The sequence below is a fragment of the Copadichromis virginalis genome, linkage group LG18 (assembly GCF_057382275.1).
Source record: "Copadichromis virginalis isolate Kocher_CV1m ecotype Utaka linkage group LG18, C_Virginalis_male_GT1.1, whole genome shotgun sequence".
Lineage (NCBI taxonomy): Eukaryota > Metazoa > Chordata > Actinopteri > Cichliformes > Cichlidae > Copadichromis > Copadichromis virginalis.
The window spans coordinates 33171282-33312369 of record NC_140635.1 but is presented as its reverse complement, the minus strand read 5'-3'; the positions used below and the strand labels follow the sequence as shown (position 1 = coordinate 33312369).

The following is a 141088-nucleotide window of genomic DNA, read 5'->3' as shown; positions in this document are numbered from 1 at the left end:
TGTGGACTCGAGTCACATGACTTGGACTCGAGTCAGACTCGAGTCATTAATTTTATGACTTTAGACTTGACTTGAAAAAATGTTGTAAGACTTGTGACTTCACTTGGACTTTTACACCAATGACTTGGGACTTGAATTGGACTTGAACCGGTTTACTTGAAAAGACTTGATATTTCACCCCAAATATAAAATTTAACATGCATATTATATAGAGATTGAAAATGTGACGTCATTCAGGGGTAAACCGCAAAGGATTCTGGGAACTCGTGGCAAGAGGTACTAGCGCACACAGGCTTTCAATTGAAATCAGTCACACAGCGATAAAAAGAAACACAAAAATGTCAAGAAGCTGTTGTATTATTAACTGCAATAGCCGGTCGCATGACAGCCACAGGAAGCCGACGGGTAAAGAGATCGGTTGTTATCGGATTATGTCGTTGAAGAGAAATTGTTCAAGCCATGTTTCCGAAGTAACAAAGACGCGACGGATTGCCTGGATTGCAGCCATTCAAAGATCAAATGTAACGTCCCAGAACACTCCAGCTCACACGTTAGTCTGCTCCAAGCATTTACACGAAGGTCAGTGTTTTTTAGTAGTTAATACGTCATTTTTCTTAGTGAATTGTCCTGACACAATATTGCGTTTCGCTTCTGTTATTATGGTACATTGACAAAAAGATACTTTTATTCACAGGATAAAACAGGTTTTTTGTATCACTAATTGCCCAGTACGATTACAGCATACAGTATTATTGTCACTGCTTCATTTCTGTAACGCGTACCAGAAATTATTTCCACTACTAATTAATTACCGTTGAGCTCAAAGGTCCTATTAATAAACGGTTAAGGAATGTGTATTTATGACGACAATTTGTGAGACTGGTAAACTTATGATACGTACGATGGTCTTTCGTTCTACACGGTGCATTTCAAGGTCCTGTACCCATCCGTCGGTAAACTGTACCTGGGCTTGTTGCAGTGACCCGAAGTTACTAAACTTCATGAGTGTATGCACTCACTCCAAGAACCGTATAATTATAAATATGCATATAAATATGCTAGGATGAGATAGCTGACTTCATCTAACTAGCAAATGTTGTCCAGGCTACGTTGGTGATGCAGTTTTTTTTAATATGTATGATATTTTTGTCATGCGATTTTAAAGCTGGTCCTACAACCGCATCCAAGAATAACATGCAGCTTATCTCAGAACTGTCGGTGAAAATTATTCTTGGAGCTAGCTTTAATTGAGCTGCATTTTAAAGAGGTGCAATTTCACAATTTGTGTATATTTTCTAAGTTCACTATTTTGTCATGTGTTGAGAAAAACACAGATTTTAAAATTACATGGTCTAATATTTACATTTAGCATATAACTGCAACGTGCTTTTTTCTTTCTTTTTTTTTTAAAGACTCGAAAGGACTTGAAATTCAAAGTTTCAGACTTGTGACTTGACTCGGACTTTTACACCAGTGACTTGAGACTCGACTCTGACTTGCCTGACATTACTTGAGACTTGACTTGAGACTTGAGGATAAAGACTTGAGACTTACTTGAGACTTGCAAAACAATGACTTGGTCCCACCTCTGGTTAAGTCTACTTTCAAATTTTCCACATAAACACAGTTACTTACAAGTTTCAATGTCAGCAGAGGCCAGCTTTCCTCGGTTGTCAAAGTGAATACGGATGAATTTCCCCTGTTAGGTGGAAAAAAGCAGATTTTAGTCATCATATAGCCATGCACAGGGTTGGTGTGACAAAGGAGAATGCAAGGGATAGAGTGAAGTTGAGGCAGATATTTCACTGTGGTGACCCCTAAAGGGAGTAGCTAGAAGAAAAAGATGGAGATGATAAAGGGAAAGAAGAATCTAAAGACACTCACAAATCTGGAGGAGTTGTCATTCCTGATGGTCTTGGCATTGCCAAAGGCCTCTAGAGCGGGGTTAGCCTGGATAATTTGATCCTCCAGGGTTCCCTGATGTGAAAATCAAAGACAAGATCTAAAGTGCAAAGCTTCCCAAGTGGAATTGTGATTGTGAAAAGCATCTTGAGGCACTTGTTGCTGTGATTTGGTGCTATACACATACCCATGAATTGAACTGAATTGAATTGAATTGAATTGAAAATGTTTGAAAACCTTCTTCTCTGCAGCTGGATCTTTCTTCCCACTTGGGACAGCAGCAATGCTGGCAAAGTACTGAATGACACGCTTGGTGTTGACAGTCTTTCCAGCTCCAGATTCTCCACTGAGTAGAAAAAGACATACATTTCAAGACCAAGAAGTATAACTCTTAACTGCTGAAAAAAGACCCTTGTTGGTAAAGTTACTTACGTGATAAGGATTGACTGGTTTTCTCTGTCTGTCAGCAAGAGAATATCAGAAAATCAGGGAAAATGCGACGATGTCCAAACAAAATGTCAATCAAGATGAATGCTAAAAGGGATATTTGTACCTGCCAGCATGTACTGGTAGGCATTGTCAGAGATGGAGAAGATATGAGGAGGAGCTTCAGTCCTCTTCTTTCCTCTGTAGGCAGCAACCACCTCCTGATTGTAGACTGGCAGCCACTTGTAGGGATTGACAGTCACACAGAACAACCCAGAGTAGGTCTGATAGTTGGTGAAAAGAGGAGAGCAAAGTGTCAAATATGTAGAATTTGTGGGAGGGCAGTTAGTGTGTTGTGCTGTCAGCTCACGTAGATCATCCACGCTGCGTAACGCTCTTTGAGGTTAAACAGCACAGCTGGTTCATGGAGGAAGGTGAACATCGCCATGTCTTCAATTTTATCGAACTTTGGCGGGTTCTGAGGGTGCACATCGCACTCCTTCACTGTGACGGTCTGCAAATGGAAATCAAACAGTTAACAGCCATGTTAACCAAAACAGCACCAAAGTCCTTCGTAGACACATGTACACACTTATGCAGAACCTGAACTTTATTCACCTTTCCAAATTCGGTGTCAGCAGTGACTTTGTCGCCATCGCGGCTAGTGATGGTTGCTTTAACGTACTCAACTTCAGGGTCAGGAACGAAGCACTCTTTCTTCATATCAAATGGGCGAGTCTGGGCCTCCAGACGCTCCTTATCTGACTTTCTCAGGTAAGGAGCCGCCGCCCCAAACTCTTTCATGGCAGCATCCCCCATTTTTCAACCTGTTACAAATGTGAACGTTAGTCTCTAACAATGAATGCAAGCTAGAATCATTCATTGACGATTATTAACGGTGTGAACTGCAGTCGTTTAGCCATCAGTTACCAGGTAAAGTGCGAAAAGATGCAGGAATAAGCTACAACATCAAAACAGAAGAACAGCAATCATGTCATTACAATGCAGTGTTCTGCTGCAAAATCTTGTATTATGACATTCATGTGAGTGTCACACGTACCACTCTCATAACTGTTGTTGCAGACCAAGAATGCCACCCGCCCACCCACTCATGACATTTTTTTATTGCTGCAATAGTGTGGTGTCAGTCAAAAACTAATATTTACAGAGGCAAAAGACTTTCAGTCAGTTTTATTTACGTTGCCGAATTACAAAATCTCAGCTTTGCCTCAAGCTGCCGTACAATCCTTACACCATTCAAAACTCGTGTTTTAATACTTTGAATTTCAATACAGAATTATGCCATAAAAACCATGATGAGAATAGACACCCACTTACTTAGAGTATTAACAATAAAACTTGCACATTTCTAGTTAAACCACAAAAACGTAAGTCCTAACTGAGGGTCATTCCCGTTCAACTCAAACCAAGCACAGCTTTTACCTAGGGTGGGTTGGATTCCAAAAAGAAGAGCAGGATCTGTCAGGACTTGCTGTTTAGACCAGAAGAAAAAGCAAAACAAGAAAAATTCCATTACCACTACCACACAGCATCATAATTTATTACCCCACACTAATACGATGTACATGTAAAGTATGGTGACCTTCTATTCTGAACATTAAATTATATATAAATGTTTTGCTTACCTTTGACTCTAAACCTTCAATCAAGTGGAGTGAAGAGCCCTGCAGCTGACATCTGCCCTTCATCCTTTAATAAAGGTTCTTTATCCACCAAATATGGCCTGAATTTTTGGAGAAAGGTTACACATTAAAAAAGCATTCTCCTAATTGGGTAAGTTGTACTGCTGCTATTTGTTGCGTTCACCTTGTGACAAGCAGGGCGAGAACAATACAGGACAAAGAAAGGGGAGGGCAAGAGGTGGGGATCAGGGACAGGCTTGATATCAAGTGACTCTTATTTTATTCGTTTAATTCGTAACGGGTAACTTTATATATTGTTTGTAATACTGATGAAATTCAGTTTAATACTTCAAGTCATATTTACAATCTTAATATTTATATTTGTCTGGGTTTTACTTACTAGAATAATCCACATGTATTCACTATGTCTGAAGAATCTTCAGCCTCTGTTCTATAAAGTCATTATTGTCACATGGTGTTGGTTGTTTGCTTACAGCAGCTGATGATCTTTCCTGATTACAACTTGCATACAAGGCAAAGCAACAAAACCAAGAGCAAATGGTCTGTTTAGATTCAGGGGTTATGACAATAATTCATTCAAAACCTGGTTACAAACAGTAACTTTCATTTTACTACTTAGCACCAGTCAATTCAATGCCCCTTTTCCAAATTCCAAACAAAGTAGACAAGCAAAATTAAAAAGACTAATTTGCTCCTAAAATATTGTACCTCTTGAACAGCTTTGGCCTCATTGCTCATGCTAAGATGTTTAATCAGAAAGGCAAACTTCAGCAAAGGTCAGGCATGTGAAAGGAAGGTGAAAAGCATTTCTGGAGTCACTGCTGCTGAAACAAAGTATAGCAGCTGTTGTCAAGTGAGAGCTAAGATCAGGGATCACTCACCACTGTTCTGCCCAGTTTGGTCTTCACCCTTTGTCTCACAGTGTCATCATGGCATTGTTCCCTCTCCTTTGGCCTTGAGGACAAAGATAACCCTGTGAAATTCTTGTCTGGATTTTTTCTCTCTGATTGTGAAGGGCGGCAGTAGCATTTTGTGCATTCTTTGATGTCACGATGGACGGGGGGTAACAGGTGCACATCACTGAAAATGCTCCATATGTTGAAATGTATCTGTTTGATGGTGTTTTCTAAATGTTTGCATTAAAGCACTGGGAAGTTTTAGCTAATTAGGGTTTTATGCCAAGTATTTTCTTTGCCCACAGTCATTGAACATTAAAATTAGATGAACATTGTCGTGGGGAGAAGCAGAGACTTTATGTGACGCAGACAGATCTCCATTATCAGCCCTTAATAACTGAGGGAATTAGAAATTTGGTTTCCTATGGTAAAATGAGAATGACCTTCACTGTGGTGCAGAGCAGTGTTCCAGTGGATCAGAGATTGCTTTCACATTGTTGGACTCATTCTCATTCTCAGCTGTTTAAGCCCCTGTGGAAATCTTCATCTGCTCTTTGGTCCCTTCCTGGCTTCCATCCCTCATCTAGCTGCCTAACCCCTCTAAGGTAAGGTCACATGTTCTTTCATGGAAAATATAAATGGTGTCACTTTATGCTGGGGGTGTCTGTCTAATAATCCTAAAGTATTTCTAAACATCAAAGGCCTAGATGTTAAGTAGTTGACACACAGAAGCCTGCAGCACAGAGGTGACGGTATTAAAAGGCTGTCAAGCCCCAAAGAGTCAAAAGAAAGACAAACAAAGCCACGGCTTAGATGGTTGTGTGTGTCTCAAAGTCTGGATAGGAAAGAATAACACGAAGCAATTCGCTTATTTTCTTATAATCTCTCCATTAATAGTGAAGACCTTTGGGCTGTGTTAGATCAGGGTCAGCTTTCACCTAAACCACTGACAGCACAAGAAGGTGTGCTTCATTCAGTCTCTACTGTCCTGCTGCAGAAGCATAATGAACGGTAAGCCTGTCAAAGATTCAAATAGGAATACATTTGCTGTAAAATGTGCTCTTATTTTCTTAGACATACTCTAGTTTCTTTTTTGTGTGTGTTTATATGGTTTATTTCCATCTATATTTAATGTGATACATTTTCTCTGAAAGTAGCACAGTGAAAATTGATGATGTCTTTTAAAGAATAATTCTTATTAGTTGTTTTGTTTTACAGCGTTAAAATATCCGTATATCACAGTGAGAGATTGTAAGCAAACCTGAGATATGTCCAACAGTTGTTTAGTGCATTAGACACGAGGCTTCTTTAACCAATGTTGTTTAGTTACAGCCTGGTCTAAATCATCAGGATATTATGTTACAACAATTATACTCAACTAATTACACTGTTTTTATATTTGACCAGATTATAATGTGTTACAAAAAACACACACAGAGATATAAAGTTAAAAATGCACATCATAAATATAGTAAATAATTTACTCTTGAATTTGTTTGTTTCATTGTTCTGCACGTAGAGATTCTAATACTGTCCTCCTCTGGTTTTAGGGAAGATTTTAATCATATTTATTCAATCATTTTCTGCTATTCAATCACATTGTTGGAGTATTTTAAACTGAGAGTATTTTCTTTCTCTCTCCTTTTACTTAGTGAAAGTAACTATTTCTAGCACTGCCTCCACACTCACCAATGGTCCTTGTGTATATAGTAGCATAAGATAACAAGTGGTATTGTGCTGATGGCAAAGAACTCATCACGTTACAGTTATTTCATTGAACACGTGTCACATTATGAAGTCTCTTCACTAAAAAAACTTTGCAGCTAATTTTAAGACATCAGGATCAGTGGTATGGGACAAGACTGAGTAAGAGACATACAAGCACTTTTACTTTGAAAATTACACTTTATTGTGGAAATAATTTTTAGGCTTCATTCTGTTTAGCAACCATAAAATTACCATTATTCCTCCCTCAGATTTATTATAAAAAAACAACTTCTGACACAGCATTTTTTAGACCATTGCAAGTAAATTTAAGCTGAATACAGACTCTCATTATAGCTTTTCTATTTCTTTCCTAAACATATTTTTGTCTACTTTGATTACTGCAGCTCGATAAATCTCAAAAACTTGCTGGATTGAGTTTTAAAGGCTTCACACAGAATGAAATCTGCATTTGCAGAAATCTATTTCTGTGGCATATGCTGTATGAAATGATTGTAAATAGGGTGGAAAATATTTTCAGAATACCCACTAACAGTTAATAAAACTTTGCAGATTTGCAGCTGCAACTGTGAATGAATATCAGAAAACAGCACAGAATTCAACACAAGGTGGCAGAAGTTACCCACCTAACATCACACCCCAAACATGATCCTGTGTAAAAAATATAGTGATTAGTAAACTGATTAGCTTCACATGTTGTTAATGTGGTAACACCTTACACTTAATATCAGTTTGTCCTTGAATTCTTTGGTACTTTATAGAATTTTTATACCTTCAAAAACATTGGTATTTTGTCAGTGATGAACACGTGAAATGTAAGTTTTATATGTTATTATTGACGACTTTATGTGGTGCTACTTAAAAATGAATAAGCACACATTAATTTGAATGCACTTTGCTTTATTCTACAGTTACTTTGGAGACAAAGGAGAACCAATAGAGAAGATCCCAAAGGTCTTAGGTGGCCGTCTGTGAGTTTCACTCCTCATCTAGCCCTTTCTGTGATGAAGAATGATAAGAAAGCAAACAATGAGAGACAGATTAGTGACTGAGGACTAACAACACTCAAATGTGTCGGACAATAAGTACACCAGTAGTTGCTGCCTTAAAACTAATATTCCCATCGATCCATCCATTCGCTTCCGCTTATCCTGTATCAAGGTCGCGGGGGGCTGGAGCCCACCCCAGCTGTCTCATGGTGAGAGGCGAGGTACACTGGTACAGGTTGCCAGTCTGTCACAGAGCTAACACATAGACACAGACGACCATTCACACTTACATTCACTCCCGCATTCACACCTATGGGTAATTTAGAGTTTCCAATTAACCTGCCCCACTAACTGCATGTCTTTGGATGGTGGGAGGAAGCCAGAGAACCGGGAGAGAACCCACGCAAGCACAGGGAGAACATGCAAACTCCACACAGAAAGACACCGGCGTGATGGTGGAATTAAACTCAGGACCTTCTTGCTGTGAGGCAACAGTGCTAACCACTGTTATATTAAAATACATATTAGCTGAATAGAAAAGACTTTTAGTCACTGAGAAGCATAGGCTTCCATAGTTGAGTGTAGCTGATGAGCGTCTCTACTTATCATTTCATTCTATACTAATATTTATAACCTGCCTAGCTAAAAAGTTACAGCTAAGCCAAAAATGTGTTTTTATCTCTACTTTTATCGTAGATATCATTTTACTCAAAAGACATTTATTTTATTTTCATGTTTAAATTCTAAATACCAGCAATGATCTTACATTCAACAAATTCACTGAAAATACTGCAAGTAGCAACAACAGTGAGAGCTGGGCTTAAAATTCAGTTATGACACTGATGAAGATTAAGTATTGCTTTGTCTGCCGATGTTCTTGAGTTTGGGATATTTGGGGCACTTTTGGGAAATTTGTAAAATCCTCCACCCGTCAAATACATCTTAACCTTCCTTATTCTGTTATTCTTTGTTATATAATATTATACATTATATATAATAGTCCTCAATTCATCATATCAGTGTCTACCTCAAGAAGAATTTATTGTTTTGACATTTAAACTGATATTTTATTCAACTATTCTAATCTACAAGATTAATATTTCGATTTCAGAATATTATTGATTTTTTTTCAAGAATGTATTCTCTGCAAATGAAAATGGTCAATGTTATTAAATCATAGGGGTGGGGGGGGGAAATCGATACTGTGTAGTATCGTGATATTTTGTTTGCTAATAATGTATCGATACAGGGACAGCAGAAATCGATATTTTGTTACAAAAATAGGTTTTTGTGCTCTGACTTCAGAGCATGTTGATCCTTTTTCTGAGCAAGAATCCTGACATTCCTTCACTGTCCAAATGTGTTTAAGTTTTTTTTGGCAGCAATAAACATGACAGTTTACTTATTTTAATTTAAGACATGTTTTATTTTAATTAAGTTTAAAACTTTTTTATTTAATGTAAAATTATATTTTGTTTTAATTTACTTTCAAATTCTTCAGTTGCTGAATGGGCTGCATAGTTTTCATAAATTGCATAGTTCAGAATAGCTATAATTGTACCAGATGGTTGCATTCAGTTAAGTTGGACTAGACTGTAATACAAACCGTTCAGTTTGTCAACAATAAAACTGACTGAAATGATAGAAAGACTGAGTGCGAGACTTTGATATTAGATAAAATGAATATTGATAAAGTTTACCTTTATGTACCGAATCTGAATATCGCAAAATATTTTTAAAAATTGCAATAATATCGTATCGTGCGTTAAGTATTGTGATAATATCGTATCGTGGGATGTATGATGATTCCCACCTCTATTAAATCACACTGCAAAATCTAACCAATAAGGCAAAGCTTGAGAATAAATAAGTAAAATAAGCAAATAACATAAATCAGCAGGACTCTCTATGATGACATCACAACATTGATCGCTGTCCAGTGCACTGATATCAGAGAATAACAACCACTTGGCAAAAACAACATCAGAGCGTGGGTCAGGATTCTGTTATTGCATCATGTCGGCTTGGACAAAATCAACACGAATGTTTCATGAGACCAGAAATGTAGCTGAAAAATCTTGAAAAGCTTGTCCACATTTAAGGCTCAAGGCGTGTCTTTAACTCACTGAGTTAGCTAATTCCAAATCTGAATTATGATGCTATAACTGGAAATTTAGACGTTTTTGTTTGTTTTGTTGTTGTTGTTTTTTTAATTTGTTGTTTTTTAAGAAGGTAGAAATATGGCTAAGTAAAGCAACACAGACAATATGTTAGCAAGCTTCATTCACTGCATAAGAGGACAAATTAGTATCTGTCCAAAAGCTGGAAATATATAAACACACAAATTAATCACGAGGTCTTTAAAAAGAACTATACATATATTTAGTGGATGGCAGGAGATAGCTTAAAGCTGTTTGTTACATCCAACCTCTGCCCTTTTTATGACTCATATCTGTTATATTTTTTATTTTTTAGCCTCGTAAAAAACAAACATGTAAAACTACATATTTTTAGTGAAAACTGTCACCTGAATGAGACAAATGAAGAAGGCTTCTGTGAGATGATAAAATAATAATAATACTAATAAAATAAACTTGCACCACTAACCAACCTCTAATGTAAATGCCACTAAAACAAACCATACAACTCAAAATAAATGGATTTTTAAAGCATCGCTTCGAATGTGTTTATTGTGTCCTTTTTTAATGAGCCATTTTACAAATTGCAGAATAAAAACAACTTGAAATTAATCGTGTTGAACTGATAATGACGCGGTGAGTTATCATGAACATCATAACAGGGGTTGAAAACTAGAGAAGCCGCTTACCTTAGAGCCCACGTCACGACTCTTGGCACGCAGCTTGTTGACCTGAGACTCAGCAATATCAGCTCTCTCTTCAGCCTCGTCCAGCTCGTGCTGCAGTTTACGGAACTTGCTCAGGTGAGTATTGGCCTGCTCTTCCTACAGGATTAAAAAACAACACAGTCCACAATATTAAGAGGCATGGGGGAGTCGACGTTTCTTGAAGCCACACATCGTAAAATAAAAGGTGTCGGCACAGATGTAGCCAAAATGTTTGTGTTGCAGCAAAAATATGATATGGTATGTATCGAACAGCTATGTTTAAAACTGCAAAAACTTAAAGTATATGTATGGGAAGGAATATTTAGGTTAAAAGAAAGAGGAAAAATCAAAGTTAGAGACAACTTTGTTAGGAATAAACTCACAGCCTCCTCTGCAGCTCTCTTGTAGGCTTTGACTTTGAGCTGGAGTTTGTCAACCAGATCCTGCAGACGCAGAATATTCTTGCGGTCCTCCTCAGTCTGAGTAAGCCATGGAGACAGATGAGAGAAAATAATGAACCTTTGTAATATTTCCGAAAACTCTGTGGGAATTATTTTGTTAATCTGTGTATAAAGGGGCAGGATAAGAGGACTCCTATGACTGAAAATGTATGTTGCCTAAGATAAAGCAGCACGTCTAATATTTTATGTGAAGTAACAGGAACACAGACCCCTTTACTCATATCACACAACTATACATTAAATGTGCTATTAACTTCCTGTTGCTGAAACTGAAACACAGTAAAGGTAAAAATGTGAAGATATTAAATTCTTTAATAAGAGTCACACCCTGGACTTGCTGCTGACGTTAAGGAAACTTGAATCAATGTCCAAAATTAACTATAGCAGGTTTTCATTTGTGTAGATTTCACAATAATAATAATTGATTTGAGAAATTACTGACTGAGTCAATTATCTTAAAGTATATGAATATATATGAATATTAATTATTTAAGTACTCAAAATGTCTAAAAAAAAAGACCTGGTATGTGAGCTCCTTAATGCGTCGCTCGTATTTACGGATTCCCTTCACTGCCTCGCTGCTTTTCTTCTGCTCCGACTCCACCTCATTCTCAAGCTCCCTCACCTGAAAAGATGCAAAAATCATTTTCTACAAAGACTCTGGTCCACCACAAATTTTAAAGCTGCTTACATTAAGTATAAACATTTATTACAATTTTAGTAAAAACACATCAACTAAAAGACAGTAAACTAAATTAAGTTAAAAAAAATACCTGTGATTTTTCACATTTGTGTACTTGTGATTCTTACCCTGGCCTCGAGCTTCTGCACCTGCTTCTTGCCTCCCTTCATGGCGATCTGCTCAGCTTCATCCAGGCGGTGCTGCAGGTCTTTGATGGTTTGCTCCATGTTCTTCTTCATTCGCTCCAGATGAGCGCTGGTGTCCTGCTCCTTCTTCAGCTCCTCTGCCATCATGGCAGCATCAGTGATGGCCTTCTTGGCCTTCTCCTCTGCATTCCTGCACTCCTGCACTGCCTCCTCCACTTCAGTTTGAAGCTGGGATGTATCAGCCTCCAGCTTCTTCTTTTGGTTTATCAGGCCGGTGTTCTGTATATTATTAAGGTATGCAATGCAAGAATATGAGAAAAAGTGTCCATCTGCACTTTAGAAAAAGTATTCATACATCTGCATGGTTGCAGTAAACAGAACTCACCTGTGAGTGCAGTAGCTGCACTCGCTCACTGACATCCAGCAGCTCTTGCTCTGCAAGTTTGCGGCTTCTCTCCGTTTGCTCCAGAGCTGCTCTCAGCTCCTCCAGTTCAGCCTGAAGAAGGTTGTTGCGTCGCTCAACAATGGCAATGTTCTCTTTAAGGTCATCATTGGCCCGAACAGAGTCATCCAGCTGAATTTGGCAATCCTAGATGAGATAACATTATTCACATTAAAATTTATACCCAGTTTGAATGTAAAACATCTGAAAATTCTTTCACTTTTTTTAGTTTACCTTCATATGTGCATGGACGGCCTTAAGCTGTTTCTGGGCCTCGGCTGCCTGCCTGTTGGCCTGGCTTAGCTGGATCTCCATTTCATTCAGGTCTCCTTCCATTTTCTTCTTCAGCCGCAGAGCCTCATTCCTGCTGCGACACTCAGCTTCAAGAGAGCTCTGCAGGGTGTCGATGGTCCTCTGCAGGTTTCTTTTGCACTGCTCCATCTCTTCATCCTTCTCGGCCAGTTTGCGTTCAATATCAGCTTTAATTTGATTGAACTCAAGCTGGGCTCTTAGAATCTTACCCTCTTCATGCTCAAGAGAGGCCTAGTGGGCAAGAAGTTGCAGAATTACACATAATGGCAGTTAGTTTTACTTAAAAATGTCTTATTAATTATTCGGAGCGTGTACCTCAGCTTCCTCGAGAGCAGACTGAATCTCACTCTTCTCCTGTTCCAGTTGTTTCCGTAACTTTTCCAGTTCATGGATACTTTTGCCACTCTCACCAAGTTGCTCAGTGATGTCAGAAATCTCCTCTATGGGATGTCAAACACTGCGATTAGGATGACTTTAAAGTTTAATGCTGTGTCTACAGATCTTGTGCACAAACACCACCAGCAGACCCTACCCTGTAAATTCTTGTTCTCTCTCTTCATGGTCTCCAGATGATCCAGAGCTTCCTCATATGAGTTCTTCAGTTTGAAAAGCTCAGTGCTCAGAGCCCTTGCTTCCTTTTGGGAGCTCTCCAGCTCGCACTGAGACTCCTCATACTTCTGCTTCCACTCAGAAAGAACCTGCAGTGTAACAAAGGCCAACAATAAGTCTGTGTTTGCCAGATTGATTATTCCAATGGACTTATTCCAATATTAGAAATAGTGCTGAAGGAAAGACAGCATTTATAACATTCACATTCACTCTTAACAATTGTGCTCAGAAGGGGGCAGCCTGTTGTGGATTTTTAAAACTACCACACGCTGCATGTGTGTTTATATTCTGCTTAAATAACCCCTGTGGGTGCTGAGATTGTTTCTAGTGTAAGGCTTTAGAAGCCACCTTGCATATTGATACTTTTGTCACAAACACTTCAGTGTGTTTCACCTTGTCAAAGTTTCTTTGTTTCTTGTCCAGAGCAGCGGCAGCAGCATTAGACCTCTCTACATCCACCATGAGATCTTCAATCTCATTCTGCAGCCTGTGTTTGGTCTTCTCCAGAGAGGAACATTTAGCATTCACTGCTTCAACAGCCTCCTCAGCCTCCTGCAGACGCTGAGCCAGCTTTTTCCTTAAGAAATCATCATTCAGAGCTGTTTAATTAAAATGCAGCTGTGTGGTGGATAACTAAACTGTGAATTCAACTGCTACAAGTAGCTGCTTGGTCATCCAACAGACAAACTTTTTGTTCGTCTTACATTTAGGTAGGAACATAATACAAACAAAAAGCTGATCTGATAGACGAACGGTAAAGTTTCTTTAGGATAATAAACCATCTATTTAAATTTCAGACTCTTACTTGGCCTCTTCTAGTTCTTCGGTCCTCTGGATGGCATCAGTTTCATACTTTGCCCTCCACTGAGCCACCTCAGTGTTGGCTTTGGACATGCCACGCTGTAGTTCAGCTTTAGCCTCCTGCTCCTCCTCATACTGCTCCCTGAGCAGGTCACAGTCATGGCGAGCAGACTGCACTGCATGGGCCAGAGCACTTTTTGCCTGTTAAAAGAAAGTTATATGAAGAGGTGACACTTTTTAGGAAATAACCGTCTGGTGCTGTCAGCCGGCAGCACCAGACGGCACCAGTGAAACTTTATTTCACCTTGGTCTCCTCTTCCAGTTGTCTCTTTAGATCCTCAATCTGCTGAGTGTAGGACATTTTCCCTCTTGTGAGTTGAGACACCAAGGAATCCTTATCCTCCAGCTGCCTCGAGAGCTCACCTAATGTTATGGTAAATGTAGATTGTTATTGTTAAGACCCAAAGAACACAAAAATCCTTGTCTGATTTCAGAATAACAATTGAGTTTTTCAGGTTTAAACACTTTTATACAAAATTGAAGTGGATAGTGTTTTCTATCATACAAACCAAGTACATGTAGGTTGTAGTAAAGGAAAAATATACCATTTTCTGTTTGAAGTTTTGCTTTCTGCATGTTGAAGTCACTGATGCAGCGCTGAGCCTCTTCAAACTTTGTCTTGTACTCATTCATTTGATCTTCCAGAGTCCTGCATGCTTTCTCTAGATTAGTCTGAAATTCAACACAAATGTTCAATATGCATGTATTAAATCTATGTCAACATGGCTATGTTAACATTGGAGAAAAAAAATTACCAAATAATGTGATTTTAGCACACCTTTGTCTTCACAATATGTTCCATATTGGAGACCACATCATCCAGCTCCAGTCTGAGCTCACTCTTCTCCTTCTCCAGTTTCTGCTTGACTCTCTGCAGGTTGTCAATCTGCTCTCCCAGCTCAGCAACACTGTCGGCTTGTTTCTTCCTGAGTGTGGCAGTAGTGGCTTCGTGGTGCAGAGTGGCCTCTTCGAGGTCTCTGCGCAGTTTCTGGAACTCGGCCTCCCTCTTCTTGTTCATCTCAATCTGGGCAGCTGTGGCTCCTCCAGCCTCCTCCAACCTCTCACTGATCTCCTCCAGCTCTCTGGCCAGGTCAGCTCTCTGCTTCTCCACCTTGGCTCGAGCAGCTCTCTCTGCTTCGAGCTCTTCCTCCAGCTCCTCAATACGAGCCTAGATCGGAGTCAAAATCACTGTTAAAGACTTTCTCACTAATAAGTGTTAAACTAGTTTTGATAGCATCACATATTAGTAAGTCATTACCTGAAGCTCTTTCAGTTTCTTTTGAAGCTGAATGGCAATGGCCTGCTCATCTTCAATTTTATTATTAAGCTGGCTGAGCTCAAAGTCCTTCCTGTGGGGAAGAAGGAAGGGCCACTTATAGCACTACTTATATAGCTTTACTTAATTTGTTTGGAACTTTTAGGATGTGAACGTGCTTACTTTTTCAAATGCTCCTCAAGTTGTTGCTTGTCATTCTCAAGGTCCATGAGACTCTCTTGGGTCAGTTTCAGGTCTCCTTCCAGCTTTCGCTTTGCTCTTTCAAGATCCATCCTAATCTTCTTTTCTTGTTCCAGAGAACCCTCAAGCTGAATGTTATTAGAAAGAAGCAAACTAATGTCTCCATAATACAAAGGAAAATGGTTCACCAATCAAAAAGTTAAGCTAAAGTGGATAAGTTCATTATAATTCTTACATCATCCACTTGCTGCTCCAGCTTAGCCTTGGCCTTGGTCAGAGTGTTGACTTTGTCTTCCTCACTCTGCAGGTCATCCAGAGTTTGCTGATGAGCTTCCTGTAAAGCTTTCTTTTCCTTGGTCAGCTTGGCAATGATCTCATCTAAAGCAGCCATCTCTTCAACAAGGTTCTTGACCTTTTGCAGGTAAATGATGGTATTACAAATTCTGTGCACAGTTTAGACACATGACTCTTTTTCATACCCTTGTTGTCAGAAATAGAAATATCAAATTAGTCATACCTTGTTCTCAGTGGCATGCTTCTCTTTCTCCACTTTAGCTAGAGTTAACTCTAAGTCATCGATGTCTTTCTTCAGCTCGGAGCACTCGTCCTCCAGCTTCCTCTTCTTAGCAGTCAGTTCTGCATTCATCTCCTCCTCATCCTCCAGCCTCTCAGAGAGCTCTTTGGCTTTTGCTTCCATCTGAATTTTGTGTTTGATCAGCCCCTCACATCTTTCCTCGGCATCTGCAAGATTATCTTGCTCCTAATATTTGATGATATTCATTAGCGTATAAGATACAATATCCCTGGTTGAGTGTATAAGGAATATTGTGATTAGACTTACAGCCTGAACTTGGAGCTGCAGGTCATTCTTCTCTTGGAGAAGAGTCACCATTTTCTCCTCTAGTTCCTTTCTTCGAGCTTCAGATTTTGCATAAGCTTCTTTGAGTTTTAGGAATTCTTCCTTCATGTTGGCCATCTCCTTTTCTGCCTCAGCAGATCTCAGCAGAGGTTTGATCTTGAAGAAAAGCTTCATCCAGGGCCAATTCTTAACCCCCATGAAGGCACGTATGTTCCACTGGATCACAAGAAGTGCATCCCTGTCAAAGATCAACCATTAGTACAACCATACTCATTATGATCAATAACAGTTTTTTTGCTCCTTTCAGCTTATTTATATTTAAGTCTGTCTGACCTCCTTTCAACAATCTTCTGGAATTCCACTCTTGCGAGCAGACCTCTTGATCGAGCCTGGATTCCCGTGATTATGAGGGATAAACGGTCATCTCTCATCTCTTCAAGTTGGCCAAGAAGACCAGCTTTAAAGAATACCTTTAAGAAGCACGAATGACATTAATATATTAGCGTTGAAGAGTTGAATTACTTTTACTTTTTACCAGATATTTATCTATCAGATAGATAGATAGATGTGTTTCTGACTTTTTTGATACCTTAGTGTGACCAAACTTATACTGGTTGTGATCAATATCCAAAGACCCAAGAAGTTTCTCTGCTCCTTTCTTGCTGTCGATGAACTGGCCCTCAGGGATAGCAGCAGGATTCAGGATGCGATATCTGTAAAATCACAGGTGTAAGTGTCTAGGAGCTTAGTATTACAATTTTTGAAGGAATTGTATAATATGTGATCCTTTTCTTCTTTAAATAAACATCAGTTAACCCAAAAGCTCTTTGAGATTAAAATCTCTCTTTGAAGAGACACATGACCAAGAAGTGGAATGTAATACCTCTGCTTGAAATCTCCATAGAGGATCCTGTTGGGGAAACCCTTTCTGCAGATCCTGATGCCTTCCAGCACACCGTTACAGCGCAGCTGGTGCATCACCAGAGGGTTCTCCATGGCCCCTGGAGTCTTGGTCTCGTTGGGGATGATGCAGCGTACAAAGTGAGGGTGAGTTGACCTCAAGTTGGTCATCAGCTTGTTCAGGTTCTCCTGATAGCACATCATAGAGAAAAGAATTGCCATTGTCCTTCAAAATACATTACAATTCGAAATGACTTTTAAGGTCCTAAATTCAGGAATAATGTTTCTATTAACCAATCTATAACATGTACAGTTATACTGATATTACCCTGTGCAAAGCTGATACAGTTTGGAAGGAAGAACCTTTCTTCTTGGTTCCACCTTTGCCCTTCCCACCAGATTCAGCTGTAAGATACAGTTGTTATTTGTGGGAAAGTGGGCAGGGGAAGGTTGGGCCAGTAGCTTATTACATGATGCTTTAATAATCACTTGTAAACTAAGATGCTAGTAATTTTTTAAAACCTACCCGAGTCAGCTCCTGCATAATTTGCAAAGAGAGTTGCAAGAAGTTTGACGGTCGACTTTTGGTACAATGCCACAACAGTCTCATTCAGAGGATCCTTGTTCTTCACCAACCAGTTGTTGATATTATAATCAACAGTTCCAGCGTAGTGAACCAGGGCAAAGTGAGCCTCTGGTTTTCCTTTGACAACTCTGGGCTTCTGGAAGTTGCTGGATTTTCCCAGGTGGTTGTCATAGAGCTTAGCTTTAAAGGTGGCATCACTGGCTTTGGGGAACATGCACTCCTCTTCAAGGATGGACATGATACCCATGGGCTAAAGGACAGAAAGTATAAGTGTTTGTTAAAGACTATATTTGTATTAGTTTTAGCTGAACATGTAATTGTACAGTGTTTCACCTTTTCAATCAGGTCGATACAGGCCTGCAGATCCATGCCAAAGTCAATGAAAGTCCATTCAATGCCCTCTTTCTTGTACTCTTCCTGCTCCAGTACAAACATGTGGTGGTTGAAAAACTGTTGCAGTTTTTCGTTGGTGAAGTTGATGCACAGCTGCTCAAAGGTGTTGAACTGTAAATAAAGTGACAACAGTATACTTGTTGTTATTACTAGTGTTTGTCCTGTCTGTGTTATTTCTTTTGTTGTTGTTGTTGTTGTTGAATTGAGGATTCTTACATCAAAGATCTCAAATCCAGCAATGTCAAGCACACCAATGAAGTACTGGCGGGGCTGTTTGGTGTCCAGGGACTGGTTAATCCTCACCACCATCCACAGAAACATCTTCTCATACACTGCTTTAGCCAGTGCACCCATAGCATAGTACACCTAATGCAGAAATCCCCCTGTAGCTTTAGAATTTACAGATAAACCCATAATGTAAACCTTATTCAGCTGTTGATCATCTTATTACCTGCTGTACATTTTGTCCTTTGGTGACCCACTCGTTTCCTACTTTGACTCTTGGGTGACAGAGACCTTTGATGAGGTCAGCAGAGTTCAGGCCCATCAGATAAGCGGATTTGTCTGCATCTGAAGAAAAAACATGCAAATGTAATTCTTTCAATGTAAGCATCAGATACAGACACGTTTAACTTTCAGGCTTTGAAAGAGCTCCTCTCACCTTCTGTGCCATCTGCCTCTGCCTGCTCTTCACGCTGCTTGTTCTTGAATTTCATGTTCCCATAGTGCATGATGGCACCAGTCAGCTTGTAAATGCTATTCTTTTCTTCTTGAGTAAAGCCCAGCACATCAAAGGCATCCTAAATTAGAAAAGGGGTGTTTCTTACTTATTTTTACATAGTATCAGAGTGTACAGTGTAGAGTTACAGGGAAGATCCAGGGATAACATGGTATTTGCTCTCTGAGCCTTCAAAATCCTGCATTAAACTCGGACTGTCATCTGACATCAGATATTTAATCCAGTCTGTTCAAGTTGTATTCGCTCACATTTCATGATTCAATGACACTCTGTTATAAATACTCCTAAAAGAAATTTAAAGTTAAAGCTGACATCTGGAGTGAAAATTTTTTGTGTGTTATTTGAATTTACAGCCTGTGAGGTTTAAATGTAGAATACCCAAAGTATTAATTGAACTAATATGACTTAATAGCGGCACAGGTGCAGATTATTGTTGCATTTCTACTCACATCAGTGGCCATCAGCTCTTCAGCATCATTGATTGAGGCTACTGTTGTCTCTCCTTGAGAGATGAAGGCATAATCATAAGGGTTGTTGGTGATGAGCAGCATCTCTGAAAGGAGAACCAAAGTTGGATTTTTCATTTTAGTTCTACGGGAGTGTTGTTGCTGGTTCTCGAAACTCAGGTTTTTATTTACCGAGAAGCTCGGGCTTCCTTTGAGACAAGATCTGATAGAAGATGTGATAATCTCTCTCAGCCTTGAGCTGAAAGGTGACACGGGACTTTTCCAGCAGATCTGTAAACATGTTTGCATTATGTAGATAGCTGATCATTGCGAACATAGAAATAAATTGGATGAAAGCACAGGAAAGGGACTTACATGTCTCTATGTCAGCAGAGGCCAACTTCCCACTGGCTGCAAAGTGAATTCGGATAAATTTACCCTGCAATGTACGAAGGAAAAAAAACATTAAGAGCCTTGGGCAGTGTCAGAATATTACTGTATACCTGGAGTATTTAGGAACCACATTATACTTTCAGAAGTATGACAACTTCACCAAGCTGTGAAACATGGTAACTGCAGGTAGTGACGGAAGTGTAACTAGTAAAGTGATAAAGGTGAGCCGCCCCACATAGATTTCAATCCTGAAAATCTGGGATAAGGGTAACACTCCAAGCATGAGTTTCTTTCTGCCTGATTACTGACTAGTCTAAACTCAAGACAAATAGATACAGTACAAGCCTAAGCATAAAAAAACAATCAAATGAGTTACTGTTATCAACAAAACTTTACAAATCTGGAGGAGTTGTCATTCCTGATGGTTTTGGCATTCCCAAAGGCCTCTAATGCCGGGTTAGCCTGGATGATTTGATCCTCCAGAGTACCCTAAGAAAAAAAAAGCAAAACCTTTATTCAAAACACTTACACTGCAGGAAAAGCTCTACATCCTGTAAATTGAAGATTCAAACCTTCTTCTCAGAGCCTGTATCCTTTTTCCCACTTCCAGCTGCAATGCTGGCAAAGTACTGGATGACTCTCTTGGTGTTGACAGTTTTCCCAGCACCAGATTCTCCACTGAAAACACAAATAGAATGATCAAACAAACAGGACACATTATTCTTCTGGCTGTTCCCTGCACGTCCAGTATATCCACCATCCCTCCTGCGCACATGTTCAAACCATCTTAGTCTCGCCTCTTTAACTTTGTCTCCAAGCTGCTTAGCTTGAGCTGTGCTCATTTCTAATCTCGGCCATCCTGGTCATTCCCAAAGAAAATCTTCGCATTGTCAACTCTGCCACCTAAAACTATTCACCATACCATACATCATAGCAGGTCCTTTTCATCCATCCTTTTCACTCTTGCTGCAATCCTTCTGTCACAAATCGCCCCTGGCTCTTGTCTCCACCCACCCTGCCTGCACTCTGTTGTTCGCCTCTCCTGTACACAAAAACATTGCTTTGGATGGTTGACCCCAGGTATTTAAATTCATCTGCCTTCGCTATCTCTTCTCCTTGCATGTTCACCTTTCCGCCTGTCTCGCTCTCATTCACCCACACCTCTCCAGACTTTCTTCCAAAGGCTCCCACTTTCACTACAGATGACAGTGTTGCCTGCAAACGTTACAGTCAGCCTGTCCCTCACCAAAGCAAGCCAGAATGGACTCAGACCCTATTCCCGTTGCCTCGCCTAGAACTCAAGTAGACAATCCAGTCATCTCTATAATAAGCCACCCTCTCTCACTGTACTTGATTTGTCTATGGCAACAAGTGAAAAGCGCTATATGAGTTCATTAGAATATGTAATACGTATTAACTGTTTTAGAGATATTAGCGACAATTTAAAGCCTTCTTTTGAATTTCTTCCCTATTAAATTAATGAAATGATGCCAACATTAAACCTTTCCAATATACCATACTAAGATCTTCTGTTCAAGGACTTCATTTACATACTAAACTGACAAAGCACCACTTAAGCTAATATTCCTGTGGTTAAGTAGACCATCGAGCATGTCAGCAAAAACTGAAAGGTTTCCAGATGCCACTTAGTACAATTCTCACTGTATGATTTACTGTAATTACCAAGATCAAACATACAGAGTCAAAATGAATGACTTACGTGATGAGAATTGACTGATTTTCTCTGTCTGTAAAAGAGCAGGACATATAAGTATTTTAGGACAACTCTTACTACAAAATCTTATTTTAATTTCAACATGCTTCAACAATAGAAGGTAAATTACCAGTTAGCATGTACTGATAGGCATTGTCAGAGATGGAGAAGATATGAGGAGGAGCTTCACTCCTCTTCTTTCCTCTGTAGGCAACGACCACCTCCTGGTTGTAGACTGGCAGCCACTTGTAGGGATTGACAGTCACACAGAACAACCCAGAGTAGGTCTGATAGTTGGTGAAAAGAGAAGAGCAAAGTGTTAAACACGTAGAATTTGTGGGAGGGCAGTTAGTGTGTTGTGCTGTCAGCTCACGTAGATCATCCACGCTGCGTAACGCTCTTTGAGGTTATACAGCACAGCTGGTTCATGGAGGAAGGTGAACATCGCCATGTCTTCAATTTTATCGAACTTTGGCGGGTTCTGAGGGTGCACATCGCACTCCTTCACTGTGACAGTCTGCAAAAAAGGACACAGTAGGTCTTAATATGGACTTATTTCCAAAATATTGTAGGAAGGAGATCTATCAGTCTAGGATGAATTATGCCAAACAGTTTGAGAGGAAAAGAAGAAAAGCACAAAACGAAGAAAAGCATGTATAACCCAGTTAAGTCGGTTCGGTGAACAGGAGTACACTGGAGGACTGCTGTACCTTTGACAAACATAATTAATTATGGCTATCCACTTTAATGTGACAGTACAAAATTGGCTTGTTAAAAAGGTTGCAAAAGTACCCATTCATTACATAAATGCACTCATGGTTGGACTGGCTCTTGTCTAGTCTTATTGTTGACTCAAAGCTTTATCCGTTTCATGTCTTAGAGTTAACCAGCTAGTCTGGAAGTTCTTAATGCAGATCCTCGCAGCTGCAAGGCTACAGTGTGAACTTGTTGGAGTCTTTTAAATCCACTTTGTATAAGAACCTTAACATTTAAGGAAAAAATAAATATTTTACATATTTTCTTTGTGTGTGTGTGTTTTAGCCAAACAGAGGCTGTAAAATAGTAAATGTCTTATATAACACTTTTCTACTTCAGCATTCAAAGCCTCATTCACCGATTAATACAAGCACTTTTTCTACACCCAAGAAAAATCTAACTTTCACACACATCCATACTCCTGTGAACACATCAGAGAGCAGCTTGGCGTTCAGTATGCCCAAGGATATTTAGGCATGCATACTGGAGACTGGAGCAGCCAGGGACCAAAAGCCAACCTTCCAATTAGTAGATGACCTGCCCTACCTCCTGAGCTACAGCCACTGTATGCTGATATTGCATCTCAAAATATAGAAGAAATTATGTAAAGCTGTACCTTTTACTACTTGGTCCTAAAAATGGTACACATAATTACCTTGAGGTGTCAAAGTTTATCCTAAGTGGAAAAAGGTTGATTGAAATATATTTTTATTGTACTCTTGCTTCTGAGTGTGTTTGACAAAATAAACAAAATTCAGCTGTTGAGCTCAGCTGTGTCATGGAGAAAAAGACTGTTCTGGTTGTATCTATACTACATTTGTTAGAGGAAAAATAAGTTCACACCATTTTGGTCTTAGTTAGGAAACCAGCTGTATGAAGAGCAGCTGTGCCAACAAATCACTCACCTTCCCTTTCTCAGTCTGAGCAGTGACTTTGTCCCCATCACGGCTGGTGATCGAAGCCTTCACATATTCATCACTGGGGTCAGGAACAAAACACTCCTTCTTCATGTCAAACGGGCGAGTCTGGGCCTCCAGACGCTCCCTGTCTGACTTCCTCAGGTAAGGGGCCGCTGCCCCAAATTCTTTCATGGCAGCATCACCCATTTTTCACCTTGTGTACAACAAAAAGGAACAAATTACTTATGCTGCAGATAAAGATTTTTCTTTTCCTAAAATTTTTACATAACGTTATATTTCCATTTTTCTCCAGTGTCCATTTGGACACACGCTTACCTTTATCCTTACTGAGAAGACTGAGGTGTACTGGTCCTGAGGAAAGATATAATGGAAAATGGAGAGACTGGTCTGCAGCACAGATAAGCCTATAGCATCAAGATCTAATTTCTCTGTTTGTGAGCACCCGTCCTCACGCCTTACCTTGAGATAGAACGGTGACCTGTTGGAGTTTCACCATGAGTTCTCCTTATAAGCAAAGCCCCTCTGCCAAATATGGAGGAGGGCTTTAAGGCCCAGGAATGTTTTTGTGTCTGGTTGGGCTGGGAGTTAGTGAAGGGAGGTGGTTAATGAGTGGTGGAGGGTAATATAGAAATCAGCGGGATAGAGTCTTATCAGTGATGGAGTCTCCCAACGAGGCCATATTAGGAGCTCCGTGCATGCAGTGCCGTGATTAATCAGCCAGGGGACCACAATTCAATCTTTAAATAGACATGGGGAGGAATTCCTCTGTCATCATCCCTTAAGTGTGCTTGTGTTGCAGGAACAATACATGTCGTACCGAACAGAGGCATCCTCATTTAAGACAGGCAGAACTAGCACAGGGTGAAGAATGTTTAAATGTATTTAAATGATGTGTCAATTACACAGATCCTGCAGGGGTCTAAAAACTCTTACCAAAAATGTATTTTATTAAAACCTTAAGATGTGTATATATTCATCATAGGACAGATACTAACAAAAAGCTGTTCTTTCTGCACATCACTGTTATACATGGTGATTAAATAAAATTAGATAAAAAATACAAAGATCAAGAAATCTTTATTAAGGCCCTGCCCACACATACATGAGATTTTCAAAAAAAATTTGTCCTGTCATCAACTTTTCTAGAATATTTTAGACTTTTTGGATGAACTCTTGTACTTGGCGTGCTCTTAGTAGTGCTATTCTTTTTTTTTTTTTTTAATAAAAAAGGAATTAGAAACCCCCCCCTGTTTTAAAACCCCCTATGTATGTCTGTGGAAGTGTAGTGTGAGACAAGTAGATGACAACACTGAATTTATCTTTTTTTTTTTTTTTGCTAAAATTCAGAGTGGAGTTGATTTAAGTGAGTTATTATGTATCAGTTTTGTTTGTTTGTGTATTCTTTGAATAATTTAATCTGATATGATCAGAAATAAGTGAGTTACAGATTGAAACGTAAGTAAGTCAGCTTGAAACCCAAGGTAGTTGTAGTGTCTAAAACCCAACTATAAACTAGGTGTGAAAAAAACAAAAATAATAATAAGTAGTAATAGTAACTAATAATAATAACTTTAACAATGAAAACTAACTGAAGCAAAATTTTGTACTTACGAAATATAGGTAATTTAGCAATTTAAAACAATTATTGTGTAGTTTGTAGTATCTGCTATAAAACTAGCAAAACAAATATGTGATGCAGCCAGAAGTAGTTTTTATGTTTTATCTATTTTTCTAAAGATTGTGCAAATTTACAAAAACACCCTTAGATAACAATAATTACGAAACCCACCAAAAACAAACGCTAACTGTAATAAAAACTAAAAACTGAAACAACAGTGGAAACAGAAATGAGAAAAAATGAAAATAACCCCAAATAAAGCCTTAGTGAAAAATGTGTAACCATGTAATCCCTACTTAGAGCAAAAAAGCATCCTTTGAATATTTTCCCATCCCAAGGATGTTGCTGAAACACAAAAGACGGCGCACAACGTATCTGGGGAGATATTTTAGAGAAGTACGTTATGTATGGTTCTCAATTACTCTAGGAGCTTAGGGAGAGGCATCGTATTGTGTGTAGTTATCACAGAATGAGCTTTGTGGTAACAAAAACAGACATCACATACTGAGTAAGTCGGTCTAAATAAAGAGCATAAGCATTTGAGCTCAACTAGGCAACAAGGGCGGAGTAACACAGACAGAGGTCTGCCACAGGTGACATGCTTGAGATTCATTGAAAGGCAATGATGACACCACACCAGAGGGCTCAGCATCGCACTGAATCGATCGTGTTGTGCAAAGGTTACTGTAAAAGGCACCTCCCATTATCAGGCAGCAGCTAGCAAAAGCTGGCCCCATGGTTACAGCCCCGTTTAAATGGCATTGTAACTTTGAGGACAAAGATAACTGTGTGAAATTCCTGCCGAGAATGCGGCACTTTGATCGAGAAGAACAGCCACGGCTTTCAGGGTGCTGCTATTGCTTGCAGCCAGGATCAACTGTAGCAGATGATGGTCTCACACTGATCTCAGTCTCACATAAATCTCCTGAGAGTGACAGATATTATCCCACAGCCTATCAAGTGAGAATGGCCCTGCTTCTTTGTGGAGTCGGAGCTTAACTGCCTTCAACATTGTAGCACGATTTACTTTAGGTCATAATAATGATATGATATGTACAATAACAAAGAAAAAAAGAATGCATTAAAACTCTGTTAAGTATAAGACCTGCTGATATATAGTCCCATTAAATGTCATCTGTATAACTTTAACAATATAATACTGTTTAATAATGTGCAACTTACACACATGCATACATTATGCATAGCACTCATCACAGCCAGCCACTAGCACCAGTAATAACAGCTCCTTGAAAGGTTAAGAGATAAAAGGAGGGTCAACAGCTGCTGACAAGAGCTGAGATTATTTCCATTCTGATAACTTCCCCGGCCCTCTTATTGACAGCTGGCATCAGCTGGAAGTGAGCGATTCCATGCCCTGCTAAAGAGCAAGTGGAGATAACATCAACCTAAAGGTCAAACGTCACTGAAATATTTCTTTATGTCACAACAAATACACATTGTCACCACATACACTTAATTAAATACAAGGTTGGCCTTGGGCCCAGAGGACGTCCACACGACAGGCAGCTATTGTTACAAACTGTATCAGTGAGTATTATGATTTTTTAAAAGAAAAAAGCCCACTTACATAAAAACAATGTTTTTAATGTGCTTTACTCTGTATTTTACTGTAGAGTATTTATAAAAGTGCTGTGTAAATAAAGTTATCACTGCCATTGTGGATTAGTTTTGCAGTCTGTCTAGATCTGGAACCAGGAATGTTTGGAAGAATTTCAACAATGAAAGATCAGATGAAATTAGAAGATTAAAAAATGAGAAGATTCTATTGAGAACTTCAAGGTACAGTCTAATATATGGCTTCATATGTGGTCTAATTACAGAAGCAGGGAATTGCTGTGTCATTCATGGCTTGTTTTATTCACTCGAGCGTGAGCGCCGATATCTTGTTAATGACACTGATAATCTTCAGCGCATGCTGTGCTGTATGTGGTGTGAGCAGAGGTGTGAATGTGCTTTCATTAGCTCATAGACAAACTTCTGTACCTGTGAGCCCAAACAAGGAGTTAAAGATATGGGATGTAATAAGAGAAGACAAAGGGCTCCCTAAATTTCACACAAAGGGATTCTGGGGCCTCCCTCTCCTCCCTCCTCCTCTCCTGCCTCATATCAATATTTAGTCTCCAGCGGAAACAACAACCACTAAGACCTGACAGCAGCACCAAGGCAAAGCTCTAGACAGGTAAGATTAGCAGTTTCTGTAAATGATAAAAGCAATGGTGCCTCTACACCATTGCAACTATTAGGGATCAGAAACAGCTGCATTTTCAAATATTATGTTCAAGACACTGTAAAAAAAAATACATTAATTGATTAAAAAGTAAATAAACCAACAGAGTCGAACCTGCTAGATTAAGCATGAAGATCCTGACATGCAGTTTGTATTGCATCCCATTGTGTTTATCTTTCTGTCGATGTTTGCTTGTTAATCTTCTGGAATTCTCCCCAGGCCTTTGGAACAGACAGACCTGGGCAAGGATTCACTGACCAGCTGCAAGTGATTACAGGCAGTATTACAGTAGGTCCAAGTATGAGCACTGGTTTATGTTTGACCTTGAGGTCCAGGCTCTTGGGCTTTCTTGACCTCTATTTTAAGAACATGAATTTTGTTTTTTCTCTCGCCTCTTTTATTTATCATCACTATCTCACTATTTAACTTTTCTATTCTTTCCTACTTCTTCACTCGACTTCTAATTTTCCCATTTAGGCCTAGAGCTTGATATATGCCAGTGCTTTGGATTTTACACCATAGCACATGTGTTAGCGTGACATAAAGCTTTCCAGTAAAGAACTACAGACCTACATTACTTGCTTTTAATGCTATTGCAATAGCCAATATTTTGCGAGTGTAGACAACTGCTGTTTCCTTGTTTTCACAGCGCTGACAGAATCTGTTCTGAAGCCTCTCCTTATCGCATTTTATTAAAAGTGATTATTGTTCATGGTGTATTCCCCTCAGCATGGTCTGGTCACTTTCACTATTATAGATTTAACTGAACACTTGTCTGCATTTGTAATTGTACACTGGTGTGCTCTAATCCAGTGTACAATTACAAATGCAGACAACAAAGCTGAGAAGTCGAGATTAACCCATCCCCAACCACACCCAGGTGCTTTCAGCTGTTGGACTGACCCGAAGCAATTCTCCCATTTATCATTTATCATATATCTATCTACAGTAGCTTGTGAAGCCTTGTGGATGGGCCTGTGTCTAGAATCCAACTGGGATGTGTCATGAAACCTAAATGTGTTAACTACCAGCCACTATCCCATACCTGACTCATGGTTTATGTTATAATCTACTTCTAAGATACTTATTTACTGTAAATGCAAGTGAAGGGAGGACACCTTCAAATGTATTTGACATCAATATTTTTTAGCATCTAGAACATTGTAGCTGCATTTTCACCATTAATAGGTATATCTACAATTTTATGTTTTTAACTACCAGTTAATGTACTACTGCATTATATTGCATGTGTTAGAGGTCATTCAAGTCTTGTACAATTTGTCATGAACCCACTTTGAGAAAAACAGAACGAATACAATGTTGTGCAACAGCTTAATGAGATTTTATTAGCACTGCAGGCTGTAAATAGTGATAGTTGAGGGGATCTATAACACACAGCAGACAAAGGGGTTTCTGTTGACTCCAAAGCTTCACTCCTCATCAAACCCTTTCTGTAGCAGCCGGGGGAGGTTGGAAAAGAAGAAGAGAAACAGCTGTCAGGGCTCCAGATTAGTGCAGCTTTAGTGCAACAAAGCAACTATATATATATATAATTACAAAGTGATATCAACTGACAGAACACATACTCTATCTGTGCTAAAGAACGAACAGCAGAGCAGCAAAAGAGTTAAATGCAGCCACTAGAGGGCAGCATGTGTCAGGGTCAGATGCTGCAAAGTGCATGTGTCAAACCTTGGATCCGACATCGCGGCTCTTGGCACGAAGCTTGTTGACCTGAGACTCAGCGATGTCAGCTCTCTCTTCAGCCTCCTCCAGCTCATGCTGCATCTTGCGGAACTTGCCAAGATGAACATTGGCCTGTTCTTCCTGTTAAGGTTAATGAAACAAACCTGAGTATTTGGAGACAGAAGACGACACCACGTGTAGACTTCACCTCAAACATTACCACACTTACAGCCTCCTCTGCAGATCTTTTGTAGGCTTTAACTTTCAGCTGCAGCTTGTCCACTAGATCTTGAAGCCGCACGATGTTCTTGCGATCTTCTTCAGTCTGTGGAAATGAGAAACAAGGTTACACATTTGGCCTGTGAAAGACTGGCAACCTGTTTAGGGTTTACTCTGTAAGGGCTCTGTCAATCACTCCCATAACCCTAAAGCAGATAAGTAGTGAAGAAAATAAATGGATGGATGGTTTCAAACTTACAAAAAATGCTTAATTCAACCTGGGAAAAGGATGCTGATAGTTTCCACAAACCTGGTAGGTGAGTTCCTTGATGCGACGTTCATATTTACGCACCCCCTTCACAGCATCACTGCTTTTCTTCTGCTCCATTTCCACCTCATTTTCAAGCTCCCTTACCTGGTTGGGGACATGAAATACAGATAACTCTCCAAAGAATTTCTTTCAAGAATTGAAAAATTTAATTTCCCAGAAATAACACAGATATGTAAAAGAAGTGCTCACCCTGGCCTCGAGCTTCTGCACCTGCTTCTTGCCTCCCTTCATGGCGATCTGCTCAGCTTCATCCAGGCGGTGCTGCAGGTCTTTGATGGTTTGCTCCATGTTCTTCTTCATTCGCTCCAGATGAGCACTGGTGTCCTGCTCCTTCTTCAGCTCCTCTGCCATCATGGCAGCATCAGTGATGGCCTTCTTGGCCTTCTCCTCTGCATTCCTGCACTCCTGCACTGCCTCCTCCACTTCAGTTTGAAGCTGGGATGTATCAGCCTCCAGCTTCTTCTTTTGGTTTATCAGGCTGGTGTTCTGCATACAATAAACAAAGACAAATGATGTCGTATGATATGCAGTACCTTTGGTCAGCAATTTAATATGAACCTTTCTGTCTGTGTCACCTGTGAGTGCAGTAGCTGCACCCTCTCTGTAACATCCAGCAGCTCTTGCTCTGCAAGTTTGCGGCTTCTCTCTGTTTGCTCCAGAGCTGCTCTCAGCTCCTCCACTTCAGCCTGAAGCAGGGTGTTGCGTCGCTCAACAATGACAATGTTTTCCTTCATATCATCACTGGCTCGCAGAGAGTCGTCCAGCTGAAGTTGTGTGTCCTAGAAAAATGTTTGATCCTCTGGTTATAAATAATCCATTACAGAAATAGAAACATGAGAAATAATTACTTTTTAGTTTACCTTCAGATGCGCATGAACAGCCTTAAGCTGTTTCTGGGCCTCGGCTGCCTGCCTGTTGGCCTGGCTTAGCTGGATCTCCATCTCATTCAGGTCTCCTTCCATTTTCTTCTTCAGCCGCAGAGCCTCATTCCTGCTGCGAGTCTCAGCTTCAAGAGAGCTCTGCAGGGTGTCGATGGTCCTCTGCAGGTTTCTCTTGCTCTGCTCCATCTCTTCATCCTTCTCGGCCAGTTTACGCTCCATGTCAGCCTTGATTTGGTTGAACTCAAGCTGAGCTCTTAGAATCTTGCCCTCCTCGTGCTCAAGAGAACCCTAAGACGGTCGTGAAATCACATTTTGAACTGTTCTTTTTAAAGTTATAAATATATATACATAAGAGACTGGAGGATATTAGGTTTTAGTCGCACCTCTGCTTCCTCAAGGGCAGACTGAATCTCACTCTTTTCTTGCTCCAGCTGCTTACGGACCTTCTCCAACTCATGAATGGTTTTTCCCCCCTCACCAAGTTGCTCAGTGAGGTCAGAGATTTCCTCTGTGTATGAAAGTGGTTGTGTTCAGTGTACTTTTCTTTTGTACCTGTATGTGTGTGTGTGCATGTGTTGTGAATGTGCGTTCAGTTACCCTGAAGATTCTTGTTCTCTCTCTTCATGGTCTCCAAATGTTCAAGAGACTCTTCATAAGAGTTCTTCAGTTTGAAGAGCTCAGTGCTGAGAGACCTGGCCTCCTTCTGGGAGCTCTCCAGCTCACACTGACACTCCTCAAACTTCTGTTTCCACTCAGAAAGAATCTGAGATAGACATTGAGATAGAAATGGTATGAATTTAGGCTTAAATCACTGACCTCTCCATAGTTTCCCCTGTATCTGCACTGTAACAACTCTTTGACAAAGCAAGAGGTAGTTATTTGTCACAGACATGCCAGGCTTATAGTTCAACATGAAGAACAGAAAGCATGATTTTAATGATTAATGTGTTTGCAGTAGTTTAACGATAAAATATGAAAAATACTTTGTCAAAGTTTCTTTGCTTCTTGTCCAGAGCAGCAGCAGCAGCATTAGACCTCTCTACATCCACCATGAGATCTTCAATCTCATTCTGCAGCCTGTGTTTGGTCTTCTCCAGAGAGGAGCATTTAGCATTCACTGCTTCAACAGCCTCCTCAGCGTCCTGCAGACGCTGAGCCAGCTTCTTTCTAAAAGTGAAACACAACTGTTTTTATATTTTGGGCCATTATTTAGTTATTGAACATTTGTACTCTGTAGCCTTCTATAGATATAAAAATCTATCGAAGGCTTGCAGACGTACGTATGTTTATGCTTGCTTCCAATTACATATTAGAAGCTTGTTTTATTTTGTTTTTGCCTGAAAGGGAGCTTCAGGAACAACACTTTCCTTTCAGAAAATGTTAGATTTTACATTTGTTCAGGTGACCACAAGAAGTCAACTATGTACGCGGCATTTTTTAACTTTCGAATATAACCAACTAGTATTGTTGTTTTTCTGTCATTCTGGGCCAACGACACCCAGCAAAGGACACCACGTGCACTGTGGACATTGGGGTGTATGCTCATTACTTGAACTCCTTGATCAAAACGGCTCAAATCAAAACATTGAAGACGTAATTATCGTCATCACAGCTGTCGCCACTCAGCAAAATCTTCTGCACCAGCGTTGGTATTGGAGAAAAAAAAAAAGCTACAAAAAAATTCCAACTGTTTTCAAAGTTTCCTCCAGAAGGTCTCGCCTTATCACGTATACCTTCTCTACCTATCATCTGGAAATCTCAGAGCTTCTGTACTGATACATTATTGAAATGGCACTGAAGATCAAACACTCGTGTCTTCAACCCATCCATGGTACCCGCGCAGCAGGTTGTAAAAATTGGGACGTGCACAACATGCCATGCCACCATTTGATAGCAAAAAAGGTATAAAAAGGCCTTAAAGCAGGTGGTCCTATCTTTACTGTTCTTCTTTTGAGCTCTTTATCATATTTCACAGTTTAGATTAATATTCTTGTTTGTATTTAACTTACTTGGCCTCTTCTAGTTCTTCAGTCCTCTGGATGGCATCAGTTTCATACTTGGTTCTCCACTGAGCCACCTCAGAGTTGGCCTTGGACATGCCACGCTGCAGTTCAGCTTTAGCTTCCTGCTCCTCCTCATACTGCTCCCTGAGCAGGTCACAGTCATGGCGAGAAGACTGCACTGCATGGGCTAATGCGTTCTTGGCCTGGATGGATATATATATATATAATATGTGTATAATGGGGGCAATTATCTTGCAGCTTGGGTTTTTATTTTTAATTTATTTGGATCTATACTAGTTTTGCATACCTTTATTTCCTCTTCTAGCTGTCTCTTTATATCTTCAAGTTGTTGGTTATAGGAATTCTTTCCTCTAGTCAGCTGAGAAACGAGAGATTCTTTCTCTTCCATCTGTCTTAAAAGCTCATCTGCAGAGGTTCAAGTTCATTATATTCCATTTTTTTGTATTAAATGCGTATGACATTTTAAGTGAACACAGGATAATACAAACCATTCTCTGCTTGAAGCTTGGCTTTCTGAGTGGTTAAGTCACTAAGGGATCGTTGATATTCATCACACTTGGTCCTGTATTCATTCATTTGATCCTCCAAAGTTCTGCAGGTCTTTTCCAGTGTAGTCTAAATATAACAGTTCACAGACAGTCTAGATGTTAATCTGTTATTTGAAGTGACCAACCACATTTTTAAACTTACCTTAGACTTTACAGTTTGTTCCATATTGGAGACCACATCATCCAGCTCCAGTCTGAGCTCACTCTTCTCCTTCTCCAGTTTCTGCTTGACTCTCTGCAGGTTGTCAATCTGCTCTCCCAGCTCAGCAACACTGTCGGCTTGTTTCTTCCTGAGTGTGGCAGTAGTGGCTTCGTGGTGCAGAGTGGCCTCTTCGAGGTCTCTGCGCAGTTTCTGGAACTCGGCCTCCCTCTTCTTGTTCATCTCAATCTGGGCAGCTGTGGCTCCTCCAGCCTCCTCCAACCTCTCACTGATCTCCTCCAGCTCTCTGGCCAGGTCAGCTCTCTGCTTCTCCACCTTGGCTCGAGCAGCTCTCTCTGCTTCGAGCTCTTCCTCCAGCTCCTCTACACGAGCCTGGTGTGAGAATAACATGTTGAAATGAGTCAGTACTTTAAAAAATACAGTTAAGACAAAAAACAGTGCACATTTTGTCACCTGTAGCTCTTTCAGTTTCTTTTGCAGTTGAATAATGATGGCCTGTTCATCTTCAACTTTGCTGTTCAGCTGGCTGATTTCAAAGTCTTTCCTGCAGCATTTTTTCTTGTCAGTGTTAGGCAACAAAACAGTGTACATGGTATTCAGTGATGATACTGACTGAACAATGTTGAGATGAATGCTTACTTTTTCAGACGCTCCTCCAGCTGTTGCTTGTCATTTTCAAGATCCATCACAGACTCCTGGGTCAACTTTAGATCTCCCTCTAGCTTCCTCTTAGCTCTCTCGAGGTCCATTCGAATCTTTTTCTCTTGCTCAAGAGATCCTTCAAGCTTATGGCAAAACGAAATATTATTGCATTTCTGAATAGCTTAATCCCCAATATAGTGTCATCTAAGTAGCATAATTTCAAAAAGTTTATATTTTACATCATCCACTTGCTGCTCCAGCTTAGCCTTGGCCTTGGTCAGAGTGTTGACTTTGTCTTCCTCACTCTGCAGGTCATCCAGAGTTTGCTGATGAGCTTCCTGTAAAGCTTTCTTTTCCTTGGTCAGCTTGGCAATGATCTCATCTAAAGCAGCCATCTCTTCAACAAGGTTCTTGACCTGTTGCAGGTAAATGATGGTATTACAAATTCTGTGCACAGCTTAGACACATGACTCTTTTTCATACCCTTGTTGTCAGAAATAGAAATATCAAGTTAGTCATACCTTGTTCTCAGTGGCATGCTTCTCTTTCTCCACTTTAGCTAGAGTTAACTCTAAGTCATCGATGTCTTTCTTCAGCTCGGTGCACTCGTCCTCCAGCTTCCTCTTCTTAGCAGTCAGTTCTGCATTCATCTCCTCCTCATCCTCCAGCCTCTCTGTCAGCTCTTTGATTTTGGCTTCCAGCTGAATCTTGCTCTTGATCAGCCCCTCACATCTTTCTTCAGCATCACATAGATTGTCTTGTTCCTACCAAATAGAATTCTTGTTAGTGCTCACTTTAATGACACATTTAAAACAATATATAACTATGGTGTCATTCTTACTGCTTGAACTTGGAGCTGCAGGTCATTCTTCTCTTGGAGAAGAGTCACCATTTTCTCCTCTAGTTCCTTTCTTCGAGCTTCAGATTTTGCATAAGCTTCTTTGAGTTTTAGGAATTCTTCCTTCATGTTGGCCATCTCCTTTTCTGCCTCAGCAGATCTCAGCAGAGGTTTGATCTTGAAGAAAAGCTTCATCCAGGGCCAATTCTTAACCCCCATGAAGGCACGTATGTTCCACTGGATTACTAATAAAGCATCTCTAGAAGTTTTTTCAAGTAAATTAGGGATTCAGTTAAGCATAAAATCACAAAACAATAACTACTGAATGTTTAATGACCAGTATCACGTGGCTGTAGAAGATACCTGCGTTCCACCATCTTCTGATACTCAATGCGAGACAAAAGACCACGGGATCTGGCTTGAATCGCTGTGATGATTTTGGAAAGACGCTCATCTCTCATCTCCTCAAGCAGACCCAGCAAGCCAGCCTTGAAGAACACCTAACAACAGCAATGGGTTTTAAGGTTGCAAAATTCTGTTTTTATTTTTGGACATTTTTACTGATATGAGTAACACCTGAGAAGATACCTTTGTATGCCCAAACTTGTATTGGTTGTGATCAATATCCAAAGACCCAAGAAGTTTCTCTGCTCCTTTCCTACTGTCTATGAACTGGCCTTCGGGAATGGCAGCAGGATTCAGGATGCGATATCTAGAAAATGATGTAAACTTGTGCTTATAGTGCAGTGGAAATGCTATCAAAGTTTTGAGATACCCCTACTGAAAGTAGAATGAAGCACACGAGTGTTTTTCATATTCTCTAGTCTAAGGTGTCTAATATATCAGATTTCTTCTTGTATAAAAATATTTTACTGCATAATTAGTAAAAGCAAAAACTTCAATACTCTGAACTCATGTAATTTCATAATGGAATGTCTGATTCTTTCTGAATTGGTGTGAGAGTCAACAAGAGGTCTTTATACATGTCTGAAAAACAGAATGTGAATTTCTTAATGTATTAGGTAAATTTACTACTTTCAAATATTTTTAAGTATGAAAATCTGTGCTTTTAATGTACTCATATACTTTTCAACTTTTTATTCTTTTTGAAAACTTGACGACATGATGATTATTGCTCATTTGGAAGCATTTTTCTTTATAGTTTTTCAAGAAATTGAGTACGGGTTTGCACTAAAGAGCTTAAAGCTAGCAACTTAGGTAACTCACCTAGCTTCTCCTAACTAAATGAGTTTTTCAATTTTTCAATCTTCAAAGACTTACCATGGATATTTTAGAAATACATCTGTAAAGATTGAGGCTCATTGGGGTTGGTTTAAATTACAAATGAAACATACTTTAATGTGAAAAAAAATTCATCTAACCAGTTACTCATGAGCTCCTATCAGTCAAAGCCTATATGGTGCCCTTTCCAGCAATCTTTTACAGTTTTGTTTTGGGATTTTTTTTTTTTTGTTAATTTAGGCTGCATATCACAATATCTGTCAATGTAAATATTTTTGCAGTAAAATATTTTACACAAGCACTAGTATTGTTCTTGACAGCACTAACAAGATCCCATTTCATATATTAGACATTTTAGACAGTATGAAAAATTGTTTGTTTTTCTTGTGGTCTGGGTATCTCGCATGTGGGAGCATTTCCAACCTGTGATCTTAATGAGGTAATACCTCTGCTTGAAATCTCCATAGAGGATCCTGTTGGGGAAACCCTTTCTGCAGATCCTGATGCCTTCCAGCACACCGTTACAGCGCAGCTGGTGCATCACCAGAGGGTTCTCCATGGCCCCTGGAGTCTTGGTCTCGTTGGGGATGATGCAGCGTACAAAGTGAGGGTGAGTCGACCTCAAGTTGGTCATCAGCTTGTTCAGGTTCTCCTTTAATGAGGTAAAACAGATATTTAGAAATACTAATGATAGTTGCATGTAAAAACCATTTAGTCCAAGAAATCTAAAACATAAGCAGTACCCTGTGAAGAGCAGACACTGTCTGAAAGGAGGATCCTTTTTTCTTCTTCTCTTTTTTTCCCTCGACAGCTTCAGACATAGCTGTTGAGAAAATATGTGTTGTTAGCACTAGACAAGAAACCCTACAAATATCTTCAAACTAGATATTCAGCCAGGTGTACCTGAGTCAGCTCCTGCATAATTTGCAAACAGAGTTGCAAGAAGTTTGAGGGTAGACTTTTGGTACAATGCCACAACAGTCTCATTCAGAGGATCCTTGTTCTTCACCAACCAGTTGTTGATATTATAATCAACAGTTCCAGCGTAGTGAACCAGGGCAAAGTGAGCCTCTGGTTTTCCTTTGACAACTCTGGGCTTCTGGAAGTTGCTGGATTTTCCCAGGTGGTTGTCATAGAGCTTAGCTTTAAAGGTGGCATCACTGGCTTTGGGGAACATGCACTCCTCTTCAAGGATGGACATGATACCCATGGGCTGCAATTTATGAGTGAAAGGGCAAAATATGAGTTTTGTTTTTTTTTTAAATACCATATTTGAGCTGAACATGTAATAGTTCAGGGTCTCACCTTTTCAATCAGGTCGATACAGGCCTGCAGATCCATGCCAAAGTCAATGAAAGTCCATTCGATGCCCTCTTTCTTGTACTCTTCCTGCTCCAGTACAAACATGTGGTGGTTGAAAAACTGTTGCAGTTTTTCATTGGTGAAGTTGATGCACATCTGCTCAAAGGTGTTGAACTGTAAAGAAAGAAAGAAAGAAAATGTATTCAATTTTAATCATTCTGTACATATTATGTTGGGAGAGATGCAGTTTACTGTGATTACTCACATCAAAGATTTCAAATCCGGCAATGTCCAGCACCCCTATGAAGTACTGGCGAGGCTGCCTGGTCTCCAGTGACTGGTTGATTCGCATTACCATCCACAGGAACATCCTCTCATAAACAGCTTTTGATAGAGCACCAACAGCATAGTTCACCTGTGGAATGGGAACACAAGGACCATACAAGAAGCCACAAAGCAAGGAGGGTGTATTCCTCATTTTTGAATCTAAATCTAACCATTTAAAGATAACTGTATTGAAATATGCCTTCTCTTATTCTCTGACCTGGGCCACATTTTGTCCTTTGGTGACCCACTCGTTTCCTACTTTGACTCTTGGGTGACAGAGACCTTTGATGAGGTCGGCAGAGTTCAGGCCCATCAGATATGCAACTTTGTCAGCATCTGAAGAAAAAATAGAATACTTTGTTTGGTTTGATTCTGTGCCAAAGTGCCAAACAGAACCACACTGTACCTTCAGTGCCATCAGCCTCTGCCTGCTCCTCTCGCTGCTTCTGCTTGAATTTCATGTTACCATAGTGCATGATGGCACCAGTCAGCTTGTACACAGAGTTCTTTTCCTCTTGCGTAAAGCCCAATACATCAAAGGCACTCTGTAGAACAGCATACAATAATGTCTCAACATCCTTAAAGTGAAAATATCACTTTAAGTAATCGGTCCAAAACTTCTACGGTGCTCTATAAGACCAACACCTGGACTTATTAAATGAGAGGTTATAAAATAGCAATAAGTGAGAGCCTGACATCTGTTGCCATGAGTTCCTCAGCGTCATCAATGGAGGCCACTTGGGTTTCCCCCTGTGAGATGAAGGCATAGTCATAGGGATTATTGGTGATCAGCAGCATCTCTGGAAGACACATGAATGAATGAAAAAAGGTGATAAAGGTGGGCATGTGACAATATAGAACCTATGTTTTATATTTTTTTATACCGTTCCATGCACTAACCCAAGATTTCAGGCTTTTTGTTGGACAGAATCTGGTAGAAGATGTGGTAATCTCTCTCTGCCTTGAGCTGGAAGATCACACGAGACTTCTCCAGAAGGTCTGACAAACGTGAAGTAGAAGGTATTTGTGTTAAATATATTGTGTGACTGTTTGACAAAATAAATATTATATAAGTGTTGAAAGAATGTTTGTTCTTACATGTTTCGATATCAGCAGAGGCTACTTTTCCCCTGGTATCAAAGTGAATTCGGATAAATTTACCCTGAAAAGATAATATTTGCATTTAAAAACCTTCCTCTTACTGACTAATTCCATAGAAACATAATATTCACAATACTCATGGTTCAGTTTTAAAATATTTGCCACTCACAAATCTGGAGGAGTTGTCATTCCTAATGGTCTTGGCATTGCCAAAGGCCTCCAGAGCAGGGTTAGCCTGGATAATTTGATCCTCCAGGGTGCCCTGTCATAAAGGAACACTGTGGTTGTTAAATGTGTGAATATTTAGAGGTTATCTCTTTTTTCTTTTTCTTTTTCTTTTAATTAAGAATCTCTGCTAGCAGATTATATGAAATCAGGAGAAACGTTTGTAGTCTTTGCAGGTCTTAAGCCATCATCATTGATGAGAAGCAATCCAAGCCTGTCACCCTGGTTAAAAGTGAAAAATTCTTTTGGTTAGTGTCAATTAGAATATCTATTTCTCTACTTGTTGTCCATGGTTACCCTGAAGAACAATTTTAAAAAGCCTAACATGTTTTGATAACATAGTGTTTGAGGTACTTTGCATTTGCATTGATGAGCTCTTGGACCTAAGACAGAGTTTACTGCTTACCTTGTCCTTGACATTTGTGTCCTTCTTAACACTTCCAGCCGCAATACTTGCAAAATACTGGATTACTCGCTTTGTGTTGACGGTCTTTCCTGCACCAGATTCTCCACTGTAATTGCAAAGTCACTCATCAATACGTAAATGCACCATATTGTAGAATAATGTTGTGTTGTGTATCCAAGACTTTACATACGTGATCAGAATTGACTGATTTTCACGGTCTGCAAAAAAGTACGTTTGCAAAGGTTATGTCAGTATATGTCCCAAAACTTAAACCAAACTGTATCTATTAATATCCATCTGTACCTGCCAGCATGTACTGGTAGGCATTGTCAGAGATGGAGAAGATATGAGGAGGTGCTTCACTCCTCTTCTTTCCTCTGTAGGCAAGAACCACCTCCTGATTGTAGACTGGCAGCCATTTGTAGGGGTTGACAGTCACGCAGAACAACCCAGAGTAGGTCTGAGAATATAAAGAAAACCATTGCTGTTAAGGCATAAATGCATTTCTATTTCTAATTTAAAACTTTTTGTTTGGATTTGCTTCAGGCTTTGGACATGCCGCTCATTTGATGGTAACTCCTAGAACATTGTTGTGTCTAGATTCAAGATTCAAGGTCTTTATTGTCAATGCAGTGTACTAAAATGCCACTTCACCCCAAGCCCCCCGTGGTGCATTTATAAGAATATAAAAAACATATCTAAAAACAGATATGAGACTAGAAATTACAAATAAGTAATAACTCACTAAATTTGGGTAAAGTTAAGAGATAAAAAGTACTATTACTAACTATATCTATGCACAATAAACAAAGACAGGACAGAGGCAATATGAAGTGGCCATGTGCAATTATAGTAAAGTGAGATGATTGTGCAGTAGGAATGAATACCAGGTTCAAGTTATGAGTCAGGATATTGTACACAAGACAGGACGAAGACGTGCAAGATGCAAAATGTGCAAATATAGTATAGTTTAGATGTGTTCAGTAACTATGTGACTGAGGTGTGCAAATAAGCGTATTGTTCCTAGTTTGTAGTAGATTTGTGGAAGTTTTTGAGTTTTTTGGTGAGTATTGTAAGGTGTTTTTAAAAGTGTTTGTGTTTATCAGTCCTTTGGTGGTAGTGAGTTGAGGGCTTTGACTGCTTGGGGGGGAAAGCTCTTGCTTCTATGTTAACATTTTAAGTACATTCCTAGTTAATGGAATACAGTATTTGCTAAAGTTAGAAAAAATGAAGCTTCTGAATATTTCTGGCAGCCCCCAATATCAAGCTTAACCACAGTTCATAGGTCATCTTCGTGCCAACGTTCCCCAGCCGATCGCTTATTGCTTGCCTACAGTTCTTACACATCTGCTATCCTCTTTGCAACCCACTTATACGCAATCTCTTCAGTTTCATGCTGTGTCTGATTTAATCAATGCCATCTCATTCCTGTTCTTTTCAGAACATTTTTCTGCTCCTCATCTGGTGAAAGCACCAGATGTAAATGACTGCAAATAGGTTTTACCAGGTTTTCCTTGTTTTTGACTTGCTAACTACTCACATAGATCATCCATGCTGCATAACGCTCTTTGAGATTAAACAGCACAGCTGGTTCATGGAGGAAGGTCAGCATGGCCATGTCTTCAATCTTGTCAAACTTTGGAGGATTTTGTTGCAGAATCTGCGAGTCTTTGACAGTCACAGTCTGGAAGGAAGAAAATAGAATGTGTTTTGATGATTTGGGTTATGAAACCAAACATTAACCTCCTGTTGTCTGTGTTACCTGCTTGTTCTGCCCTGTTATTGTCAGCATTACTTGTGTAGTGTTACAGTGCATACCACAGGCTGTCATTGCCAGATGGCAGCAATACCTCGCTTCATCACTCAGCTGCTCTGTGCTGTGAGCGGAGACTTTAATTGCACTAGTAGACAGGCTTCCATTTGAACTTGTCCTGACACTCACTTAAGGACAACACTTTAAATCATTCATAGATTTACACTCAGATTATCACTTTCTCCCAGACATGCACTCATATGCACTCACATCTAATGTGTTTCCTGTGCTGCTCTAACTGACCTGGTTACTGGAGTGGCTCCAGTTCATCAAAATCACCTGATAGATTTAGTTTTATGGTACAGAGTGGTGTACTGAACGATCAAGTGGACCAGGCAATCGATTGCCTACCACTACAGTATGTAAGGTAGGCTAAGTAAGATTATATTTGACTTAACCGCAATCTCACTGTGCAAACAAAATGCTAAAAACAGCAACGAACTAACCTTCCCATTCTGGGTCTCTACAGTGACCTTGTCTCCATCTCGGCTGGTGATGGTTGCCTTCACAAACTCTTCTACTGGATCAGGGACAAAGCATTCCTTCTTAATGTCAAAAGGACGCGTCGAGGCCTCCATACGTTCCTTCTCCGACTTCCTTAGGTACTGGGCAGCCGCCCCAAACACAGACATCTCTGCATCCCCCATCACAGCACTAATATACATGCAAAGAGTTGGTTCAGAGCTTGATACTTTTTCTTTCTTTTCTTTAAAAATTTACTGCACTCCATACTTATGCAAATGAAAATCTAACTTATTTTCTTTGTCCAAACCATATATAGAATTTCCACTGATGGAAATATATAATTGCCATATAATTGACTCTGTAATATAAGTTGTTATAAAAAGAAAGATCATTTACCAGTGGGTTCAGCTCGGATGACAAGTGAGCTCAGACTTCACTGTATGAAATGATGATTCACCTGCAGTAACCAGAGAAAAAGAGTGTTTAATGAGATTCTGCAACATCCTTTTGGGTCATGTAAATGGACTGGATCTTATGAAGTGCTTTTCTACAATACTTAAGCACTTAAAGTGCTGAATACAACGTGTCTCAGTCACCCAAGTATTTTTTCTACATCTTAGTGCTTTCTATCTAACATTCACACTCAGATGGGAGCAACTCGGGGTTTAGTCTCTTGCCCACTTTGGCATGTAGCAGCCAGGGATCGAACCAGTAACCTTCTAGATTAGTAGATAACCTACCACAGCCATACAAAGTACACCAGTCCAGTGTTAGCTAAGTGTTAAATAGGACCAGGAGACCTTATAACACCACATTTAAACCTGTTTAGTTTAGACAATGGGAAAATAAACTATGATAACAGCATGCAAAGTATAACCAGACTTACAGAGGCCAGGTGAAGAGAAAGCAGCTGGTAGACCTGCAGGCAAAGCTGGGATCAAATATATAACCCCAGATAACCCTACCTTACAAGGCCAAGGGCACCACCCTGACCTGATAACACACACACACACTTGGTAACCACCATCATTTTCATCACTTATGACAGGGCTCTCCATGGTCATGAGATGATGTCTGGCTGCCCTCTCTGCTTGTTTGTCTCCACCTCTCATGTCCAAATAATGTGATTTTTGGGAACACCGCCAGGAACTTTCTGAAGCATAACTCATCTGTGACTCACCCAAACATAGCTTCTCTATCTCTAATTCTGCCACACTTTTTTCCTGTCATCTCTTGCACTGAATTCTTCTTCCAAGTGGGGACTGGTCATGGATGGAAACCAGATTCCATTTACTGCCTGGGCAGAAGGGGAGAAAAGGACAGAATGACACTTGAAAGGCACAAATTGCCACCTTATTTACTTATAGTCTACAATGACTCAGTCATTTTTGCCATGGGCAGTGCACTTCCATAGCTTGGACTTTTCTCCTTGTCAGCAGTCCAACTTTCAGCAGCCCACAGAGCAGATGGAATCTTAGCAAAACATTATACAGTTTTCACCCAGTTAGGCACAGTTTGCAGGTTGTCTTAAACACATGTTTGTGTTACACACGAGACACAATAATAAAGGAAGTTTAAAAATACATCACAGATGTCATTTCTAAAATACAACTCAGAACCGTTCACACTTGTCGCGAATGATGTTCATAAAGACTCGTTACAGCTGATGCACTTCAGAGTGCACAGCTCTGCACACAAGGTTGATACCAGCGACTGAAAACAATCTAAGGGAAAGTAATTTCAGATTAAATGTGGGCCAATAACCATGTTAAGCTGAAATAGTTTCACATGGAATGACAGGCAATTTGAAAACAGACCTGCTATAGTATGAGACTAATATATGTCGGACTTTCAGATACTCAGGAAAGTGTGTCCTTTCACATTTTTCTCAAATTTGTTCATGTTTTAGCTTTTAGAATTATATTGGATCAGTAAAAAGTGAAATTGGATAGTATTAAGTCAATTAAAGATTGAGACATGCATTGCTAAAGACTTGAGCCACCCCGTTTGTTTTAACACTTTGCTTATTTTTTTGTTATTTTAAAGGCTCGTCGTGAGCAACAGGTTTTTAGGCTTTCTGAAGGTTTAGACTGCTTTGTTAGTTTTTTTCAGTCAAGTCATTGTAACAGACTATTTTCAAAGGAAAGTTATTTGTTGTTGTTGTTGTTAAGCCGCTGAAGACTGACCTATGAATCATTCAAAGCATACAAAAGGCACCTAGCTCAAGGTGATTTCCAGTGAGCTATTAGCTGATCCACTCTGCAGTCCCACCTGGAAAGTGTCCGATTGGTAACAGCTTCATTTTTCAGTCTGACAATGATCCCAAACACACTCCCAATGCAGTAAAAACATTGGATAGAAAAAACACGCAATGAACACTATCAGTCATAGATCGGCTTTAATCTTGTGCATGACACTGTATACATCTTTTTTGGTCTTTACATTTCCAACACAGCCCCGTGGGATTAAAAAGCTTTTCCAAGCCCTGAACATTCTGTTTTTTGTTTTGTGGAGTGTGGAGTGAATCTGGTTTTGACAGATACAACTGTTTCAAAAGATTTGTGAGATTGTGTGAGAACAATTAGAAGTTCATATAGTGCCAAATCACAACAGCAGTCAACTAAACATGCTTTATATTGTAAGGTAAAGACTTGACAAAGCCAATCAAAGGGGCACAGAGAGATTGATTTACAGCCTAAACTCCAGGAATTAAATGACCCCCTTTGATTCTAGGTGAGGTTGTTTTTCTGGGAAGAGGTTGGATTTAGTTTGGTGATTCAGTAGTGGTCAGTGTTTTGGAATGACTCACTGAACCAAAGCTTGTACTGATGGTGAACAATTGACAGACGACTTGGAGCCATGGGCTTCTAATACACTTTCTAATAACAGTTTTATTTTTTCAGTTATTATACAGGAAGTTCCACTTTTGATTTTACATGTGGTTGAATCTTCTTCACACTCACAGTTTGTAGATTATGAATCCTTATAGATGATGATTATACTGTAAAGAGAGAAAGCGGGAGCGAGAATGACATTTGTATATATGAAATTAAAACTTGAAAATATTTAGAATGTTTAAGCATGAGCAAAATTACATTCAAATAAAATTTTCAAATATGTCTAATTAAATTCTGAGTACACTGAAAGATGTTTGAACATTAACCTGTGACTGATAGTAATACTGAAATCATCCACAGGATAGCCTTCTGAACACTTGGATTTTAAAACTGCAATCCTGAAATGTTCTGTTTCTTAGTTTAATTTGAAAACATTTTGACACCTGGCCATATGCAAATCAATGCCAGGAGGAGGCTATACTGCATCACCACCTCAAGGATTTTAGTTCCATTCTTATTGTAAGTACAAAAACATATTTCTGAGAGTATTGGTTGTATTAATGATATTGTGTCTGTCAGTTCAGGCAGGGTATTATTAGATGCTATTCTTGGTAGCAAATTCTTACACCCATCACACCTCACTGAAGTGATTTGTTGGTCTATTTAAAGCCTCTCACAGCTGCATTCATTCTGTGAAATTCACCCCACCCCAAACTTCCTCTGCTGTAGTCAGACTGTTTTTGTAATCACCACAAACAGATCAAATGGATTTTACAAAGACAGACTTTCATTTTAAGTTTATGATTCAGTCACTATAGAGCAAAAATAGGTGATATTTTTTTTTTTTTTTTTTTGAAGACACCCACCTGGCGACCTGTGCAGCTGCTTTGCGACTGAGTTGCCCAAAGCCTGAGAGTGACCAGTGAAATAATTCAATAGAATCACCGAGCATACACAGATATATCTTAATCACAAGGAGGTTGCTTCCTATTTTTGCTCAAATCACACTAACTGCAATCGTTCCCAGTCAAGCTTTGCAAGTATTACTTTTTAATTTATAAACTCCAGATCTGACAGATGCTGAAAAAAACAAGCAAAAAAACTACCCCAACCCCCCCACCACATTAAAAACAATCACCAAAGCAGGGGACAACTACGCTCTCTTGACCTGTGTAGTGCACTCTATGTAGTATTTTGCATTGTAGTAACTGTAGACTGGGATTTCTAATCGATTTAAAGGTTTCAAGCGTATCTGAGACCAGAAGCTTTGAAGTTTTCCGACTCCCATTTTGCAATAGGAAAGGATATTGATTCATCCATTCTGGAGAGTGTCCTGTATATTTTAGACAGTAATTTGGGGGTTTTGAGATAAAGGAATTGTACCACATTTTCTTGTTTGCAATTTCACTTGATTAGGCTTAAATTTCGTTTTCAAAATAGATTTACTTTTTTGACATTCAACAAATCCAGTTTTGATAATCCATATTGTTTAACTAATGTATCAAATAGAATAAAGTCTATTCTGTAATTGGCTAATGGGTTCTGGGTCAAGACAGTTTAACTACAGCCAGCTTGAAGGCCTGTGGTACATAGCCGATCATTAGAGATAGGTTGATCATATTTAAGATCGAAGCATTAATTAATGGCAGGACTTCTTTGAGCAGTTTTGTACGAATGGGGTCTAAAAGACCCGTTGATGGTTTGGAAGAAGTAATTATTGAAGTTAACTCAGAAAGATCAATTGGAGAAAAAGACTAAATGAATATCAATGGTGCTGAAAGTAGCTGTAGATAATATTACATCTGTGAGATGATTATTAGTAATTTTTTCTCTAATGGTTAAAATTGTATTTTTGAAATTCATGAAGTCATTACTAGTTAATGTTGAAGGGATGGTTGGCTCAACAGAGCTCTGACTTTTTGTCAGCCTGGCTACAGTGCTGAAGAGAAACCGAGGGTTGTTCTTATTTTCTTCAATCAGTGATGAATAGTAAGATGTTCTGTCTTTGTGGAGGGCAGCAAACTATTTCTCCAGGCTAAATGATGATCTTCTAAATTTGTGATACACCATTTCCTTTCCAGATTACGAGTCATCTGCTTTAAGCTACGTGTTTGAAAATTATACCACAGAGTCAAGTACTTCTGATTTGAAGCCTTATTTTTCACAGGATCTAGTATTTAGAGTCATACGAGGTGTGGAGGCAAAGTTATAAGCAAGATAATCAACCTCTGTGGGAGTAGCATTCAGGTAGCTGCTCTGTGTTGGTACAGGGCATTGAAGATGATAAAAGTGAGTGGATTATATTCTTAAACTTAGTTACAGCGCTTTCAGAAAGGTATCTACTGTGATGAAGTCTACAGTCTGACATTAAAGACATTAAATTTAGTGACCTGCGATTGACGTAACCGAGTGTCATTACTGCCAACATGAATTATAATTTTATTGGAGGATGATTTTACAAAACCAGTTTGGTCAGGATGTATTAAAAGGGGGTTATCTTCACTAATCTTTTTGAGAGAGCTTTGCAGATTATTTTAAGTGATATTGGGCGATAGCTGGTAGGAAATACAGGGTCTTCCTGGTTTTAGCAGGGGACAAATTTTGGTAGAATTCATATTTAGTGGTAGTGTGCCATTTTCCTTGATTTCCTGCAACATTCCATGGAATACTGGTGCCAGAATTGTCCAAAATTCTTTGTAGAAATCTGCTTGAAATCCATCTGGACCTGGAGCCTTATTATTGGGTAAACAGTGGCTTCCTGGAGTTTTCCTCATGTCAGTGGTAAATCCAGTGCTATTGCTTGACTGTCTAATAATTTCAGAAGGTTTATGTCAAGAAACATCAAGAAACTGATCAATTTCGTCATTGGATGGGTTTACAGAAGTGAATATAAAGTCTTGTAAAAGTCTCTGAAGGTGTTATTTATTCTTTTAGGGTCATATACTGTGTTCCCAGATAAGTCCTTGGTCGTTTTTTCTTTCTTTATTTTCACTTTCTCTGGTTCACTTAAGATCAACCTGATTTATTACCATGTTCAAATATTTGCAAGAAAAGATTTCATATTAAAATTTTCTGTTAATAATTTTATTTAATTCTAGATTTGCTGTATGTATTTTGTTCAGCATTTCCTGTCACAGGCAGGAGACAGACTTCTTCTAAGGATTTGATGATTTCTTCTAATTCCTGAATACATTTGTTTACTCTTTTCTTTTTATCTCATGAGAATGAAATTGTTTTACCTCTCATCACAGCTTTCCCTGCTTCCCAGAGAACAGATGCTGATGTTCCAGGCCAAAAATATTCCTGACAACTCTGTCAGGACCTCCTGCCTTTAGCCTCACTAAAACAAAGCTGACACATCCACAGGATTCAAAGAACGAATGAATGAGTGAATGAATCTTTAAATTTGTCTGCTTGATATACTCAGCTAATCATATGCACATCAACCGTTCAAGAGCAGTTATTTCAACTCACGAGGACAATGCCTGGCTTTAGACTGCCACATTCATGTCACTTCTAGTTCCTATGAAGTAATCACAAGGTTAGGGTTCAAATCCCTTACAGACCACAGAAAAAATTCTTTTTCCACTTGACTGTACTCTAAATGATAAATATCGCCATGAATTTGTTACAAATATAACATGGAAACTTAAATTTTATGGAAACTTCTTTTTAGCGTTATTCTAATTTCTTAAAGGATATTTGCCTTTTTCCAAGCCGCCACTGTAAATATATGTAAGAATGTATTCTTAATGACTTGTAAATTATGAAAAAGTGAGAAAAAGTAAGGCAAACACTAGTTCAACTTCAGCTGATATCTCTTGAAAACAAAATACAGATTTTCCAAAACCTCTATGTTTTATGTTGAACACATTCTGTTGATGGCATCAGTCAGATTTGAAACACTGAAAAAATCAACCAAAATCTGCAGTCTGGCTTTGTGAAGTCGTTGCTGTTTAAGTTGACTAGTTCAAGATTAGTTGCTGACTTTTTAATAACAGCACTGTGAATGCAGAATGGTGGAGTCATTTTGGTATATGTCAGTTTCTGTGCACCTTGCACCTTTGAAATCCTACTGCAGGAATGAACACCTGAATGTAGAAGATCCTATACTACTATAATCATCATCATTAATAAATGTAAACTAAATCTGTTATATTGAAAATATGGTGGTAATTACTAGCAGTCTTCTACTCTGTTGGTGTTCTTTTAAGTACTTTCTAACCACCACACACATTCACACTCTGATGGATCCACTGGGGACAGTATGGCATTCAATTTCCTTAGCCAAAGACATTTTGACATGTGGACTGAAGAAGCTGAAGAGTGAACCACCTACCTTCCAACTGGTGGAACCCACCCGAGCCACAACCGCTCGCTGAGCTTGCTGAAGGTTAGCAAGAGATTGTGGGTTGGGTTAAAACGTGAACTTGAGAGTGAACTTAAACAACTACTTCTTACTAGCTTACAACTGCTTCCTTCTCTCACTTCAACCTGGTTGCGGCAGATGGCCGCCCCTCCCTGAGCCTGGTTCTGTCGGAGGTTTCTTCCTGTTAAAAGTTTAAAAGTTTTTCCTTCCCACTGTCACCAAAGTGCTTGCTCATAGGGGGTCATGTGATTGTTGGGTTTTTCTCTGTGTGTATTATTGTAGGGTCTACCTTACAATATAAAGCCCCTTGAGGTGACTGTTATTGTGGTTTGGGGCTGTATAAATAAAATTGAATTGAATTGAATTACAACTAAGGTATGCTGAAAAGCATACATCAGCATCAGCACGCAACACAGAGAACCTTGAAGCAGATGGACTACAGCAGCTGAAGGCCACAATAGAAGATTGGAGAAAAATTGCAAGAAATGATTTGTTTCAATATCTGCTGCAGCACTCAGAGTGTTGGGTCAGAACTTGGTGTGACCAACATGAAAGCAGAGCTTCCTCATATCAATGGTTCAGGCTGCTGATGGGGTAACACACCATGTCACAAAGACCAAATCATCTTAGACTGTTTACTTGAACATGACAGTGAGTTCACTCCACTCAAATATCCTCCACAGTCACCAGATCTCAATCCAATAGAGCACCTTTGGCATGTGACATCAGAATGTACCAAAACATCTGAGGAATGTTTCCAGCAACTCTTTGAATTCATGCCATAATCAATTAAAGTAGTTCTGAAGTCAAAAGAGAGTCCAACCTAGTACTATCAATATATAACCAATGAATTGACAGGTGAGTGTATACCAGGGGTGGGCAACTCCAGGCCTCGAGGGCCGGTGTCCCTGCAGGTTTTAGATGTGTCCTTGAACCAACACAGCTGATTTAAATGGCTAAATTAGCTCCTGAAGTTCTCCAGAGGCCTGGTAACGAACTAATCATGTGATTCAGGTGTGTTGACCCAAGGTGAGATCTAAAACCTGCAGGACAGCGGCCCTCGGAGCCTGGAATTGCCCACCCCTGGTGTATACAATAATTTAATTGTTTATTACAATTTATTTCACTATTAATGTACCATTTATTAACAGTGTTAACAAACAGAACATACTCACATCATCATGTTCATTAAATCCTTTAGTGACCCCTCATGAATGATGCTATCACTCAGAACATTTATTTACTCCTCTGAAGTGAACCATTCAGAGTCAAGCATACTTTTTTAGTTACTAGTATACTAAGTTTAAAGTAGCCTATCAATAGAATGTAGCGCTCACCTTTGTCCTGTCATTGTTTATGTATTAAGCATGTGTGCACTTTAATAACTGCCGGTGTGATAGATTAATAATAGACCTTTTATTTGCTACCTTGCCTGACCCCGCTGCTTTCCACTGCATGAGCAGACTGGATGAACTGTTAGAGCCTGTGTACTGTCCACACTATCAGTAGCATTCTCCACCTGATAGCAGGTGGAGAGATAAAGGCTTGCTTTTACAAGAACAGATCTGAGCCATGCACAGAAGATATAGTCATAGAAGAAAAAATATCCACCACAACTACACGGAGAGGCTAAAGCGGTTATTGTCAGGCTGGTATAATGTTACTTTTTGAACTACAAAGGACAATACAAAATGAGTTTAGTTAGTAAAAAAATAAAGTAAAAAACATAAAATTATATGTTAAAGTATGAAAGAGGACTCCAGCATGTCTGACCCTGTCTGTCCTTTCTGGCTTTCCAGTTTGGAACATTTTCAGCAGCAGGACAGGGCAGAGGAGATCAGGTCAGCAGCTGTTTGTGTTGCCAGTCAGTCTTTAAGGGGGATTAGAGGCGAGATCCCACAGCTGACAGCTTCGATGACTGCCACACAGATAGCCAACCCTTTAATGGATCCGGAAGTGGGAGAGGCAGCACAGCATTACTAGCTTTCTATCACATCAAAGAGAAATTCAGAGTCACACAGTACAGAACAAGCTTGACAGATGTAGGAAGCGAAAGGTTTCAAAGATTCTGGAAAGAAAATTACCTAGAGATGTGTCCAGAGACACCATAACAATGGCCAAAACACTTGTGAATGACTTAGCCAAGTTGGGAAATGTAGTTCCAATGAAAACAATCACTCCAACCTTGCAGAGGGATGGAGTGCGAGGTTGCACTTCACTTGGCTGCTGGTTTAGCTCACTGGGATGAGCGGGTGACCATATGCTGCCTTGCAGAGAGCAGCCGGCCTAGGTTTGGTTCCAACCCGTTGCCCTTTGCAGCATATCTTCCCTTTCTCTCTCCCTCTGTTTTCCTGAGAAGAGGGAGCATAATCTCATCAAGGTGCAAGGAATCGTGAAGAAGAAAGCTATGTGAAGATTTTGAAAGAAAACCCCAAGCAGTCAGCAGGATAACTGGGTCTGGGTCATAATTTTGTCCAACATGCTGACCCATAATGCTCCCTTTGAAGAACTATTTTCATAAGTTAACATTATTAACTGGGAGCTTACTTGAAGACATATAAGAGACAAGTGTCAGTTGACTATTTTTTTATTTATTTTTTTTGCTGGATAACAATTATTATATAATTATTTTAAGTTCAATCAGAAAGATCTGTGGTCACACATCTGTCTGCTTTCCAGGTTTTTGGTGGCTAATTTAAGTTTTACAGCACTTTCCCACTCTGTCAAGCTCACTGTGGACATCACTGGTCTAGTCCAATCATCTTTCTCCCTGCGTTCTCAAGGCCAATCAGCCTCCACTCCCCATACTTTAAATCTGTCATTCTGCCTTGCAGATGCCTTCATGCAACCCACCTCCTCCCCATCTCCTCCTTACCTTACAAGTTACTCAGGCTCCATCCAAGCCTCCATCTTCATCTCCACCACCAGCATCTAGACTCCACTGGGTCCTGCTCTAACTCCTATCATTCTGCTGTGTTGGGCCGTCAGAGTTTAACTGCCAAATAGATTAATTGAAATCTGTATATCAATAAATCATGTTCAATTCTGTCTCCTTTTCAGGAGTGACTGTTGGCATCAGAGGGGTACTGAAACTTGTTTCTGCCACTGAACAAAGTTTTTTTTTGACATGCATAACTCGAAATTTTGAAGGTATCTCTAAATCCCCCACTGTTCTGTCTGCTCTACAGTTGTACCTACATGATGCCTCCATTACTTTGTGTTGTCGACTCTGTGGTCTGCTACAGCTGAACACAGGATTGTCACACCAGAGGATCGCAGCAATGGCATCCTGGTAAACAGGAGCATGACTCATTGTCACAATGATATCACCAGATTTTGAAAAGCAACTACGAGTATTGAGATTGAAAAGGAAGAATGTGACCATTGACTTACTATGGTCTGACTGGTCTGATCACTGGTGTGTGCCTGCATGTAAGTGTGTGTGTGTGTGTGTGTGTGTGTGTGTGTGTGTGTGTGTGTGTGTGTGTGTGTGTGTGTGTGTGTGTGTGTGTCATAGGGACATTTATAGTCATATTTTTTATAGTCATCCTTTGGGGGCACAAACCAAGTTTACTTGGTGATGGCTTGTTTGAGTTCAGGTTATGTTTAGGGTCCATACTGTCCATTACTTGTTACATGAAAGTGACTATGACTATTACACCGGTTGCAGTAAACTGTTATGTCTCAGCTGATCCACAGAGTGGCAGCGTTTTTGTTCACCCCCAATTCAAAAGCATACACTATACATATAAGTTCTAATATATTATATATAAATGTACCTGTCCACTGGTCGATCACATGAGCATGTGGAGGCAGGGAGTTCATAGCACAAGCATGCTCCCATCCTATTATAAGATTGTGCTTTGCATTATTAAATATAATGTGTTTTATTTATCCATTATATTTCTAAACATGAAGAAGTCACAAGCAAAGTGAGACCACACCACAGCACATGTTTAAACAAGGACATAAAAAAAAACATGTATGTATTATTGTAGGGTCTACCTTACAATATAAAGCCCCTTGAGGTGACTGTTGCTGTGCTTTGGCTATATAAATACACTGAACAAAAATATAAATGCAACACCTTTGTTACTGCTCCCATTCCCCATGGGATGGACGTAGAGACCTAAAATTCATTCCAGATACACAATATAACCATCCCTCCCAAACAGTGGTCACAAATCAGTCCAAATGTGTGGTAGTGGGCACATCTGCTATATTGAGATAATCCATCCCACCTCACAGGTGTGCCACATCAGGATGCTGATCTGACATCATGAGTAGTGCACAGGTGTACCTCAGACTGCCCACAACAAAAGGCCACCCTGGAATGTGCAGTTTTGTCTCACAGCAAAATGCCACAGATGCCACAAGCAATGAGGGAGCGTGCAATTGGCATGCTGACAGCAGGAATGTCAACCAGATCTGTCGCCCGTGCATTGAATGTTCATTTCTCAACCATAAGCCGTCTCCACAGGCGTTTCCGAGAATATGGCAGCACATCCAACCGGCCTCACAACCGCAGACCTCGTGTAACCACACCAGCCCAGGACCTCCACATCCAGCAGGTTCACCTCCAAGATCGTCTGAGACCAGCCACCCAGACAGCTGCTGGAACAATTGGTTTGCACAACCAAACAATTTCTGCACAAACTGTCAGAAACCGTCTCAGGGACGCTCAACTGCATGCCCGTCGTCCTCATCGGGGTCTTGACCTGACTCCAGCTCGTCGCCGTAACAGACTTGTGTGGGCAAATGCTCACATTCGATGGCGTCTGGCACGTTGGAGAGGTGTGCGCTTCACGGATGAATCATGGTTCACATTGTTCAGGGCAGATGGCAGCTGAGAATGTCCCAGTTCTTGCATGGCCAGCATAGTCACCGGACATGTCACCCATTGAGCATGTTCGGGATGTGCTTGACCGGCGTATACGACAGCGTGTACCAGTTCCCACGAATATCCAACAACCTCGCACAGCCATTGAAGTGGAGTGGACCAACATTCCACAGGCCACAATTGACAATCTGATAGACTCCATGCGACGATGTGTTGCACTGCATGAGGCAAATGGTGGTCACACCAGATACTGACCGGTTCTGGGTCCCCAGACCCCCAATAGCGCAAAAAACTGCACATTCCAGGGTGGCCTTTTGTTGTGGGCAGTCTGAGGTACACCTGTGCACTACTCATGATGTCAGATCAGCATCCTGATGTGGCACACCTGTGAGGTGGGATGGATTATCTCAATATGGCAGATGTGCCCACTACCACACATTTGGACTGATTTGTGACCACTGTTTGGGAGGGATGGTTATATTGTGTATCTGGAATGAATTTTAGGTCTCTACGTCCATCCCATGGGGAATGGGAGCAGTAACAAAGGTGTTGCGTTTATATTTTTGTTCAGTGTAGATGGACCATGACAGTCTCAAAACAACATTTCTCCATATTTAATTTTAGGCTAATGTTGATTGTCCAATAATGCGTATTCAAATACAAATAGCCTTCAACAGATCGTTCTGCAGTCAAAACTCCAGTTCTCCAAACTGAATATTAAAAAAGCGTAGCTCTAACAACAAGATAATGGTTCTCATTGACTCTCAATAATCCACATTTTTTTAAGACGCGTGGGGTGGGGGATTCTTTCAAGTAAAAAAAAGCTTTTCCTGTAGATGTCAGCAGCACTACAATAATGAAATCCAAGCACAGAGGGTCTCTGTATTGCTCTTGGGAGTGCTGTTGCGCTACAGACAGCGCTACACTGAATCTTACAAACGCTGTTGTTTGCAATCATGTGGAAATCATCTCACGATGGTGGAGCTGCTCGGGATAGAAGTAACAATGCAGATGAATGGTCAAATAATAAGTTAAAGAAAGATGAACCTGATTTCATCATCATTTCAACTGCTGTAACAAAAGAATTTGCCACATCTCAGATAAAGTATTTTTCAATTATTCACTCATATTTGTTCATGCTGAATATGTACATTATTTGATTTGATTTTATTGATTGATTAGCATTCAAATTCAAATCTCAGTGAAAACAGTGAGAAAAAAAAAACAAAAAACAGTGAAAACAGAACAAAAATCTACCATAAAGAAAGAAAGCATGAGACAAGGCTAATCAAAAGGTATTGGCTGAAGCATTTGCTTATTACGCCAACCCTTTTCACAAAATATCTTTTTGTATGCAGCTCCTGTACACAGGGCTTGAAGAAAATAATAAAACAAAGCAAAAACCAAACAAAACAAACAAACAAACAAACAAACAAACAAAACAAAGAAAAAAAAACTTTCCACCTTAGATAAGTAACTACATCAAAGTAAAGAATCAAGAGGTTGTTGTTTTTTTTTCTCCTTTTTGTTCTTTTCATTCTTGATTTATATATTTTTCTAATACTCTATTTTTAAACATGTTTTTAAACAAGGAAAATGAACTACACCTTTTTAAATCACTGTCATAACTATTTATTCACCCTATACTATAAAGACACATCTCCTGGATGCACTGGTACGCATCTTCAGTGATGTATCCTAGGGTCATCAGGTGTTTCGGGTCTCACAACATCATACACCCTCGCCCAGGCGACCCAGCCGGGGGTGATCAGGCCCCGACTTGCGTACCAGTAGCTACCCACGGATCAGCCCTCTTAATCCACAGCCACCTTGTGGCTTTCTCTGCCGCTTCACTCACAGCCTGGATGGCCCTCTTCTTGGCTGCCCCAGCCACGCCCAGCCGGCCTAGAACTTTGCAGAGTGATCGTCCTGCAAAGCCCCTACAACCCACTTCTATGGGCTCATAGAAAGTCTTCCAGCCCCTTCCCCTGCACTCTTGCACTAGTTCCTGGTACTTTCCTCGTTTCCTTTCATTAGCCTCCTCAATCCGCTCTTCCCAGGGCACTGTGAGTTCCAGCATGATCAGCTGTTTTGAGGCCTCAGAAATAATTATCAAGTCTGGCCGGAGTGATGTTTCTGCAATGTTCTGAGGAAACTTTAGTTGTTTACCCAGGTCAGCCTGTAGCTGCCAATCAGAGGCTGTGTTGAGAAGGCCAGTTGTCAAATGTGGGCGCCCCTGGGGTTTCTCTCCAGCCTTAATAAAAGAGATTGCCTTCCTCGGAGCCTGCTGATGCTTGCTGATGCTGATTGCTGAGGCAATCTTTTCAGCAACTACTCTGAGCACCTGGTCGTGCCGCCAACGATACCGACCATCGGCCAGGGCCCTTGGGCAGCTGCTAAGGAGGTGTTCTAGGGTCCCTCTTCCAGAGCACAGGGGACAGGCAGGTGTCTCGCTCTTTCCCCAAAAATGGAGGTTTGCTGGGCTTGGCAGAGTGTCGTATACTGCCTGCACTAGGAATAGGATCCGGTGGAAGTCTGCCTGCATGATGTTTGCCCAGGTGACCTTGCGCTGCAAGGTGCTCTCCCACCTTGTCCATGCTCCCTGCCGCTTAAGGCCTACAGCTCTGCTTACTCGCTCCTCCTCCACACCTGCTCGGACCTCTTCCTGGAGTAGCTGGTGTCTCTCCTTTCCCTGTGCCCTGCTGACCTGGGCCTTTGGGATGTACCCCAAGCCTGCTCCCCCTGTTGCTAAGACCCCCATTAGTGTTTTCTGCCTTAGGCGTGACTCCGCCACCTCAACTGCCTTCTCAGCCTTCCACTTTCTTCCTGTCCTTACCTCAATGCCTGCTGATGCCACCTTGCAGTCTTTAGAATCTCTGTACTGTAGGGCTTCTCGTGTGCGAGCCACCTTGAACTCTTCTGTGAGACCACTGAAGGGTAACTGCACGCTGTTGCTTGTCCCATACAAGGCAGCGCTGGTGAGACTGCGGGGAAGTCCCAGCCACTTACGAAGAAAGCCACTGATCTTTCTTTCAAGGGATTCCACAGTAGTTATTGGAACTGTGTAGACAAGCAAGGGCCACAGGATTCGGGGCAGGATGGAATGCTGGTAGATCCAGGCTTTAAATCTTCCAGGCAAGCCGGACTTATCCACCTTAATAAGCCACGCTCCCAGCTCCTCATTTGCCTTCTGGATAGCAGTAGAGTCTTTCAGGCTGGAGTCAAAGAGTTTCCCCAAGCTCTTAACTGGTTGTTCCGTTATGGATGGAATAATGGTTCCTGAAATTGAGAACCGGAACTTGTCCGTCACCTTGCCCTTCTTCAGTACCATCGATCTTGACTTGGAAGGTTTAAAACTCATCCTTGCCCATGAGATGAGTCTCTCAAGACCTTGCAAGATCCACCTACACCCGGGAACTGATGATGTTGTAATGGTGAGGTCATCCATATAGGCTCTGATGGGGGCTGACGAACACCTGACCTTGTTAACGGCCCTCTGCACTCCACCTCCGCAGCCTTTACCACCATGTTCATTGCCAGGGCAAAGAGCGTAACTGAGATGGTACAGCCTGTTATTATACCTTTTTGGAGTCGGTGCCAGTCTGAAGTAACTGCCCTAGAAGTGACCCTAAGCCTGAAATTGGCGTAATAGTCCAGGATTAGGTCCTTGATCTTGCTGGGGACGTGGTGGAGGTGCAAAGCATGCTCAACCAGTTTGTGTGGGATCGACCCATACGCATTAGTTAGGTCCAGCCACAATACAGCTAGGTCGCCTCTGTTCTCATGTGCTTCTCTTATAAGGTGTGTAACTACACCAGTGTGCTCTAGGCAACCAGGAACTCCTGGGATTCCCCCCTTCTGAACTGATGGATCAATGTAATTGTTTCTAAGGAGAAACTCGGTCAATCTCCGGGAGACAACGCTAAAAAACACCTTCCCCTCCACGCTCAATAGCGAGATACTCCGAAACTGGTTTATGTTTTTCGAATCCTCCTCTTTGGGAATCCAGACTCCCTCTGCGCACCTCCACTGATCAGCAACTCTCCCTCTCCGCCATATCACCTTTAAGATCTTCCACAGGTGGTGGAGCAGCTCTGGGCAGCGCTTATAGACAAGGTAGGGTACGCCACTGGGACCTGGGGAGGATGCTGAGCGGGCTGCTTTGATGACCTCACACACCTCCTTCAAACTTGGCTCCGTCAACTTGAACTCTACTGATGGTGGGGCAGGGTTGATGAGAGCTTTGTTTGGTCCCAAGTCTTGTTCCCTCAATGGGTCACTCGTGGTCTCATGAAGGAAGTTATTCACCTCCTCTGCTGAGCACTCCAACTGCCCGCTTCGCTTGACCCCAAGCAATTGTTTGGAAAATCGAAAGGGATCAGCAATGAAAGCTGCACGTTTCCTGGCTCTCTCTCTTCCTCGCCTCCTGTGCCATTCTGCTCTACGGAGGGTAATCAGCTTCTTCCGCAAGATGTTATGCAGCTCCTCTAAAGCTTGCTTCTCCTCCGCATCAGCGTTCTTGAACTGCTTCTTAAGGCTCCTAAGCTCCTGGCGTAGTTGATGAATCTTCATGGCCCTGCGGTTCATGGTGCAAGGGGTCTTGTTGTTACACTTCTCGATCAGGCCGAACCTTTCTGAGGCGTAGCTGACTATGATGGTGGTCATTGTTTTAAGCCTGCTGTCGGCACCTCTTTTGGCCACAGCTTGTATGATGTTGGAGACATCCTCATCAAACTTCTGCAACTCGCTCTGGCTGCTGGCTGGGGGCCACTTAATCCGCTGTTGTGGAACTACACTGCTTGGATTGGAAGAGTCCTGTGCATGGAGGGACTGGGCTCTGTGGGGTGCCTCCTGGCCGGGCTCCTCCTGCGTCTCACCAGGTTCAGGACCTGTGCGTTGCACCTCACTCTGCCGCTCCAAACATTTCATTCTAGCCTGATGGACCTTTAGGCCACGCTGGTTCTTGCACAGCTTGCCGCAGATACATGTCTTTCCATTGCATTAGTCGTTAACCTGTTCATTGTAAATAATTCGTATCCTTCCAGTCCCATTTCACTAACTTTCTCATTATCGAGCCATGTTTCTGATATTGCAATTATATTAAACTTTTTTAACTTACTTAAACATTCTGTAATTTTAGAAAATTTTTTATACAGGCTTCTACTATTGAAATGTATGACCGACAATGCATTTGCCATTTTAATATTCACATTGAATTGGTCATCTGTATAGTACTCACAAGTATTATTGGTGTTATTGTAGAAGTGGGTATCTGGGTCAATGCTACTTTCAGGGTCATTCATGTTGTGCTCTGCATAGTTAAACGTTTTGAAATTCGTTTTCTCAGCGTGTGTGGCAAAATAACCACCTTGACAGTCCTTTTCATAATCAAAGTCTTCCTCTTCAATATCTCCAAATGGAAACCTATAATCTGTGTCCAAACTTGTCATTTATGTGTTTTTGTTGTTGTTGTTTCCATTGTTTTTGAGCCATAAGGCCAGAAATACTTTCCATACCCATTGTTCATTATCCAATCGTCACTTTTCCAATAGATTCCATAGCAGATTCCTGATTATTTATATTGCTCTAAGTCTTTGAGTTCTCTTATCATCACAACTTTCACTTCTTCGGGATTGCCATTTAGTCTTATCATTACTTTGCAGTTCCTCGTCCATGTCGCTTGTATCTTATTTTGTTTTCTCAGGATGCGTGCCTGTCTTGCAATTTCAGCAGTCTTTTTCGTTAAATGTTCATTTAAATACACACCAGTCCCTTTTAGCTTCTTACCCTGTTTCAGTAACTCAATCTTTGTTTTGCGACTCACAAACCGAAGAATGATTGCTGGCTTTGTTTTACTGTCTTTTCTGGGGAGCGTGTGGCATGCTGCAATATGATGGCTCTGAATACTTACATTCTTCGTTTGAAGGAATTTTATCACTTGCTGTTCAAGCGTTTGCTGCTCCTCTACCGGGGCATCTTCACCGTCATTACCTCCGCCAGCTGTTACTCTGGCGTAGGTTCGGTGTTGCGTCTCCAGACCACTTATGATTAAATCATCCATTCTTGTGTATTGTTCAAGGTCCTCGATTCGCCGTTCCAAGTCGTCTATTTTCTTGTCCTTGTCCTTTATGAGGTTTTTTAGTTGTTTTATTTCATCCATTAGGTCATGTAGCATACCTTGTTGTTTAGCCACTTTGCTCAGTTCATCAGACATGAAATTAAGCGATTTCCTAATCTCCTCCAACTCCTCTTCAACTCCTGGGTTTGCTTTTTTAGGTGGCATTTTGAAAATGATGAGATTGGTATTTCCTTTTAGCCAAAATATTGAACAGTGCAGAGAGATGCGGCAGTCTGTGTAAAATTATACACCTGTAAATCAGACGGTGTTACAGTGTAACAACACATAACACAGAAACACACACACTAATAGAGACATTAGTTTAGGTAATACAATGAGAGTAAATAAAAATACTGAACATATTTCAGTGGCTGATTGAGTTCTCATCATTTTTTTCATGCTTACAAAAACTATAAAACTATAGTTTTATATATAGTTGAAGCTTTCTATTTTAATTGTTTATCCATTCATCGGAGCTTATCCACTATTCATTGCTTCTAGCAGACTAATCTTAATGATGCATTGGTGTTGTCTTGACATAGGCTGTCCAGCTTCATTGGAGGATTGCACTGGACCATTGGTTCAGTACAGGAGGCAGGACTGACAGTAGGCACCAATCTTGAACAAGGGCTTAAAAAAGAACATGCTGAAAGAGTTACAGTGACATAAAAAGACAGAGGGGGAATACTGTGGCCTGTAACGATACTCCTAGAACACAAACACGTTTTGTAACTTACTCAGCACACTAAACATAGTCTTGGTCAGGTATCAAAAAGTGTGATTCAGATCCTTTCATGTCATGGATTTCCTCAACAAAGCCTGCTCATAAGATGCTGGTTACAGTTATGTAATGTATTTCCCAAAATATTGAATTTATCAGAACTAATTTTCTATGAAGTCTACATTGAAGACAAAGCTATTGACTGTAAGTAATTAATGCAACAACACTGAGACTGCTAAGCAGGAAAGATCTAGTGCTGCTTAAAATGAAAGTGAAGTTTACAGAATGGCATACAGTTGATATGTAGTATGAATATAACTGAAAATTAATCTGACTAAAAAGCAAAACAGCTATATATTTAAAAAGTAAACAAAAACAAAGACTTAATAACAACCAATGCAGATGAAATTATAAGAAAAAAATAAGAAAAACTGGACTTATTTAGAGCATGCTAAAACAGCACAACAGTACAACGTAACAACAACAACAACAACAATAATAATAATAATAATAATAATAGTGCCATTTATTGGTATGATGTAAGAGCCACTAAGAGTTGAAGGATCACTGTGTATAACAGAAATTGTTACAGAGAGAGCTCTGTGGACTTTAAGTGACTGGGTGCTGAGAGGACAGAAGTGCCTTGGTCAATTTGGCTCAATTAAAGAAACTAAATGAAACAGAATGACAGCAGACCGCGGAGAGCAAGAAAGGACAGCAAGTGATTGACAGAGACAGACTTCTACAGCAGCTGAGCCTCAGCTCAGATACAGTACAAAGGTTATAGCTATTAATACACCAGGACACATACAAACACACACATAATGTGACACATTTAATTTAATTGATGTCACTTCTGGTTCATGACGCTGCTCAAGTCAGCATTGCTCAGTTTACTCTCACCCTTTAACTTTGCTTTGCATTAATGTGAATAATCTGAAACCCCATGATATCCATTTTACTGTCAAGGAATCCATGTCAGTGGTTCGACCTTCAGCTACTCCAATATGAGCAATGTGACACGGGTAAGAGCACACTATGTACATATTGGGTGGTTGTGAATGACAAGAGCACTGAGGGAGAAGCTACTGTTACACTGAAGATAGCAGAAGAGTATTCTGGAGCTACAACTATGGGATGTCTCTGAGTGTCACAGCTGGGTTGACACTGCATTTTTGAAGAATCAGTGCAGGCGTGACCAGTGACAAACGCACAGTCTCACAGTCGCATGGCAGGAAACCAGGAAGGAGAGAACTTCTTCAACAGAAGCTCACTCAGCTCTGAACTAAAGCTGTGAATGGAGAACAGCAAACTTCCCTGACTCAGTAGAAGTGCCTGCTGGACTGAAGAATTTTAGGGCTGGATTTCATGGGTTGTCAAACGCCAGTTGTCAATTCATTCATACATACCCCTGGAAGTAAATACTAACGTCACAGCAGCTAACATTAGTGGACTTTTATCACACCCCTAAGCAACAGTGGATTTCTGGAGGATCAATCATCATTAATAATCATGCTCCAATGGATCTAATCTTTGAAAACTGCAGTTTGTTTCCCTAAATTCAGTGACTTTATTGTGCATTTGCATTTGTCTGGTCATTGCTACTATCTCCTGGACTACATAAGATGGTGAATTCTTCTTGTTTCTTCTTGAATTCTTCTGCAAATGTAATGTGTGGTTAGCGTTACATGCATTCTGTAGAGGATTACAGATTCATCACATGAAACAGTGAACACTGTTGGGTCTGAGGTGGATAATCTGCACAAACACAGCGAGCAGCAGGTGGCTTTTGTATATTGTTTGAAATTCAGTCAGCATTTTGGTCCAAATGTTCCTCAGCACAGTCCTTGTAGTCCTGACAGACCTGGCAGCCAGGTTTATGGGTACCACCTTGTTCCGGCGGCACTTCCACCTGTTGTTGTCAGCACTGGTGATGTTCGGTCCCATGCTGAGTCTTTGGGTGTCTCACCACAGCATCTTTGCCAAGAAGAATCACTTCCTCTACAGGTGAGACTGCTTCCTGTTACACTTCCTGTCAACTTTGTTCTGTCCTGATATTTAATATTTCATATTCAGTCGATATAATTTCTTCTTCCATCACGTCCTGTCTCCACTGCTCTCATCTCTGTTCTCCTTCTTCCAGGATGTTCTTGCACTCTGGTTGGGGTTGGACCTGCATCTTTGTTGGCTCTTTTGTTTTCCTCCTCTCCTTTTCCGTCCGTCGTTCCCTGTCTCTCTCCATCCGCCACCTCTCACGGCTTGCGGTGGCCGGTGGACTATGGCTTGGTTTTTGCAAACTCTTGGACCTCCTGGAGAATGCCACAGGAAGCTGCTATGAACCTTTAGAAGCTGGAACAGTGGTCACAAATGGCCAGACTCTGCTGGTGCTGCGAGAGGGGGAGAGCAAGTCTGAGTGTCTGAAAGCTGGAATGCTGTGGAGGGGATATGAGGTTTCTGAAGACATTTTCCTTCTCTGCCTTTGCTGCCTGCTGCTGGTAGAGGAAACAGCTGTGTTTGGACCTTATTTGAGCCTTGGGGGAATCTCAGATGCCCCACTGAGAATCCTCTTTCTGTTCTGTGTTCTTCTGCTCTGGCTCTGGATCTTCTTGTTGCTCTGTCTCTTAGCTTACTTTCCTCAGTTCCCCACCCAGCTGCTGGGGGGTGCTCTTGGCTGTCTCAGCTGGAGAGGACTATATCAGGGCTGGTACCGCCTGGGGCCCAGCTGGTACTGCCCCGGGAGGCCTGGTTTGGGACTACTTAACATAAAGGCTGTCGGTAATGACGTGGAGGATGCACAACTGAAACAACCAAATCACGATCACTGCAATTAACTTAAAAAACAAACAAACAAACATTTGAGAACTAACTGTAAAATAAATTGAATTCCAAACAAACAGATGTACAGTGTGGGTTATCAGACCTCTTAATTCTTTCATGTCAAATATGTTTATTTACCTTTTCTGTTACATACAACCGATGATTCACATCTGCTCTTCCTTTGAAAGCTAGAATTGTGTGACAGCCAAATCAACCCAGCACTGGAAAGACAAATGGAGAACACAGAAGCAGATTTACAGAGACATTAATTTGGTCGAGTTTGCTCACTTTCTGTTTTGTCCAGATTTTTTGCTGTGGACTTCAAGGCAATGAAGAAGTGCCAAAAGCTACAGTCCTGTCACTTGTAGCCAGAGGTGGCAAAATATAGACATTCTGTTCTAAAGCAGAAGTGCAGTTCTTTATCATAGCGAGACTATCTCTGCACTCTGTTACATATTCCATATGTACGGGGTATGACCCCCATTGGCCGTGGCGTTACACCCCGTACATATGGAATATGTAATGAAGTGGAGAGATAGTCTCTCACTCAGAGATGTTACAATGTAACCGTACAATAGTTGCATTAAAAAAATACTCCAGTAAAAGTTGAAGAGTAGTGATTAAACTTCTTTACTCAAGTACAAGAGAAAAAGAAAGTGAAAAGCAGCTCCTTGAAGGACAATTCTACTAACCATTTTTATGCATAGATAACTGGACCTGCCGCTATATTAATATAATATTAAAATGATATTAGTACATGAGAATACACATATTAGTCAAATCTAAATTCTAATGAATGCACCCAGCTTGAATCTGTTGTTTAGGACACAATAAGTAAAATATTTTTTTCTTTTAAAGAATGTTAAGTGAGATTTGGCAAGTGGGGGAACACTAAGATCTGTTGTACTGGCTCAACGTGGGGAAAATGCTAACACTCACAATAATTTCGAATGTAAGCTTGAGCATTAGTAGACAAATTGTGATCAGCTTAGCTGCTGCTCTTTGTGGATTTAAACGACTGACTTCAACATGTGTTTCACAGCCATCTCGGTGGAGTTTCATTTCTTACACTAACAGTATACTGGATGTTGCCTTTATACTAGACAGGTGGATGAATTCATTCAGTGAATGAATCTAAGCATCATCAGCTTAAATGCAAATCCATCATCTACACTACATGTAACCTAACACTGACAACTACAGCCACTGAGTATCAGGCTAACACAGTGTTTTACTGTAAATTCACCAGATTGATGCAAGCTAACCTGTTTATCCTGCACATAACTACCCTGAATGTTCATGAAACATAATTAGTGCATGGTACAGTAGTACCATTTGCTCCAGTTCTTCTTGTTCTTGTCCCCACGCTTTGTCAGATGCTGACCAAGTCTGTAGGGGCTACTTTGGGGTTTAAAGTTAAAAAACCAGGCTGTGAGACCACGCGTGGAAATATCATAAACAAACATAAACTACCTGCAAAGCTGTGTGCCATGGGTCCTTGATGTCATATATACTGTTTTGTATATTTTGTTTTTCAGGACATTTCACAGTATAAAAAATAAATATTTTATCAAAATACATCATATACTGATAAAATATGGGATTCAAAATGATAAAATCACAGATAACCTTTGAATATTATTTTGTGTGCAGTTTGTTACAGAATGTGTCACTAGACAAAGCTCCAGCTGACTTTTTTTTTTTCGGGGAGATAAAAGAAAGAGCGTTAACTTCACTCAGAGATGGAGAAAGATGTAAGAAAAGAAAGGACAGGAGAGGAAGACGAGAGGTTATGTTTAAGGGTAAGAACTGCTCAGTGAAACATGGTAAATTCCAGTCTGTGTTTTTGGTGATGTTTGTCGAGCTGATAGAAATGTTGTTGAAAAATTATGTTGTGTAGAAATGTTACACTCTTTGTGCTCATTTCTCTTTAGCGCAAGCTAGATCCTGACTACAATATCACTGGTGTCGCCCACTTTTATACTTTTATACTTTAATAATCGCTATAAATGATACAGTTGAACCTAAAGTAAGGAGCCTGTTTTGAAGACGTAAGGAGTAGGTAGTATAGATATTTGTGTTAAAATGTAGGGAGTAAAAGTGTAAAGAATTTTTAAAAAAATGAAAAAAATGAATACTCAAATGAAGTACAGATACCTGAAAATTCTACTTAAGTAGAGGAACAAAGTATTTGTAGGCTACTTGTTTGTTATTTTTAACAAGTAGAATAGTATAAACATGAACAGTAGCAGTAAATCAGACCAGATGACCAAGCAAACTTTAAACCAAGCCATTTTTACAGGGAATGTTTTTCACTGGAAGAAAGTCTAGTCTCACTAACATCTGGCTGTTAGTGAGAGTTCATAGTTCATAGTTCCGAATTCCATGACTTTATTTCTCCTGCTGACAGTTTTTTTTTTTTTATCTTGTGCTCATTTAATAGATATAACTTCTATTTGATTTTAACTTGTGCTAATGCATGATCACTTTATCTAAAATATATTTAATAGTCTTTGATGGGAGTGAAAAAGGGAAAGAACTGTCAAAATAACTTGACTTGGTGTGAAGGCTTAAATACAACATTCAGACTGTTGGAGGTCAAAACAAGCTTACGTGAGGCAATTTAAAGTCAAAGCTCAGTATAACCAAAGCCAAAGGAATCAGGCAGGTGAACAAAAAACGATGGCACAAAGCATCGTCTGGAATAGGGTTACGGGGCTCCGTAGGCCTTGGGAGAGAGCTCCGGGGAAAGAATCTGGTGATCAGGCCTTGGCCCTTAGGGTGTAACCGGTTTCTGCTTCACTCTGCTCTAACAGGCCAGCCCAAATAAACTGCTCCACTCTGCATAGGGGTGCAGGGTGGATAAAGAAATCACAATTTTTATTCAGAGTGCCAGTAGATTTTCTTTGTGTACAGGCTGTAATCACCTGCTCTGGTGTTTACTGCTCTTTGTAGGTTTATGTATATGTATCTGTTTAAAATTATACTAAGGCTTAGGATTCACCCCTATTCATTGTTAGAGGTGTGTAAAATTCTTACACTTGCTCGCTGATAATTTCGCAATTAGCCCTTCAAAAATGGTTAATACTGGGTCAAAAAACAAGACAGAAGAGAGATTAAGGCGACTGAGGCCTCCAGCTGTGGATCCAAAACAAATGGCAACCTCGGGAGCCAACTCTTATATTCCTCTAGTTAAGTTTCCTTGTACAGAGGGTACATTTCTTTTCTACTTTTTTCTAACTGGCCCACCTTGTGTGACTCACAGGTGTCCTGACATATGTAAGATTTATTTATATTATGCTTTTCAAGAACAAAATGCACCTATACAGTTCATGGATGTAGCAACCCAGCAAACTACTATTTATTGATGACTTATCACACCACCCTCTAGTCCAAATACGGTTACCAACACTACTGTAGCCATATTGGTAACATTATGACTTAAAGTGAGTAATATCGATGTTTCTTCGCCCATCTTCTGTATACAATAAATAGTTTAAGAAGACAACTGAATGTTTTCTTAACTTATAACAGCATTTTTATTATTGCTGTATATTTTAATACTTTCCTTCCAGTATTGGCTGTAAAGACAAACTCAAGAGACATTTTTCCACCTTAATTCATTTTATTGATAAAACATCTCCAGAAAGAAAATATATACAAAACTTCAGCCATCAAAGAGCAGTTGATGGCTGCCTCGAAGTCTGACATCAAATCAGCCGTTAAAGTCCTCACACAGTTTTCACAGCACTCGAACATGTTGGGAGTTTGTCTCGTTCATCTAGCACATAGAAAGATTGTGAGCTTCTTGTTTGAAAAACAGATAACGTTTCCAATTGATGTGTTTTTCTGTAGGGTGTAAACTCAGTTTTCAACTCTTCCTAAATGAGTTCAATAATCTATCAGAAATTTTTCTAAAAGACAGGAATTCCTTCATTTAAAAAAAAAAAAAAAGAAAAAGATGAGAAGGATCGATGCTGTGTATGTACAAAGCAATTCTAATGATCATCCTGGACTCACAGGAAGTACATGACAAAAGACAATAAAGGCATGGTTTTCATTTTTGTTTGCAGATGTCAATCTCAACGTTGCTGAATGTGCATCTGCTGGTCATTCCATCACCAAATAACTACAGTTGGTTCCTCAGTGGCATAATTCAGTGGTGGTGGATGACACTCAAGTCTGCAGTACTACAGCTTCTGAGCGCTGGTCAGCTGCAGCACCTCAGATGGTATAAACTACAGAGCACTGAATAATGACTGACCTGCTGTTTGTTGCTAACATGCTAACTGTTACAGCCAAGTCTGTGAATATTTTAGGTGTTTAAAGAGGAACGTGTTTGTATTATCAGTCTTAGTGAGAACTGACACAGGAAATGAAAGCTGGCCACTAGAAGGTGTCAGTGTGTTGTTAAGATTTTGGGGATAAAAAAACCAAAAACGTTTTTTAAAAATGAAAAATTTCAGGGGGGGTGGGGGACATTATCAAGAGAATGAGGGGATGGGGGAGTCAACAGAGTCCAGAGCCTCCCAGTGACAATTCATCATGGCATCGTAGAGCTCCTCACTGCGCTGCATGAAATCTTTGTTCCACAGGTCGACGTCACACTCGGGAATGGGCTCTAGAAAAAAGAAACCACAATGCAAATCCCCACTCTGTGAGTGTCTCCGACATTTCTCTGGATAGATTTTTTCCCCTAATGTTATGTGACTCAGCCTTACCTTCTGCATTATCCTCATCTATGTCTTCAGCCTCCACATGGCTCTGCTGCAGAATGACATCAGGGATTAGAACTACTTTCTCAAACATGGAAATAAATCTGAAAACTGCCTGGATGTGATAATACATGGCACTAATTAACACAATATAAACACAGACAATGTGTCAGCTGTGCTATGTGTACTGGGTGTATACAGTGAACATGTTTCAGTGAACATTTTCACTTGGCAGTGACAACAGTTTGCAGTCAGTTAACTCAGCAGTGTCACTTGTCCTGTCTACACTGAAGCTGCTTAATTGGCCCATTCTGGGTAAAGAGAGCTGGTGTTTGGATGAATTACTTGTGAGCATTCTATATAACATGATAAATGATGTAAATGAGAATCTTAAACTTTTGGAAGGAAGCTGATTGTTCTTTAGCAAAGGTTAGCAGTTTCTCACGCTAAAAGTCATTTTGCTAAGCTTTGCTAACTTCCTGAAATGTCAGGGTTCCTTTAAGCACTGGTGTGAAAGTGTTCCCCTTACCTCTACGGCTCCTGACATGTCTGTGGACATTGGTGGCATCCCCATGGGAGGTGGTGGCATCATGTGACCTGGTGGTGGGTATCCATAGGCTCCGTAACCGTAGTTGTAGCCACTGTTGTAGCCGCTGCCATAGCCGCTGTTGTAGCCGGTACTGTTGTAGCCACCATACTGGTCGTAGCCCCCCCACTGAGAATAGTAACCCTGGCTTCCACCACTATGGCTGCCATAGTAACCAGACTGAGTCTGGTTGTAGTTGCTCTGGTAATTCTGGCCCTGGCCCCCGTGGTAGCTGCTCATCTTCTGGCTGTAAAACAACAAAAAGAACAATTTTTGGTTTGTTTGAAGGTTATCTGATGAAAGATCTTCATGAATGAACATGTCTCAGAGGAGCCTGGATGGATTTAAAGGTGTAGACATATGCTGAAACAGTAAACTGGACTATACTTTTGTTACAGACAAATCAAATATAAATCAGTCATATGGTAATGGTAGAAAGTACACCTAAGTAAGCTTTTGGATATCTATATAATAAACCTAACCGGGTCCTTAGCAGGTGTTAAAGTTTAGGTAAACACTGCATCAAACCAGTAACACATGGCATACTGCATCATGTCAGTTAGCAAAAACAGAGCCAAAATACTGGTGGTGGTCAGAGGGCCCGGTGGCGCCAGTGTCCGGCAGCCTCGCCTCTGTCAGTACGTCCCAGGGCAGCTGTGGCTACAATGTAGCTTGCCATCACCAGTGTGTGAATGTGTGTGTGAATGGGTGGATGACTGAATGTAGTGTGAAGTGCTTTGGGGTCCTTAGGGACTAGAAAAGCGCTATACAAATACAGGCCATTTACCAAAATGCAGGTCTGGACTTTGACTGGTCCCCTCCTGGGAAGATGTCTTGAATATTTTAAACTTGTGAATAATCTTTGTCACTGGAGAATGACTGACTTCAGAATGTTTTGAAGTGGCCTTCTAACCTTTCCCAGACTGATGCGCAACAATAACTGCTTCCCTAAGACCTTCTTAGCTTTGTGTTAAAACACACATGAACTCTCCAGACCAGCAAACTGCCAAAACATCTGCTTTTACAGAGGTGGTCACACTTAACTACATCTATTTGATTATTATCATAGTTCTTTGTAAATTATGAGAGTATAATATATTGTTGGTCATCTCAGGTTGCATTTACTCATTTTAAGACTTGCTATTATGTTATTATGTCCTAAATCTTGAAATTGAAAGAGGGTCTACTTTCATTTTACATGACTGTATTTTTCCAGTCAGGCTGACTTTGAGGCAGATTGAATTTTAAAGTGTGAATTTTAGTTCAGTCTTTTGGTTACTAAAAGACTATCAAATAAGACCTGATAATAATAAAAACCCCAGGTTTCTCTTTCTCTTGTCCTGCTAGCCCTCAGTGAAGCCTTCACCAGCACTGACCCTGTGCTACAATCATCCTAGGCTCTGGTCACTCACCTCTTTTCCCTCTCTATGGTTATAAAGCACTCTGCATTTAACAATTGGTCATTATTAAACTCTGACTCTCTTATTCAGAGTGTGTTTTATCCCACCTCCCACTGCTTTTCTCTGTCCTCTCAGTCTAACCGACTGTAGTAGATGGCCCTCCCTGAGCTTGGTTCTGCCAGAGTTCTCCTTCCTCCTTCCTGTTAAAAAGGTTTTTTTTCCTTTCCATCATCAAGTGCTTGCTCATAGGCCATCACATGAATGTTGGGGTGTTCCTCTCCATTATTGTAGAATCTTTGCCTACCAATATACAATCACTTGTGGTGAGTTTTGTTGTGGTTTGGCGCCAAGTAAATAAAACTGAGTTCAGGTGAATCCAAATTCCTCTGTCCTATTTTCTTTGGCACTTTCTCTATTCTATTCTCTCTTATCCTTGTCTGGGTCTTACCTCTTTGCAACAGCAATACTGAGCCTGAGTGGCTTTCCTCCCAGCATTGTACCCTGGCACTCCTCGATCGCCTTCTTCTGCTCGCTCTCCTCTCCAAACTTGACAAAGCCATAGCCTCTGCAAGTCAGAGAACAGTTACGCCTCCTTTGCACCGCCAACGCACACTCCATACTTGGCATTTAATAGCCACTTATAATGAGAAACAGAATATAATGGGTATTATTATGGTAGAACTGAAACTTGTTGTTTTACTTTTAACATGAGGTAGCATCACTTGAATTGTGAGTTGCTCTTGCTTAGCCTATATGGGGAAAACAATAGTTTTAGCATTAAGACGGCAAGAAAACATTTCTTCAGCCTTTTTTTTTCCGAAAATAGATGAAGATGCACTGATGGTCAACGTCCATAGCACTGCTATCCAAATCATTATTATAGCACAGAAAACAGAAAAAAAAAATTACAGTATACTCTTACAACATTCATACATCATACTATAGGAAGAAATACAAAATTCACAGTCAAACAGAATAATACTGCTGCCGCTGTCACGTGCACCTCAATGAGCTGACGTACCTTGAGTATCCATACTGGTCGGTGACTACTTTGGCTCCTTTGCATGAAGGGTACTTCTTAAAAACTTGATGCAGCTGGAAGTCATCTATCTCAGAAGCCAAGTCGCCCACGAAAACTGAGAACTCTGGCCTGAGAGAAGCAAGATCAAATATTCTTACTCAGTATGATAGACTGATATACTGATATGTTGACTGCTTTAGCCCACATCCCACTTAATAAGGACTGTTATGCAAGTTATCCTTCGTATTTAAACAGGAAGTGTATTGGAAGCTGGATAATTTACGGAACAACTTTGTTCAGTTTTAGATCATAAAATTGTAATTGCCCATTTCCTACCTATAATACAATCTGGACCCCCTCCCATGATGCATGTCACCCTCAGCTTTCACTGTTTATACAATGAGGGCCAGAAGTTTATGGACAACATTTCTTTGGTCACGTTGCTTCTACACATCACCACAGTGGATTTTAAATTAAGCAATCAAAATGTGATTGACGTGGAGGCTTTCAGCTTTAATTCGAGGTGTTCAAGTGAAGTGTTGTGTTAATCGCTTATGAATTACAACCATTTTACTATATACCTATAGTATCAATTTTAAAATCCTAGATGACTTCCTTCTTGAGTTATTGCATTCACCAGATTTTTTGACCTCAAGGTCAAGGTCAGAGGGCTTAATTTGAAACTCCTACGGTGCTTCGTTCTCAGGGTGGGTGGCCCATGTTGCCCGCCCACCCACCTGGCAAGGTGATGGCAACACCCCAGCAGCCTTTTATGGCTGAGGGTAAAACAAAATAAATCAATAGAAAACTGTTATTGTCCAAAAATGTATGGACCTGTATGCCACTGCTGCATGTCATTAACTTCTATCTTCTCTCTGTTCTCATTTATTTTTTGCCCCGATTGCCGTCTGTTGTTTTCGTTCCTCTTTTCTGTGCCGTCTCTTCCTCCAGCTAGGCAAGTTAGCTGGAGGAACTAAATTCTACAGAAAACTGCCTCCAAAAGTTTGGCGTTATGTAGCAAACAAAGACTGAATGGAAGTAAAGCCTTACCCTGCTTCTGGCCGTTTCCCATAGGTGGCATAGTTTAGCTTAAACTTCCGGGGCTGCACAAAGGAAGAGAAAGAACACACACTAAGCTAGGCAGACACACCAAAGACATGTAGTATAGCACTGATATTGCTGGAAATAAAAAGTGGAGTTACTATGGTTGTTATTTGGGTTTACATACCTCCACCACCCAGACCAGCCTTTAGCCCATTCCTCAGTTAGTTCCTACCAGAGACTCTATTCACCAGCTTCAAACAAAGTACATTCATGTACAAGCCTCTTAGCCACCTTCAGCAGCAGATACAGCCCAGTGAACAGGGGAGCCCAGTAGCTTGGCCAGCCCACGGGGCCAAAAGCCAAGGAGCAAGCAGCTAAAGCTCACAACTTCCCAAACCACTTGGAACTGAAATTTGAAAGATGGGATGCCTTTTTTTGTCTTGCATCACCAGACTTAACTGGACCAGCCGTCTCTGCAGTTAGTATGAGACAGCTGCACTTAACATGATGTTTAACTAGTTTTGCTTCTTGATAAAACTGGTTTAAACTGACAGGGAAATCCTCACAGTGACAGCACTAAGAGCAACAAAAATCTGGTGTGTTCACAGAGACAATAACAACAGGATGTTAAACTGACTCCTAAGCACCTAACACTGTGTTTCTGTCCTAACAAAGCAGGACCAAGACTAGTTGAGCTCCACTATCCACAGATCAACAGTTAAGTACTGTTTGATAATTCTACTGAAAAAGGGAGGCGGTATTACATGTCAACAATATTTTTGTATTTATGATGAAATAATAATGATGAATAATATATGTGAGTAAATATCAACTGCACTACAGAACTGACCGGGTTTGATCCAGGAACCAGTTTCCCGTTGAGTCTCTGGACACACCGCTCCACACTCGCTTCATCTGCCAGCTCCACAAAACAGTATCCTGCTGAACCGCTGCACAAGAGAACAGAACCGGTAGCTACTTTTAGTGTTGAACGAGAAAGAGGCGGGAAAAACGCAGACAGATCAGGCATAACATTATGACCACTAACATATGAAGTGAATAGCACTCATTATCTTTTCATCATGGCACCTGTTGGTGGGTGATATATTAGGGAGCCACTGAACATTTTGTCCTCAAAGTTGATGTGTTACAAGCAGGAGAAATGGGCAACGCTTAGAAATTGAGAGAGTGGAGTAATGCTTTGTGCGATATTCTTCGGGGAAACTTTGGGTCCTGCCATCCATGTGAATGTCTCTTTGACACTTGCCGCCTATCTAATGAGTGCTGCAGACCGTGTGCAACCTTTCATGGTAACTCTTTTTCCTGATGGCTGTGTGGCTATTTCAGGAGGATAATGCGCCCTGATAACAGGAACACAGCAATGAATTTGAGGTGTTCACTTGGCTCCCAAATTCCCCAGATGTCAATCCAATCAAGCATCTGTGGGATGTGCTGGACAAACAAGTCTAAGTTCTGCAAGTTGTGAGGTGTGGCCTCCATCATTTAAAGGATCTGTTGGTAACATCTTGGTGCAGATACCACAGCAGAACTTCAGTGGTCTAGCGGAGTTAATACATATACATTTAGGCTGATGCATATATCCTACCCTGTTATCCTGTGAGTGATGATCTTGACCCCAAATGGAGACTCTCCCATAGCACTAAAGGCCTGTTTGATGAAGTTCTCATCCATATATGGGTCGAGCTACACACAAATACAAAGAAACATCATATGCACCACATTAGGTTCTGTGCAATATAATACAATGCATGTTTATGATTTACTGTATGTTATTACGCAGTAATACAGTACAATGCAACAAAGCATGGCTCTTTGTTCTAAGGCTACGTTCACACTTTAGGTGAAAGCGCATCAAATGCGACTTTTTTGACCCTATGCGACCCATATCCGATCATGGTATGACAGTGTGAACAGCACAAATCCAATATTATCAAATCCGATCTGGGTCACTCTCGTATGTGGTGCTGAATCCGATACATATCTGATGTTTTAGAAAGCGACTGCTGTTTGAACGGTCATGTCGCATTAAATCCATCTTTTACGTCACTGACACAAGACAGACGCCAATTATCAGCGCCAGAGAAGACATGTGAACGCTTCCTGCCCATCCAGTGTAGAGGTCAGTGAAACTGTTGGGAAGACAACGTGAACATTTTATTTGTATAATCTGCAGATTCTGATAGAAATCTGCAACTATCCTTTGAAGCACCGCTCTTCTCTAAAACAGCGATAAGGATCATTATTAGGCCAAATGTAAATAACAAAATAACTTTATAACTTAAAGCAAAATTGGGAAACGTAAAGCCGGAAACAAGTCTTTACATTAAGGGCCATCAGTCAAACAATATTGTTTGCTCTGGGTCTAAACAGAGCGCGTTGTGTGTGACGTCTTCTTTTGCGCACGCGGGCCGCTTTGAGGGTTCACACTAGAGCGCGTTTGCTGTCACATTTTATTTGTAGTGTGAACAAGCAGACAAAAAAAAAATCAGATTTGATCAAAAAATCGGAATTGAGCATCAAGACCTGCAGTGTGAACGTAGCCTAACTGATACTTGTTTCTACTACAGAAGCTACTACAGAATATTTAGTAAAAATAACCAAACGCACACAAATTAAACCTCATTTTAGCATTCCTATGTAATTAAGCGGTTTCGAAATCACATGAGAAAATGCACAACTAACATGACTGACAAAAAGCGACACATTTGGGATTTTGATGTCGCCCGAACCCACAGCAAAAGTCACAACGCACAACCAATAAAACTGATTAAACTTCCTATAATTTATAATCTTGATAATCTCTTTCTGCTATTTGCACATTTTTTTTACTGTAAATTTCCAAGTTAATTTGTAAATTTTTGTAGTAACCTGTAAATTGTAAATACTGTAAAACCTTTTTCTGTCATTTAATGGTCGGGCATTGCACAGCTACAAGCATTTCACCCCCATGTCATACTGTGTATGGTTGTGTGTGTGTGTGTGTGTGTGTGTGTGTGTGTGTGTGTGTGTGTGTGTGTGTGACAAATAAAATTTGAATTTGATCGATCATCTGTGTGTCTTTAGCACAGGCACAGCGCGCCTCCAGACCGAGGTTGTTTTTTTTGTTTGGGTTTTTTTTTCAAACTAAAAAAAAAAAAATTGTCCTTTCGCTTAACCCTATACCAACTTTGAGTTTAGAGAATAATTTTGTGTGTGGCACTTTTTACGGCTTAATCTGTTAATCTTTGTTGGCGTTATATTTAAACTTTAATGATTAGCTCGCATCACTTGCTAAAGCTCGCCACAATACGAGGAGGAGCCTGGCCACAGACAATAACATTAGAGTTGTTTGATGACTTATCGTCGTTAATCGTTAATATGTGGTATTATTGAATTATGTTACACCAAATCTTTTCAAACTGTGTACACTGGAAGACAGTTTAGTCCAACATTTTACAAGTAGTAGGTTACCCTAACTCAACCTAGCTAGCAGTCGCCACACATAGCTAAGCTAAGATCACACACAGAAACATGGATTTCAAACATACATCACCCATCCAGAGACTCGTCTGTCTGTTGAACATCATGGATGCGAGATAAGATGGTAAGAGTATATATTCGTGGTACAAAAAGCAAATGTTTTGTTTAAAGTTATCTACACGGTCACACTGGACACGTCCATTCGTTGTTCCACTTCCGCCTTAGCCAGCAGACGTGTGCTCCGGTCTTTTCAAATTAAAAGTCTCACTCGAAACTATTGTAGCTGGCGTAGACCATAGGTCGAAATAGTCAGAATTGGGAAATAAGTCAAATTAATAATCACACAAATACATGTGCCTTGATTAATTTATATTGACATTTGGTAGCATTTCGAGGTCTACAAGGTGAAAATAAATATATCAAGGCGTCGGACGTGTGTGATATGGACGCATTGCGCAGGCCAAAAGTTGGTCCTCATAAAAAAAATATTGTCACACTTTCCTCGCTGGAATATTTTATATTTTATTTCCACAACTGTATTTATTACAAATCCGTCCGAGTTAACTTGACATGCAGCTTAAAAATAACCAGGTTCCACCGAGATTTGAACTCGGATCGCTGGATTCAGAGTCCAGAGTGCTAACCATTACACCATGGAACCACCACGCCTGAAACCACCGATGTATTCAAACACTTTGTCTTCTATCTGAATTTCTTATGTTATTAAGACTCTACAAAAGTGCTATTTTTATATCATGCTTGAACCGTTTCAGTGCTACCATGTGTCTGCTACAGTAATATCAAAGACTACGCAGCCCATTCCTTCATGCACACATATGCTTTATTGAGAATTCACAGCAAAAGAATGATTAATCACTCACAGAGCAAACCACCTGACAGTAACCCTCACTCCATAGCCTTTAAATAGCACACCAACTTTCATTAATTGCTTCTGATTTAGTTGTCCACTACCCTTTCATGTAAAAAGCCCCAGACGACACTGGAATAAATATGCCACCCAGCTTCCAAATTCAAAGAAACAGTTTATTATTATTGCCCTTATGTGCTGGTTAGAGGCAGAGTGAGTGGTCAGGTTAACCACACAACTGATTTGACCTCTGTATGGCTGGAACCAGAACGATTTAAACAGGTGTCAGAGTCCTATAGAAGACACAGTATTTAAAACCAGTAAACTGAAGTGACTATCAACTCATTGCTACCCCACTCCAATAATAAGTCATTTGTTATTAGTTTTATTTTGAATAAAATGTGAATCCCCTGTCCGAACCAAATGCAAATTGAGCCTACTCTTGTTAGAAAGGCAGGGACAGCCAGATAACCACACAGAATAAAACAAAACAAATTCAAGATGAGTAGGCTCTGTCTATATTGTATTCAAATTCCCACCCCTGGTCGGAAGTGTGAACACTGGTTTACATGCATTTCATCTGAAGCATTGCAGCTGAATACGTCACATCAGAATGGAAGGACTCTGGTAAATTTCCAAAAGTTACACGATTTGGTAACATTTGGTCAACTGATTATCGTTTCTAAAAGTGTCCGACAGGAGCAGGACATTGCGACTACTAAAGCACCCACTGTGCTCAAGGCTTAAGGAACTGAATACACCATTTAAGCAAAAGTTACAGGTGTCTATGAGCATGGTAGCCCTGTTTAATGTCTAATAATTGTATCCTACAGATTCACTGTAGATTGATTTTCCTAATGAAAACCTGCTGCCTACAAGTGTGTGAGGAGAAGGCAACAAAGGTCTGTAACTGACTTCTATCTTAATAATATTTTCTCATATTTTTCTTATTTAATTCAAAACTTTTCTTGTAGAACCAACAAACTAATGGATATAGCATCACTTGAAGACATTTTCACACATGAAGCTCCAGGGTTTTCTGGTTCCAAACAAACAACATATCATCACAACTGGTTCACATTCAGTCAAGGCCAAGATATCTGGGAATTTACTTTCCATTTTCTAACCATTTGGGAAGGGAAAAAGATTTAACGCTTGAGTAAATTTAAAAAATAAAAATAAAATAAAAAAATCTACTGCAGACTTTATGCAGAAAAAATCTTCACCTCAGAAAATCAGCTCAGGATATTTTCCACAGTTGTACGTTCTTATATGTAGCACACATGTGTTCTTGTGTTAAAATGACTTTAGATTTCTTGCAGCTCCTTATGGAGCCACCAGCTTAGAAAACAGTTCTCACACAAAAGCACAAAGTAAGGCAATGTACAGCACTCACAAAAACACAAACACAAAGAAACATTACCCAAGTACTTGAAAAGTCTCTAATCCCTCTTAAACTGCCTACAGAGAATGACGCTTGGTATATCAACCGATGTTAGCATAGAAACATTCATTGACAGTCTAGTGTAGTGCAGATCAAACACACTCAAATCAGGTACAATGGAAATTTGTCACACTGTATATTTTACACTTAGCAAACCCAACATCTAACAGCCTTCAAACAGCTGCAGTACCATCAGTCTGTAACAGACCAATCCCACCATTGAACTTTTGGAACAACCAAAAAGGTCCCAAGTCAAACTAAAGGAACAGGTCACTCACAAGCTCAAGACACATCCTTGACTTCGTATTTCGCTGGGATTTTTCACAATGTAGCATTATTTCACAGTGAAACAGTCCAGCTTCAGGGGTTATAGAAATATCAGACAGACGGTACAGAAAGATTTCAGAGCAGTAAGCAGGAAGAGGTTCAACATTTTCAGTATGATGAAGTACTAAGAGAATTAAAAGGCTAATCAAAATTCAAAACCATGCACATGGAGTCAGTGTACAGTTTAGCATCCACCAAATCTGGCACCGGCATTTCAGCAGTTTTTCCCGTCAATTAATTTTCCAAGTGTGTAGACTGCACAGTAGCAGAAATTGTTTTCAAACTGGAGACAATATACATCAGTCCATCTCAGGTTGTTTTACATACATCTGTGAAATACATTTCTCTATGAAAGGTTTTTTAGAAAACTTACATTTAGCTGATGGCAACATGACACCACTGAAACACACGATTGATTTTCTTGTGACGTTCTGCTTTTAAATTGATGTCAATGATTTTGACTGAGCTTATGTGGTGGGACTTATACACTGCTCTCGGCAGAGGTGAGATCCCCTTGCTGTATAATCTGTAGTCTTTAGCTTTGATGTTCTGCTCATGTATGTAAAACGGTGGAGGCGACGCTGTGTGAAGTAGCTGAGAAGGTGCTGACTGACGTCACGCTAAGTCTGACTCATGGATTTGCAGGAATCTGAAGAGGAATGCAGAAATATAGGAACTTTTGCATTATTTTAGCTGATTAAAGCTCCCATCACTGAAAGAGAAAGGAAGGACATCATGTGGTGTGGGAAAAAGTCCCTTTACTGTACACATTTAAAAATAATAATCCAATTTAAATCTGGTATGGTTGTTCAATCTTGCAGTCATATCAGACTCCCATACTCTCTGGGAGTTCATATTTGGACTTCACAGAGAGCAAACATCACAACCTGTGTCGAAACGACCAAACCTTCATGCAGCTCTCAGGATGAATAGAAACAGGCCGTGAGTCACAACTCGCAGACTAAAAAGCAGCTTTCAGTGTCCAAGCCCAAAGGTGGTCTATCAGGTCAGGAGCATGCTACATCATCAATTTGTATTTGTCCCAGGATCAGACCGCAAATAGCCTTTTGATTTTTATAGGAGTAGAAGCAGACATTTTGGACTACATCTTGTGAACTACATGTGCTGACTGACTCGTGACTGAATATATTTTACAGTGTAGCTGAGATAGGCTGCAGCCCTCCCACGACCCTGACAAGGATAAGCGGAAGAGGATGGGTGTATATATTACAAGAGACCCTGGACTACAGTTTGATAGACCTGCAGCTCAAGTGTGATCAAGAACAGCAAAGTAAACTATTACACCAAGTGAACTGTGATGTGTTCATATAACATAGGGTAGTTAACCCCATATTACAGTGGAAGTTTATGATATGAAGACATATGGAGTGTATTTGCCCAGTCTCAAATAATACTACTATGGTACTATTAGTAGTACTACTACTACTACTACTACTACTAATAATAATAATAATAATAATGAGGGGGATTACTCAATCTTGATGAGTATTCTAGTGTGCTTGCCTGTAACATGTTCTTTTCTTATTCTTGTTTTCTCTTCTGATTGTTGTGATAAAGACGATGAACACCAGAGATGTCCCTCTGTGGGTTTTGTTGCAGTGTTCAGTGTTGTGCTCCTCAGTTTGGGGGGTGGGGGGTTGTTTTCCACTGTATGTCCTTGTATGCAAGTTCCTGACAAAAGGAAGACATGTCGGTTCTCCACGCTGCAAGAAAGTATGCTTTCAGAGGAGTGAGTATTCAGAGCCATTGTGCCAGCTGTTGCAGTTTCCAGTCATAGCCAATTTGGCTCCACAGTCCTGCTCTTTTGTCCATGCTGGTAATTGTGACTCCAGTGCAACTTGATGGTAGATGTTTGGTGTCCCATGATGATGAAATCATGCAGGCCTGATTATGTTTCCAGCCCACTCTTGCTGGCTGCTGTGTCACCCTAATCAAACCACCTATGGCCCTGTCTCCGTGTGTTTCACTGCTTGTCATTGTCTGTGTTACCTCGTAGTCTTTTCAGTAAGGCCTCGTGATCTATACCTACACTGGCCACCAGTCCTCCTTCATTTTCTGGAGCTCCTCTGTAGTCGATGTTCTCTCCCTTTAGAGTTGTCATTTGGCCCCCTACAATCACAGTGATTACATGATTGAAATGGTCATTGGACAACAATACAGCTGCATTTAGTATTTCATTTCTTTTGAAGTATCTGTTTAGGTGTAGTTAAGCCAACATGCAGCCTAAGGTAATAACTGTTACTTTCATTAAGGAGGCTGCATGATTGGTTCAGTTTGCTGTTTGGATTGTCCAAAATATTATGGACAGTTATATAAAAATAGGATAATGTATTAAATCTTTTCAAATGAAACTGGAACCAGAAGCTTCTTGACGAGGACTCGTGCTTATTGTGTAGTGATCTTTTTAGCCTCGTCTGAGACGTACCATCTCACAATGCTCTTGTTAATTTAATGAAGTGGGAAAACAGGACAGGCTGGAAAAAAATCTTTGCTACGTTACCCAGTTCAGTCAGTAGTGCAGCACCAGCACAGATGTCCCACTTCTTAATAACGGTGGTGTGGACGTAAACATCTGCCTCCTCTGTAAGGCTTGTCTCACTTGAATGTGTGTCCAGCAGTGACAGGACTTTGTATCCTGAGAAAGACAGAAATATTAAACCATGTTAGCATCCTCATCCGCCATAGCTGAGGTATGACATCTTGTACTAATGTTTGAAAGCAGGAAAAAAGGAAAATTTTTAAAATTTAAAAACATTAGAAAAAAAAAGCAACAATAAAAACACACTGTGCAGTGTATTTTCTTAAATTATAGAAACTAACTAACTGACTGCAACACAAAGTCTTTGTGTGAATGGAAAATGGATTTGAAAACTAGACATTTAAGTGCAATTAAAGCCTTTGACTTTTAAATATTAAATAAATGTAAGGGACCACTCACCTGCTCCACCTGCTTCTATGATTGTTGTGCTGTTTCCAAAAGCATTCCGAATACGATTTTTAACTTTTCCAGAGTGAGAACGTGATACTATCACTTTCTTAGGGCTGGCGTTGTAGGATGAGCGGCGATTCACATTTGATCCATGACCTACGACCGCCCAGGCTGAAGGAATGATGAAAAGTACACAGAGAGACGGAAGAAGCTGTAAATGTCTCTTTTTCAGAGAGAGAAAAAGTCTTTTACAGTTAAAATAAATGAATAAATGTTTGCAAAAAACCCCAAATACATTTAAAGCAATTTGGCCCAAAGTTACACATGTTTTTTTGTATATGTTCAACTTTTCCAAGTGATTGACAAATGCCAATATGCAGGTGTGTGCAGTGTAATAGTGGCGCTCTGAATACAAATAAACACAATAAGTCTTCTGGATTATTTTGGCTTTAAAATGGTGTATACTGCTCATTGCATTAGCAGCTGGTGAATGTTTAGAACATAAAGAGGGAGATCTGTTTTTAGGAGCTGAGACACGAGGCTTCAAAATGCAGAGCAAGAAGCTTTTTTTTTTTTTTTTTTTAAACGTACAATGTATGCACAAAGTGTATCGGGTGTTCGGTGCCTCACAGCAAAATAGCCAAACTATTAACGAAGGTGACGCCTCACAGACATCCATCAGATAGAGCTGCCTGTGCCTTCAACTGTCAGTCCAAGCAGCCATGCCCCTAATAACAGTAGTCCTTAAGAAAATCCAGAGGTAAGTTGTAAACATATTCAACCCTGTACAGCTGCTGAAGTGAGAAATATCCACTGACAGCACAACAGGTTTTTATACCAGCCTATTAAAAATTCTTTATGGCCAAATTGGGCATTGTAACAGGGAAGTCTACAGAGAATGTGATACTTTTAGAGCCAGCCTCTATTGGCCAAGCTCCAAAGGAAGAGGAACGAATGGTTTCCGGCACTTGACATTTGATTAACTGTGTAGCACCAGAATTTGCTGCTTCTGCACCGTAACACAGCAATTGTGACGCAGTTGTGCTTTACAGTTTACTTATTTACCAAGATGACTTCCCAAATGGGAAGACCAATAACTTAGAAAAAGAAAACGCCCCTGAAAACTCACCAAGTGATGGGCTTGGCCAATCACCCAAGAAGCTGACTTCGCTCAACAATGACCTTATATTATTGGACTGGATGTGTAACAATAAAATGTGGAGCCTTGTTTAATGTGAAAGCGGTTGAAGCACTTAACCTTACCAGTGAAGCCAGCAAATGGCTGGTGTACAACTCCAATCACAGGTTTACCATCTACAGCCACACACACCATGGTGGTCACATATTTCACCAGATTCTCTGTGGACAGATGAGCAAAGAGGCAGAAGGCAGAATGAGGATAAGACAGAAACGGATAAAAAGACATCTTAATCTAGAATAAAATGCATGAATCACAACAATAATTTATGCTGTTGTTAAAACCCAAAGTTTCCCGTGGCAGTTTAAATGTTTAAGCTTGATATACAAGCGTTTGAAAATGACTCTCTCTGGCTTTACTTTTTCCACAGAAATGTTCCTTAATAACACAGTTATGGATCCCAGCACAATACAAGTATCACTTTCATATTACATTTGCATGGCACTGAAAGCCTTTCCGCAGCCTCACATGCTACTTCTTAAGAAATCAACATGCTTCAGTTTAGAACACGTCACTGTGGCCGGTGGAAACGTTGGACGTCGGCGACTCATTGTCAGTCACCTAAATCAACTAATCATCTCTAAACACACTTCTGCTTTAATTACCGCCCACTGCACGCTTTTCAAGCGTACAGCAACCAGCATACTAATTTTAAACTAAAGTAGGTCATGTGCACAGCCTGTCACCCACAGAGACTCAGTATGCGCATACATAAGGACACGTTCACAGAGTCAGTCTCACAAATACACATCAGCACCCAGTGTGTTCCTCCATCTGGGAGGCTGCCAACGAAACAGGCCAACATTTAAACTGTTACCCGGGTACATCATGAGAAAGAATGCTAATGACATGATATATTTTACAAATAAATTATTATTCAATTTTAATCTCATTTTAATATAAATTAATAATTTATATTAAACCGAGAATGCAGCGGAGTTTCTCCTGCTCTATATTAATAAAGAGGTCAATTGTTGTTATATAACACTGTTTTATATAACAATACTGACTGTAAAGACATTTTATCAGGATATATTTTTCTTTATTTAACAAATAATGAGCTTTAGAATAAACCAAAACATCTCAGTTGTGCAATTCTGAGCATGTTCAATGGCCTTGTGTCGAGGAAACAAACAGATCTTTACTGAACTTGTGTAACTGGATTTCTTTTAATCAATTTCCAACAAATGATTTTATACAGTATTGTGCAAAAGACTTGAGCAATCCCTTATTTATTTGTCTTATGTTCTCTTGTCCACACCATGCCAAAATACACCACGTTTCCATCTAACAGCACTTTCAGAATCACCTTTTTGGTGCAGAAATACTATTTAATGCCTATGAAAATATATTTATTATTTTTGCAGATTCAATTCAAGAAATGGGAATTAATTACATGTTTTCGAGACAGGGTTACTGCACCGAGCGCTCCAATTACCATGGACTACTGTTGCCTTCCCCCTCCACATCTTCTCGAGCCTTTCTCTCAGTATTTCTCGAGCGTCTCGTGTTCCTTCTTCCTGATGTTGCTGTCATTAAGTATTGCTACATCTATCACTACAGCCGTCTTCCTCTGCTTGTCCACCACTACTATGTCCGGTCGGTTAGCCAATCCGTATCTGGAAGTCCCACAGGATCTTAGCTCGGCCATGCTCAACCACCCATTTTGAATAGAATAAACAGACACACACAAACCCTCTATAGTCTATTCTATCTTTTGTTTTGAAAATGGTAGATTTGACATCATCAAACATCATACACAAAATAAGAAAAACCTCACTGAGAGCACACAAGCTGCCACACTATTAGTTGAATATACCATTCTCCTGTGGAACTTCAAATATGACATCAGTATGAGATGAGGCTGGCTGAGCGTCAGTGATATGCACACCTGTGTATTCCTGTGTCGCGTCTAGGGGATCGATCCACACAGTAATGCTCTCGACTGGAATGTCACTGCTCCCCTTAAACTTCTCACTTATTGCACCTGGAATGTTCTGGCTCCATTGTATTGAATTATCCTCCATGTTGTCGTGTTCTTCACTGTTCACCTAAAAACAAACACACAGAGAGGGAGATTAGTCCCAGTTTGTGATTTAGCTCCCAGATTTGTGGAGCCGCTTATAAATGAGAGCCCTCACCTGCCAACAAATACAAGGCAAGATAATTTGTGTTTTCCCAGGAGATTTCAAGGCAGCATGCAGAAGTAAAGAAATCTGGGCTCACCGTAACTTCAGGGAATGTGTTCTTCAGTAGGTAAAACATCTTTCTGTGAGACTGCAGGTCGCCCATAGTGAGTGGATCGTTAGCTCCTTCCTTTGTTTTGCCCTTTGATTTCTCCTGCAGGACATTTTCTTCACGCACCTGCTTTACCTAGAGAGATTTACAAAGCTCACATTTTCACCAGCTAATGATGGCTGTGTGTGGCTTACTTTTCTCTATAAATTCATTCATTATCCAGTTTATTCTACACTTTGCAGATGGTTTGCTTGATATCTGTGAAGGAGTCGTTTAGAAAGGTTTTTTTCTTTTGAAACATAAAAACATCAATATTTAACTACAATCAGAGATTGACACAAATTTGTCAGTGGCAAGAAATTTTATTTTCAGTCATATGGGGCTTAAATAAAATTGAACTCTTACCTCTTTGCCACCTAGTTCTGCTGCCTCCATTGAGACAGCCAACAGGTCCCTCAAGTCCACTGTTCTTCTCTGCCTGCATGGATAAATGGACAAAACAAGAATCGTTAGCTTCCCAATGAACTTTTCCTCACAGCTAACCTGCTGAAACTGTATGAGCCTTATCAGGTTTTATATGATGCTAGAATTTCAAACTCAATAATATTTAGTAGTACTTTTGATACTATGGGGAAAGCTTTGAGCTCATCTTGAAGTAATAGCAGTAATGACAAGTACGTCATTTCTTGACAAAGTAAACTTGTTAACTTTTATCAAATTTTCCCAGTTACACGTTAGTTTTACTCAGCTACGTATTTAGGATCACGTTTGGAGGTTTTAATCATTTCATTACAGATCATGACAGTAAATTATATTTTAGAACCTACTAATAAACAAAGGGTACAGCAAACAATACAATACCTAACACATCCAAATAATTTAATTATTATAAAAGAGCAGCACTATGAAAATATTAAAAATGAACTTTGGATAAAGTGAGCTTATGCCAAAATAAAAACAACTGAAAAAAAAAGAAGAAAAAAGTTCACACTGCTCTGCCTCAGTCGCAGCTCTTCAGGCCTCAAACAGTCTGATTTGACTGCTCCGTTCTGGATTTCACTCTTTGGTCCTCCACACAGCGAGCATTGTGTCCACTCTGCCACAGCTCAATATGCAAACCATTCAGCCTGCAATATTTATTGATCTTTTATCCAACTACAGTCTGGTAGCCATTACCTTAATGACAATGATTAATGTTGCTATTGGGTGATCGCTAATAAAAATTCACACGCACATTTCTGGTAACTATTTAATAATTCAATGTTGTTGAAATGGGAGCTTGAATGACCTCTGACATTCCGTCATTTTCAGTCCAGTATTTGAACCTGATCATTGTGAGATGAATATATTTCTTTCTTAAACCACTTAACACTGACATATAAATCATTCACACATAAAAAAGGCATCCAGCTCAAGTGATGAGCCAGCGTTCTGCCTACACATGAAAGACAACTTAGCAAAGAGCCAATTTTAAGTTCTATTTAAGCACTTTATTAGCAGCAGTATAATAAAGTTTACTCCAATTTCTTTAGTTGAAGTTACAAAAATACCCAAGATAACAGGTTGAAAGGCATCGGATAATAAAATGCTTATCAGCTTTTAGCTGAAAACTTGGACTATCTCTGCATGGTACGAAGTGCATCCTTAGCAAAATAATGTTGAGGAATCTAAACAAGTAGAGGACAAAAGAAAAAGTGGGCCTAAAAAATAAAGATAAGCAGTATCTTAAACTCTTTCATTTTTCAGCATGAAAAAGATCCCAAAGACTCTGCAAACGTAGTAAAAGAGTACCCGGATAGAAAAATGGACAAATGAACATCATCAATCATGGATTGGCATCCTTAGAGCTGGGACTTAAACATTATTGACTCAGGGTGGGATGATTTTGACAAGAGAACGGAACAAAACGCAGCCAACATCCAAAGAACTTTGAATGTCCTTCGACTACTTAAAGAAATTATAGGAAAGATTACCTAAGAGAGTTCAGCCTTTCAAACTTCTTGAAATTACACAAACACGTTTGTGTTGTATGCTTGAATGTTTCAATAAATTGCTGCAGCTATTTAACATTTTTTTAGTAAGAAATGAAGGCTGGATCAAGACTTTTGCACAGTACTGAATGTTATTCTTCATTTGCTGGCTGGTCTTGTCAATAAAGAACTAGAAAAGGGATGACATAGCTTCATCTTAGCCTTGTGATTATAGGTGTGGGTATTTAGCCAAAGATTTGGAGATTTTAAAATGGGCTGAGGCAGTGTTTAGTTTCAAACAGTGTCACAGAACTACATCAAGGCTAGTCCTAGGCATTTTTTAAACAAAACATACCAGTGCTATCACAGTATTCACAAAACCCACACTGATTACAACCCTCTTAACTAAAGCCAGTTCTCTCTCTCTATTTTTTTTCCCCTAAACTACACAGAGTCGTTTAGAAAGGCATATTCATTCTGCAGGACAACAAAGCCAACTGCACAGGCAAAATCATTCAGAGTCAAGTTCAGAACAAAGAGCCCTGCCACATGTTGCATGTTCCTCACAAAGCCCTGCATCATAGTGGGGCTGCATGAAGTGACAGCCTTGAGAAGAACTAAATCCATTGAAACTGTGGCAAGTTATTTCCTTAACTTATTGAAAAATAAAGACACTTATACTTTAATTTTACTGCCTGAAACTGTCAAGTGTTACATGTAAATGTAAGAGTGATATGAGCCTGTGTTTCAGATTACCTGGTGACAGTGAGGTACCAACTGCTATCTGTTCTCAGAGTGGATGTTAGTGAGCTCTCCCTGTATGCTGCCAACGGGGAAGACCAACCAGATTAACCTGTCACATATGTGCACCTTCTTCATTCTGACCAGATTTCAGCTCAACCATGAAGATTAACATCAGAGTTTGAGTTACAATTACATCAATAAATCTGAGATCATCTGCCAGAAGGTGTTAATAGGTTCCTTTCTAAGAAACCTTACAGGTAGTTTCTTTGTGAGGGAACGGTACATAAAACCACTGACACCTGCAGATGCCATGTATGATGTATTGTGCACGGTGCAGACATGTGATGGGTTAATCTGGTTGGACTGCCCCGCTGGCAGCATACCAGGAGCGGACTAACATCCGCTCCGAGTACAGATAGTATAAAGCAGGGGTCCCCAATCCCAGTCCGCGAGGGCCGGTGTCCCTGCAGGTTTTAGATCTCACCCTGGGTCAACACACCTGAATCACATGATAAGTTCATTACCAAGCCTCTGGAGAACTTCAAGACATGTTGAGAAGGTAATTTATCCATTTAAATCAGCTGTGATGGATCAAGGACACATCTAAAACCTGCAGGGACACCGGCCCTCGTGGACTGGGATTGGGCACCCCTGGTATAAAGTGTATGCTGCAGTTGTAGGGCTCACTAACAGCAGATCCCATAAAAATGTGTGCAAATAAGAACGTCAGGGAGAGAAATTACGAACACGCATCAGCACAGTTCTTTGGCGTCATACTGTCACCAGATAAACTCGCGCGCTTCATCTATTAACAAAGAATTGTGTCAGCTGACAAGAAAATAAATGCATTTTAGAGACATGTACATGAGAATAAAACCACAGACAGACACTCTACGAGCAGTGACAAGTTTTATCACGTTTTACCACTTACTGTGTTGAGAGGGGAGTCTGGGACCTGAAGGCAGCCAGGCGGCTGGAGATGACCCCGGAATACAGGTGGTAGATGACACCGACTCCAAGGAGACAGAACACCGCCACACCGAGCGGTGACAACCGGATACCCATCGGAGCCATGGCTACACGGAGAGCCTTTTCGGGTTTTTTAGCCGGAAAATGATTACTCAAATCCAAAATAAAAGCACATAAGTGCTTACAGGAGCTAGCTGACGTGGCTGTCCCCCGCCGCCAGTCACGAAAACCTAGATCCGCGTTGCCTCACAACTGCCAGCTAATCTTCTGATAAACACGTCGACTGTGCTAAAACAAAGCTAGGAAACAAGCTGTCAAATAACCCAACACACTGGCTATTTTTTAGCAGCTGACTAGCCGTTTAGCATCGTCCGACATGTCTGAGAGAATTCACCCAAAAACGAGGCCACCGCTCCCGTTTAGAACGACATTCCGATTCTTGGACAGCTCCCCCGCTCCTGGTTCTCGCTGTTAACTAACTGAAACGAGCCAAGTGTTCACAGCAGAACAAACACACCTCTGTTCACTCATTTTCCCTATGCACCTACAGATGTCGCGACTGCTCACTTCCCTTCCGGGTTATTGCTGCTTTCGTCACTGCTGTCAGTTCTTCTGCGTCTTGACTTTTTATTTTTTAAAATTGCCGTTAAACTTCCAGATAGCACTTATTTTTATTACTACTAAAATTCTTCCATTTAGAAAAAATACATTAGGATGATTAAAAAAAACTTACTATAGCCAATAAATATTAGATAAGCTTTGGAAACCGATCTTTACCTAACAAAAAATCATATTTTGTCACAAAACTGTTCATGATTTATGAAAATTATTAGTTTTTAATATTTTTACTAAAATTGGGTTCTTTTTATCGTAATGCTATCCTAATTTGACTTCTTATGCATATTAGCGAGTTATAAATGCATAATATTGACTTTGCAAGCATATAGCTTTTAGGCTTGCAAAGTCTCTAATAAGTGACTTCCTTATTTCTTTTCTTTTTTAGGAGAAACTGGTTCCCTTTCTAGTTAAAGGTGAATGACATGCACTAAAAACAATATCTTCAGTAGACAAATTCACAAGTTTTATGTAACACTACACATACTGTGCACTGACAGTGACGGATGCGCCTACAGTATGTGCAAACCTCCCGTTTATTTTAATAAACGAATGAAAAAATAAACATGTTTATTATTTATCTATACTAATTTATTTTACGAATCCAGATTACTATCAAAGTTGGCTAGTTGCTAGATTTATGTGGCCACAGAACAGTTTCCACTTTGCCTCAGTCAATTTTATTAACACAGCAGTGCTTTTGGATCATATTCCTATATGGCTTCTTCTTTGCTTTAATCAGTATATTTTGGTGTTCACAGTTCTGGGATTACTCCCGAGTCCATGCACTAATCACACACACAAATTTCAGCCTAATTGTTGCGCACAGAGATTTCTCCAGATTCTGGTATATTATGCACCAATATGAAATTTTTTTTTCAGTCATCACAATTTTACATTGAGGAAATGATTCTGAAATCATTCTATAATTTGTAAACAGTGTTCTTCCGACTGGTGAACCTCTATCCCATTCTTACTTCTAAGAAACAGATTCACTAAGATGCTCTCATTATTGTTTCTGACCTGTTAGTTGTATCTAGCGACCATCAAATTCAAACTGAGCTAATATTTCCCATGAAATGATACACGTACTGAGACTAAAATATGGGTTTACGTCATTTTCAAATCATTGCTTGCTGTTTTTATTTACATTACACAGAAGATGTATGAAGATCATCATGAAAATCATAAGTGAGAATCTCTGACTTTTGGATTTTAAAGTTCTGCACATGCTGAAATTGAACTTCTTGGCATCAAAAACAATGACATTATAGATTTATTATTATTTCATATAATGCCTCATTTGAACATGTACACCAAACCACCCCATAATAAGCAGCTGTACAGAATCAGTAAAAAGATATAAATATCTAAAAAACTTGATACGAAGGACCACAAACATAGAGGGACGGCAGCATCAATGCAGCCACAAGTATCTCTTGTCTCTGTTGTTTTGCCATCTGGCACAGATCTTACAGCCTCAAAGTCTTTTTGCTGTCTGCTGATAGTCTGCACATCTCCTCAGCCTCACCAGACCTGGGACTACACAGACATCCTTCGATGTCTGTGGTTCTTCTTAATCACTTTCCCTCTCTTCCTTGCTCTGTTGGCATTTTAACAGAAATGTGGTAACACTTCAGGTCCTCTTCAGACACCAAGTCGGGTGCACGGCTCATGAGGTCATGACCGCGGAATGACTTGGGGAAGGCGATTACGTCGCGGATGCTGGGAGCTCCGACTATTATTGAGACCAGTCGATCCAAACCTAGAAAAGGATAAAGAAATAAAGAGACAACTTGATCAATATACTGTTCAATATTGCACAATTTACTCTGAATTCACTGTTCAATTGTCCATGCAGGCTTCGCAATACATGCATTTTATACTAAGGACCTGGCAGAAAAAAGCTTGATCGTGTTCAGTCGAATGGTACAGACAGATACAGCTGAAATGGGCTAATAGTAAGAGTCAGACAAGTTCAGCACTGCTGCGCATTTGTCAAGTCACATCTTCCAAACCCAAATCATTTTGCACAATAACTGACTTGCTCACAGTTACTGAAACTCCATTCAGACCCGGTGCTGCTCTGCTCTGAACATCTTATTCAGGTGTCACTGTGTGCCAGCTAATGACACAAACAGTGACAGTGTTGCCACCCTGTGGTCAAACCAGAAAGTACAGCTTTCAACTTTATCATTTCTATTCACACACTTCACACAAAACAAATACCAAACAAAGAACCACAAGACTCACAAACTACAGAGCAGTTTGGATTGTGTCTCTGCAGCATGTCTTTTGTCCTGTGTCCCTCCCCTCACCTCCAACCAGTCACAGCAGATGACCGCCCCTCCCTGAGCTTGGTTCTGCTAGATGTGTCTTCCTGTTAAAAAGGAGCTTTTCCTTCCCTCTGTCACCAAGTGCTTGCTCAAAGGACATTTCAAGATTGTTGGGTTCTCTCTGTATTATTTTTTAGAGAGTATTTACAATATTAGGTGCCTTAAGGTGCCTGATGCTGGGATATGGCACAAAATATATAATAACAAAATTGGACCCCCCCCCCCAAAAAAAAACAAACACACACAGTTACTCCAGCCTTAAATTATTCATTCACAAACTCGGATGCACAAATTGACCAGAAATTTTAATAAAAGTACCATCCAACTGTAAGTGTCTCTCTTTCTCTGTTCAGCGTACCAAAATGTTAACTCTAAGTTTGAACAACAAACATTCTGAGAAATCTCATACAGTTATGAGCTAAAACATAAAAATCCCACAAATGAATTATAAACTGATCCATCCTTATTGTCTTGGTCCAGCACTGTAAATAATTATGTGGACTTTAGCTGCTGGCGTTGTAGCACGAGACAGTGGTTTGTGGGCTGAAGAATGACCTGCCTAATGAATGGCATGGGAACACTAATAATTACCCAGTTAGTGCTATAGTGGGGATTTATATACAACTAATGGAGAAACATGTGTAACTAAAATCAAGCATGTTGCCATGGATATGTGTTAGTGCTAAGAGCAATTCAAGAAAATACACTGATCTCTTTTCAGTGGTTAGGGAAACTGGACCGCCTACAAACAGTATTTAGAGTGAAAGCAATGATATCAGGTTGATACCGTGTGGTTAGTAAAAACCCAGTGTATGCACACATGTAAGTCATATACGAGCTCAGTGATAAATCGAGCAGAGTTGAGCTCACCCAGAGCAATGCCTCCATGAGGCGGCGCTCCTGAATCCAAGGCCTCGAGGAGGTGGGAGAGAAGTCCGGGGTCCTCCTGAAACACAAAAACAGTTGGAAACAGTTAGTGTTAACACTGAAACGTCCCACTCTTTCATAAGTGAAAGACTGAACTGCACCAAGATGGAGGAAGCCACTGACCTTAAGGACATTCTTCAGTACATAAAACTGCTCTGAGGCTTTGTGGATGCGAATGGAGCCTCCTCCGATCTCACAGCCATTTAACACCAGGTCATAGTGCTGACCACGAACCTGTGAAATACAGAATTTACAAACAGACGATACATCCTGCATTTTTCTACATAATTAAAAATAACTAATAAAGTACTACACGAGTACCTTATGTGGATCAGTATAGAGTAACCGTGTGTCCTCTGGCACTGGTGCAGTAAATGGATGATGAGCTGATTCCAGCTCCTCTGGATCATCTTCTTTGGGCAAGAAGAGAGGAAAGTCCACGACCCACAGGAAGTGGAAGGCTGAGGGGTCACGCACGACCACACCATGAGACTCCAGGAGCTTTGCACACTGCAGGCGAAGATGACCCAGCAATGGGCACTGAGAGCAGAAAAGAGAGTCAGATGAAGGGAGCGTTTGTATCAGCTCTGTGCTTCTTTGTTTGACAGCCGACTCAAACCAAGCCTCTTACAACAGTGTGGTGGGAGCCTGCTGCAATCAGAAGCAGGTCTCCTGGCTTGGCTTCAGTCCACTTCAGCAGCTCGTCTGTGACAGACGAAGACAGCAGCTTCTTCAGGGGAGACTTCAATGTCCCGTCTGCTCTGACCAGCACCAGGCTCAGCTCCTTAACGCACGAGGAGAAAACACAACTTGTGACTTTCTACTAGTGTTTGTAACACACAAGTGTTTGTAACACACAAGTGTTTGTAACACACAAGTGTTTGTAACACACAAGTGTTTATCTCAGAACAACATGAGGCGTAAAAGAAAGAAAAGGATAAGAGACCTACCTGTCCAAACTGAGTCTTGGCTATTTGTTTCAGTTCTTCCAAATCCTTCCCAGTGAAAAGTTTCTGTTACAAGAAAGAAAACATAATGTGAGACACACAAATTCACATATGAGAGTTGTCAGCTTCTCTTGTGGCACAAAAACACATCTTCTGTTCTACATTTTCAGCATTCTCTGCCACAGGAAATGGTTCTGTTCTTACTGCTCCACTGGGGACACAGACGGCCCGAACGGAGCCTCCTGGTTGGCCAAGAGCTGATTGGAGGAATTCAATTTCCGTGGAAAGGAAGATCTGACTGAGGTCTATTAGCTGCACAAATAGACAAATAAAATAAAAAAATCATATAATTCACTCATGTTGTACATTAAACAAAAGAGTAAAAGATGTAGCATGTTCAGTAAGGACATAGTTTCAGTTAGGACCCCAAGAAATCAAACACCTTCATGTTGAATCTGGTGTCGGGTTTGTCCACACCGTAGTCCCTCATGGCCTCTTCATATGTCAGAGTTTGGAAAGGAGCCTTAAGAGGACCACGTTCTGCAGGCCAAGAGTACTGCAGCAAACCCTCCACCAGTGACATGATACCTGCCTGGTCCACAAAAGACATCTCTATGTCCACCTGGGAGAAACGACAAGAGGATTTTCAGAATTCAGACAACATGACATGATCCAACATGTCACATGTATGTGACAACAGGCCGGTCTATGGGCCAGACTAATCGGACTATATGTACTCAGATTACAGGAGAGACACATGGTACTCACACAATCCTGAATTGAAATCTGTGATAAAATATCACAGGAGCAAAGATGGCACCAGTATGTGTTTGCAAATCTTATTTTGGTGCAAAATCAGCAAACCTTTTAAATTACGCACATCATTGTTTGCAATGTTTTCACTCACAGCTGTAAAAGAATTCCAGCAGCAGCAGGATCCAAACAAAAAAGAGCTTTGGAATCAACTTGAAACATCGAGACAGGCTCGATCAAGATTTACAGTAAATTATATTGTGTGCTTTACATCTGGGAAGTGAGCTGCCATGTAAAAAGTACAGTTTAATTATTCTGTATTAGTTTTTTTAATTCGTCCTTTAAGTACTTTATTATTACATTTCTTAGCATTTTAAATTATTATTTTTTAGCAGTTTTATGCAACAGTGGGGTGATAAAATATCAAATCTTAGCAGTACCTTTATATATAACTTTTGTGGATTTAAAAAAAAATCCATAATGCTTAGGCTCAGCAGAGGACAAAAATATCCAATTTGTCACAGTAGTTTGAGAAGGAGAATCCTGGACTACATGCACGAACGGCACGCAATTAGATTTGAAGCATAACATTTTGATACAGGTTAGGATTCCTGTTTTTCACACAAGTGGCCTGGATTCAACACCCAGTATGCTCACCTGTACTTCAGGCAGGTGAGCTACACTACACAGTTTAATTAGCTGTTGAATGCACCAGTCAGCTGATAAAATATTAAAACTAACAGGTGGTCTACACACACAAGTGGTACGAAATCGCCCATATGGAAAAGATATATATATAAATCTTATAAAGTTTGTATCTGTCTTGTGTGAAACTTGTATGAAAAGCATATAAGTGTGAAAACAGATATAAGATCCCTTGAAAAATTATATAATGAAACTTGTATGTTTTGGATACTTACTAAAACAATGTATGAAAGTAATGCGAAAGTGGCCACTTTCATGAGTAAATCATGTAAGCCTTATATGATTTAATCACATATAAGTTTTTACTATTTCTTTTCCGTATGGGCGGGTTTGAAGTCAGACATTTTATTTCAGAAACTGAACAAACTTCTAGTGGTTAAGATTCCAGATTTTCCCACAGGCAGCTGAGGTTTGACTCCCAGTATAGGAAAGGGCAGTTTAATCATATACTCAAAGCTAACAGGACATCAGTCGTTTTCTCTTTTTCACGAATCTGTCATTTGTTTTGATTTGTTGCTCATACCGCAGTTGGCTCTGAGCTCTGGATAGCTTTTGCAACTTCTCCTGTTAGTTTTTTTTTTTTTTTAAATGTCCATGTTCAGCTGTGTCTGTGAGTGTGCACACAACTATTTGCCTGCACTGCTGCGCGTGTGCTGCATATGTCACACATGCATGAAGAGGACTACTTGTAAACAGATATATGGGAGGTTGGCCAGCAATTTCAAATATCTCATGTCTGAAACAGACTGAAAAATGTATTTTTCTTTTTTTAAACTGTGGCGCTTCAAACTTGTGTGTATTCCATCTCACCTGGGTGAATTCAGGCTGCCTGTCTGGTTTGGAGCCTTCGTCTCTGTAGCACCGGGCTATCTGAAAGTACCTGCCACAGAGGAGACAGAAGACAGAGGTTGTTGGCCATTAACAGCAGGTTCTGACTCTAACGTGGTGGACTTCTAAAAATTCTGTTATGTGTGCAAAGCTGTCAGCAGTGGAAATCAGTCAGGTCTAAGTGCTTTATTTCAGTATGGGAGTGCAATCATCCTTTGGTTCTTCTCCCCGGTATATAGGCAGTGACATAAGATTAATACCCCTAGGCTTTTTTCTCTTTTATCCAAGTACATGTTTCACACACAGAGTACGAATCTCCAGTATTTGCTCCATGCCTAGTCATCACATTTTAGGCTGGTATAGCAAACTTGCTTTAACCTCCTAGGACCTGGCGTCCACATATGTGGACATCATATTTTGGGTTATTTAGAACAAAATACTCAATTTTGCTCTACAAGGGCCTGATATCCACTTACGAGGACATTATACTGCTACTGTTCTATCGAATTTTAAACGAATATCCTCATATGTGGCTCTCATTTTTCTTAGAAACAAAAATCAGGTTAAAAAACAAAACAACAACTGGTAATTGTTTGTTTTTACATTCATCAGGTCCCAATCAGCCCAAATATCAAAGAGAAATTAAAAACGCATGCCATGAAAGAGTTTGGGTCTTAGGAGGTTAAAATGGTTTCTTATTAGCTGATGGTGGTCAGAAGTTTGCAGACGCTCATCGTGAACATAAACGTGACAGTAATTTTAAATAACCTCTTTGAACTGTTTTTTCCCAGGGTGGAATGATACACGTGCTTTATGTACAGCATACATCTTTAATAACAAATATAACTTGACTATTATTTCTCTAATGTCCCTTACAATGCTTTGCCTCGACGAGACGCTTTGAGTAGCCGTCAACAAGCTTGTGGCATAATTCTCGATGGATATTTGACCACCACTTCTTGGTAGAATTTTTAGAGTTCATTTAAATTGGTTGGTTTCCTGGTCCCAGCCTTTATGTGTAACCAACAAATTTTCAACTAGGTTGAGGTTGCAGTATTGGGAAGACCGTTTCAACTGTCCAGCTGTGGATTTGTTGAAAAATTTGGAAGTAGTCCTCCTATATTATTCTCTCTATTTTGGGCAATTTACCCATATCACTGGTGGCAAAACATCCCCAAAGCTTGATGCTACCACCACCATGCTTGACGGTTGGTATGGTCCTCTTAGATTTGAAAGTCTCATCTTAATCCTCCAAACATACCCCTTGTAATTGTGGCCTAATAGCTCAATCTTTGTCTCGTCCAACCATAAAACCTCTTCACTTTCTGGGTCAGCACCCTCTCAGTCCATGTAATATAAAACTTGTTTCACTTGGGAAAGTGGCACTAATGTTCAAGTTCATGGCAGTCTTAAGCCCTGTGCTTCCTGGGTTGTTTCCTGAATAACCTAATCAATTTCCTCTCCTCTGAGGGAGAAATTGGTCTTCTTCCAGACAATCCAAACAATTTGCATTTACATGCAGTTGTTTGAATTTATTATCTTGCAGTATTCAGTTGTTTAGAAAGGTCTCCAACAGACCTTCCCAGTTTGTATACATCTACAGGTCTCCTTCCAAGACCTTAAGTGAGTTCTTTCCCCATTCTTGAGTGCTGGTCAGTCCAATGAATGCTGTCAAAAAATCATTTTTATACTGGCAAAAAGGGCAAAATCATGATCACTAACCAGTAGTTAAAAGACACTGTAGAACCTTGTACATACATACATTAAAGACGCATGTATGTACATCATCATTAAAAGCCCCAAATTACCATGACATTCATGCTCCCGACGAGTGGATGAAAACTTCTGACCAGAACTGTATGCTCACTATTCGTTCCCTTTTAACTCTGTTTTCGATCTGGACCAGTGCAGCGTTTAAAAACAACAAACATCTTTCTGTTAAATAGCAGATTGTGGAGCCTGCACCCACCTGTCTACACCAGCCACCATGAGAAGCTGCTTAAACTGCTGTGGACTCTGGGGTAAAGAGTAAAATAATCCTGGCTCTCTGGAGGGAACCACAAACTCTTTGGCTCCCTAAAACACAAACACTCATTAAGTTCATTAAAATATCAGATATGAAACCATAACATGTAAGCCAAATTATGTTTTTGCTGTTATATTTATATTTAATAGAACCAAAGAATTTTTTAGAAACTGTTCTTATAGACCATTAAAGGTGGATTGTTGTGCAAGTTTCTGCTCTTTAACCTGGTAAACATGTAAAAATGTCTACAAATGTCTTACCCCTGGTGTCCTTTTGAACAGAGTGGGAGTTTCCACATCCACAAAGCCTATTCATTACAGCAAAACAACAACAACAGCAAAAAGCATATGAAAATCAGAGCTTGCTACAGCAAGAACAGATTAGTTCCTGCACCTGGTTTCCTCTTACAGGCAACAACATCAGTGACAGTCCTGTGACCTTTTATGTCTGGGCAAATTAAAGACAGAACACAAACATGGCTGTCCATACCGTGCACATTACAGAGATACTCCCTCATCTTCATCACCAGCTGGGATCTCAGTCTTAGGTTCTTCTGCATCTGTGATGACCTCAGGTCCAGGTAGCGATACTGCATCCGCAATGACTCAGACTTCTGGTGAGTAAAAAAAATTTTTATTATTACAGCGTGCTCAATAGTCCACGTCCATGTAACGTTAAGTTACTTACTTTGACAAAGTCTTTTATCTCAAACGGCAGCTTCTGGCACACATTGAAGACCTCCACATTCTCTGCCAAGACTTCGATCTCTCCTGTCGGCATCTCCTGGTTTAAACACACGATTCAAAACAGAATTAGGCGACTAATCACCAAAAGTCTCATTATATTGCTACAGAAAGCAATTTAAGATTGATGAAATGGTATCAATTCACCAGATTATTTAGGACAGACAGTCACTCCTTGGAAAAGAAAGTTTCTGATCCCTGTCCTTTACTATGTTCATTAAAGGACAGAACATTATTATGCTATTTGATAAATATAGTGAAACATATTGATGAGAGAGTGTTGGTACTTTTTTTCCCCTTCCACGTTTAAAACCAGGCACTCAGTATATTAAGCACAGTGTGACTGGATGCTGTAGTAATTAGGATTCCTGGCCCATGTGGGTTAAACTCAAAGTACAGGAACTAGACTTTCCTCACCACCCCCTGCAGGTGGGTGGTGTTTCACTGCACCTTCAGAAGCATGTACAGACCTTGTTCTCCTGCCCCACTGGTCGGTTCCTGACTGTTCCTGTAACCTTGATGACAGACTCGGGCGTCAGATTGCACAACGTGGCTTTCAAAGTACTTGGAGACTTAAAACAGAGGAAACAAACTATTTAGTTCTGTATTTTACAGCACAGCGTTCATTGGTAATGTTAGTGTATTTTGTTGTTTTCTTCCATACTTCCTGAGGAATTAGAATTTGTGTCAAGCCGCTGAAGTCTCGCAGGATGACGAACAGGTCCTGCCTGTAGGGGGCAGAGACACATACTGTTTCTCAAATTTATATGAGACCCTTTGAAGAATGATGAAAGAACTTTTTTTAAGATGGTCTTAGTTCTCTTGGCTTTCTTGAGATCTTTCAGAGTTTTACTTAAATTTTTTTTGGCCTTTTTCTGCTTGTACTCGATAGAGTACAGTGAAGAGTGACGGAGAGAGAGGGGAACACGTGTGGCAAAGGGTTGCGGGTCGGATTCAAACCTGTGCTGGCCACTCTCAGACATACGGCCTGCTCATCCCAGTGAGCTAAACCAGCACCCAGAGGTTTTCTTAAGACGTTTGCTGCTTTTTCACTCATTTCCAGTCCAGTCCTTGCACCTGACCATTTTCAGCTGGTTGTCATGAAGCCATTCTTAAGCAAGGGAAACGGGGAGAAAAGGCTGGGGAACGCCAAATTACACAAGAACCGGCAAAGGTCTTATAGAGCGATTAACCCAAATTGGACACTTTCGGTTTTGGAGGTCAGGAGAGAGGTACAACAGTGGGTTACTACAGCCATCTGTAAAACACACTGGGGGCTCAGTCATATCAATCAACCAGTGGCTGACTACCTGAGATACTGGACCCAGCCACACAGAGTGACTTTCTTCCCCGCATCATCTGATCGCAGTTCTCCACAGGTGTGACTCCTGAACGACAGACTGCTGGGACCTGATCGTAAGATGGATTTGGGACACAAGTCACAAGTTACACTTTGATACTCATTTTAAGTACTTACTGAAACTGAAGTGAATTTCTGCCGCATTAACAGATATGCAGAAATGTATAGAATTACAGTTTTTACAGAGACGGAAGAACAAATGTTTTACAAAATAATAAGTGTCCAAAAGTCTTAGATAATACAAGCAAACACGTCTCCTACAAAGTGGAAGATTCTAAAGGATTCTAATGAAACATGAATGATGTGGACAAGCTGGACTCAACTGAGAATCCTGTCCAATAACTACAAATGTAGACAGGCGAAGACCAGTAGAAGAAGTAGTGGCATTGGGCGCACGCACGTCACGTCAGTGTACAGGCTGGAGTACAGCCAGCTGATGAGTACCTGTGGAGGGCGGAGCAGCCCCGCAGAGTCCGTATGAGCAGCTCAGATGTCTGAGCTGAGGTCTCCACAGCAGCCGACCTTGACTGGGAGTCGAAGCTGAGCTCTGATACCAGACAGCATGAGTTCTGAGTCCTGTGAACACACTCCGCAGCACCAGCCTGCCTTTTGTTGCCATTTCTTTCAAAACACAGAGTGAAGCTCAGGCTGAGGAGAGCATGTTATTCAGAGCCGTGTCTGTCGCACTCCTCTCCCTCAGAGTAACAGGCTTGCAGAGTCCTTAAGGTTGTAATGTGAGCATTATGAAGCTCCACGGCAGTGAGAGCAGGTGAGCTGCCGTTACTCTTCCTGGATCCGGATAAGACTCGTGAGAAGTTTTCACGACTGCCTGCTCATGAGGATGGGCTGCTGTGCATCTGTTCAGTCTCATCCAGTCATGTGGCAATCGGCGCATTTTTACCGGACGTGACGTCACGTTGCTAGACGAGAACAGTCAACCTGCGACATGATCGATCTAACTCGCGAGGAAAAAGTCCACACGCTTTCAAGATTTCATCAATCTCCGATTCTTTTTCTAGAGACAACGCAACTTTTAGTTTAGTTTTTCAAGGATGTTATTTAGTCTGTTGCCAGATTATTTATACGCAGCATTAGAATTACAAAACCAACCCCAAGTTTGTTCTCTTCTTAACTCGTTAAATTTGTTTAAGAAAATAAACCACAGAAAACATATATTATAAAGAGTGGTGTCAAACTCGTGTCACATCGTGGGCCACACACAGCCCACTTATGATCGAGTGGGCTGTGTGCCGCATGACTGGATGAGACATGACAGCCCACTCGATCATAAGTGGGCTGTGTGTGCAGTGAAACTCCACAATAAATGTGTAAAATGACAGAAATTTGTGATAGTTTGTGATAGTTCATTGCACTGAGTTCTAACAGTGCAATGACACAACTGTTTTAAAGCATCTTCCTAACTGCTTATCTGAGATGAGATATATCTCCCCTTGTGGTTTGTTTTCCGCTTCTCCTTGTATATGTGGCCTTAATGTATTATTGCATTCTGTTCATTAATTCTGTCTCTACAGATGTCTGTATCGAATGTCTCTGTATTTTCCATTTATATTAATTTTTACAGTTCCCTTAGGCAGTTCATTGTATCATTTTAAATTTATACAACACTAATTTCTATATTTTCATTTGTACTTTAAGTATTATGACAGTGCTATTATATTTCCCCATTTAAAAGCTTATCATGATCATGGCCAAATCTTCAAATTATCAGGTCAGTATATGTAAAAAGTAATCCCTTTAAGCCCCAAGTTCAGGCGTCACATTTTCCAAACAGCCGGTTTTCTGGTCTTGACAGAGAGACGCTGTCACTACTGTGGTCATCTCAGGCACACAGCCTCACCCATGTGCAGTGGAGAGGAGCTTTTTCCTTTTTCTTTGAAAGGATTGTATGTATGTTCCCACTTAGCCTGTTTGGTGCCCTGGGCGAACACCCACTCTCTGTTAATTCTTGATATTTATAGTGATCTGTACATCCATCCATTCGCTTCCGCTTATCCTTTTCAGGGTCGCGGGGGGTGCTGGAGCCAATCCCAGCTGTCATAGGGCGAAAGGCGGGGTACACCCTGGACAGGTCGCCAGTCTGTCGCAGGGCCAACACACAAGGACAGACAACCATTCATACTCACATTCACTCGTACATTCACACCTAGTGGCAATTTGGATTATCCAATTAACCTATCCCCACAAGCTGCATGTCTTTGGAGGGTGGGAGGAAGCCGGAGTACCCGGAGGGAACCCACGCAAACACGGGGAGAACATGCAAACTCCACACAGAAAGACCCCGGCCTGATGGTGGAATTGAACTCAGGACCTTCTTGCTGTGCGGCAACAGTGCTAACCACCGTGCCCTAATACAGGGAGTGCAGAATTATTAGGCAAATGAGTATTTTGTCCACATCAACCTCTTCATGCATGTTGTCTTACTCCAAGCTGTATAGGCTCGAAAGCCTACTACCAATTAAGCATATTAGGTGATGTGCATCTCTGTAATGAGAAGGGGTGTGGTCTAATGACATCAACACCCTATATCAGGTGTGCATAATTATTAGGCAACGTCCTTTCCTTTGGCAAAATGGGTCAAAAGAAGGACTTGACAGGCTCAGAAAAGTCAAAAATAGTGAGATATCTTGCAGAGGGATGCAGCAGTCTCAAAATTGCAAAGCTTCTGAAGCGTGATCATCGAACAATCAAGCGTTTCATTCAAAATAGTCAACAGGGTCGCAAGAAGTGTGTGGAAAAACCAAGGCACAAAATAACTGCCCATGAACTGAGAAAAGTCAAGCGTGCAGCTGCCAAGATGCCACTTGCCACCAGTTTGGCCATATTTCAGAACTGCAACATCACTGGAGTGCCCAAAAGCACAAGGTGTGTAATACTCAGAGACATGGCCAAGGTAAGAAAGGCTGAAAGACGACCACCACTGAACAAGACACACAAGCTGAAACGTCAAGACTGGGCCAAGAAATATCTCAAGACTGGTTTTTCTAAGGTTTTATGGACTGATGAAATGAGAGTGAGTCTTGATGGGCCAGATGGATGGGCCCGTGGGTGGATTGGTAAAGGGCAGAGAGCTCCAGTCCGACTCAGACGCCAGAACTGGTTTGGGCTGGTATCATCAAAGATGAGCTTGTGGGGCCTTTTCGGGTTGAGGATGGAGTCAAGCTCAACTCCCAGTCCTACTGCCAGTTTCTGGAAGACACCTTCTTCAAGCAGTGGTACAGGAAGAAGTCTGCATCCTTCAAGAAAAACATGATTTTCATGCAGGACAATGCTCCATCACACGCGTCCAAGTACTCCACAGCGTGGCTGGCAAGAAAGGGTATAAAAGAAGAAAAACTAATGACATGGCCACCTTGTTCACCTGATCTGAACCCCATTGAGAACCTGTGGTCCATCATCAAATGTGAGATTTACAAGGAGGGAAAACAGTACACCTCTCTGAACAGTGTCTGGGAGGCTGTGGTTGCTGCTGCACGCAATGTTGATGTTGAACAGATCAAAACACTGACAGGATCCATGGATGGCAGGCTTTTGAGTGTCCTTGCAAAGAAAGGTGGCTATATTGGTCGCTGATTTGGTTTTGGTTTGTTTTTGAATGTCAGAAACGTATATTTGTGAATGTGGAGATGTTATATTGGTTTCACTGGTAAAAAAAATTGAAATGGGTATATATTTGTTTTTTGTTAAGTTGCCTAATAATTATGCACAGTAATAGTCACCTGCACACACAGATATCCCCCTAAAATAGCTAAAACTAAAAACAAACTAAAAACTACTTCCAAAAACATTCAGCTTTGATATTAATGAGTTTTTTGGGTTCATTGAGAACATGGTTGTTGTTCAATAATAAAATTATTCCTCAAAAATACAACTTGCCTAATAATTCTGCACTCCCTGAATTTGCACTAATGTCATTTTTTTTTACTAGCAATGCTCCAAAGCTGTTCTGTGGATGTCGGCAACCAAATACCCTCTGATGTCTGTGTACGAGGAAACGGCCCAATCCGTTTGTGTGTAATGAACACAAATGTTGCTCTGTACGTAATCTATATTAAACCAGAGGCATGTTGATAAATATATATACATATACATAAGTAAGACGAGGGCTTGGTCTCTCCAAAGTTTCCTTTCTTTGTTTCTTCACGTTTCTGTGAGCAAAGAGAATTTTTGGATAAGAAGCTGCTGGGAAATCAAGCCCTCTGATCTTTGAGACCAGCCAGTGTTGCTGCCTCTCCAGTCTATATGACGCATCTTTTGAGCTGGTGTGATCACTCTGCTGCCCTCTACTGTTAGGAGTGGGATCAGCATGGAGACGCATTAATTAGCGCTCAGCAGTATAACTTACTAGCACTATTATTGAAGGTCTTATTAGTATGAATGACCATATTCTTGACATTGGGAAGCGTGGGCTGCAGGGTTGAGAATGAATACACGATCAGTGTAGGATCAAACCTGACCAACGCTGCTTTGACTTTTTGTGTTTATTTTTTTAAAGAGATGAAATGTAGAGTTTGATGTATTTTGCACATGTTCTTCTGAAAGGTGAACCTAAGGACTTTTCTGTACACACCATCTTATTTTAATACCAACACCATTCCTTTGACGTTGATTTTTCTTTTTTTCGAACTGCTGTTCGATACTGTTGCCTCTGACTGACAGATGTGTAGAGATGAATTGTAGTTGTGGGGCTGCTCTCCCCGACACTCCCTGCAGATTTTTGTTTAAGGTGAATTGTTTTTGTCCATTGAGTTTGTCCAAACACAGCTTTAGGACCTGCTCTGTTTAATCTGGCTCTCAGTGCCATTTCTTTTCTGTTAAAATGCTTCATGTTTGTTTTTTTGGACTTTATGCCTGTCATTGCCTTGCCTATTTTACCAAAAATAATGTTAATCAAATAATAATGGGTGTAGTTTGTAAGGTCAAGAGCAGACAAAGAATGTATTGAAAAAGCTGTTACAATCAGTTTCTTTGAAAAGTCTCATTTATTTGTACATTTTGGCGACAAAGCATCACGTGACTGAACTGACTGAGGACGATGAGAACATGGACGATGCGACAGCTCCCCAAAAATGAAGCCAAAACGTCTCTATCGCCCCCTGGTGTCTGGCTGCAGTATAGGTCATAAACCCCGCCTCCTCCATGTTAGCGGATGGGACTAGGGTCAGACTAAAATAAATTAATTCTCCTTAGATAACTTTTTTCCAAAGATTCTTTCTTTTGTTTTCAATAGCTCTCATCACGCTGACGCAACAAAATCAATGTTTGTTCTTCAACATAATTCAAGGGTTAATTTCCAAAACTTGCTTATGATCTTCAATTTGTAGCAGATCCACTATCACATAGCAGCTGGAGCAGTCTCCAATGGAGGTCAGTCCACTGCTGCCACCTGTGGCCAAATACCATAGCCTACTACTAGATTAACTTGTGACACATCTGCACCTGCTGCTATGATCACATTGAGTAGAGGCTGAGTGGCTGCACTTACCCCTGGTACATCCAAATCTACCCACAAACATGTTGACAGATGCAATCCCAGCAATGTGGATTGTCAACACTAAAAACAATCAGTAAGCAAAGACAACAGGGATAAATTTTTTCTGTTTATTTAGCACCCACAACATTTGTAGTCGCCTTCTGCACAGGGAAAGTCCACACACACACTGTGTGGTACCACTTTCCACAGAAGGTGCATTCAATCTGCAAGATTGAATGAGATTGTCAGAGTCATTGTCTGACTGTTTATTACTAATCACCTGCTGTACATTCACAGTAACTGCCATCTCCTTACAAATGTTTATTAGATTGACCACACTTATGCAGACTGTATATCACAACCAACTCTGAAATGTTCGTTTGCAGAGGGAAGACACAGGCAGACTATGCTAACGACATGTGATGTTACAACACTGGTGAAATATTAGTGTGTCATATATTTGTTCACGACATTTTTCTTATGGGCAAAAGTATTGATATCAGGATGGTGATTCTTATGACTATGTGTATGTCATTTGGCATTTTGTACAAATGTAGGCTGATAATAAATACATGATATCATTTCATTCATTTCAATGGTTTATTTGCATGACGCACAAACACACAGTTGAAAGGTACAAATGTATTGTGCATGAAACGAATTCAAACGTGCTGCAGATGTGTGTCACAGGTTGATCTGGCTGTAGGCTGTGGCATTTGGCCAGATGTGGCGCTGGTTGATTCGACTCAATGTTAGTGCACAAAGTAAACTGCTCGCTTTAGTTGTGCAGCAAAAACGCTGAAACCGGAGAAATACAACGTGCCAGGGGAACGATGACGACGACAAGTCTCCCGATCGTTTACTCTTGCTGTCCTGTGAACAACAACGGCGTGGTACTTGTTTGCTGTTTTCGCGATCGCGTCGCGCATGAGGATATCACCAGGCATAAACTCGCCACATTTTTAAACATTTTGTTGTTCACCAGCATCAAGACTGACGGAGTGTGTTTGAGATAACCTCACAAGTGTCACAGATGACACATTTGGCATTTTTTTGCTGGTTTGTCGGTAGTAGCTCCTGAAACGCAAGTCTGCCACACATCTGTTCGACCAACGACAGTTGATCTAAACGCCAGTAGATCTGGAACACCGGTCGTCACGGCAACGCTACAAGTGCGTTTCTCAGCATGGGCCCGAAAAAAGCTCTGTCAGCCGAGGAAGGTGACGATATTAAGAAGTCGCTGGAGTTTATGACAGAGGAGATTTCTACTGTCAAACTGCAGCAGAAAGCCATCCTGGACCTGGTCGAGGAAGTTAAGGCTCTCCGCATCCAGAACGCCGAGAAGGATCGGCGGCTGGCGTACCTGGAGAACAGAGTGGCGGATTTGGAGCAGGACACCCGGATGAACGATGTTATCATCACGGGGCTTCGCATCAAACCCCGGTCATACGCCCGGGCGGTCGCCGCTGACAATGTAGGAGGGCCAGGAGAGGAAGATGTCAACTCCACGGAGCATCAAGTGGCTACCTTTCTACGGTCCAAAGGTGTGGAAGTGGATTATAACAACATTGAGGCTTGCCACCCTCTACCCCGAAAAAATGACAGTGACAAACCAGCCATCATTGTGAGATTTGCAAACAGAAAACAGCACTGTTAAAACAAGGAAAGAAACTGAAAGGATCCGATGTCTTCATGAACGAACATCTGATAAAAAGAAATGCGGACATTGCCAGGAAAGCACGTTACTTGAGGAAACAGGGAAAAATTCAAAATACATGGACCACCAACTGCAAAGTATTCATTAAACTCAATGGAACACCGGAACAAGCCAAAGTGTTGGTCATCAGAAATATGGAGGAGCTGGACAAATACTGAGGTCAACTTACTCTGGAGGTATGAATACACATGTGACGTGACACACAACACAACACATGGCACAGTCCAAAAGAACTTCATCTGCATCCGGCAACAATATCAACATAACTCATTGGAATTCTCTTTATGATAATCTGGAACTGAGAACATTTCGATACACAGACCATAATGTTCTAGACTTAGAAAAGTATAGACCCGGAAAATAATTTCTTCTACAACATTAGCAGTAACTGCTGCTACTTCACCGATGAACAGTTTAAGCACACCATCAACACAAAAAATAAATGATCAATAATCCATTTTAATAGCAGAAGTCTGTATGCCAACTTCAACAATATAAAGGAATATCTCAATGAGTTGACAAATCCATTTGGAATTATTGCCATTTCTGAAACATGGATCAAATCGGAGAAAGGAATGGACTTTGGACTGGAGGGATATGAAGTGAATTTTGTAAATAGAAGGAACAAGAGTGGAGGGGGAGTAGCTGTGTATGTGGATAAAAACCTAAACTACAAGGTGGTAGAAAGTATGACAACTGTAATTGATAATTTACTAGAATGTATAACAATTGAAATTTATAAGGAAAAAGAAAAAAATGTAATAATTAGCTGTATATATAGAACACCTGGCTCTAGTATTCAAGTATTTAATGACTTCATAGAGGAAATATTTTCTAAAACAAATCAAAAAGTTATGTTTATCTGTGGTGATTTTAATATTGACCTGTTGAATCCGAAAAAGCATAAAATGACAGACGAATTCCTAAACACTATGTACAGTTTGAGTTTACATCCTAAAATAACCAGGCCTAGCAGAATTACACCACATTGTGCCACCTTACTTGACAATATTTTCACTAACAATATGGAAAACAACATTGTGAGCGGAATATTAATTAATGACATCAGTGATCACCTACCAGTTTTTGCAGTTTATGACACTAATTATAAGAAAAATCAGCATGAAGAACAACTGAGATACAGACGTGTAAGGACAGAAGAAACTATGAATGCATTTAAGAACGATCTATTAAATCAGGACTGGGACAATGTGTACAAAGAAGCTGATATTGATATTGCATATGGCATATTTTTAAGAATATTCATGGAGTTGTACGATAAAAACTGTCCAACAATAAAATACAACAGAAAGCACAAATATTCAGATAGACCATGGCTCACTAAGGGTTTACAAAATGCATGTAAAAAGAAAAATACACTCTATAGGGAATTCCTGAAACAAAGAACAAAAGATGCTGAAAATAAATATAAAAAATACAAAAATAAGTTGACCAAGATTAATATTGAACAACAATAAACATAATATGAAGGGAATATGGGATGTTTTAAACAGTATCATTAAAAATAATTCTGGACAACAAAGTTATCCTAAATACTTTATCGACAATGGCAATATTATGGAAAACACTGCTGATAAGGTCAACAGCTTTAATCATTATTTTGTAAATATTGGACCAAAACTGGCAGAACAAATTCCTGAGTCACTGCCATCAGTAGACTGTAGTTAAAACCTGATTGATAGGAACCCTAACTCAATGTTCCTCACATCAGTGGAGGAAAAAGAAATAATTGACATTGTACACATGTGTAAATATAAAACATCTACTGATTGTAATGATATTGACATGAAAATCGTCAAGAAGGTCATTGAAGGAATTGTAGGACCTCTAATATATATTTGCAACTTATCATTTCAGACGGGAAAAGTGCCAAACAAAATGAAAATAGCTAAAGTTGTGCCGCTGTATAAAACCGGGGACAGACGCCACTTCACAAATTACAGGCCTGTTTCTTTACTACCACAATTCTCCAAAATCCTAGAAAACCTGTTTAATAAACGATTAGACAAATTCTTAGATAAATATAAATTACTCTCTGACAGTCAATATGGATTCAGATCAAAAAGATCAACATCTCTGGCATTAATCGAATCAATTGACGAGATTACAAATGCTATAGATCAGAAACAGTATGCAGCTGGAGTATTTCTGGATCTCAAGAAAGCATTCGACACAATCAATCATAACATATTAATTAATAAACTGGAACGGTACGGGATCGGGGGGGGGGGGGGGGGGGGGGGGGGGTTGTACTGCAATGGGTGAAAAATTATTTAAGTGACAGGAAACAATTTGTGAAGCTGGGTGTCCATTCCTCATCATGCTTGGACATTGCTTGTGGTGTTCCACAAGGCTCTGTACTGGGTCCAAATTTATTTATTATTTATATAAATGATATTTGTAAGGCATCTGATATATTAAAATTAGTATTATTTGCAGATGACACAAATATTTTTTGTTCTGGGGGGAATCTAAAAGAGCTGCTGGATAATTAAAAAATGGTTTAACAGGAACAAACTATCGCTAAATCTAAGTAAAACTAAAATTATCTTATTTGGGAATTCCCTTAGAAATGCACAAGTGCAGATTCGTTTAGATGGTGTGGAAATTGAAAGAGTACTTGAACATAAGTTTCTTGGTGTGATTATAGATGATAAATTAAACTGGAAGTTAGGGCTGGGCGATATATCGAGTTTTTTAAAAATATCGATATATTTTCATACAAGATATAAGATGTGACAATATCGTTTATATCGATATATAGTCTATGTTACGTTATAATTATACTTGTGGAGCCGCAGGTTTGCCTCTCTTTCGTCCACTTTTGTCTCTACGCAACCTTACTTGGCCTCGCCTCTCCTTCACTGAACACAACTCCCCCTCCCCCATAGCTTCACCTGCAGGCAATGACAAGATTAAAGCGGAAAATCTCCGTTAGCGAGTTACCGTGCGTGGGGCTGGACGGCGTCAACGTGTTAGCGAGCTAACCGCGCTAACGACATGCAGCCCAGAGGGGCTGCACGGCTGCACCACTTGATGGATTGTCGGAGGATTACGGCTACCGGGGAGGAGCCTCGCGGAGTGATACGTACTGTGTGTGTATAAGGACCACAAATGGCCCCTGTTCAGAGACGTGGTGCAGCTGTGAAATCTGTCTCTTTGTTATTATGCTCAGCGTCTATTAGTTTACATTTTGACTGCACAATTGTGAGCTTTTTGTTATGCACAAAAACAACATTGTTTTCTTTTATTTATGGACCATGATTATTTAATAAATGCTGATAATTTATTTTTGAGTAATTTCTTCATGTACATCTACGCTGTATGTAAATAAAAGTGCCCGTGTGACATCTGGGACACAGTGTGACTAGGAACATTCTTTTTGTTCTTAACTTATGGCTTTAAAAAAAAAAAAAAAAAAATCGAGATATATATCTTATATCGCCATCCAGCTAAAAAATATCGAGATATGAATTTTGGGTCATATCGCCCAGCCCTACGAAGTCTCATATAAATCATATACATAACAAAATTTCAAGAAGTGTCTCAATCTTGAGATAAGTAAAACACATTCTGGACCACAAATCACTCCACATTCTCTATTGTTCCCTGATTGGACCGTATTTGAATTACTGTGCAGAGGTTTGGAACAATACTTACAAATGTTCGCTATCATCAATCTTTATATTAAAAAAAAAAAGGGCCATAAGGATAATCCATAAAACTGGTTACAGAGATCATACAAATCCACTATTCTTAAAATCAAAAATTCTAACATTCACAGATCTGGTTCATTTTCTCACTGCACAAATTATATATAAAGCAATAAATAACCTGCTTCCTGACAATATTCTAAAAATGTTTTCTAAAAGGGAACGGGGATACAATTTCAGGGGGGAATTAAATTTAAAACATCCTCGTATCCATACAACATTAAAAAGTTTTGCATCTCTGTGTGTGGAGTGAAGCTGTGGAACAGACTAAGTAAAGATATGAAGCAATGTCAGAGCATGGCGCAGTTTAAAAAGCGGATTAAGGATATGGTTTTTACAGGGTACAGGGAAAAGGTAGAGATTTGATAGGGTGTTCTTGTCTAATATTTTCATGTGTGTGCGGGTGCACGGGTATGTTGGTATGGGTGGGTGTGTGTTTGTTTGTTTGTTTGTTTGTTTGTTTGTTTGTGTGTGTGTGTGTGTGTGTGTGTGTGTGTGTGTGTGTGTGTGTGTGTGTGTGTGTATATATATATATATATGTTGTGTATCCTTGAGGTGTTAGAAAATGTGTATATGTGTATACGTATGTATGTATGTATATATATAAAACACCCAGCACGCCCCTGCGGGCGGTTTATCCTTCAAGCTCGGGTCCTCTACCAGAGGCCTGGGAGCTTGAGGGTCCTGCGCAGTATCTTAGCTGTTCCCAGGACTGCGCTCTTCTGGACAGAGATTTCCGATGTTGTTCCCGGGATCTGCTGGAGCCACTCGCCTAGCTTGGGAGTCACCGCACCTAGTGCTCCGATTACCACGGGGACCACCGTTACCTTCACCCTCCACATCCTCTCGAGCTCTTCTCTGAGCCCTTGGTATTTCTCCAGCTTCTCGTGTTCCTTCTTCCTGATGTTGCTGTCATTCGGAACCGCTACATCGATCACTACGGCCGTCTTCTTCTGTTTGTCTACCACCACTATGTCCGGTTGGTTAGCCACCACCATTTTGTCCGTCTGTATCTGGAAGTCCCACAGGATCTTAGCTCGGTCATTCTCCACCACCCTTGGGGGCATCTCCCATTTTGACCTCGGGACTTCCAGGTTATACTCGGCACAGATGTTCCTGTACACTATGCCGGCCACTTGGTTATGGCGTTCCATGTATGCCTTGCCTGCTAGCATCTTGCACCCTGCTGTTATGTGCTGGATTGTCTCTGGGGCATCTTTACACAGCCTGCACCTGGGGTCTTGCCTGGTGTGATAGACCCCAGCCTCTATGGATCTTGTGCTCAGAGCTTGTTCTTGTGCTGCCATGATTAGTGCCTCTGTGCTGTCTTTCAGTCCAGCTTTGTCCAGCCACTGGTAGGATTTCTGGATATCAGCCACCTCCTCTATCTGCCGGTGGTACATACCGTGCAGGGGCCTGTCCTTCCATGATGGTTCCTCGTCTCCCTCCTCTTTCTTGGGTTTCTGCTGCCTGAGGTATTCACTGAGCACTCGGTCAGTTGGGGCCATCTTCCCAATGTATTCTTGGATGTTCCTTGTCTCATCCTGGACTGTGGTGCTGACACTCACCAGTCCCCGGCCCCCTTCCTTCCTATATATATATATATATATATATATAAAAAACATTACACATAACATATAATGTAATTGCAAGGAGGTATTTCTCTAGTCTATTGATACTAGATAGTGGAAAAGGGGTGGGATTAAACAAGCTTATGCTTCTTCCTGCTCCTTTTTGAACATGAACGTTATTTGGAGTTGTGGTTGCTCGTTTTCCTTTTGTTTTGCTTTGTTCATTTGTCTCTTTTAATTGTATTTTGTTGTACTTTTTCAACATGTTCAAAATAAATATTCAATCAATCAATCAAACGTTGCCTAGCAACCGGGCTGCCTAGCAACCGGGCTGCCTAGCAACCGGGCTAGACAGTTGGAAACGTTTCATACAGCTTTGTTTGACAGAAATGAAGGACAAAATCTTTTGTTCATTTGTTTGTTTGTTTCTACATGAGCTTTAATTTGATAAGTATCTGAGGCTGACTGTGAAATCATGATTATTGGGCTTCACTTCTGAATGTTAACTAGAAAAGAGTAATAATTAAGCAGAACCCCTTCAAACTCACTTAAAAGTATGTGAAGAGAAGATTCCCCCTGGTGGAAAAAACAAAAAACAAACAAAAAAAACAACAACAATTAGGGAACAGTAAAATCCAATCTCTACAGCCTTAAACAACAAATAATAGTAATAAAATAATATCTAAACCACAGAGAAGAGTATACACTAGAGCAGGAGTGTCGAACTCCAGACCTTGAGGGCCGGTGTCCTGCAAGTTTTAAATATCACCCTGGGTCAACACACCTGAAACAAATGATTAGTTCATTACCACAGTGTAAAATCTAATTAGTTCCCAGAACTCAAAAGAATTGAGGAAACTCGTTGCCTCAAAAAACTAAGTAAAGCTTACTTAAGATGACTGTTAGGACAACTTATACAGTGCAAGTCTACAGTATTAAGAATAACTTGATATTTCTGTCTGTACAATACTAATTGTTTACCTACTGACAAACATTTCAAGTTCAACTAAATGAAAAAACAATTTGTGGTAACCTGAATATGATTAAAAATGATTAACAACACTTTTTGTAATGATGTTAAAATCAGCCCAACTTTTATTTTCAAACACAAAGTATAACAGCCAACATACTGGACACTGTTCTGCTGAACAACAAACAATTATATTGCCATCACTGTTATACTCTTACGATGAAACAAAGTCTCAGATGTAATTATTCTGAAAATAAGTTTAGGCCTACCACAACTTTGTTTTGTACTTACATTACTTATATAATCAAAATGAAATACTTGTTGTTCTGTCACAAGTGCAGTCTCTAATTTAAACAACACATTCTTTTTGCATTCCAACACATGAGCTGGAATGTTGTAATATTTTAAGGATGGCTTGTTTCCAGTCCAGGCATTACTGCCTGAATGACTATCATGGATCGAGGTGATCCAAATCTAGGTGCAGAAGAAAGTCTTTAACTTCCCTTAAGTACAGTGCCAGTGGATGTGGGTTGGAGATGCAATGAGCTTGAACCTGCAGGCGACCATCTTCACTCACCACACCATCTGTGACGAAGCACTCATCTCTCCTGGTGTCCTGCAAGCAAACAATCATATTTTTTTGGACATGAACTTAATTGCTTTCTTAAAACATTTTTTTCTGCATTTGGTATAAAACAGACTCCAATTTAGACAATCTCAGGCTCCCTCCCCACCGGAGAGGTGACATTCAATGTCCCAATTGTCAGTCTGGATAGCCGTGACCACCACCCAACATACAATAATGTCATGAAAGCATCATTTTAAAAAGGGCTATGCAAACATGGCCAATAACTTTCATTCTAATGATGTGCAAAATGATTTGGGCACAAAACAAATTTTGCTGTTAGAAAACTTGCAGACTTCACTATATACAGTGTAGACCCTCTAAACTAAGTTTGGGGGATGTGATCTTTCAAGAAATGCAGACCAAACTGTTGTTGTTTGTTTACTTACACAGCATGTCTTGTAGAATTAACTGGAGTCACCAGCAACAGCATAGTGCAGTCATATCTCAAGTCTAATAACAGAAGACAGGAAAAGATCAGTGAAGAAACAACTTCCCCAAACCAAAGCACAAATAAAACAATAAGTAAAACAGGCTGATCTAAAGTATGATTAAAGTTCAGCCTGATTGATATAAATGTCACTGACAGTTGCTAATATATTGGAAAACCAAAATACTTACCACTGAGTTGATGTCTTTCTGTCCAACAACAGGAGTGCTGGTCCCGAGCCTCAAAGACAGTAAGAAGCAAGCAGAGGGAGAAAAAACAGAACTTTTTTTCAGAAACCAAATTGATCCTTAATGGCTGTGCAATAATTGTAACATAGAGTCTACTTATGTTGTTAAATAAAGGCTAGATTTGACATTAATAGATGTCACAGATGGTCAAAAGCTGCCACAAAGCATGAAAAAAATTTTCACACGTGAAGTCAAAACTTTCTGGGAAGTTGAGTATATTGGATGTTTAATGGTAGAAACAGACTTTTTAGACTTCTAGAGACTGACTGATGTTAGTTTAAATCAAATCTGAATCCGATGTGCTTATCTTTCTAGTTGTGGTCTGCACAGATGTCAGGTTTTTAAAACGCCAGACCCGACGACAGCGCCTAAGGTGGTGCTGGACCGAGGGAACCGCCAGCTCTCCCTCAGAGATGGAGAGGAGGGGGGGTTGATACCTGTTGTGATATTTTGATACCATGGTAGCATTTACAGGATATTGTTTTATAGTGATATTATACAGGAAAACTGTTACTCAATAAGGCCCATTTACTAGTTGTTTTTCTCTTTCTCTGTGACCCAAGAATTGATGTGTAAGACTCACAGGCTGGTACCCCAAGGTCGAAAATACCACAGAGACGAGACCACTCCCTTACTCCCATCCTCCCTTCCTTATCCTTTAGAAAAGAGCTTGTTAAAGGCCAGGTGGTTTGTTTCAGAATTCACTAATGAAAGAACTCTGTATTCTATGTCTAGGAGTGTATTTTGCTGGGATGATCATAAATTGTAGCTGAACTGATAAACTACACAAAGGATACTTCTTTGCTCAGAAGGCAGGAAGACGTTTCCTTATTTGGTCTGTACCGGTTTGAACTGAGAACCTGCTGACACACGAACCTTTTTTCCCTCTATATAAACTGTTGTATACTGAATAAACCTTTGAGTTGATTTTGGAAGAGCAACCTGAAGCAGTTTCTGTATCATTTTGTTCTCCTAACTGCTCCCGACATCGTAACTAACCCAGCTGAACGGCATACCTGAGCGTTACTTTGAATAATTAGGAATCTTATAAGGAAAGGACAAAACTCTGCTTATCGGTGCTCACGCCTTGGAGGAAACCCGATCCACGGAGAAACCCGGGACGGAGATTTCTTTCAATACCCCAGCAATGCCTCGAAGGGCGAGAGTCCAGTTGCTGATGACGTGCTTGCGTTGTGGGCATACTCCACCCAGGCCAACTGCTCGCTCCAGGTCGCTTGGTTCGATGATGCGACGCAACGCAACATGGCCTCCAGCTCTTGATTGGCCCTTTCGGTCTGACCATTAGTTTGGGGGTGGAACCCGGAGGACAAACTGACCTGAGCTCCCAATTCTGCACAGAACTCCTTCCAAACCCGTGAGGTGAACTGAGGGCGACGGTCGGAAACGATGTCCTGGGGTATGCCGTGGAGCCGAAACACATGCTGCGTCAGTAACTGGGCCGTCTCCAAGGCAGAAGGGAGCTTGGGCAGAGCAATGAAGTGGGCGGCCTTGGAAAAACGGTCAATAATGGTTAGAATGGAGGTGTTACTTGAAGAGGGAGGCAAGCCGGTGACGAAGTCCAGGGCGATGTGCGACCACGGGCGTTTTGGAGTGGGTAACGGTCGCAGGAGGCCAGAAGCAGGTGAGTTGGAGGTTTTGTTCCGTGCGCACACCGGGCATGCCGCAACATAGTTCTGGACATCGAGAACAAGAGAGGGCCACCAAAACAAACGTCGTAGAAAGGAGACAGTGCGATTTTTACCTGGGTGGCACGAAAACTTGGCAGTATGTGCCCAGTGAATGACCTGACTATGCGCTGTGGCCGGAACATAAAGTTTCCCTTTCGGGCCCGTGCCAGGGTCGGGCTCCTGTCGCTGGGCGTCCCTGACCACCTTTTCAATCTCCCATGTCAGTGCACCCACGATGCAGGTGGGGGGCAGGATGGGTTTTTCCTTCTCGTCCTCATTGGTCACGGGTGCGAACTGGCGCGACAACGCGTCTGGCTGGTGTGTTCACACCGAACGCGATGGACGCGAATAAAACGCCCCAAACGCCCCTAATTTGATGCGTGTACATTCGCGTCTCAACGCGTGTCCAAGAAAAATCCATCACGCGTCAACCGGAAATGTGGGAGGAATGTGGGAGGGAGTTGTGCCAGACCGGTATCTTTGCAAGATGGCAGCTATCGAGCTAGCGCTTGAAGAGAGAGTCTCCCTTCTCTATGTACTGTGGAGAGCAGAGCAGCAGCGTAAAAGACGTCCTCGCCGTACCTGGGTCCATCAGGTCCTCCAGAGGCATGAGCAGTTTGGTGAGTTTCACCACTTGCTCCAGGAGCTAGGAAACACTACAACAAGTACAACATATTCTTCAGTTTTAATATGTGACCATACTGTGCAGACTGCTGATGAGTTACACGGTTACATTTCATTAATCATTGTTAAACTAAAGTGGTAAGCAGTTACTTTATCCTTTCACTTAAAATTTCCAGGAAAAACACTACCTTGGCTACTTTTGTGCTTACATTTGATCTATGCTGGGTCACTACTTTTGCACTATAATGCTGCTGCTGACACCTTGGTTCACACTGACAACTAGAAAAAAGCTGATAGGAAAAGAAGGATGGAAAATGCCTGGAATTTAGTTACACTTGCAAATACTGCTGCCTCCAAACTGCAAGCATCAATAAAATGTTACAGTATTGTTTTCTAGATCTGTGCATATATCCTTATTGGTAGTTTTCTCGAAATAGAAGATCTTCATTTAAAAAAAAACCAAACTCTGATAACATTGCTGAAGCTAGCGCCCACCCCTACTGCACGTACTGCAAATATAAAACTGATATATACTTACATCATGAAGCAGTTGATGTCTGGTTTCCGACAAATACAGTAAAGAGGTGCGTTCTCCCCCTCCATACCAGTGTTCTCAGGCACTGGTACATGGTCAGTGTCAGACACTTCACTGTCCTACAACATACCACATAGGACCACATTAGAAATGACATGAATGTAGACATGCTAATTATACCTGGCTAAATGGATGCAGTAACAAAATGTTACTTAACTACTCTAGTTATTAGTTTCCAGATGTGTGCAGTTGCTCCAGTCTTACTGACAGTATACTGTTTCAAACACCAGTGCCAACATTTTATTTTTTAAATCTTAGTATGATTCTGCACCAAGACTTGTGGCCTGTTGCTCGGTAACTTATTGTCTGACTACATTAACTACAGTTCATAAACATCATTCATTTTCTCCTACTTATTTTATTCAGGTTGTATTCCAGCTGTCATAGGGCAAAAGTACACCCTGGACAGGTCGCCAGTCTGTTGGAGGGTTATTAGAGAGACTCAGACAACCACTCACACCAACAGCAACTAACCTAACCCCGCGCATGTCTTTGGAGTTCAACACCAGTCTGGCCGAATCACAGATAAGCAGGGTGTCTGTGCTGCAGAGCACAGCTGTGTCAGAGACTCTCGACATCAATGTAGCGTTAAGGATGCGGAGCGATGGGTGCACTAACACAATGTAAATATTAAAGTTCTCGCCATTGTCAATATGCTGTTGCGCCCTTGTTCGTATTATTGCAACCATATCTCTAGTCTAGCTTACCCTAAAAGTTTGGAGAGAATTGGTCTGTTAATAAACGCGATCGATTGTTTGGGACTGCTCTAGCCATCACGTCGCATAAACAACTCTACTTCCGGTGGGAAAACTAATTAAGGGTAAAGTCGCACTAATAACACCTACCACTCACGTTCATAAGCATACACTATGATCACTTCCGCGCAGTAACGTTGTAATAAATATAATCCCCGGTAAAGTCAATTAGCGAACACTACTGGCATGTAATGCCAATGGCGACCATTTCACAAACTGTAGAAAATGCTCAAAATGTTGTCGGCACCAAAAGTGAAGGGCTGACAGTTGTGTTTATATACGAACCGTAAGCGCTAATGTTGGTTAGCATCAGCTAAAGCGAGGAAGTTTGACACTTGCAGAGACAGTGAACGCAGAGAGAGCTTAAAAACGCATTGTGGGTTTTTTTTTTGTTTAGTCTTTGCTTCGTTGCGTTGATTTGGGATTTGATTTTTTTTTTTTTTTTTGCATTAAGACGTTGCACACAAAATTACAGATATAACGGTGACTTAGCTGCTCGTTGGATAAACCCATGGACCTTAGAAAAGATCAACACTACTCGGATGTAAGCACCCGTGTATAACACAATAGGCAAAATTACGCTTGCTAACCTTTCCACATCACAGGCTTCACATTAAATAAACATTTTTTCAAATACTCACCATGATCTGAGACCGTTTAAATATTTTGTTACTCTGCAAATATGGCAGTATGAAGCTAAACCTTTAGCTTGACGGCTAAAGCAATGCTAAGATTTACACGGAAACGATCAGCGGACATCGTCAAAGTACTATTGGTCTACATTCTTCTTCTATGGTAGCAGACTGGGCAGAGTAACAGCCAACTTTAAACTGCGCCATCTGTTGGCACATATTACAGTAGAAAACATTATTGCGACAACACGTTTTTTGGGGAAAATAACAGAGATTGAAACTTTATTGATAATTTGTCCAAGTTGAAAAATGCCCTCCTCCAAAAATATCACGTGACAACCTCATTGCCTTACAGAATTATGACGTCACACACGTAGAATCTTACCACCATTCTTTCCTTTGATCCGTTGACCCTTAAAACCTATAAATAGGGGTGAAGAGCAACGACTTTTAGTCCGTTTCTCGCAGCCTTGATGTGTGCAGCATTGAACCGTTCGCCAGAAAAGCCTTTTGAAATATTTGGATCCTTTGCAGTTGTAACTGTATCCAGACCCAACATGTCTCAAACAAATCCAAAGGGACAAGAAGTTGACCCATACGCTCTTCCCTGGGATGAGCCACTAGACTCTTCCCTTTCCTCTCTTCCTTGGTGTGACCAAGTGGAACTAGAGGAAAAGCGTTTGGAAGAAATGGAGGATGAAGCGCTCAGAAACACAGAGAAGATTAAGTTCTTGATGGAGGAAAATGAGCGAAAGAGCGCTGAACTAAAAAAGTTGTCATACCAGCTTCAAGAAAAGGAAGCTATAATTGAGGAGAAACAACAAGATCTCCATGACATGGACAAAAAGAACCAGGAGCTCCAAGGAAAGCTTGATGAAGCCCTGCAACAAAATAAAAAACTTGTCCAAGAGAAGAAACAAGATGGCATGAAGAAGAGAGGGCTGCACAGCAATCTCCAAGAAATGGAGCTAATGTACAGTGTAGACAAAAAAAGGCTTGATCGCACACTGCAAGAAAATGAAAAGCTTCTCAAAGAGAAAAGGCAAAAGGAGTTAAAAGAGAAAGAAATGCATTCCAAGCTTCAGAGCATCAAGCAACACATTGAAAGCTTGCAAGGAAAGCTTGATCAAGCTCTGCGACAAAATAGAAAACTCCTCCAAGAGAAGATGCAAGACAGCACGAAGAAGAGAGGGCTGCACTCCAAGCTCCGAGACATGGAGCTAATGTACAGTGTAGACAAAAAAAGGCTTGATCGCACAGAGCAAGCAAATGAGAAGCTTCTCCAAGAGAAAAGGGAACAAGAAATCAAACAAAAAGAAATGGATTCCAATCTGCAGAGCATCAAGCAACAAAATGAAAGCTTGCAAGGAAAGCTTGATGAAGCTCTGCGACAGAATAAAGAAATCCTTCAAGAGAAAGAGCAGCTGGACAGAAAGCAGGGAGACATGGAGTGCCAACTCCAGCTCATGGAGGGAAACGACAGGATGCTGCAGGTAAAGTTCGAAGAGACACTGCACAAATATCAAGACCTGCTTCAAGAGAGAGAACAGCTGGTCAGTAAGCAGAGAGAAGAAAAACTTCTTCTCCAGGAGTTTGAGAAACAGGAGGCAACATCTAAAGTGCTGAAAGAAAGGTTGGAAGAAAAACAAGCTGAAATAGAAGAAGTGGAGAAAAAATGCAACAAGCTGCAGAAGCAAAACACCGAAACAATCGAGGAGCTGAAAATCCTCATCCTCGAGAAAAAGGTGCTCGTGGAAGAGCAGCTGAAGAAAAAGAAAAAACGCTTCTGCTTCTTCTGGAGGAAGAACACTCCTTCTTCCACTACTGCCAATGTCACCTCTTCTTCCCCCACCTCTGCTCCAGCTTAATTCCCCCCCCCCCTCCCCTTAACTACTAACACCTCCCCCATCTCCCTCCCCTCTTTTCACAATCACCCCCCAACCAGTCCCGACAGTTGACTGCCCCCTCTAGAGCCTGGTTCTGTCATAGGTTTCTTCCTTTAAAGGGAGTTTTTCCTATCCACTGTCGCCTAGTGCTTGCTCAGAGGGGATTGTTGGGGTTTTCTCTCCTCTCTCCCTTTACTTTCCATCCCACCCACCCCCACCTTTTCTTTTTTCTTAATAATTGAACAATAAAAACAATTGGCCACTAATTAAATGTGTCAAATCAATGTCTTTATTCAAGAATACAAGAAATGGGTAATAGCTGCACGTGTGTTTGTGTGTGTGCATAATATGCATACTTTACGTGTTGGATCCAAATCCCACAAGGAATTAAATAAAACAAGAAGACAAACAAAAACAAATATTTCTCTCCCTTCCCAGGTCAGGAATCAGGATGAGGAAGAAATGAGGTCAGATCAGTGCAGGTTTTTGCACTACTGACATAAAGTTTCTGCTGATTAAAAAAAGTATGTCGATATTTCTGAAATACATTTGCAAACAAATAACTTTGACAACTTGTGTTTTTTCATAAAAGAAAAAAGAAAAATCAGAGAGCAGAGCTGGTAAAACAGCTTAGCTCCGCAGGTTACAGGAGATCAGATGCCAAATACTTTTCATGACAGTCTTCGTTATTGCATAAATCTCCCCTTTTATCATTGATCAGTAAATCACTGCATATACATTCATCTAACCGTTATAATTTCATGAGTAAAGACTCTCAGATGACTGAATGGCGGTTTTAGTAAATGTTGAACTTTATTGTGATTTCTATTTTTAGAATCAATAGCACACATTTTGATTTCGTTTTGCAAGCTGCTGATTTCACACAGATCCACTGCCCAAACGTGCCTTTGAGTTTTTCATCATTTAACAAGAATAGGCTCAGGCAATCATTGTGGAATTAGGCTTTGGGAAGGTCTGGGGACAGGTATGATGGTGGTGGTTTTAAAGCACTGTGGCACAACAGCTTGACTCAGGGAGATGTTAAAGATGCCCGCTAGGACATCAGTCAGCTGGTCAGCACGGGCTCCGAGCACGCGTCCAGGTATATTGTCTGGTCCAGCAGCTTTGTGTGGGTTGACTTTAGTGAGAGTCCTTCTCACACTGGCCGTGGACAGGGACAGCACTTGGTTGTCTGGCAAGGGGGTGGCCCTCTATAGTCCGTCTTGCGTCCCATTTAAGCAAGTGCGTGTTCACACTGCCCCTGGATGTCCTGGCCTCTGAGGTTAAGGTGTACGGCTCCTGGTTGTCAACTGACCAATTTATCATGGCAAAGCCTGTGGTGGACAAAAGATAAGAGGCTGATTATAAAAATGATCCATGCACGCCTTATGACCTACAGCATGTACAGTTAACACAGCTAAATGGCTGTGAAATTGTAAAATTACTTTTGAAATAAAGCTATTCAAAGTCAATTAACTGTGACTATAATAATAGCAATGTTAGCCAGCAAACAAAACGTTAGCACTAATTAAAATAAGCTGCTAGGTGATGTTACTGTTTCAAGTTCTCTCATTGTTTGACATGTAGGGCAGATATTTTGGTGACACTGAGATCAGCCAGACACTAAACAGCAGTGTAATATCAACGCTAGATTAGATGTTTTCTAATCCGATAAAATGACATTATTCCTGTTTATAGAAGATGTTTGTCGTCTGTTTGTTTGACTGACAGGAACAGGAAATAGTGGTTGGAAATTACTGTTGGTGTTACATGAGGGTAAAGAAGGGCTTTAAGCACCTGGGTAAAAACTGGACCCTAGACACCAACTACAGGCGCTCAATCCCACCTGCAGAGCGCCTGTCCGTCTGCCTGAGGTTAGTAAAACTATTTAATATGGTAGTCCTTTATTGATATCTGTGCTAATATGCTAATCCATCCAGTTATACACTGCTAACATGGATGTGCTATGCTAACAGTGAATGCTGTCGGTGTTTACTGAAAGCAAACTGTGGTACAGAGACGACTCTTTATAATATTTCTAGTGATACTCAGAAGGTCTCATCAAGTCCCGATTTAATTCAATTTATGCTGTTCTCAGTGTTTGCATGATAGCATGGCTGTGGTGTCACATCAATGTATGCGCACAGTGTTTGCTGATATCAAACTGTAGCATTAGGACCACTGAGTTAACCTTTGTAGTGATACTCACTCCTTTTTATTTAGACCTGGTTTAATTCTGGGATAGTTGAATATTTGTATATAATCCCTGCAGCTGTCAGACTCTATAGCAGGGGTCACAGCCTTTATTAAAACAGAGTTAGATAAAACTGTGAACAGTTTGGTTCATCTTTAGTTACATGGTTCTATCTTGATAAGCTGTCTTATCACAGATTAATTTTTCAAAAATATTAATGATTTAAGCAAGGAAAGGGCTACATGTCAACATACATGTCAACATTTCTATTAATGTCTTACTTCATTCCTACCTGATTGACATGTTTAGGAATTATGAGTGATTGGCTCACTGTAGTTGTGAAAGTTGCTACCAATCAAATTATGATATGTTAAAGTTAAAACAAAACACAACTGTTTTAGATATTATCTAATATACATTTTCTAATTATCCTTATAATTACAAAAGGTTTTATGTAAGATTCATGTTTTGTGATTTAAATCTGACATCACAAAAGTATTTTGGAATTTGAATAATGTATTTTGTAACTGCAGTACACATAATACTGATTTTGAACAATTTTGTCCAGGTTCCTTGTCACCGGGGACTCCTTCAGGACCATCGTGTTCAGTTTCATAGTCGGTGTGTCCACGGTGAGCCAGATCACCCCCCAGGCAGCGACGTCCATCTGGGACTGTCTAGTGGACGACTTCATGGCTGTGCCTTCACCTGGAGACTGGCGGTCCATCACAGAGGGACTCCAGGAGCGCTGGAACTTTCCTCTGTGCTGTGCAGCTCTGGATGGGAAGCACGTCCAGACAAAGGCACCCCATATATCATATAGGAGACACACACATTGATATACACTAAATATTCATTTCATTTCTTTTTTGTGGTGCCCAAATTGATGCACCTGCTTGATTTTGTTTAAACAATTATTGCACACTTTCTGTAAATCCAGTAAACTTCTTTTCACTTCTCAAATATCACTGTGTGTGTCTCCTGTATGATATTTAACTGACATTTTTTATTGTAACAACCAACAATTTATACAGGAAAATAATGTCTATTAACAAGGTTGCCCAAACTTTTGCATCCCACTGTATCAGTATATTTTGTCATTAGTATAATATGAAATAAATTCTACATGTGTCAAGTCGTGTGCCAACATTTGCTGTGTAGTAGAACTGAGACATTAGTCATTATAAACATTTGTTTGAAATAATATTAAAAGTCTCAAACAGAAAAACATTAAACATAAATATATAAAATATAAGAATTTACAGAGAGACAGGAATAAAAAGGACCAGCTGCTGTCCAGAGCAGGAACAAGGCTGAGGAGGAAATGCTCCATTGGAGACTGGTGTGGTCTCTTCAGGGACTCCAGGATGGCCAGCTCCACCGCCGATGGACCGTCCTGGGACCCGTCCCTCATCTGCCTCGGAGCCGTCCTCCTCTGTGGGCCTGTAAAACAGCACAAAACACAAAGAAATGAGAAGGCTGCTACTAGATTTTAGTTTCAACATTGAAAAAAACAAAACAAACAATAACAGGATATAATCAGATTGGTTGTAGATATTTAGTAAAGGTGATCACAAGGGAATCCCACCGACTAAAAAGGTATCAGTGCTTGCTGTACATATCTGTGGGTGCAGCAGCAGGAGCTCAGGGACTGGGGATGCTCTGCTGCAGAATCAGTTGGTTCTATCAATACAGTATTAAATGTTAACAGGTTGGATATAATAATCGTAGAGTAGACAGTGGTCCCTCATTTATTGCAGGGGTTCTCAGAATAACTAGCCCCTGGTCACAGTTCTCACAATTGATTCTCAAAGTGCAAACCTTTGTAGATTGCAAAACGTAAAAGTATTATTATGCCGCGGTTTGTCTTCATCTGCCCGCCACTTTCGTGCGCCTTTTTCCCCTCACGGTGCAGGTGTCTATTTCCGAATGAGGGTCGTAGTTATGGGTGTTTTTGTGCTGTTTTTTCTATTGGACGCGATGGTTATCAAAACCAAACGTGATAAATTTGGCAAGCGCAGGAGACACGGCACGGAGCAGATTTGTCAATCAGGCTGCAGAATGCAATGCTGTACTGTGCAATAAAAAATCAGCGAAAAAGCAAAGCAGTGACGGATGAACAGCGGGACCACTGTGTGCTGTTTATTAATAAACAATAAAATATATTCCTAAATGACAACATGCATAAAAGCAGAACGGTATTTGTACGTCAGTGGGAAAATAGCGGTGGCTTGCTAGCTTTTGTGCGGCTTCCCGGGTCAGTGAAAACTTTCAAAAGAGAAATGAATGAACTTACCAGGTTGCCCGATCTCTTCACATATCTTCCTCCAAGCTCGGTCCTTTTTATTCCTGTCTCGGTACTGAAAGCAGCTGGTGTTGTACGGCAGAGGTGTGGACTCGAGTCACATGACTTGGACTCGAGTCAGACTCGAGTCATTAATTTTATGACTTTAGACTTGACTTGAAAAAATGTTCTAAGACTTGTGACTTGACTTGGACTTTTACACCAATGACTTGGGACTTGAACCGGTTTACTTGAAAAGACTTGATATTTTACCCCAAATATAAAATTTAACATGCATATTATATAGAGATTGAAAATGTGACGTCATTCACGGGTAGAACCGCAAAGGATTCTGGGAACTCGTGGCAAGCGGTAGTAGCGCACGCAGGCTTTCAATTGAAATCAGTCACACAGCGATAAAAAGAAACACAAAAATGTCAAGAAGCCGTTGTATTATTAACTGCAATAGCCGGTCGCATGACAGCCACAGGAAGCCGACGGGTAAAGAGATCGGTTGTTATCGGATTACGTCGTTGAAGAGAAATTGTTCAAGCCATGTTTCCGAAGTAACAAAGACGCGACGGATGGCCTGGATTGCAGCCATTCAAAGATCAAATATAACGTCCCAGAACCCTCCAGCTCACAGGTTAGTCTGCTCCAAGCATTTACACGAAGGTCAGTATTTTTTAGTAGTTAATACGTCATTTTCATAACATAATTAGTGATATAGGTTACAAGCAAGTCTGGCGCTGAACAGAAATTGTCGCGCTATGCTCCTTTGTTTATTGTGCATAAATAGTGAATTGTCCTGACACAATATTGTGTTTCGCTTCTGTTATTATGGTACATTAACAAAAACATATACTTTTATTCACAGGATAAAACAGGTTTTTTGTATCACTAATTGCCCAGTACGATTACAGCATACAATATTGTTGTCACTGCTACATTTCTGTGATGCTACCAGAAATTATTTCCACTACTAATTAATTACCCTTGAGCTCAAAGGTCCTATTAATAAACGGTTAACGAATGTGTATTTATGACGACAATTTGTGAGACTGGTAAACTTATGATACGTACGATGGTCTTTACTTTCTACACGGTGCATTTCAAGGTCCTGCACCCATCCGTCGGTAAACTGTACCTGGACTTGTTGCAGTGACCTGAAGTTACTAAACTTCACGAGTGTATGCACTCACTCCAAGAACCGTATGATTATAAATATGCATATAAATATGCTACGATGAGATAGCTGACTTCATCTAACTAGCAAATGTTGTCCAGGCTACGTTGGTGATGCAGTTCTTTTTAATGTGTATGATATTTTTGTCATGCGATTTTAAAGCCGGTCCTACAACCGCATCCAAGAATAACATGCAGCGTATCTCAGAACTGTCGGTGAAAATTATTCTTGGAGCTAGCTTTAATTGAGCTGCATTTTAAAGAGGTGCAATTTCACAATTTGTGTATATTTTCTAAGTTCACTATTTTGTCATGTGTTGAGAAAAACACAGATTTTAAAATTACATGGTCTAATATTTACATTTAGCATAACTGCAACATTATTTTTTCTTTTTTTTTTTAAAGACTCGAAAGGACTTGAAATTCAAAGTTTCAGACTTGTGACTTGACTCGGACTTTTACACCAGTGACTTGAGACTCGACTCTGACTTGCCTGACATTACTTGAGACTTGACTTGAGACTTGAGGATAAAGACTTGAGACTTACTTGAGACTTGCAAAACAATGACTTGGTCCCACCTCTGTTGTACGGCTCTGGGTTGTTTGCTACCGCATTGATTAGCCTTCCCCTCCATTGAAGTATGAAAGGCTTTGGCTGGATCTGCCCCTTTGACCTAGGTAACAGCCGCGTCACCAGGCTCCTGATTGGTTGTCACGGCGCGATTTGACGCTGGAGTTCAGATTTTTCCAACTCGAGCGGTAGACGCGAAACGCGCGTATGCACAAAATGCAACACAAAAACTCACGCGCGTGGTTTTATTCGCAAGTCAAACGCGCCAGACGCGCTACACTGCCGCGCGTTTCACGCGTTTTGGCGTTTTCGCGACACAAATCTGCTTCCGAATTTTCGCGGGACCCGCAATCGCGCGTCATCGCGCCTTTCCATTGACTTTACATGTAAACCTGACGCTCTATTCGCGTCCATCGCGTTCGGTGTGAACACACCGTTAGTGTTCCTAGAACCGGGCCTGTAAGTAATGGAGAAGTGAAAACGAGTAAAACAGTAAACAGTAAAAGTAAAACACAAAACAGCAAACAGCATAACAGTAAAAGAAGAACTGACTGCTTACAGTTAGTGCGGGAGCAGCAGCTTTGCTCATGCGCGGTTCATTTGCAGTTTGGACGCATAGGTGTGAACATCTCCTGCAGCTGGGGGAGGACTATCCTCCGCCCGTGAGCGCTTTAGCACGGGTGAGGTGCCCACAGCCGCACCGCTGCTTGTTGAGAGTAAGAGCAACACGCCCTTTCACGTCAAAAAGTCGTCATAAATAAGTCTCCAATAACACCAGAAAAAGTCGCCAGATTTGTCGCTAGTCACTTTTTAGAAAAAAAAGTCGCTAAGGGGTCTGAAAACTCGCTAAATATAGCGACAAAGTCGCTAAGTTGGCAACACTGCGCACGCCAAGGGGCTGCGAGACATTTTTACAGCCGTATTTAGCACATGACTATGAAAGGCGGAAGAGGAAGTAGTTCCTTTGAATGTAGACAATCCGAATGTTATAGTTTCTTTCCACTGTGTTCCTGTTAATGATAAACTACAAATTTACTCTAAATTACTAAAATATTGATATTTTAATGTGAGAATTGATTCTAGAACATAAATGATCGATCCGCACATCACTACAAAATAACCAGCTTCACTCATTCCATTTCAAACAGGACAGTGGCAACAACAGTAGGCTATGGCCAATGTTAAGTTTTAGATTTTAAATAGGCTGTATACATTTCAGTGGGAGCAATAGGACAGTCAAATGTCGCTGATTTTACTACAGAGTGGGACGGATTGTAGGGTAGCTAACATTGTCGCAAAACACGTTTTCAACACTGCAGGTTACCTGGGTGTAATGTTTTTCAGCTAAAAAGAAACATGGTCTGACTCCTACCTAACTATATAAAGAGTAACTGAAGGTTAAATGCAGTTAACATGTCCTGTTTTAAGCCAGGCACTCACACCTCCGCTCCGCTGTGTCTCAGCCACCATTGCTCTGGCAGCAACGGCACTAGAGCCAGAGCAGGGGAGAGGCGAGCTGGAACAAACCATTTTGGGAGAGAGGGGGGGGGGGTGGTATCTATACTTTTGTTGTTAAAATGTTACGTCTCTTTTTTTTTTTTTTTTTTTTTTTAAATGACATCAGAAACAGTAGTATGCGACATTACGTGATGGCAGAGCTTCAGTTCATCCTTTGTCATTTTTTTTTTTTTTTTTTTAATAAATAGGACAGGGGGAATGAATGAGAGAGAGAGGGGGAGAGAAAGAAAGAAAACCCAAGGGGAGAAGAGACGGTGAGAAGGGGGGGAAGAGAGACACAAAAAAAACAAAAAAAACAAAAAAAAAAAAAACTCCTGGGTCACCTGTATGGAGAAAAAACAAACAAACAAACAAACAAACAAACAGAGGAGACAGCAAACAACAAAGAGCAACATAATAATAGAGAAAACAAAGCACCATCACAATAAACTAGCTAGTCATAGATATCAGTATTTACTAAGTAATAAACGATATTGTGCAGCACGCAAGATAGACAGCGCACAGTGTGCTTTGAGGCAGCAGCCAAGAAAGCTTTAGTCCGCGTCTGTGAATACCCATGTGTGCATACCTGTGTGGATCAGCATGCTTGCATTCCAAAGGTTTCTCCATGTAATGATCTGCTAGGGAGTGTGGGGGGGCCACAGCCCCGTCCTCCAGGGTGTGAAGCGGGTATGGAGGAGATCAAAACTCCAGACATCCAGAGGCCCCCAGAACACAAGAGACCATGGAAGACCAACAGAGGGGCAGCCGCGCCACTGTCCCAGTAAGAGCTGAGGAGAGTCCCAGATGAGGGCTCACTCAGCAGCCGCGGAGCAGAAGCCAGGGGGGGTTGCAGTGACGCGCCCGTGAGCTCCGCCGGCCCCCAGCCGCGCCTGAGTGACCGAGCCCTAGGCCGAGAGGCCGGGGGCACCCCACCTCCAAAGGGGCCCGAGCGAGCCCCAGGCCCCAGGCCCCGACAAGCGGCCGCCAAGGAGTGAGCCGGTGTGTACCCGGACGCCCACCCCCAGACACAAAGAACCACCAACACACCGACACCTGAGGGAGTCCGCCACCGGCAGGGGAAGTGGTGGTGGGTGGAGATAGGCCTCCAAACCTTGGAGGGCCTGGAGAGGCGAGCTGGAACAAACCATTTTGGGAGAGAGGGGGGGGGGGGGTGGTATCTATACTTTTGTTGTTAAAATGTTACGTCTCAACCAAGTACTGTATGCTTTTTATATTTTTAGTAGTGTGTCACACAAACAGCAAATATTATCAAAAAAAGTAAGAAATCTTTGGGGGTGCTTTGATTCATTTTGGCACCCCCAAAAATGGGCTAAAATCGCCCCTGCTACCAACTATACTTATGTGTTTCCTCAGTGGCTTTAGATGGTCAGATTCTGTGTTTTTACATACATAGGCTGTGTCCCAATTAAGAGACTGCACGCTTGAAGTACGCGCACTACACGTACTACGTACGGTGCGTACTATAAGTACGAGAAGTGCGGAAGTGAGAGGCTTGTGATATGGGACGGTATACGCTTCGTCGCGCTGTTCAGGTTGCCTAGCAACCATGATACTAACCGCGAGACACATTACATACAGCTTTGTTTGACAGAAATGAAGGAGAAAAATGTTTTGTTGGTCATTCATTTTTGTCATGACATCACTTTAGTTGAGTATCTGAGGCTGAGACCACGGGACTGTAAAACATGACTGTTGGGCTTCATTTCTGTGCTGAACAGTCATATAAGATTAGTTAGTAAATAACAATTAGTTAATGTTGTTCATGAGACTACATTGCCACAGTGAGTTGACTTTAAATATAATATGGCCAATATTATAGTATTGTCAGATTATTAGAGAGAGAGAGAGAGAGAGAGAGAGAGAGAGAGAGAGAGAGAGAGAGAGAGAGAGAGAGAGAGAACTTTGGAATTTGTATGTGCTTCGCAGTTATTTATTCACTTCACATAAAATGTAATAAATAAACTAAAATACAAAAACCAACTATTTACATTTCAACTTTTAACTATTTAAATTTTCAGCTTTCTCCTTTTAAACAAATTTAAAGTGAAACAACACAAAACACTGCAATGCAGAGTGAAGCGGGGGAAAAAAAGTGTGTGTGTGTGAGTGAGTAAAAGAAAAAAAAAAAAAAAAAAAAAAAAAGCACCGCTCCCAATAAGGAGTCGGCTCGCGTTGTGCACTTCAAAGAGCCAGCTGATGGGTCTGTCTAGCACAGCCCTTCAGACCATTCTATTACAACAGCAAAAGCAAGACACAAGTCACCAGAGCTCTTTGTGTTACTCGTGCACGAGGGAGAAAACAGTGACAGCGCCGTTCCTTCGCTTGACCCGAGTTGCTCTCGTCTGCTCCCTCATAATACTGGTCTTTATTGAGTTTACATGAATATGCATAGGTTCATTAACATATGACGTCTTACATAGATATACATGTAACCAAAGAGTACCGTGTGTGTGTGTGTGTGTGTGTGTGTGTGTGTGTGTGTGTGTGTGTGTGTGTGTGTGTTTCAAGATGTGACCCCATAAACGACTTCCCTAAACCTGCTGGCCTGGAAGTCCAGCAGTTGATCTAAACAAAAGGCACTTATACTAAAACAGACAGATGTGTTTATCAAACCATAAAACAATAAAATAAGGTACGACCTCTCTCATGACCCCAGGATCTGTGTGTGCATGCCAGTACACTCTGGAAGGCACACAGTCTTTACAGACTGCTAAGGATCAAACCTCTATCATTATGCGATTATAAAACTAAGCATATGAGTAAATATTTCTAAGCATAAATGACAATCATTAAGAGCCATTTCGTTCATGACCGACACATCACTAAGGGAAATGAACAAGAAGCTCAAAAACTAATGGCATGAAAATAATTTACCAGAACAGCTGTAAATAATCCCCCAAACTAAAAATTCTAATAATAAACAAAGGCTCAGAAGCCTGGAACCATGACAGCAAAACTTAATAAAGGATTGTTTAACTTGGCTTGGTTACACAGATATGTGATTACCTGAAGAATAGTTTAAAAAGAACACACGCAAACACACACATATGGAATAAGTGCAATAGTTGACTCACCAACCCACAGAAGGAGAAGGAGGAACAGATGAGCCATTGCTGTCATTCAGCTTGCAGTGAATGCTGTGCTGGGACCTTTTTAAACCTCTTCTCACTGTGCTGGTGGCCATGGAGCCACCAATCACAGAGAATAATTTTATCAACAAACCCCCATTGGCTGTAACGGTCTTCATGCAAATATACAATCTTTTTTTTTTTTTTTATTAAGAAAAATGTTTTGCTTCTCATTAATTTCTTTTTCTTCCATGTACTGACAAAGGGAAAGACCCTACAGTATAAGGAGAAGTTATTTTTTTAATACAATTTGACCACAGCTGGACTGGCCATCAGGTGTACAGGGTGCACTGAAAAAGAGAACGTGTTGGATTTACTTAATTCAGTACTGTACATTGGTTGCACACAATTTTTTTGCTTTGGGTGAAACGTAAACAACTGTGTTATATCGAAACAACTTATTCATATTCATAAACCTGTGCATTTTGGGTTTATAAAACGTGATTGAAACATGTTTAGATGAAGCAAGTTAAGCTCTTGGAATATTTCAATCATTCACAATTTTGTCATTTTATTCCAACACTAATTCAGTAACTTTTACCCAATTCTACTTGGTCACTTAAACACTGCATGTTGTCTTCATATTACATAATATTCAGCAAAGTCTAGATTTTGGTTAACATACAAAATTCAATGGATTTACAGGTTGCAGGAGGGCTGGGGCATAACGCAGAAGTTATAGGGTACACCCTGGTTAGGGTGCCAGTCTATCACATAAGCTGTGTCCCAAAACGTCGGCTGCATCCTCCGGAGGCCGCATTTGAAGGCCGATTGCGTCACAGCCAGTAGTGATGGGTCGGTCGCGAACGAAATGGCTCTTAGAGCCAGGTCTTTGACGTGAACGACGCGAACCTACCTCTCTCTCTTGCACTTTTTTTCCGCTTCACTCCGCACGCGAGCCTTGTGCTTTACGCCAGGGCTCTAGAGTGCGACCAAATTTTTCAGTGGTGCGCCTAAAAAAAAAAAAAATTTTTTCGGGTAACAAAAAAACAAAAAACAAACAATCTCTGCAACTCTCCGTGTGGTCAACAACAGACACACATTATGCCCCTATCGTGGACTAAACCAATCAGAGAAAGTCAGGGGCGGGACCTCTCTGATTGGCCGTGGTCCAGTTGAAAGTGCAGGTGGAAGAGAGAGAGGTGAGTAGCTTGAATAAAGCGATATCAATTCATTAACGGATTCCACACAAAGACGTAAACACAGAGCGGACCCGACGCATCAGAATCAGCTTAGTCTTTCTCGGCTTTCTCACCCCACGGCCTGAACACGGACATGCTGTCGGAGCTTAGCGATTCTGATGCTTCGGGTCCACTCTGTGTTTACATCTTGTTTGCGCTAGAATAAAATACAAACAAACACTGAAACTAATGAAAAATTACACATGATATATGAACTGTGGAAACTAAATGAGCAATAAAACTCAGAATAAACAAATGAAAACATTATATGAAAGGTATAAACTGATTTGCATCTTATTGATTTGCAGGCTCACTTTGCTCCAGGACTTGACGACTGGCCCAACCCGTACAGTCTTTGTCTCTTAATACCGAATGTTGAAAACTGATACTCATGGACACCTTATTTCAGTCTCTTTACTTTGCATAACGGACCCAAAGCATTACATTAACATGATGTTGTCTAGTGGACCAGCACGTCCATTACATGTTTTGCCGTTATTGCTGTTTGCCGACTTATTTATCTTAGAGCAGTTTGTGTGTGTTTAATAACTCCACAACATTAATAGATGATTCCTTTGCTCTAAACTGAAGATTTGTTTATTTTGGGTTTTGCACATTTTGTTTCTGAATAATTGTTTGATTTGTAAATTCTTATTTCTGTGTTATGTAGAGAAATGACACTCTACATATTTGAAAACACAGACTTTGACCATCTGCATCCACTGAGGAAACACAGCACTACGATCGGGGCGATCGTAGCTCAAGAGTTAGGAGTTCGCCTTGTAATCGAAAGGTTGCCGGTTCGAGCCCCGGCTTGGACAGTCTCGGTCGTTGTGTCCTTGGGCAAGACACTTCACCCGTTGCCTACTGGTGGTGGTCAGAGGGCCCGGTGGCGCCAGTGTCCGGCAGCCTCGCCTCTGTCAGTTCGCCCCAGGGTGGCTGTGGCTACAATGTAGCTGCCATCACCAGTGTGTGAATGGGTGGATGACTGGATATGTAAAGCGCTTTGGGGTCCTTAGGGACTAGAAAAGCACTATACAAATACAGGCCATTTACCATTTCACTACAAGCACAAAAGTAGATTTGGTGGAAATTTCAAACAGGACTGCCTCATAGTGTGTGACTGTGTTGACTATAGCTAAGGACATTAGTGCTAAGTCATGATTTTCTCAGGATGTTGCTGCTCGCTGACTTCAGCTTACAACAAATTCCACTTCTGCTCACCCAGCATTTGTTTCATGTAAAGTACATTTATGCTTTTGATCTGTATTTAATGTTTTTAATTGAATGTCCTCCTCTTCTGTATGTGTGGATGTGGATCAGTGGACCACATCCACAAATGGCAAATCTGTGAGGAACAGAGACGGTCAGCCACCAGTCAGTCAGAAGTTTTTCTCTTTGACGAAAAAGAAAATCAGTTGATTTCTGTGTTGATTTCAACATGCCACAGAAGACACTCCATCACACTAATGCAGGGACCCATAATAAGACATCAGTCCTCTGAGATCTGAGAGGAGACTGTTTGTATGAAGTAAACCATGAGAAACAAAGTTTATCTGGACATACTGACATACAAAAAGCTTAACAAACACCACAAACTGACAACTGACCACAGAGCATATAATTAAAGTCTTTTTGTTGGCTCTGTTGGGCATTTATAAAGAGACCATGCCTGGTAAGATAACGCAACATTTATGCAGCACTGTTAGCGAAGCCATGCTGAAACCAAACCCAAATTTCATTGCAAAGTGTTTATGACAAAGGATTTAGCTGATGCTGCGGGCAATAGGCTGTTTACCCTTAACTTGAACTTTTACAGCCCTATGCCCCTAGTAGGTCTCTGAGGTCGAGTAGTCAGGGCCTACTTGTCATTCAGTATACGAGACTGAAAACTAGGGGCGATAGAGCTTTTGCTACTGTGGCTGCCAGACTGTGGAATTCCCTTCCTCAGGACTTACGATCCGCTGATTCATTGATTACTTTTAAAAAATAGCTAAAAACACATCTTTTTAAAATTGCTTTTTGCTAACTTTGTTTTTTTTTTTTTTTTTATAATCTGTTATATCTTGTAAAGCACTTTGTGATTTCTATCTAGAAATGTGCTATATAAATAAAATTTTACTTACTTACTAACCAAAGTGAGAGGAGGTTTAGCTCTTTATCTCACACCTCGCTTACTGGTCCTCCTTCACCTTCCAGTAATCAGTATAATTTTTAAACCCAAATGGGTTGTTTCGGTTATTTGAAAATAGCATTTTCAGCAAACGCACCAGAAGTCTTTCAGGCCCTGGTCAATGACATCCTTTGTGACTTCATCATCCACATTTTCTTTATTTCAACAATATTCTTAACTTCTCCCAGTTGTCTTATACCTGTCAAGTCCTTCTCAAATGTCTCGTAGAAAAAAACATCTCAATTTAAAAGGTGAGAAATGTGAATTTCATGTTGATTCAGTGTCATTCCTGGGCTTTATAGTTGAAAAAGGTCATTTAAAAGCACACTCAGTCAAAGTGGTTGAATGGCCAGTTCCCTCAAACAGGAAGCAGCTTCAACAATTGCTGTTTTGCTGACTTTTACTACCTTTTATGATTTCAGGAAAATAGCTCTATTGTTATCAAATTCAAATTTTATTTGTCACACACACACACACACACACACACACACACACACACACACACACACACACACACACACACACACAGTATGACATGAGGTGAAATGCTTGTAGCTGTGCAATGCCCGACCATTAAATGACAGTGGTTTTACAGTATTTACAATTTACAGGTTATTACAAGATTTACAGATTTAACTTAGAAATGTGCAAATAGCAGAAAGATTATAAATTATAGGAAGTGTGCATGAAGAAAAACCAGAGTGCGTGTGGTGATGTGATGTGTGTGAGAGTCCAGTCTTATAGTGACGTGTGTGGGAGAGTCCAGTCCTACACCTGGTTCAGGGCCCGAATAGCCTGGGGGAAGAAGCTCCTCCTCATTCTCTCTGTTTTGGCCTTAAGGGAGCGGAAGCGCTTCCCAGACCTCAACAGTGAGAAGAGTCCATTGTTGGGATGGGAGAGGTCCATCATAATCTTCCTAGCTTTGGTCTTCCACCGCTTGGTGTAGATGGACAGCAGGTCAGGGAGCTCTGATTGAATGATGCGTTCGGCCAAGCGCACCACTCTTTGCAGGTCTCGTCTGTCCTGCTTGGTGCTGTTCCCAAACCAGGTGCAGATGTTTCCCATCAGGACGCTCTCGATGGTGCAGGAGTAAAAGTTCTTGAGAACGTTCAGTGGCAGATGGAAGTCTCTAAGTCTTCTGAGGAAGAAGAGAAGCTGACGGGCTTTCTTAACCAGGGTGTTGATGTGACAGGACCATGACAGGTTCTGAGTGATGTGGACATCCAGGTATCGGAAACTGTCCACTCTCTCCACTGGCGTGCCACTGATGAGGGGCTTGTAATTCCTCGCCTTATATTTCCTCCTGTAGTGTCAGTACACTGATTAGGGCTTATACAGAGTCAGACTGATACACACGGTAGCTTGTATCAGTGTGTACACAAAGCTTAAGAGTGTGTTCAGTCTATAACGGAATTGTTTGTTGGGCAGAAACCAGAGCGTGACGAGTGGGGCAGTGGGCTGGAGGCCATGCAGTGTGCTCTGCAGCTGGAGAAGAAAGTCAACCAGGCTCTGCTGGACCTGCACAAGCTGGCTTCTCAGCATTATGACCCTCATGTAAGCGGGAGTAGGAGGGAAGAGTTTGGGGTTAAAGACTGAACTAGTTCATGCAGTATATGTTTGACAAATCATCAAATGTTAACTATAATTTGTGTGCGTTTTCCCAGCTGTGTGACTTCCTGGAGAGCCACTACCTGGATGAGCAGGTGAAGTCCATCAAGAAGCTGGGTGACCACATCACTAACCTCACCCGCATGGATGCCCACACAAACAAGATGGCAGAGTACCTGTTTGACAAGCAAGTCTGGGTGACAAGAGCTAAATACTGAGACCTAGAAGTGAGCCTGGAGTCAAAATTATAACAACACAGGCTTTGAAGTAAACTCACTTCTGCTCCACCTGTTTCACTGAGAACGATTTCTTTCCTGACTTAAAGGTGGCGTCAGTTCTTGTATGTTGTGGTGTTTTTGTGTGAAATGTCACATGGAGGGATGGATGTTATAAGGTCATGGCTCTGCTTGTAAGCTGTCTGACTTTTGGAAATGTTTCTGATCTGCTAATCTGAATAAACAATTTAAGCTAGATCTTTGGTCTGTCTGCATCTGTAACTCATTTTACTGATTAGTTCAAGCAGTCGGTCTAAAGACTAAATAAATCACTGCTTCATTACCTTGTTGAATTTGTGAGATTATGGTGTTGACATGTTCTCTCAAAAGGTGTATGAGTTAATCTTTGTACACATTGGTACCAAATACAAACAAGGCCATATCAGATGTAAATGTTACTGGATATCTTTTGGAGTTCTCCCCAGTGAAGTATCAACTTGACCTACACTTCTGATGCTGTGATTCATACATCATATCATACATCAATCATATCATGCTACACTACATTTGTATTTTGTCATTTTTTTCAGGAATTAAATAAACTCAAAGATTTGTGTTGGAGATTATGTATTGGAATTTCAGGAGCAAGACCACACCTCCAAACACACTCCTTCCGGCTGTCATCTATATAGGTTCCCCTAGTTCTGCAAGCTGATCATTCTTGTTTACGTGCCCAACCCTCCCTCCCTCCTTTTCCATTCTTCAACTTCTTCACTTCTATTTAGTACATGGGGATCTGCCAGTCCCCTTCGAGGCCTTCCCCAAACCGCAGCTCAATTCATGTCAAAGCATTCACGTTTACCTACTAAACTGCTTAAAAAACTTAAAATGAGGACATGGGCCCAGCTAGTGAAGTCATTTTATTCACTAGTATTAATGTTATTTACAAATAAAATTACATCACAAAGAAATCATCTCTCACTCTTCTCTTGAAAATCCAGGTGTTTGCTCAGTTTTATATCCATGTTTTGGAAAGAATCCATGATTAAAATTTTCACCAAAATGTCTCAACAGCCACATCTGCAGGCTGGAGGTCTCAATTCAATTCAATTTAACCAATTGCCACGACTGGTTGGAGGTGACGGGAGGAAATCGGGACACGACACACTGTGGAAGCGAGCCAGATATTATACATAACTAACAATTAAATATCGAGAGATGTATAAACACTAGTGACTAAAAAGGCTGACTGGAAGAAGAAACACTCAGTGCATCATGAGAATACCCCAGCTGCCTAAACCTATTGCAACGTAACTGAGTATTCTGTCCCTCGGATTGTTTCTGAGGTATGTTATAGGTCGTAGTCATTATTGCTGTAAGTAACTGAATAGATGTGTCAACAAATATGTTTATTCCTGGCCTGCTCATGGCAAAAGCCTGCCATCTAGTGGGTCAACAGCAGAAACTCCTAGTAAGGGGAGAGAAGGAGAGTTTTGCTCCGAGCACTTAGCAAGGAAGGTCCGGTGCTTTTTTTTTTTTTTTTTTTTTTAATAAAAGAAGGAGTCAGAGTTTCTTTTTATTATTATTGTCAAACATTTATCACATTTTTGTGGAGCTGAATGTGTTTGAAAACCCTTTCACTTATTTACTGCCTCATATATCAACTACTACGCCTGCTGCACCCTCTCATCTTTGATGTTTGTTTTAAGGACAGAAACCATTGAAATGAACATAAACTTAAAATGCAACAGAAGTATCATGTCAGTGGCTGCCTTATCTGTATGTTTAGGATCATTATCCTCCTGCATTGACTAAACCTGAAGGACTGTTTGTTTACTTCAGTGAGAACTCTGACATTTCTAAAGTGAAGTTTATTTATATAGAATAAAGGGTTAAGAAGCTTAAAAGTTGATGTAAGAACTACATTTACAAAAGGGTTCAACACAGTATCGCTCACAAACCAGTCCTCCTCCTGGAATGAAACTTGACAGGCTCCATTCACTGCAGAAACACATGATGTTGAGATCAGAGCTCAGACTAGTTTCAGTTATAAGGAAGAGAAACTCACACAGTCACTGACACTGAGAGGAGAAATGGCAGCGAAAGGAGTTCAGCTCGACCTAGAAACCTTCTCTTGTTCCATCTGTTTGGATGTGCTGAAGGTGCTTTGTTTCTCTGACAATTCATGCTTCTGTTGCTCTTGAGATGGCATAATCTTTTTACAAGAATGAAAGTATGCTCTCTCTTTCTCCCGCTGTCAAAGCTGTTTCCTGTTAAAAGGGAGTTTTTCCTTCTCACTGTTGCCAAGTACTTGCTCTTAGGCTATATTAACTATTATAGTCACTCAGTCAGAGTCCTGGAAGGGACAGAAGTTGAGGGTTGTTACATTTTGAGCTTGTCCACTCTTTTACAATTCAGTTAAGTTGCATTTGGATTTTAAAGGTTCTGTTCAGATTTCCTGGGGGAATTTTAATCTAGCTCCATGATATAACTAAAGATTTGCAACCTCTCATTTCAAGCAGCTGCCTTTCTGCTGGGACCTTTTTACATAATCCTACTCCAATTAGGAAGTATTATTAGAAGACACAGGATGCATTTCCAATGCAATGCAGCTGATACCCAGTTATAAGATAACCTTTATTAGTCCCACACGTGGGAAATTTGTTTTGTCACAGCAGGAAGTGGACAGTGCAAAAGTTATGAGGCAATAAAAAATACAGTACACAACTGTACAGAATAGAATAAAATAAAATACTATATACAGTAGAATAAAATAAAATAAATATACAATAAGATAAAAATAGAATACAAATACTATATACAACTGAGTAAAAATACAACGATGACAGAAAGGATTATTGCACTTAGTATTATTGCATATGTATGGATGTGTGTGCTTGATCAGTTAAAGTCTTTATTATGGAGTCTGACAGCAGTGGGGAGGAAAGACCTGCGAAATCTCTCCGTCCCACACCGTGGGTGCCGCAGTCTCCCACTGAAGGAGCTGCTCAGTGCTGTCACAGTCTGCTGCATGGGGTGGGAGATGTTGTCCATCAGGGATGACAGCTTAGCCGCCGTTCTCCTGTCACTCACCACCTCCACTGGGTCCAGAGGGCATCCTAGAACAGAGCTGGCCCTTCGGATCACCCTGTTCAGTCTCTTCCTGTCCCCAGCAGAGATGCTGCCGCCCCAGCAGACCACGCCATAAAAGATAGCAGAAGCCACAACAGAGTCATAGAATTTCTTCAGGAGTGGGCCCTCCACTCCAAATGGTTATGGTTATTTATGAAGTCAGATGACACAAATACGACATGTCTTATAGGCATAAAGGCCTGGACAAACTCTAATTTTCTGCTTCGAATTCAGACAAAACTAACCCTAAAATTCTTAAAAACATGGCATCTAACCAGATACTTACCATGGACGGCATTACCTTGGCCTGTAGTGACACTATGAAGATTTTTGATCAGCCAAAATGATGGACACCACACAAGGACTGTCACGGCGAGTGCGATGAGCCGTGTGGGAAATAAAGGAGGATCCAAAAGCAGGCACTTGTAAAGGGGTGAGGGTGGTTTATTAAATACAAAATAAATATAGACAAACAGCAAATAGAGCACGAACTAAACTAGACTGGAAACAACTAAACTACCGAGCACAAACCTGGACAAGAATGAGAACAAGCAGAGGAGAATGACGATGGACAGCAGGGAGAACACACGGGTGAGACATGGTGGATACACAGAGAAACACAGGGGAATTACACACAGGTGGTGGACACAGCTGGGAATAATCAACAAGACGAGACAGAGGTAAAACTGAACACACTCACATGAGACGCAGACCTTCACAATAAAACAGGAACAAGAAACCATCACACTAAGACGCAGACTCGACATAGAGAGAATGACACATGGAACTAAACTAAACCTGCAAAAACATGACAACTCAAAATACTGGGTCAAACTGACCCAGAACCGTGACAAGGACACCACAAAAGATGGACATCACACATTAGTTGCACAAAAAGCTAATTTATAAAAAAAAATAAAAATAAAACAACAACAAAAAAAGCCCAACAAAAGTCAAATATGTTGTCAGTTCAGTGGTAATGCGTAGTGTGTGTTCCTGTGCTGTGTAAAGCAAACAACATTCAAATAAGCCCGAATGGCCTAAAGGCTGAGAGAGGCCAACTAATACTCCCCTAATCCAAGTAGCCAATGGTGGTCCTAGCCTGTTTGGTGCCCTGGGCGAACACCCCCTCTGGCTGAGCACCTGATGGCTTTGACCTTTTCTTGTCCACCTTCCATTGGTTTTAATTTTGCACTGTAGAACACCCATCCCCCAACACGAGGATCACCACAACATAACCTAACAGACCTACACCTTAGTTCACAGATTCGCTTTGTCTAGGGTTTATTTCTGGGATTTCGCACAGCCCAGGATTCAAATCATGAATACATAATGGGCTTGGATTTACAACATTATGAATGAAATGTGCTCTATTTGGAAGCAGCCGCCCCCTTCCCCTTTCAACAAGTTGAGTGAGACTTTAAATCATCAAACAGTAAATTATAAATGTTAAATTGTTATTGATCCCTTTACCCCGGTCCTAAATTGTATATTTATTTTCTTACTCTTCTTATATATAATGTTTGTTTACTTGCACTGCTGTAACTGGAGCCTCGTCGTCTCGTCTCTCTATATACTGGACTGTATGTAGCGGAGATGACAATAAAGTTTATTTTGACTTCAGCAGCGAGCAGGCGCACCGAGGGCTCTCGCGCTCACTTTTCACGTATAGAATTTCGAAAAAACATCGGTGCAAGTCTGTATCATGTCTGGTGTTTTCGTGTTTGTTGGTTTGTTTATATTTTGTTTTATTTTGTGAGTTGGTTATTAGATGCTGCTCCAGCCAGCCAGAGAATCCCCCGCCGCCCCGCCCTCTCCTCCGCACCTCGCAAACGG

General features: G+C 40.6%; 10 protein-coding genes, 2 long non-coding RNA genes, 1 other non-coding gene and 1 pseudogene across 13 annotated transcripts in view; 5 read left to right on the top strand and 9 right to left on the bottom strand.

Annotated features, from left to right (window-relative positions):
- LOC146688355 (myosin-7-like) overlaps positions 1 to 3999 on the bottom strand; it is a 16025-nt gene extending 12026 nt beyond the window's left edge. Inside the window, exons 1-9 of the mRNA XM_085439329.1 lie at positions 3975 to 3999; positions 3772 to 3820; positions 2947 to 3155; positions 2699 to 2842; positions 2456 to 2612; positions 2335 to 2362; positions 2140 to 2248; positions 1885 to 1977; positions 1636 to 1699 (exon numbers count right to left, since the gene is read on the bottom strand). Coding sequence (XP_085295455.1) covers positions 1636 to 1699; positions 1885 to 1977; positions 2140 to 2248; positions 2335 to 2362; positions 2456 to 2612; positions 2699 to 2842; positions 2947 to 3147 — 796 coding nt within the window. The 5' untranslated portion in view covers positions 3148 to 3155; positions 3772 to 3820; positions 3975 to 3999. The remainder of the gene's footprint in view (positions 1 to 1635; positions 1700 to 1884; positions 1978 to 2139; positions 2249 to 2334; positions 2363 to 2455; positions 2613 to 2698; positions 2843 to 2946; positions 3156 to 3771; positions 3821 to 3974) is intronic.
- Positions 4000 to 4098: 99 nt separating this feature from the next.
- On the top strand, positions 4099 to 10274 carry LOC146688354 (uncharacterized). The gene is made up of 2 exons (XR_014916420.1): positions 4099 to 5493; positions 7525 to 10274. It is a non-coding gene; the product is annotated as an uncharacterized LOC146688354 (long non-coding RNA).
- On the bottom strand, positions 7503 to 16104 carry LOC146688353 (myosin-7-like). The gene is made up of 18 exons (XM_085439331.1): positions 15934 to 16104; positions 15652 to 15828; positions 15399 to 15544; positions 15219 to 15309; positions 14739 to 15128; positions 14506 to 14632; positions 14205 to 14323; positions 13905 to 14101; positions 13493 to 13676; positions 13023 to 13188; positions 12806 to 12930; positions 12413 to 12721; positions 12122 to 12325; positions 11719 to 12015; positions 11429 to 11533; positions 10831 to 10926; positions 10430 to 10564; positions 7503 to 7612 (listed from the first exon to the last, which is right to left on the bottom strand). The coding sequence occupies exons 1-18, from the start codon at positions 16060 to 16062 to the stop codon at positions 7592 to 7594; spliced, it is 3018 nt and encodes a 1005-aa protein (XP_085295457.1). The 5' UTR covers positions 16063 to 16104; the 3' UTR covers positions 7503 to 7591.
- Positions 16105 to 16176: 72 nt separating this feature from the next.
- Positions 16177 to 23308, bottom strand: LOC146688352 (myosin-7-like). The gene is made up of 19 exons (XM_085440428.1): positions 23108 to 23308; positions 21820 to 21963; positions 21577 to 21733; positions 21453 to 21480; positions 20305 to 20410; positions 20129 to 20221; positions 19715 to 19778; positions 19532 to 19630; positions 19343 to 19446; positions 18816 to 18954; positions 18606 to 18724; positions 18371 to 18520; positions 18095 to 18265; positions 17702 to 18011; positions 17504 to 17580; positions 17159 to 17364; positions 16865 to 16988; positions 16609 to 16745; positions 16177 to 16513 (listed from the first exon to the last, which is right to left on the bottom strand). The coding sequence occupies exons 1-19, from the start codon at positions 23306 to 23308 to the stop codon at positions 16177 to 16179; spliced, it is 2766 nt and encodes a 921-aa protein (XP_085296554.1).
- A 5010-nt stretch (positions 23309 to 28318) lies between these two features.
- Positions 28319 to 41657, bottom strand: LOC146688351 (myosin-7-like). Its single transcript, XM_085439330.1, has 38 exons — positions 41595 to 41657; positions 41180 to 41387; positions 40461 to 40604; positions 39224 to 39380; positions 39111 to 39138; positions 38921 to 39026; positions 38459 to 38551; positions 38287 to 38350; positions 38089 to 38187; positions 37885 to 37988; positions 37595 to 37733; positions 37406 to 37524; positions 37127 to 37276; positions 36865 to 37035; positions 36463 to 36772; positions 36303 to 36382; positions 36006 to 36211; positions 34906 to 35029; positions 34681 to 34817; positions 34321 to 34576; positions 34001 to 34243; positions 33719 to 33895; positions 33477 to 33622; positions 33291 to 33381; positions 32820 to 33209; positions 32618 to 32744; positions 32416 to 32534; positions 32115 to 32311; positions 31089 to 31272; positions 30703 to 30868; positions 30489 to 30613; positions 30085 to 30393; positions 29800 to 30003; positions 29414 to 29710; positions 29204 to 29308; positions 28904 to 28999; positions 28681 to 28815; positions 28319 to 28439 (listed from the first exon to the last, which is right to left on the bottom strand). Exons 2-38 carry the CDS (start codon positions 41378 to 41380, stop codon positions 28419 to 28421), a joined length of 5820 nt encoding a protein of 1939 aa, XP_085295456.1. The 5' UTR covers positions 41381 to 41387; positions 41595 to 41657; the 3' UTR covers positions 28319 to 28418.
- A 13234-nt stretch (positions 41658 to 54891) lies between these two features.
- On the bottom strand, positions 54892 to 57919 carry LOC146688350 (uncharacterized; annotated as a pseudogene).
- A 3013-nt stretch (positions 57920 to 60932) lies between these two features.
- On the top strand, positions 60933 to 64202 carry fitm1l (fat storage inducing transmembrane protein 1, like). Its single transcript, XM_085438673.1, has 2 exons — positions 60933 to 62090; positions 62227 to 64202. The coding sequence occupies exons 1-2, from the start codon at positions 61912 to 61914 to the stop codon at positions 62912 to 62914; spliced, it is 867 nt and encodes a 288-aa protein (XP_085294799.1). The 5' UTR covers positions 60933 to 61911; the 3' UTR covers positions 62915 to 64202.
- A 2299-nt stretch (positions 64203 to 66501) lies between these two features.
- trnau1apb (tRNA selenocysteine 1 associated protein 1b) lies at positions 66502 to 75380 on the bottom strand. The gene is made up of 9 exons (XM_085438672.1): positions 75215 to 75380; positions 73273 to 73370; positions 72517 to 72616; positions 71673 to 71725; positions 70623 to 70751; positions 70050 to 70166; positions 68145 to 68448; positions 67622 to 67667; positions 66502 to 67521 (listed from the first exon to the last, which is right to left on the bottom strand). The coding sequence occupies exons 1-9, from the start codon at positions 75251 to 75253 to the stop codon at positions 67385 to 67387; spliced, it is 1023 nt and encodes a 340-aa protein (XP_085294798.1). The 5' UTR covers positions 75254 to 75380; the 3' UTR covers positions 66502 to 67384.
- Positions 75381 to 75735: 355 nt separating this feature from the next.
- Positions 75736 to 75807, bottom strand: trnaq-cug (transfer RNA glutamine (anticodon CUG)). Its single transcript has one exon. It is a non-coding gene; the product is annotated as a tRNA-Gln (tRNA).
- A 162-nt stretch (positions 75808 to 75969) lies between these two features.
- On the bottom strand, positions 75970 to 88098 carry bpnt2 (3'(2'), 5'-bisphosphate nucleotidase 2). The gene is made up of 8 exons (XM_085439006.1): positions 87817 to 88098; positions 84577 to 84649; positions 84160 to 84306; positions 83825 to 83984; positions 81999 to 82094; positions 80745 to 80906; positions 80307 to 80441; positions 75970 to 79915 (listed from the first exon to the last, which is right to left on the bottom strand). Exons 1-8 carry the CDS (start codon positions 87957 to 87959, stop codon positions 79770 to 79772), a joined length of 1062 nt encoding a protein of 353 aa, XP_085295132.1. The 5' UTR covers positions 87960 to 88098; the 3' UTR covers positions 75970 to 79769.
- A 1053-nt stretch (positions 88099 to 89151) lies between these two features.
- dars2 (aspartyl-tRNA synthetase 2, mitochondrial) lies at positions 89152 to 100209 on the bottom strand. Its single transcript, XM_085438475.1, has 17 exons — positions 99539 to 100209; positions 99045 to 99144; positions 98399 to 98462; positions 98205 to 98306; positions 97679 to 97774; positions 97481 to 97604; positions 97252 to 97298; positions 96935 to 97041; positions 94948 to 95017; positions 93122 to 93301; positions 92884 to 92991; positions 92683 to 92745; positions 92364 to 92516; positions 92054 to 92272; positions 91856 to 91966; positions 91676 to 91751; positions 89152 to 90234 (listed from the first exon to the last, which is right to left on the bottom strand). Exons 1-17 carry the CDS (start codon positions 99711 to 99713, stop codon positions 90050 to 90052), a joined length of 1980 nt encoding a protein of 659 aa, XP_085294601.1. The 5' UTR covers positions 99714 to 100209; the 3' UTR covers positions 89152 to 90049.
- Positions 100210 to 117053: 16844 nt separating this feature from the next.
- On the top strand, positions 117054 to 120320 carry LOC146688344 (uncharacterized). The gene has a single exon (XM_085438974.1). The coding sequence runs from the start codon at positions 118648 to 118650 to the stop codon at positions 120040 to 120042; it is 1395 nt and encodes a 464-aa protein (XP_085295100.1). The 5' UTR covers positions 117054 to 118647; the 3' UTR covers positions 120043 to 120320.
- A 1337-nt stretch (positions 120321 to 121657) lies between these two features.
- LOC146688343 (uncharacterized) lies at positions 121658 to 123466 on the top strand. The gene is made up of 2 exons (XR_014916401.1): positions 121658 to 121934; positions 122823 to 123466. It is a non-coding gene; the product is annotated as an uncharacterized LOC146688343 (long non-coding RNA).
- A 3113-nt stretch (positions 123467 to 126579) lies between these two features.
- On the top strand, positions 126580 to 136339 carry LOC146688342 (ferritin, middle subunit-like). The gene is made up of 3 exons (XM_085439174.1): positions 126580 to 127010; positions 135726 to 135851; positions 135962 to 136339. Exons 1-3 carry the CDS (start codon positions 126882 to 126884, stop codon positions 136121 to 136123), a joined length of 417 nt encoding a protein of 138 aa, XP_085295300.1. The 5' UTR covers positions 126580 to 126881; the 3' UTR covers positions 136124 to 136339.
- Positions 136340 to 141088: the final 4749 nt, after the last annotated feature.

What these genes read in the sequence shown, in the direction of transcription:
- LOC146688353 (XM_085439331.1), bottom strand. Translation starts at nt 16,062, where the DNA reads ATGAATGCAGAACTGACTGCTAAGAAGAGGAAGCTGGAGGACGAGTGC. An exon ending in TGCAGCTACTGCACTCACAG is followed by an intron (nt 12,016 to 12,121) that starts GTGAGTTCTGTT and finishes AATAATATACAG; the next exon opens with AACACCGGCCTGATAAACCA. An exon ending in GTCGTGACGTGGGCTCTAAG is followed by an intron (nt 7,613 to 10,429) that starts GTAAGCGGCTTC and finishes TCTTCATCACAG; the next exon opens with AAAGGGCTAGATGAGGAGTG.
- LOC146688352 (XM_085440428.1), bottom strand. Translation starts at nt 23,308, where the DNA reads ATGGGTGATGCTGCCATGAAAGAATTTGGGGCAGCGGCCCCTTACCTG. An exon ending in ATACAGGCTCTGAGAAGAAG is followed by an intron (nt 20,222 to 20,304) that starts GTTTGAATCTTC and finishes TTTTTTTCTTAG; the next exon opens with GGTACTCTGGAGGATCAAAT. An exon ending in AAGGAAGCCCGAGCTTCTCG is followed by an intron (nt 19,447 to 19,531) that starts GTAAATAAAAAC and finishes TTCTCCTTTCAG; the next exon opens with AGATGCTGCTCATCACCAAC.
- LOC146688351 (XM_085439330.1), bottom strand. Translation starts at nt 41,380, where the DNA reads ATGGGGGATGCAGAGATGTCTGTGTTTGGGGCGGCTGCCCAGTACCTA. An exon ending in TTATGCAGGAGCTGACTCAG is followed by an intron (nt 36,383 to 36,462) that starts GTACACCTGGCT and finishes TTTTCTCAACAG; the next exon opens with CTATGTCTGAAGCTGTCGAG. An exon ending in AGAAACTGAAAGAGCTACAG is followed by an intron (nt 33,210 to 33,290) that starts GTGACAAAATGT and finishes TTCTCACACCAG; the next exon opens with GCTCGTGTAGAGGAGCTGGA.
- fitm1l (XM_085438673.1), top strand. Translation starts at nt 61,912, where the DNA reads ATGTTCCTCAGCACAGTCCTTGTAGTCCTGACAGACCTGGCAGCCAGG. An exon ending in AAGAATCACTTCCTCTACAG is followed by an intron (nt 62,091 to 62,226) that starts GTGAGACTGCTT and finishes TCCTTCTTCCAG; the next exon opens with GATGTTCTTGCACTCTGGTT.
- trnau1apb (XM_085438672.1), bottom strand. Translation starts at nt 75,253, where the DNA reads ATGATGTTCAACAGACAGACGAGTCTCTGGATGGGTGAT. An exon ending in GACCAGTATGGATACTCAAG is followed by an intron (nt 70,167 to 70,622) that starts GTACGTCAGCTC and finishes TCTGACTTGCAG; the next exon opens with AGGCTATGGCTTTGTCAAGT. An exon ending in ACATGTCAGGAGCCGTAGAG is followed by an intron (nt 67,668 to 68,144) that starts GTAAGGGGAACA and finishes GTCATTCTGCAG; the next exon opens with CAGAGCCATGTGGAGGCTGA.
- bpnt2 (XM_085439006.1), bottom strand. Translation starts at nt 87,959, where the DNA reads ATGGCTCCGATGGGTATCCGGTTGTCACCGCTCGGTGTGGCGGTGTTC. An exon ending in CATAGAAGCAGGTGGAGCAG is followed by an intron (nt 80,442 to 80,744) that starts GTGAGTGGTCCC and finishes TGTCTTTCTCAG; the next exon opens with GATACAAAGTCCTGTCACTG. An exon ending in TGCACTACTGACTGAACTGG is followed by an intron (nt 79,916 to 80,306) that starts GTAACGTAGCAA and finishes CTGTGATTGTAG; the next exon opens with GGGGCCAAATGACAACTCTA.
- dars2 (XM_085438475.1), bottom strand. Translation starts at nt 99,713, where the DNA reads ATGGCAACAAAAGGCAGGCTGGTGCTGCGGAGTGTGTTCACAGGACTC. An exon ending in TCTGTGTCCCCAGTGGAGCA is followed by an intron (nt 92,746 to 92,883) that starts GTAAGAACAGAA and finishes TTCTTGTAACAG; the next exon opens with AAACTTTTCACTGGGAAGGA. An exon ending in CAGGCTCCCACCACACTGTT is followed by an intron (nt 92,273 to 92,363) that starts GTAAGAGGCTTG and finishes TTCTGCTCTCAG; the next exon opens with TGCCCATTGCTGGGTCATCT.
- LOC146688344 (XM_085438974.1), top strand. Translation starts at nt 118,648, where the DNA reads ATGTGTGCAGCATTGAACCGTTCGCCAGAAAAGCCTTTTGAAATATTT.
- LOC146688342 (XM_085439174.1), top strand. Translation starts at nt 126,882, where the DNA reads ATGCGCGGTTCATTTGCAGTTTGGACGCATAGGTGTGAACATCTCCTG. An exon ending in CGCACCGCTGCTTGTTGAGA is followed by an intron (nt 127,011 to 135,725) that starts GTAAGAGCAACA and finishes TTTGTTGGGCAG; the next exon opens with AAACCAGAGCGTGACGAGTG. An exon ending in CTCAGCATTATGACCCTCAT is followed by an intron (nt 135,852 to 135,961) that starts GTAAGCGGGAGT and finishes GCGTTTTCCCAG; the next exon opens with CTGTGTGACTTCCTGGAGAG.